Source organism: Pieris brassicae, chromosome 3 (genome assembly GCF_905147105.1).
Source record: "Pieris brassicae chromosome 3, ilPieBrab1.1, whole genome shotgun sequence".
Lineage (NCBI taxonomy): Eukaryota > Metazoa > Arthropoda > Insecta > Lepidoptera > Pieridae > Pieris > Pieris brassicae.
Genome location: NC_059667.1, coordinates 11,099,054 through 11,233,462, shown reverse-complemented (window position 1 = coordinate 11,233,462; position 134,409 = coordinate 11,099,054). Strand labels below are relative to the sequence as shown.

The 134,409-nt window shown below is 39.8% G+C and overlaps 6 protein-coding genes across 15 annotated transcripts; 3 read left to right on the top strand and 3 right to left on the bottom strand.

The window, feature by feature from the left end:
* Positions 1–14,512: 14,512 nt before the first annotated feature.
* LOC123706756 (zinc finger RNA-binding protein) lies at positions 14,513–22,865 on the bottom strand. Of its 5 annotated transcripts, none has more exons than XM_045656154.1 (20): positions 22,724–22,865; positions 22,396–22,535; positions 21,262–21,437; positions 20,751–20,889; positions 20,414–20,507; positions 20,167–20,290; positions 19,824–20,082; positions 19,238–19,518; positions 18,879–18,998; positions 18,696–18,791; positions 18,431–18,625; positions 18,280–18,362; positions 17,892–18,126; positions 17,692–17,815; positions 17,065–17,159; positions 16,213–16,308; positions 15,926–16,078; positions 15,674–15,769; positions 15,468–15,597; positions 14,513–15,383 (listed from the first exon to the last, which is right to left on the bottom strand). In XM_045656154.1, the coding sequence occupies exons 1-20, from the start codon at positions 22,774–22,776 to the stop codon at positions 15,310–15,312; spliced, it is 2,763 nt and encodes a 920-aa protein (XP_045512110.1). In that variant the 5' UTR covers positions 22,777–22,865; the 3' UTR covers positions 14,513–15,309. The 5 variants fall into 5 exon arrangements, with proteins under 5 accessions (XP_045512110.1, XP_045512114.1, XP_045512113.1 ...); XM_045656158.1 differs by having other exon boundaries at positions 19,238–19,434; positions 22,724–22,857; XM_045656157.1 differs by having other exon boundaries at positions 20,414–20,471; positions 22,724–22,857.
* A 4,399-nt stretch (positions 22,866–27,264) lies between these two features.
* On the bottom strand, positions 27,265–28,403 carry LOC123707222 (immediate early response 3-interacting protein 1). Its single transcript, XM_045657091.1, has 3 exons — positions 28,136–28,403; positions 27,945–28,046; positions 27,265–27,435 (listed from the first exon to the last, which is right to left on the bottom strand). Exons 1-3 carry the CDS (start codon positions 28,221–28,223, stop codon positions 27,380–27,382), a joined length of 246 nt encoding a protein of 81 aa, XP_045513047.1. The 5' UTR covers positions 28,224–28,403; the 3' UTR covers positions 27,265–27,379.
* A 7,985-nt stretch (positions 28,404–36,388) lies between these two features.
* Positions 36,389–40,243, bottom strand: LOC123707191. 2 transcript variants are annotated; one of them, XM_045657044.1, is made up of 7 exons: positions 40,038–40,243; positions 39,586–39,742; positions 38,718–38,835; positions 38,404–38,538; positions 37,646–37,862; positions 37,344–37,517; positions 36,389–37,050 (listed from the first exon to the last, which is right to left on the bottom strand). In XM_045657044.1, the coding sequence occupies exons 1-6, from the start codon at positions 40,198–40,200 to the stop codon at positions 37,363–37,365; spliced, it is 945 nt and encodes a 314-aa protein (XP_045513000.1). In that variant the 5' UTR covers positions 40,201–40,243; the 3' UTR covers positions 36,389–37,050; positions 37,344–37,362. The 2 variants fall into 2 exon arrangements, with proteins under 2 accessions (XP_045513000.1, XP_045512999.1); XM_045657043.1 differs by lacking the exon at positions 36,389–37,050 and having other exon boundaries at positions 37,295–37,517.
* Positions 40,244–42,310: 2,067 nt separating this feature from the next.
* LOC123706724 (snRNA-activating protein complex subunit 3) lies at positions 42,311–45,794 on the top strand. Of its 2 annotated transcripts, XM_045656095.1 has the most exons (7): positions 42,311–42,816; positions 42,889–43,102; positions 43,421–43,519; positions 43,780–43,932; positions 44,292–44,474; positions 44,561–44,883; positions 45,705–45,794. In XM_045656095.1, exons 1-6 carry the CDS (start codon positions 42,467–42,469, stop codon positions 44,879–44,881), a joined length of 1,320 nt encoding a protein of 439 aa, XP_045512051.1. In that variant the 5' UTR covers positions 42,311–42,466; the 3' UTR covers positions 44,882–44,883; positions 45,705–45,794. The 2 variants fall into 2 exon arrangements, with proteins under 2 accessions (XP_045512051.1, XP_045512050.1); XM_045656094.1 differs by lacking the exon at positions 45,705–45,794 and having other exon boundaries at positions 44,561–45,313.
* LOC123706723 (fibrillin-2-like) lies at positions 45,738–90,465 on the top strand. Of its 4 annotated transcripts, none has more exons than XM_045656092.1 (55): positions 45,738–45,794; positions 62,015–62,166; positions 65,799–65,881; positions 65,969–66,088; positions 66,297–66,401; positions 66,569–66,676; positions 67,332–67,510; positions 67,587–67,748; positions 67,830–67,917; positions 67,991–68,146; positions 68,231–68,405; positions 68,487–68,624; positions 68,702–68,818; positions 68,894–69,110; positions 69,181–69,391; positions 69,475–69,579; positions 69,658–69,917; positions 69,990–70,164; positions 70,523–70,630; positions 70,713–70,882; positions 70,952–71,084; positions 71,157–71,318; positions 76,819–77,153; positions 77,236–77,386; positions 81,170–81,322; positions 81,477–81,657; positions 81,740–81,932; positions 82,019–82,192; positions 82,265–82,431; positions 82,522–82,661; positions 82,742–82,858; positions 82,941–83,087; positions 83,191–83,307; positions 83,390–83,493; positions 83,571–83,832; positions 83,914–84,238; positions 84,320–84,437; positions 84,520–84,635; positions 85,251–85,420; positions 85,559–85,760; positions 85,837–85,956; positions 86,252–86,409; positions 86,489–86,589; positions 86,677–86,916; positions 86,991–87,210; positions 87,293–87,466; positions 87,551–87,659; positions 87,734–87,982; positions 88,072–88,364; positions 88,456–88,662; positions 88,748–88,902; positions 88,971–89,210; positions 89,283–89,373; positions 89,450–89,670; positions 89,737–90,465. In XM_045656092.1, the coding sequence occupies exons 2-55, from the start codon at positions 62,030–62,032 to the stop codon at positions 89,878–89,880; spliced, it is 9,003 nt and encodes a 3,000-aa protein (XP_045512048.1). In that variant the 5' UTR covers positions 45,738–45,794; positions 62,015–62,029; the 3' UTR covers positions 89,881–90,465. The 4 variants fall into 4 exon arrangements, with proteins under 4 accessions (XP_045512048.1, XP_045512047.1, XP_045512049.1 ...); XM_045656091.1 differs by lacking the exon at positions 45,738–45,794 and adding an exon at positions 53,726–53,861; XM_045656093.1 differs by lacking the exon at positions 45,738–45,794 and adding an exon at positions 57,322–57,378 and having other exon boundaries at positions 69,990–70,104.
* A 191-nt stretch (positions 90,466–90,656) lies between these two features.
* LOC123706725 (phosphate carrier protein, mitochondrial-like) lies at positions 90,657–91,798 on the top strand. The gene has a single exon (XM_045656096.1). It carries the CDS (start codon positions 90,769–90,771, stop codon positions 91,708–91,710), a length of 942 nt encoding a protein of 313 aa, XP_045512052.1. The 5' UTR covers positions 90,657–90,768; the 3' UTR covers positions 91,711–91,798.
* Positions 91,799–134,409: the final 42,611 nt, after the last annotated feature.

The window sequence follows — 134,409 nt, the reverse complement described above, 5'->3', positions numbered from 1 at the left end:
ACTAGAAAAATACGGCATCACCATCAACCCATCAAAATGTGTTTTCGGCCAGCCAACTGTGAAATTCCTCGGTCACCAAGTCACAGCGGAAGGAATACAGCCACCCCAAGAGAAGGTACAAGCTATTACAGACTTTCCAAAACCACAAACCGTACAAGAACTACGACGTTTTCTCGGTATGATAAACTTTTACCGTGAAAATATCAAAGATGCCGCCACCATACAAGCGCCGTTAAATACCTACCTGCACAACGTCAAGAAGCGTGACAAAACTAAGATCGACTGGACCACTGAATCAACGCAAGCTTATGAAGCATGTAAAGAGAGCATAAAAAACGCCGCTTTACTTGCTCATCCGTCTCACCAGGCGACACTTGCTATATTCAGCGACGCTAGCGACAAAACAGCTGGTGCCGCACTCAACCAATTTATCAACAACTCATGGCAACCACTCGGCTATAGAAATTCACCGACGCACAGACTCGCTACAGTACCTACGATCGAGAGCTACTCGCTATCTACATGGCTGTTAAACATTTCCGCAAAATGTTCGAGGGACGAGAAATAATAATATTCACCGACCACAAGCCGCTAACTTTCGCTTACACAAAAACAAATACAAACAGCGAATCACCGAGACGCACCCGACAGCTACTTTATATCAGCGAATTTACCACTGATATACGACACGTCAGTGGATCTCAAAATGCAGCCGCAGATGCATTATCTCGTGTCGAAGCAATTACCTGTCCATCGCCGATCGACTACAATCTACTTGCAGAAGCTCAAGAACGCGATAGCGATACCATTAAAGCACTCAGTCTACAGAGCAACTTATGTTTCAAGAAAGTCAACCTGCCCGTCTCAAACATCAAATTACACTGCGAAACTTCAACAACACAGTTACGTCCGTACCTACCAGAAGAATACCGACGTACCGCATTCAACGCAGTACATAACGTTAGCCACCCTGGAATCAAGACTACGAGGAAATTAATTACGCAACGTTACTTCTGGCCCTCAATGAACGCAGACGTCGGCAAGTGGGCAAAAGTATGCCTACAGTGTCAGCGCGCCAAAATACAACGCCACACATCAAGTCGATTATCAATTTTTTTCACCAACCGAACGATTCGAACACGTTCACATTGATATCGTTGGTCCGCTACCTACCGCGGCCAGCGGTCATCGATACCTCGTGACAATGATCGACAGAGCAACAAGATGGCCCGAAGCATACCCATTATGCGAAATATCAGCTGAAGACGTCGCCAAAGCGGTATACGAAGGTTGGATTTCCCGTTTCGGTTGTCCTGTAACAATAACAACGGACCAAGGACGCCAATTCGAAAGCAGAGTATTTGCATCTCTTTCTCGCTTACTGGGGATCGAAAAAACGCGTATAACTTCATTCCACGCACAGTGTAACGGTATCATCGAACGATGGCACCGTGTCCTTAAAGCCGCATTAAAGGCAAGACTACAGACCGCAAGAAGCTGGATCAACGAGCTACCAACCGTCCTACTCGGATTACGCGCCGCTATGCGAAGTGACACCGGCGTAAGCGCCGCCCAACTTACCTACGGATGCAACATACGCTTACCCGGTGATTTCTTATCAACGACCCGCAAGACGTCATCATGGACTCTGGCTACATCGATCAGCTGCGCGACGCAATACGTAACTTGCAACCAATGCCGAGTCAACCACACAGCAACACAAAACACATATTCGTACACCGCGACCTGCAAACATGTGAATACGTATTCGTACGCGTAGACGCCGTAAAGAAGCCATTACAAGCACCTTACGACGGACCCTATCGCGTGCTGAAACGAGACAGCAAGATATTCACGCTGCAGTTACCTAACCGTGAAATGAATATCTCTATCGACAGACTCAAACCTGCCTACACTATCGCCGAGCAAGATGCGCCTACTGATACAACAACGAGTACCTGCAACAAGCAAAACACATCAAGTGCGAGCGAACTACATGAACCATCAAATAGCCTGAAACATCAAAATGACAACAACCTGAAACAACAAGACACTGGGAACACCTCAATACCTACAAGAACAACTCGCCGAGGCCGCGTTATACGCCTGCCGGTACGCTTCGCTAGAGGGGGAATCCTGTAGGTGATTAGTACATGTCGTAATGAAACAGTGATGTGTCCTGACAAGGACAGTTGTAAACGTTATCGTCATGAAACAATAATTTGTTCTGAAAAGAACAGTTAATTGGCGTTATCGTTAGACCACGATATCAAACTGTTCTGAGAAGAACTCGTTCGTACCCTTGGACGTTTTTTTTTTTTTTTTTTGAAGAAGGAATCTCGCTGTTGGCCTTAAGGGCCTTTACAGCTCAGCTCGGGCTGTTTTGGCGAGCGTAGCTCGGCCAGAATGGCGTTTTATCCCGCGGCTAGCGCAAGTGCAAGGTCCTCGCCTTCCCCGGTGAAGGCGGTTTTTTACCCTAGTCTGTGAATTTCTATTTTTATTATTGGCCGCGCGGGCGGCATTTATTTTATTGTTTGCTACAGTAATTGGATCGTCCGGATCCGTTAGTATGTGTCGGGGCCTCCTACGAGCCCTTTTTGTCGGGAAGGGGTAATAGTTAATGCTATTACGTACCAGCGGATTGGGATGGAGTTTAGCCTTGTCAAAGTGGCGTGTGGACGCCAACTTCATCCATTGGGCTATGGTAGGGAGCTCCAGGTCGTGGTGGAGATCGACGTTTCTCACATAGAAGGGCGCACCGGTCGCGATTCTCATGAATCGCGACTGGAGCACCTGTAACCGGTGAATATAGGAGGGGGCACAATGTGCAAAGACTACGCTAGCGTATGTCATGCACGGTCGGATGCAGGCCTTGTACAGGGTGACCTTGTGTCTGAGAGACATGTGACTCCTTTTATTTAGGAGGAAATGAAGGCGAGAGAGGACAAAATGGGCCTTCTTGCGAACGGCGGCTATGTGCTTTCGGAAAGACATGCCGCTATCGAGCGTGACTCCTAGATATTTGACGGACTTTTGCCATGGGATGGCTTGCCCGTATAGGGTTACCTCTGTCTTGAGGTGAAATTTATCCCTAGCGTTAGCAGCGGGGTTGCCCCTGGCAAAGAGAACTGCTACGCTTTTCTCGGGATTTATTTGGAAGCCCCATTTCCGAAACCATTCGCCTAACGACGTGGTAGCGGTCTGGAGTCTGTCCACGATGACACCTCTATCTTTGTGGGTGGTATAGAGAGCGGTGTCATCGGCATAGAGGGCTAGCTCCACATTGGGAGCCCTAGGGATGTCGCCGATATACAGTGTGAATAGAAGGGGCGAGAGGACCGAGCCCTGAGGGACTCCGGCCATGATGGGGCGAGGAGACGATAACGTTCCTTCTACGCGATAGCGCATTGAGCGGTCGGACAAGAAGTCGTGTACGATACGCACGAGTCTTAGTGGCACATTAAGGTGGTAGAGCTTGTAAACCAAGCCGTTGTGCCAGACCTTGTCGAAAGCTTTCGCTATGTCGAAGAAGAGTGCACCCGTGGCTCTCGGTTTCAGGGAGCTATTCATCCCGGAGAGGATGTGCTCCGTGATTCGATGGACTTGATGAACGCACGAGTGGGCCGGCCTAAACCCAAACTGCTCATCGGGAATGAGCAAATCTAGGGCAAAGTCTAGGAGGCGCTTTTCGTCGGTCGGTGCTCTGGCGAAGGCGCGAGTCGCCGCGTTCTTCTCGGTCAATAGACGCCTCGCGTCCGGGGGAAGCTCCCAGCGTTGAGCGAACTCATCTGGGACCTTCCGGGACGACTCGGCGACCTTGGTCTGAATGTGATTAGTGACCGAGGAGATCGCGTCTAACGCGTGAGCGGACGAGACTAAATTGTCGGGGACATTTGGGAGGGCAGAGGTGTCGGCGGGCTTGAGGGCCTCGTCTAACTTCTGCCAGTCGACAATGGACTTGAACCTCTTCTCTCGAGTGTTAGGAGGGCCGAATTCAAAGTGAACCGGGAAGTGATCCGAGTCTAACTCGTGTAACGTCTCTACGCTTCGCGGCTGTAGTGCCACGTTACGTAAAACCGCTACGTCTATGACGTCCGTTGAGAGAAGGCCGTTATGCCACGGCGAGTCGGTGGGAGGGGGGGCAATGACGTTGAAATTGGGCACGTCTATAAGCCTGTAGGTGATTAGTACGTGTCGTCATGAAACAATAATTTGTTCTGAAAAGAACAGTTAATTGCGTTACCGTTAGGACAACTTTTTGCCGCGCCTCGATTTTATTGTCTACGCACCCTTCGCATCTTGGTACCACATGTTACCACTAGTGGCCAGGTAGGATAATTTTTGTATATAAATCTACAGTTTTTAAAAATTAAACACATTCCACATTCCATCTTCACCTCTTCTCAACGAATTATTAGGAAGTTTTATTTTAACCAAATAAGGACCAATCAACATAAACCCCAAAACTACCCTAAAGTGGTGACCCCGAGAAGAACACCAAGAAAATTGAAGATGACGAACACAGAAAATTCCGGTGCAGAGCGTCAAGTTTCATCACATCCGTCGAGCCAAGAAGTCTCCGGTATCTCACTGTCGCTCCGTGTGCCACCATTCTGGCGCGACCAGCCGCTCCTCTGGTTCTGCAGTTTCGAAGCAGCAACCGCCGATCTAAAACGAAGCCAGGCCCAGCTCGCCCAGATGGTCATCGCACAGCTTGAAAAGCAAGATATCCAAAACATCGCTGATCTCATTTGCTCGCCGCCGGAAGCAGATTACTACAACACCATTAAAGACCGTTTAATATCGCTATACGAAGAATCTAACAGCGCACAAACGAAGAAGCTACTGTCGCAAGTTGAGCTTGGAGACCAGAAACCCAGCCAGCTGATGAGGCAAATGAAGCAGCTTAACCAGGACAAATTTCCCGAGAGCACCATCAAAATGATGTGGCTCGAGCATCTGCCGCCACACATTCGTTCCGTGCTAGCCGTCAGCGAAGCGTTTAAAATCAAAACGACGCTTGACGACCTGACCTTGCTCGCGGACAAGATGATGGAAGTCCACACGCCATCGCAACACATCGCTGCCGTCGCAACGCCTTTCACACCTGTAGCATCGCCACCAATTCCAGAACAACCAACCATCGACACCCTCATCGGTGAAATAAGAAGGTTGTCTTTGGAAGTTGCCGAGCTACGAGTACAACCGCGCGACAACTACCGCAACAGTCGTTCTCGCCACCATTTACAATCACGCTCGCGGAACGCATCAACAAAGCGCAACGAAAACCGACGAGAGTCACAGATGGAAGATCGAAGCCGGAAAAAATCTCCAATATCGTACTGCTATTACCATCATCGCTACGGTATGGACGCGAAGAAATGCGCACCACCATGCAGTTTCAAGCCCATAAACCAGTCGGAAAACTAAAAGTAACGCTGGCCGCGGCGGGAACCGGCGTTACCGAATCATCACACCGCCTTTTCGTTACCGACAGGGTAACGAAACTTACCTTTTTGGTCGACACAGGAGCCAATATCTCCGTGCTACCAAAGACAAAAGGCTCACGTGAAAAACCACTGCTATTTCAACTCTACGCCGCCAACAACACGGTCATTCCAACATACGAGGAGAAGTCACTCCAACTTGATCTTAACCTCCGAAGACCATACACATGGAAATTCGTCGTAGCAGATGTGTCTAAGGCAATCCTGGGAGCATATTTCTTGCAGTACCACCACCTCATTGTCGACGTAAAAAACAGAAGACTGATCGACGGGAAAACAAAACTGGTAACAAACGCTCAACTCAGTACTGCAGACATACCTACAGTTCGTAGTATTGACATTGAGCAAAATTACCACAGCATTCTAGCAGATTTCCCAGGCACAACCAGAATCACTTCAATGAAGCTTAGTCCCAAACATTCCGTTGAACACTTCATTGAAACAAATGGACCGCCCCTTCACTGCAAGCCACGCCCCATTGCACCGCATCGTTATGAAATGGTCAGGAAAGAATTCCAAAACATGATCGATCAAGGGTTATGCAGACCAAGCAAAAGCCCTTGGGCATCACCTCTTCACGTCGTGCCAAAGAAGAATGGAGACCTACGCGTGTGTGGCGATTACCGAAAACTCAACGCCATAACCAAGCCCGATCGGTATCCCATACCACGCATACGTGACTTCACATACCAACTCGCAGGGAAGAAAATTTTCTCCACACTCGACCTCAATCGCGCGTACCAACAACTGCCAGTCAGCGAGCAAGATGTGGAGAAAACCGCCATCATCACACCTTTTGGTCTTTTCGAGTTTCCGCGCATGTGTCCTGGTCTAAAGAACGCCGGACAGACTTTCCAACGCTTTATTCACGAAGTACTGCGCGAACTCGACTTCGTATTCCCTTTCGTTGATGATCTACTCATAGCATCAATCGACGAGGAAGAGCACCGAAAACATCTACGCATCGTATTACAACGACTAGAAGAATACGGCATCACCATCAACCCATCAAAATGTGTTTTCGGCCAGCGAACTGTGAAATTCCTCGGTCACCAAGTCACAGCGGAAGGAATACAGCCACCCCAAGAGAAGGTACAAGCTATTACAGATTTTCCAAAACCACAAACCGTAGAAGAACTACGACGTTTTCTCGGTATGATAAACTTTTACCGTGAAAATATCAAAGATGCCGCCACCATTCAAGCGCCGTTAAATACCTACCTGCACAACGTCAAGAAGCGTGACAAAACTAAGATCGACTGGACCACTGAATCAACGCAAGCTTATGAAGCATGTAAAGAGAGCATAAAAAACGCCGCTTTACTTGCTCATCCGTCTCACCAGGCGATACTTGCTATATTCAGCGACGCTAGCGACAAAACAGCTGGTGCCGCGCTCAATCAATTTATCAACAAGTCATGGCAACCACTCGGCTATTTCTCGAAGAAATTCACCGACGCACAGACTCGCTACAGTACCTACGATCGAGAGCTACTCGCCATCTACATGGCTGTCAAACATTTCCGCAAAATGTTCGAGGGACGAGAAATAATTATATTTACCGACCACAAGCCGCTAACTTTCGCTTACACAAAAACAAATACAAACAGCGAATCACCGAGACGCACCCGACAGCGACTTTATATCAGCGAATTTACCACTGATATACGACACGTCAGTGGATCTCAAAATGCAGCCGCAGATGCATTATCACGTGTCGAAGCAATCACCTGTCCATCGCCGATTGACTACAATCTACTTGCAGAAGCTCAAGAACGCGATAGCGATACCATTAAAGCACTCAGTCTACAGAGCACCTTATGTTTCAAGAAAGTCAACCTGCCCGTCTCAAATATCAAATTACACTGCGAAACTTCAACCTCACAGTTACGTCCGTACCTACCAGAAGAATACCGACGTACCGCATTCAACGCAGTACATAACGTTAGCCACCCTGGAATCAAGACTACGAGAAAATTAATTACGCAACGTTACTTTTGGCCCTCAATGAACGCAGACGTCGGCAAGTGGGCAAAAGTATGCCTACAGTGTCAGCGCGCCAAAATACAACGCCACACATCAAGTCGATTATCAATTTTTTCACCAACCGAACGATTCGAATACGTTCACATTGATATCGTTGGTCCGCTACCTACCGCGGCCAGCGGTCATCGATACCTCGTGACAATGATCGACAGAGCAACAAGATGGCCCGAAGCATACCCATTATGCGAAATATCAGCTGAAGACGTCGCCAAAGCGGTATACGAAGGTTGGATTTCCCGTTTCGGTTGTCCTGTAACAATAACAACGGACCAAGGACGCCAATTTGAAAGCAGAGTATTTGCATCTCTTTCTCGCTTACTAGGAATCGAAAAAACGCGTACAACTTCATACCACGCACAGTGTAACGGTATCATCGAACGATGGCACCGTGTCCTTAAAACCGCATTAAAAGCAAGACTGCAGACCGCAAGAAGCTGGATCAACGAGCTACCAACCGTCCTACTCGGATTACGCGCCGCTATGCGAAGTGACACCGGCGTAAGCGCCGCCCAACTTACCTACGGTTGCAACATACGCTTACCCGGTGATTTCTTATCAACGACCCGCAATGACGTCATCATGGACTCTGGCTACATCGATCAGCTGCGCGACGCAATACGTAACTTGCAACCAATGCCGAGTCAACCACACAGTAACACAAAACCCATATTCGTTCACCGCGACCTGCAAACATGTGAATACGTATTCGTACGCATAGACGCCGTAAAGAAGCCATTACAAGCACCTTACGACGGACCCTATCGCGTGCTGAAACGAGACAGTAAGATATTCACGCTGCAGTTACCTAACCGTGAAATGAATATCTCTATCGACAGACTCAAACCTGCCTACACTATCACCGAGCAAGATGTGCCTACTGATACAACAACGAGTACCTGCAACAAGCAAAACACATCAAGTGCGAGCGAACTACATGAACCATCAAATAGCCTGAAACATCAAAATGACAACACCCTGAAACATCAAGATGACAACAACCTGAAACAACAAGACACTGGGAACACCTCAATACCTACAAGAACAACTCGCCGAGGCCGCGTTATACGCCTGCCGGTACGCTTCGCTAGAGGGGGAATCCTGTAGGTGATTAGTACGTGTCGTCATGAAACAATAATTTGTTCTGAAAAGAACAGTTAATTGCGTTACCGTTAGGACAACTTTTTGCCGCGCCTCGATTTTATTGTCTACGCACCCTTCGCATCTTGGTACCACATGTTACCACTAGTGGCCAGGTAGGATAATTTTTGTATATAAATCTACAGTTTTTAAAAATTAAACACATTCCACATTCCATCTTCACCTCTTCTCAACGAATTATTAGGAAGTTTTATTTTAACCAAATAAGGACCAAACAACCTAAAGTAAAACTACCCTAAAAGCCTATTGAGGGCTAACCCATTAGGGTTTTGTTTTGAACTATTCCAGTCCCCGTGTTTGCTATTGAGATCCCCGACTAATAAGACCGAGGGGCCCATCGCAAACAGGGTTCTGAGATCGCTCTCTAGTATGTCCTTGGCGGGAGGGAGGTACACCGACGCGATAATAATCGGCTGATGGCCGGTCATGGCTACGCGCAACACAGAGCACTCTATGTTGGTAAGGGAGGGCGGGTCTCGAACCAAATCTGCCTGCGGCTTGAAACCGTTTGCATTGAAAGTCACTACGGACAGTGATCGAGCCTTGATCCTAGACGTGGTCGTAGCTATTGCGGTGTGGTGGAGTCTGCAAATTGTCGCACGGACTTAAGGAGCTGGACGTGCTCGATTACTAGCTGCTTCTTGTCTTCCGCGTTATTGGCGGATTTGAAAGCCTCGGAGAAGGCGACAAGAGCGTCTATGTCTAACGCGTCTACGATGCTAAACGCGAGATTTAAGGCGTCGCGGACCTTTTCTGATTCCGCGGCGGCCTCCGCCGTGTGGCTGAGGGCTTTAGCCGGAGGGCTCACCTTGCGTGTGGGCCTCTCCGTTATGACGGGGGTCGGCGCCGTGGGCTTTGCTCCCGTGCCACGACGGACCGCATCGCGCCCCGCCGTGCGCCCAGACGCCGGCTTATGCGCCTTGGGGGCACGAGGGCACCCGCGATAATTCGCTGGGTGGCCCTGTTGCCCGCAAAGCACGCACGCCGGTGGCTCAGCGCACGGAAGCGTTCTTTTGCAGTCCGCCGTGCCGTGGTCGCCTAGGCACTTTACGCACCGTGCCCTAGCGAAACAGTTACGGGCCGCGTGCCCGTAGAGTTGACAGCGGTGACACTGTCGTGTGAAGGAATGTTTGAGGGGGGTTTCAACCCTCAGCCCCGAGAGCTTGCAACACTCTCTCACTAACCAGCCCGTAGGAGATTGGGTATAAGAGCCCCTACGGATGTGACTGGACCCGTCCAACAGTGGACCTGTGTTTAGCCGGTTGCTAGAGAGTAGTTGGAGTACCTACTCCCCAATACGTGCCTACTAGGAGGCCCGGCCGTGCACAGGACTTGAAGGAAGCGGAGGGGCTGTTACGCGCCTTGAAAAAGGCACGGTGTATGCACCCCGGACAAAAACACTCCCGTACAAGGCGTTAACCAACAGATAACCGTTTGGCACCGTTAGGTGGCTATTTGAGGGCCGCAGGTAAACCCGCGTTCATAAATTGCAGCCTTCAACCCGATGTCCAAACACCGAAGACGCGAAGCGACCAATGAGAGGGCGGCAGGCAGCAAGGCAGCGATCGGACTGACCAATGAGAGGGCAGCAGGCAGCAAGGCAGCGGTCGGACAGCGCGTGCGCACGGTACAGCGGCAAGCGGCGATGACTCACACGCGAGCGAGCGAGAGAGCACTAGAGCACTGATGACTCACACGGAGAGAGCACTGAACAGACGTCCGCACGGGTCGGCGGTCGGAAGCGAAGGACCCTTCGACGGTTGCGCGCAGAAAAGGACAACTTTTTGCCGCGCCTCGATTTTATTGTCTACGCACCCTCCGCATCTTGGTACCACATGTTACCACTAGTGGCCAGTGTAGGATAACTTTTGTATATAAATCTACAGTTTTTAAAAATTAAACACATTCCACATTCCATCTTCACCTCTTCTCAACGAATTATTAGGAAGTTTTATTTTAACCAAATAAGGACCAATCAACATAAACCAAAACTACCCTAAACACGCATAATGGGCACGTAATGCAACCCGTTATCGATACTTAGTTACCTTCGCACGCGGGGTTGTTGCGTCGTAAATTTTTGACGAAGGCCGGCTACAAGTTTAAAAAAATGCTGATAGACTGCTGCTGCTGATAGATAGATAGTATTTAATGGAAAGAGTGGATATAGTCTGAGCCAGAGTGGACTTTCTCAGGAAAACCAACGATCAATGGCCACGAATTTATCTTAGGCAATCAAAACTTAGGTCTCAAGAATCAGCCAGTAGGGAAGGGCCAGAGATAAATCGTGTGTCATGCTGCTTCTGGAAAGACTGGCTTGTGCCGGAGGCAAAATTTATTTTCAAATCTTTTAAGTCTGAGGCCGCTGACACTACCACACTGAAATGAATGATGATTATATACACGGCATGGTTTTCTGATTTATTAAATATTCTTAAAGTACCTTCTGTAATAGTCATCGATAATGCCAACTACCACTCCATGCATTTACAAAGGATCACCTACAAAGAAAAGTGACATTCAAGAATGGCTGACAAAGAAGAACATTCCTTTCTTAAATGCAGACATTAGGGAAGAATAGTGAAGCAGAGTAAGTAAAAAAATATATAATGTTTAAAGAACTTAATTTCTCATTACAAAATTATATTTTATTTACATGAGAAACTTAATATTATGTATATACGAGCGAGATACACGTCCCAATTTTAGTCCACTAAATTTAATTTGACATACATTTTAATGCCCCCTTGAATCTGTCAAACACGCCAATATTGCGAATTTTAGATGGCAACTGATTAAACAGTTGCACACCGTTATACCCAATCGACCACTTCAAATAATTTGTGCGCGGCTTCGGCAAGATGTCAATATAACCCCATCGAACTCATCTGGGCTCAAGTCATAGGTGAAGTTGCTGAAAAAAATCATACATTTAACACTGCTGATGTTGAAATCTCTTCTCCACAACGCTATTGATAATGTTACTCAAGATGACTGGGCCTTATGTGTGAGGCATGCCGAGGATCTCCAGGATAAGGATTTAAGGAAAACTATTTTAAGAGATCAAGCACCACCTCTGACAATTAACCTACAGAATGATGACACAGATGAGGATTTTCGAAGATATAATAAATATCCCTAGAAAAAATAAAAACAGATCATACGATCTATACAGTTTCTCTATGATTAATAAATAAATAAAAATAAAAAAAGCCTTAATTCTTACTTATAAAACAAGAAGTTAGATTAAGTTAGTTTACTTACATACAATTATTAGTTTTGTTAGTAATTAAGTTTGTATCCTAAATTTACTTGTGTTAGTTTTTCCTTAACCTTACTATTAAACTATTATTCTTCATTCTGTAAGAACTCCTCTTTAGGTGAAGGCCTCCTCCGAAGAGCCAGTCCTCTCTAGATTGGGTTACTTGAATCCAGTTATTCAATTAAGCGATCGTATGTTAAAATTTTGAGATTTCCTGATGTTCTAGTCATAGTAGTGGTACTATTAGGGTAGGTATTTGTGATGCAAATTTTACTTTTGTTTTTGTGTGAACCTTTGGAGGGTTTTGGTCATCATCATCCTCGGTGACCAGCCGGCTTGGAAGATGTGAATTATTTTTTGATATTGTTTCTTTTATATTATCCGTGTGAGAGGGGTTCCGTAGTTGCTAATACTTCTCTTTGTTATGTCCCTTTTTCCGGATGCGCTAGTTGGGGTTTTGGTTGTCAGGAAGTTCAGAATCCCAGGTTTTACGATTTCTTCTGACAGACTAGACGATCGATCTTTGTTTTTTTTCGCCTGGATATCCGTATTTTGAATCTTGTTTTTCTTGCTGGTCCGCATTCTAACGTCGTCACGGTTGATTTCGGGAGACGTTGAAAGCATCCTTTTATTTTTGGCTTCTGTGTTCTTTTTGTCGCGTATTATTAGTTTATCATATTTTATTATTACCGCATTTCCTTTCTCTTTCTCAGTTCGTGCCTGTTCTTGTAACTCTTTTCTTCTTTTAAGTACATTTGTGGATAATCTTCCTTTATATATAACTCTGTATTGTTCAATAAGCTACTCACTTTGAGTATGTTGATTTTTATACTGAGTGTGGAAAAAGTGACTATTATCGTTCTAGGTCTGTCCCCTTTTTTTCCTATCTCCTTATTACTTGTAAATCCCTATGTTCCAGGTCTAAAGAAAAGCATTCTTTCATAAAGTTGATCATAATTTCTTCTAGATTTCTTCCTTATTTGTTTTATAATGAAATATAGTATTTTTTCTTGATTTTCAAAATTTTCCTTGAGATTATTATATTTATCACCTAATATTTTAAATTATTCCTCTAAAATTAAATTACATATTCGGTAACTCTTTCTTCGTTTTTTAGAATCCTAACTTTTTGTTCGTCGAGATCCTTTTGGATATTCTTTAGTGCATTCATAACTTCTTCCATATTTGTAAATACTAAATTGATCAACTGGCAGTATAATTTTATGGTACAAGTGACGCCCTCTCTTGTCAGACCTCTGTAGTACTTACAAAGTTAACCGTCGATCGATCGAAGTGTTACTTGTTGTTATGGTACAGCTACTCTATACTAGATGGCGCTTTTGTATCCATACGCTATTGGTATCTTTTTATAATATCATTTAGCAAAATAGGTTATATTTTTTTTAGAAGAGCTCACAAATCTATGATTTTTCACAATTTAGCACTGAGTCACTTTATAAAAGGCTTGCCCACACTGTATGCTAATAGATTATTGCTTATTTTCCACTTTTTGTTTTTACTGAGTTGGAGTGCACAATTATTTTGTAATTTTAAGATAAATGCGGAGCTGATTGTAACGGCGGCACAGAAGCGCCTACCCTCCTATTCAACTCAAGTCTCTGAGATAGATGAGCCGAGAGTGAGCGGAGTGTAATCAATGTGATCATATCCCATTTCATCACTCACTGTTCAGTCTAGTCAGTTAAGACCCTTCTGATGGATGATGGATTACGTCGTAGCAAATATTTTATCTTACAAATTAAAAACTTTTTATAGCGAAAAATTATTCCTATTAATACTTAACATAATTTAAAATATCGATTGTACCCATTCCGTTATCGACATGCACGTGTACAATTCTTACACACATCAATTCACCTCTCCATAAATATGATTTATGACCTGAATCTTGTTCATATTGGGTCGACTTTAGTCCAATTCTATAAGTTGTGTAGGCGCAGGAACAATACTGGACGGTGAACACTGCTCTTCCATTTATGCATCATAACTAAGGTGAATGGTTACTAATTTAAAAACCATTTCGAGATGATGTTGAAATCAACATTATCTTATTACTGTGCTACAGATTTAGACTAAGGGTAACAAAGGAACATCAAGGAAACTCAGATTAAGTTTTGTGAATCAGGCGGAATAGTGAACACATAATTTAATAGTAATGTGGTTGTTGAATTTATTTTATAAGGGTGAAAATTGTAGATGGACAAATTATGATTTAAAAAAATGTGTAACAAAGCCAGGAACACCAGCTGTATTGTTAAAACTCCAACTCAAAATAACTTTATTCATATAGGTAAACAAGTACACTTATGAACGTCAGGAAAAAAGTAAATTAATTGTAAATTTACGTATGATACACAACAGCGGAAAAACGTTTGTTCCAACATCCTTTACAAATTCCGAAATTAATTTGTAATTAAAATATATTTATAGAATTTGTAACTGCGGCAAAAATATGTCGGTGAACATCGTAGGGACGGTGGAATTCCATTAAAAGTAAGGTTCAAATGAAACAAAATCGTATACAACGCGTATCTTTATTGACATAAATATTCGTTCGTATGTACGTTTAAAAAACAATTTTCTTAAAATATATAGAAAATAAATTTCGAGCGAATTTCACAAACGCTAGAACTAGACTAACCGAACACCTAAACGTCTCGTAGAGTGTCTTTCGTAAAATAGAGATTTGTCGTTTGAAAATAAGTTTCTTAAAAATTAGTCAAATACATCGTAATCTAGTGGGAATCTCTAGGTCTGACGACAAACGGAGGCGAGTCGACAACGTTTCGACGAACTTATATTATTTAATTGCAAAGGAACTAACTTTATAAGTCAAAATACTGCGATCCTAAAAATAACACCTCAACCGGCCGACGGCTAAGGCGACCTACGCTGACCTGACCTTCCCTGTCAATTCATATATTAGAGTTCAGACTATTCTAAATTATATTAAACTACGAGTAGCCACCGCTACGTGCGAGACTCCCTGCGAATCTGGTTCTCGTCGGCTCTACGGCATCGAGTGAAGCGTCGTCCGTACGACGAGGATACAACTACAAATGTATTCTCGAAAACCTCGCGCTTCTACGCCTCGTAGAAACTCGAAGAAAAGAGAGATCCGGACGGAGAGACGGGGATCACATCCGCAGAGGGCCCCGGGGGGCCACGCCGCTATAATGGACAGATCGACGCCACTTCGGCGTCCCTAAGCCGACCCCAAGTGAGAGAAAAGAGAATATTTACAGAAAACGTATATCGCCCCGTCGAGAGATCGACGTCCGAACGGAACGGATCTCGCCGAGCGTCGGGCGGAGCCTACTTCTTGACGGGCTGCTGCCTGTCCGCCGGCTCGGCCTTCGCCTCCTCCGTCTTGACTATTTTGCCCTCGCCTGCAACGCCATTTGATTAGTAAAAAAATATTTAGTCACGTGCCCCGTCGAAACGTCGAGGTCGTCGTTAACGTCGTTACGCACCGTTGGGCGTGTCGTGATCGGCGTCGGTGTTGGAGCGCCTGCGCTTACGCGGAAATTTCCACGCCGCGCTCCCCGCGCCGGCGCCCGCTCCGCCCGCCTTCACCTTGGGCAGCGGCTCCATGTCCAGCACCTGCAAGCGGACATGACGCTCAACGACTCCGTCCGTTCCCTCGACTCACCCGCCCGTCCTCGTCGCTCGATCCTACCTTGTGTATCTGTCTGAAGGCGATCTGCCTGAGGAACTGCTGCGCGGAAGCCGTCAAATCTTCGCGCTGCTGCGGCGCCAGGTTACCGAGGGCGTCCTGAAATATCACAGGACGATCTGTCATAAGTTTGAATATTATAAAATGCAAATTAGCTGGTCGTGTGTGCATGTTGTAGGATGTTTTGTATGTATGTCGATTTGTTTGTTTGTATCGTGGGTAATTTTGTATCCAAATAAAAGTTCTAGTACTCACGACGAGCTCCTTCTCGCAAGGATCTCTCAGACCGGGCCCGTGTTCCAGCAGCAGGCCTCCGGCCACGGCTTCCATGACGCGACGGAGCGCCTCCCCCGGGGACAGCGCGGTGCCCGCCGACTGCATGACGCCCGACACCAGCAGCTCCATCGCCTGGACGATTAAAACGTCGTTACCAACTAAGCTAAATAGGTCTTCTGAAGGAAGGATTCGGTTGTTAAACCTCAAGACTACGAGGTCATAGAGATACGATAGAATTTAGTCAAACTCATCGGCGCAATACTCACGTAGGGATTGAGCGGCGTCCAGTTGGGAATCCGGCGGCAGAGGTCGCGCATGATGCGGATGATGATGACGCAAGACTGCAAACTGGCCGCTCTAGCCTGCGACACAAACTGTGTAAGCGCCCGGCCGACCTCGTCGGGCGCGTGACGAGGCGCGGCGGAACTACGCTCGTCGCGCTGCCGCCCCCAGCGTGCGGCACTGGGGCAAACCGCGCCGGAGTCCCGTCTCGCTCTCGAGCAACGTCCGCCGCGCCCCGTGCTTCACTACTCCACCTCATTAGACGGGACGCTTCGACATACCGGTCCAGACAATCTACCCTCGTCCGTCCGACTACTTCTACGTAGGTAACGGGGGCGCACACTCTAAAGAACCGCTTCGGACTCTACAGTATTAAACAATTAAACAAGAATAGGAAGTCAGGACCGAGACGAGAACGCATCCCGTTAATGAGCAAAAGCAGAGCTCCTACGACCTGTCTCCCGGCGGCCGACCATCACTCGTAGCCACATGTTCAAGGGAGGCGTCGGGTCGGCAAATTTGACTATTTCTACTATTGTCATCGATTCACTTCAGATAATATAATAATAAGAACAAAAACATGTGACTAAAATGCGTGCGCGATAAAGCTCTCACGAGTCAAGTGAAGAACCGCGAATTAATCGTTTAACGAAAGTCTGCGACGAAGAAGTCCGACAAAAGAGAAGAACGAACGGCGGCGGAGTGAGAGATGTATCGCGCACCGAATACTTCGATTGCGCTCCGTCCTCACGCCGCTCGGACCGTCGCCCGGCACGCCGGAGGCGGCGGGAGGCGTGAGCGCGGAGCGGACAACCGAGCGAAAGTAATGTGAGTACCTGGAACCACTTGGCGTGCCGAAGGGCGGCCAACGCATCCAAGCACTTCTGGCGCGGGAGCACGTCCTTGTCGTCTCGCTTGGCGTCGCCGCCCTCTAGCGACAATAAAGGGTGTTTGACCATCGGAACCAACGCGGGGCAAACGGACTCGCGCCCCGACTCCCGTACGACCCACCCCGGGCGCACGCCTCTCCGCCTTCCGTCGGACCGACCCTGCGACGTCCGACGTCGACGGGACGAGGAGCGTGCGCCCCGAAACTACTGCGATTCGTTTCGACTCAGCGATAACGTCAGGGGCGCGGTGTTTGCCTCGGTTCGGCGGCGGAAGATATATCACCTAGGCTAGGTGGTATATTCAGCGGATGGTCAAAAAACCTTCTTCCGCTTCTTAAGCTACACCTAAAAATAAGCATCAACACAGTGCCCGCGGGCGTCAAGTCGGAACAAAATATCTCCTCGTCACGGCGACAGATTTCAATGAAAGTAAAACGCTCTCTAGAGGTTCAAATTAGTGAAACGGGACACGGATAGTTTGTTCGGCCGGTTCGGTCGATTTTGACAACCGATTTCATGAGGCTCGAAATTGGCCTCGAAAATCGTGAGAGGGCAGCGGGGACGGCGTCTCACCGGCGGGCTCCCGCATCACGGCCGACGTCAGGCTCACGAGCACGTGCACGGCGCCCTCCGACACCTGCACGGCGCCCTCGGCCGGCAGCAGCTCCACCTTGTGCTTGGCCTCGTCGCCCGGCGTCTGCGGACAGGGGAAGGAGCGCGTTGAGGGCGGACCGAGACGAGTCGGAGAGGTCGCGACGAGAGCGCATACGAACCTTGACCCTCTGCAGGTGCCCGGGCAGGTCTGCGGCGACGCGCTTGAGCAGAGTGACGGTGGGCCTGTCGTGGCAGAGCACCACCAGGCGCACGTCCCTGTCGCCCCGCAGCAGCAGGCCCTTGGCCAGCAGCCCCACGCGCATCACGCCCTTCAGGGCCCGACTCGGCGCACTCGAGGGGCCCGCGCCGCTCTCGCCGCCGCCGCCGCCTTCTCCTTCGCCCATGAACGAGAACCTGCGAAGGAACATTTCGCAACTCTAGAAACATTCACAGAAGATCAATTTCGTCGAAGACGTGACTCCACACACCACACCTCTACATTATTCTCGAGAAGCGTCATCGTCAGGCCGCGAACGTTATAATGGATTATAATAAGAAAATGCTCACAATTGATTGTCGCGGCCGTCTTCTTTTCCTTCAGGTTTCTCATCCTTCTTGTCCTCGACTTTCGGAGACGGTTTGGCGGAACCCTGCGGTCGAAATAAAGAGAAAATGAATCCATAACGCACGTAACGCGACGCGGACGTGACGGACGTACCTTCGCGAGCGCCTGGTCGGCGAGGGCGTCCGAGAGAGACTTGAGCGCCTTCTCCGTGTGCGACACCACCCGCTGTATCTGCTGCAGCTCCTGTTCCTCGGGATAGATCTCGGCGTGGCGGGCGACCACGTGGCGGTCGTCGGAGGTCTCGGGGCGACGGCCCATGCTCGCGAAACCCATGCCCATGCCCATTCCCTGCGGCGAAGAAAGTGTCGTCACCGACGGGAACACTCTATCGAATCCTAGCTTAACGAGCGGGACTCACGTGATGGTGATGGTGCATGTGGGGCGGCAGCGGGCCTCGCGCCCACCACGCCTCGGCTCCGCCCTCCCAGTAGGCGCGCTCCTCGTCTTCCATGCCCTGAGATTCAACGACGGTTCGGTAAGTGGCGTTAGGAGAAGTGAATTCGATAAATATAAAGTCGCTAATCAGATAAACGAAGCGTACCTCGTGCATCCGACGTCGGGCCCACATTTCGTCTCTGACGAGCATACGCTGGGCCTTGGCCTCGGCCAGCTTCCGTTGGTGCATCGAGGGCTTCACCTTCACCTCCAGGTCCGGTTGCACCTGTATCCGTCACAATACGCCATATTACATCGGCACTCTCTACTGGCAGTGTTTTCGGAGTTCAATAGTCAATCGGACGAGTCCGATATCCTCATTCGACATTGTAATCATGCGGCACCCGGATCTCTTGGCGCCGGAGCGCCAGGCTCGACGAGTGCCTCAAACCTTTTACTGAGTAATCATAGGATAGGCGATAGGACATCCCTATGGGATCGAGGGTGGGGGATGCGGGACCGTACCTTCTTCTTGTACTGCAGGCGGTGGCGCCGGCCCTTCATGTGCATCTCCTTGGCGTTGGGGTCGTTGAACTTGCAGTCGCAGAGCTTGCAGTTGAAGCTGTGCGGCTTGCCGTCGTCCCCGCGGATCTCCTCGATGTAGTCCTGCCCCACGGGCTGCACCTCTTCGCCGTCGTCCTCGTCGCGCTCCTCGGCCTTGTCTGCGGGGGCACCCACCGTCACCGAGCTGAGTCCGCCGCGAGCGACGAACGCGATCTTGGCCGCGCCGCCGATGGCGTTGCTCGCTACGATTTCAAAAGTCAAACTTTCTCTGCGCTTCGGGCGAGTCTTTCGAGTCGCTCGTTCGTACGCGTCGGTCGACGGCGAACGCTCGACTCGAAAGAGTAGCGAATCGAGAGGTCCGACGCGAGGCCGGCGCGTCCATATCTGTACCGGGCGGGGACGGCCGGAGAAAATTTGACTTTTGACTTTGATCAAATCGTTCGCGAAATACAGATATGACGAGACAGGACGGCGAACGCGCTCCACGCTCTCGTGGCGCGCGAGGAGGACGCTCGACGTCGCGATTACGACGGGGAGTTCGGCTTACCCGAGGAGAGCTTGGTCGGCTCGGTGGAGGGAATGGGCTTGCCCAGCATAGTGTGCAGTTTCACCACCTTCTGGTGCTTGATGCCTCTCACGTGCGCGGCGTACGCGTCCGCTCCCGTGCACGTGACGTCGCACAGTTCGCAGCGCAGCGCCGCTCCGCCCGAACCGCGGCCGCCGGCTCCGCCCCCGCCTCCGCCGCCGGCCTTCGCCGCCGCTTCCTTCTTCTTGTGCTTCTGGCCTTCCAGGTGCTCTTTGTACGTCTGCGTCAGACAAACAGACGGCTCGATCCTTTCCCAGCGATTCTAGTCGATCACGGCTCGTCTCTTCGACTCGACGCGACTCACCTGCGGTCCGGCACACGAGATCCTACACACGTCGCAGTAGTGCAGCTGTTGCGCCTTCGGCGGTGGCTTGGGCCGTCTGGGCTGACCCGCTCCCACTCCGCTCTTGTTGTAGTTCTTCCAACCCCTACATCGTACGAAGAATGCTCAATAAATTATAAATAAGGTGGAGGCGCACTAAAGCGATCGATGGAAGATTCGATGCAGCAAAATGATTGAAAGTATAAATAAAATTGATAGATATACTCACGGGTTGGCGGCCGTCTTGTTCTGCTGCGCGACGTACATGGTGGCCGCGTTGTACAGCGCTGTATCATAAGCAGAGGTGCCCCTGTTAGTCGCCGCTACAACACCACACAACCACACACTCTCATTGTGCGCCACTACAATTCACTATTCTAACTACTTTCCCCGTTCATAGCGCCTTCAAAGGAATTTCAAACCGAAACATTATACATCTGTTCACTAAAATCACCTCGGGACATTCTGATTTCATAAACGTTTTAGAGATTGACCTAATTCTCTGATATAAAATGTGTCGCCAGTTGTAGAGTGGGATAGTGTAGGTGTATATAGTGAGTACTAACGCTTGGCCTGCTGCGCAGCTGGCGCCGTGTACGGCTGCGCAGGGTAAGTGGCGGCGGCCGTGGTGGCCGTGTAGACGCCTCCGTAAGCCGCCTTCGCGCCGCCGCCGGCGCGTCCTCCGCCCTGGATTATTATGTTGTTCTTCGGGTTTATATCGTATACTGACTCTGTGCCGGCCGGCTCCAGCCCGACCCTAATTCTATATGTCTCCCATACTGAGCTCTCATTCTTGTAACGATTTTAGTATATTTTAGTTAGTTAGTTTACAAATCATTTTAGTCAAATTTTGGGAAGAAATAAGAATGTTTCCCAAACTTTAAATGTTTTATACTTATTAACAAATTCACGGTGGTGTTGTAACGTGTGTTTAATATATAACAAATCACAAGAATTCAAAATTTTTTGCTTACAAAGCATGACATGTTATGAACATACTTCTTACTTTTGAAAATTATTATAAATATTCAATTACGTGAATCGACTCTTTAAAATGTCAACAAGCACCGGACCAACCTGTGCGTAAGTAGCAGGAGTAGAATATGTAGGCTTGGCCGTGGCGTCGTAAGCGGGCTGGGGCTGCGGCGCTGCCGTGGGATAGGCGGCCGCCGCCTGCTGGTAGTAGGCGCTCTTGCTGGCGTCGTACGCCGAAGCTGCGGCCGCAGCGGCGTGTGCGTGTGCGTGAGCCGCTGCTAATGCGATACACAGATGTTATATGTTTACTTTTTAATTGTATGAGATATATCTATACTTATGCAAGTTAATTTTAAATATAAAACTATAAATACATTGAGAACAGGTTATGATTACAGACTTTGTTTAAAGTAGGTGAATGTCCTGAATATCATATAGAAAAGTTGTATCCTAAGTAGATTGATAATCTAATAATATATTTTAATTATGTGATATTTTAAACACAGAACAAATAATATAAGAATTGACTACAATGATATGACTCATGATTAACATAACTTCTATAAAAAATTCCTTTTATAGGAAAACTTTAGATTGTACCACCACAGCATATTTGTACCATATTCTTGCGAATAAATTATTATTATTAACTTACGACAATCATACCACTTTCTTGCTAAAACACTATGAACCTTAATTTTTTTATCTAAAGGAGTACTATGAGGGTTTCATGGTAAAATTTTGAGTTTTAAATGCCAAATATTCGTTTTTCTAATCTGGTTCATTATCATTTGCGCATACTATAGGAATGTTTAATGTAATGTTTGATTTTGTATTTTCCTTGTTTGTTTATTATTTTTGTTCCACTTATTAAAAACATTCAATACATCAAGAAGCAAGAGACCCATTTACATGTTCAATTTACTGGTTTAAATATATAATACATACGTTCAGGTATGGTTGGTATGGTATGGTGCCATGTATGATTATGGCATTAATGAGATAAGGTTAGTGACCTTGATTTTCGATCACCCAGTTGTTGATGGTGAACACAGTCCTTGGTCTATCTCATATCAAGGAAGTTCCATAAAAATTCAGCTGTAGACTAAAATTGCATATACATATACACTGCAAAGTGTAGTAATTTTATAGACGACGTTGCAGCATACTTATTAGTTCTTCTAAATGTTTTTGCTTTAGCTCATTTACCTTGGGACGAGATAGAAAAATCCTTACCCTGAGTGGCGGCTGCGGCCTGATAAGCCGTGTCGTAGCCAGTTGCTGCGGCACGCTGAGTTCCGTACGTCGCGGCTGTCGCAGCCGGCGCCACGGCGTACCCAGTTTGTCCACCGTAAGCGGCACCGGCCGTTGCCGCGCTAAAAATCACACGATACACCTTTAAAACACGACACAGACACGATTCTTGCGAAATTTTCTACGATCAATACATTGTGGACGCCATTTTGATTACATAGAATGCGGCCTCTAGTCTGCGTATTAGTTTGGAAATTGTGTGCGCGGCTCTGATCAATAATTCAAAGTAATTTTATAATAATCTACTTACCCATATTGGGTACCTCCATGGGTAAACCCAAAATAGTTATTTGCTGCCATCATTAACCACTTTCCCAAGATATAAAATTAAAAATTCTTCACGGTGAAAAATTTGACATCAAGAGACCGGCGTTCTTTCTTCGGCTATGACATATAGAGAATAAAGGGAATAAAGATGGCGGCAACAGTCTATAGATAAGAAATAGGTACATAGCTAATGAACTACTACAGATACATAACACCCACATGAACTTGAAATGGCAATTTGGCACTAGACATATGTATTTATATAATCTCAGTCGGTAATATTCCAATTATGAAATGAAAAACAGACTTTTATTGGCATATTTTATTTACATACTTCTTTAAGAAAATTAAAAAATTAAAAGTGCAACTATTTCGTACAAACGAATTTGAGTAATATTTTGTTGGATAAAACTTTAGTAGCAAAAATGCTTGGCGGGAAATTGAAAAAGCGCGGTTCTATTTTTTCTAAAATAATACTTTAATTAAAATAAAGATTATTTCTTTGTAAATAACAGTATTAATAGACAAATTAAATATAAACATAATGTATAAATAATAAAAATGGAAGGAAACGAGGGGGGCGGGCTTGACCCGCCCAACTTAAAAAAGAGACCACGACGGCGGCTCGAACATCCCGAAAATGTTTCTGATGCTGGCGGCGGAGGCGGTGAGAAAGACTCGTATATGCCATATCTCAAGCCTAATTATAAAAGGCTATATCCTGAAAATTCTATTAATATGGAATTTAAGGTTTTTATTGAAAACAAAAATATTCAGGACAGGCTGGGAAATAAAAGCCCAATATATTTAAACCACATATTCTCCGAAATTAAAGGCGTGGTGGTAATAAGGCGAATTAGCGCAAATAAAATTGTTGTCATGTTTAAACAACATAATACAGCTAATAACTTGATACACAATTTACATTTTCTTGAGAAACATGATATGAAAGCATACATTCCAGCAGCTCAAATTGAAAAAACTGGTATTATCAGATTTGTGCCTGCAAGTATATCAAATAAAGAACTATTTACGAAATTAACTTCTACAAATGAAATAATTGCAGTTAGGAGATTTATGAAAAAAATTGGCAATGAATTAGTCGGAACACAAACTGTTAGTATCACATTTGTGGCAAACTCTTTACCTGAGAGTGTCCAATATGATTAATTTTTTTACAGAATGTTTGAATATATACCTCCTCTCCAACAATGTTTCAAATGTATGAAATTTAATCATTATGCTAAAATTTGTAATGGCAAACAGGGTTGCTCTATTTGTTCAGGTGAACATTCTTATAAAGACTGCAATAAACAAAATGAGATTTGCTGTGTAAATTGCAGTGGACCTCATTTAGAAATATCCAAAATGTGTCCAATAAAACTGAATAAAATCCTAGAAAAGAAAAATAAAATAACATATGCAAGCATTGCCAGCACAAAAGATAACAATGAGTTCCCTCCCCTTCCACCACGCTCCAACCCTGTAAATAAAAAAAGTGATTAGTGTAAATAATGCACCCAAACATGTAAATAAATCTGTAAATATTAAGCCTGTCTCACAGGCTGTAAGTATTAATGAAAAAATAATTGCAAACAGTGATGTACTTATGGCCCTGGTACAAACACTGGTTCAAATAGGTAATAAGAATAATAATGAGCCTATAACTACAACATTTATTAAAGATATACTTATTAAAAATTTGTCAATATAATGGATACACAACCATATACAACATCATCTCTATGTATTGCGCAATTTAATGTTCAAGGTGCAAATCATAAAAAACATCTTACAAAATTCTTAAATGAAAATAATATTGATATTTGTTTACTAAATGAGACATGGTTAAAAGACCATCAATCTTTTTATATTTCCGGTTATAATTTCTACAATAAAAATTCAAAAAATCCTCGTAATGGTGTAGGAATATTAATTAAACCTTATTTGAAACACAATGTTATAAATACTACTTTTTATGCAGATATTCAAACTATAGCCATAAGTATATACACAGAAAATACTACACTGTCTATTCTTTGTCTGTACTGTCCTCCGTCACGTAGGAGTATAAGAATGAATAGATTGCACAATATTATAAGAGAATTACCGAAGCCTCTTTTTGTAAGTGGTGATTTCAATGCACATCATATTGCTTTTGGATGTATGTCTACGAAAAGTCGAGGGAATAACTTATATAATATAATTGATGAATGTGATTTATGTATTTTGAATAATGGTAGCTTTACTACAGTAAATTATCCTACACGCAACCCCTCAGCAATAAATGTAAGCTTTGTTAGCCCATGTGTGGCTCCTCTTTGTGAATGGTCAGTACATGATGATGCTATGGGTAGTTATCATTATCCAACCATAACAAACATTACAATGTGCATTGAAAGATACACAATTAATAAACACGTTGACAGATTTTTATATGATAAAACAGATTGGACAAAGTATAGTGAATTGTCTGGTTTGGTCTTCCATGACATGATGGTTAGCGAAGAGAGTCCAATAAAATCTTATGATGAGTTTTGTAACCGGCTCAATAAACTCAAACTCATGGCAGTTCCTAGATTCACTAGGACTAACTTTAGGAGTAGACCACCAGCCCCTTGGTGGAACAGTATATGTGAACAAGCCGTAATACAATCTTACAAAGCCTTGAAATTGTATAGAAATGATTCAACAGAATATAATTACATCAACTATAAAAGATTAGATGCTTTAAAAAAACGCACTATAAAGGAGCAAAAAAGAATCAGTTGGAATGGTTTTTGCAATAGTTTCAATAGAACTACACCCATCAGTAAAATTTGGAATCTCATTAAAAAGTTTAAGGGTATCAGAATTGGTAATAAATCATATAGGGATGAATTTGTAGAGCCACTTTTAGATAAGTTATCAGATAGTAACAATTTACTTGACCCAAATTCATTAGACAATTATTTTAATATTAACAATGAAAATCCTCAATCTAAATTTTTATTGGATTCTTTTTCATGGTCTGAACTTTTAATGAGTATACAATCTAGAAGAAATACTAGTCCTGGTTTAGATGATTTTCCATATTTATTAATAAAACATCTATCTGCTAAAAAACAGCTACGAAACTGACGAATTGTGTTTTGCCAGAAAAATCAAGAAAAGCGTATGACCAAGACTTTATGACTTGAAAAATGAACAAAAAGGCTAACACATTTTCGAAAAACGTTTTGCTACTTTCAAGAGTTATCGGATAACGTTAAGCGTTCGTCCTAATGGTCTAAATATTCTATGATTAAAAGTACACTGAGTATTTACAACAAAATTGATATTACCAAATATTCCAAACTTGTATCATTTCTGAAACGTAAATCACAAGGATAACAAGGGAAGAAGAAGTATTGATTTATTAGATGGATAAATAAAAGTTAAATATAATATATTAGTTACTAAACGCCATCTCACTAAGTAATGGCTTTATACATGGATATCTACTGGCTTCATATTACTTCAGTACTTATAATGTTGTTACAGATTGCACTAATATTTGGAATAATGGGTGCCTGCCGAAGACAGGAATTATAGCACATTAAATTCAAAGATGTTGAAGTTATTGAATCATCAATTTTAGTTAAAATTTGGAACACAAAAGACTGATCTCTTACCAAAACTGGCAAATATTACCAATTATGTTAAACAATACATAGAAATAATTATTATAATAAATAATTTGTTTCTTTTATATTGCATTTTATTTAATGTAGCTACAGCCATGAGATTAAATAAAGTAGTGTATGCAACTGCATATAATTAGGTATTAAAACATGTCTTGTATAATCTTATTTTGAGAAAAACTATACACGTGTTTTAATACCCTCAATTATTATTACAGTTGCATAAACTACTATTTTATTAATTATTTCATTCATTTTTTTTTAAATTAATTTACACAGATTTGGCAATTTTGCATTGATATATGCAATCCTCATTATTGGCTTATAATATCAAATATTTTTTTTGATGTAATGATTATAAGGCAAAGACTAGTGGTTTGATCATAAGTATTTTTTTATAGCATTGGGCAAACAGGTAGGGTACTCACCTAATGTTAAGTGATACCCGCCGGCCATAGACACACTGCCAGAATGCTCGGAAATGTGTTGTCTGCATTTCAAGAATTAGTACATTGTTTCTTGAAGGGTGTTGAATTGGTTCAAAAATACATGTTTTTATTATAGAAACTCCATCTATTTTGTTAATTTATTTCATATTAGTGTATAGATGTTAATAGTTTAGCAAATTTCAACAATTGATTGTTTCACACTCATTCATAATAATGAAATATTAACTTAATGTGAAGGTACTTCAAAAAATATTCTTTCAAATTCAATCTTTTAATCTCAAAATATTACTTATTCAAGTAGGTAACTTACTTACTTACGAATGTAAGAAAAATTATTATGAGTCTTAATTTACTTCTTAATTAATCTTTTTAATTTTTGATGTTTAAAGACATTGTTAAAAAAAACAGCAAGTAGTGTTTAAACAGTTTACTTACAAAGTATACAAAACAATAGCACACTGTATTGCAATCTTGCATTTCGGAAGCTATTTCATATGTTTACCAAAATATATTTAGAAGTAATATTTGCTATCCTAGGAGTAACTTAAAAAGTATAGTTAGTATATTTAGAATAATAAGTGGAACTGAAACAAAGGAGATATTATTGATTAAAATAACCATGAAACATAATATTGTGATTAAATCTAGAACACAATAACCTAGAATATCATATATCAATGAAGTCAACACATATACTAGTAATTATGATTGACCTCAAAACTATAATTAACTCTATATGACAGAACAGCCTTATAAAACATTTTCTGTAAAATAAACATTACTGACCTTTTTATTTAGTACTTTTTAATAAAAGGTTTAAAATTTACTGGTGCTCTTGGAAATTAGGACAAGTTTAATAATTAACACATTTATTTTAGAGTAATTTTTTGGTTAGTAAGAACAAAAAAGTTTTAGGTAATTATAAGAACCAATGTAATTATATATTTTAATTCTTACATCATACACACATACATCTTCTATCTACTACTTTGTAACATTATAATTAGTGATATTTCTTCTAACAATGCAACTTTTTACTTCTACAAAAATATTTAAAAAATTGTGTTTTAGTACATGTCAAATAAAAACTTACTTCTTGTAACTGTCCTGATAGAACGTACTAAATTTAATATCTGATATTTTATAGTTGATTGGTCTTCAAAACCTTGTTGTTGTGTGTTTGTTCCCCAGCCCACTGGAAAAGTATAATTGTATATAAACTTAAAATTTAGATTGAATGGTTCGATGGACCTTTTAAAAATTATAAATAATTAATGAACTTACTTTTTTGCATAAATCTTTCTTCGTGAAGGACGCAAACAGCATTTAAACATAGAAGACTTGCTTCGAATAAATTCCATAATGTTATCATTTTGATGGATTAAAACTAAAGGATTATTTATTTTATTACTAGTTTAGGTAAAATCAATATAAAGCCAATAAATAATTAAGAACGAACAAAATATATAAATGCCTTAAATTTTTATTTTTGTATCTAAATACTTCGTAAAGGTAAACTTTATTATGATAATGTGAAATGTTGTAATATTTACACAGGATATACTTGACTGTGACTTGAGATTATAAATGAGTAAAATGAATATTTGACAGTAAACACGTCACTAGACTTTGATGGTTGGAGCTAAAGATAAAAAAAAGTCTCGTATGTGTCCTGAGAAGTTGAGACAAAATCAATGCGACCGACATGACACAGTAACACCAAACGAATTTATACTTCAATTGGTACGTGACAAAGGGTGAATGTTGAATGATGTCGTTACACCGGCATCATTAATGGCATGCATTGTACAGCTTGAGAGGAAGGGCGAAATAAATATTGGTTGGATTTTTAGGGTAGTTTTGGTTTAGGTTGATTGGGTCCTTATTTGGTTAAAATAAAACTTCCTAATAATTCGTTGAGAAGAGGTGAAGATGGAATGTGGAATGTGTTTAATTTTTAAAAACTGTAGATTTATATACAAAAATTATCCTACCTGGCCACTAGTGGTAACATGTGGTACCAAGATGCGAAGGGTGCGTAGACAATAAAATCGAGGCGCGGCAAAAAGTTGTCCTAACGGTAACGCAATTAACTGTTCTTTTCAGAACAAATTATTGTTTCATGACGACACGTACTAATCACCTACAGGATTCCCCCTCTAGCGAAGCGTACCGGCAGGCGTATAACGCGGCCTCGGCGAGTTGTTCTTGTAGGTATTGAGGTGTTTCCAGTGTCTTGTTGTTTCAGGTTGTTGTCATTTTGATGTTTCAGGCTATTTGATGGTTCATGTAGTTCGCTCGCACTTGATGTGTTTTGCTTGTTGCAGGTACTCGTTGTTGTATCAGTAGGCACATCTTGCTCGGCGATAGTGTAGGCAGGTTTGAGTCTGTCGATAGAGATATTCATTTCACGGTTAGGTAACTGCAGCGTGAATATCTTGCTGTCTCGTTTCAGCACGCGATAGGGTCCGTCGTAAGGTGCTTGTAATGGCTTCTTTACGGCGTCTATGCGTACGAATACGTATTCACATGATTGCAGGTCGCGGTGAACGAATATGGGTTTTGTGTTGCTGTGTGGTTGACTCGGCATTGGTTGCACTGTAGACTGAGTGCTTTAATGGTATCGCTATCGCGCTCTTGAGCTTCTGCAAGTAGATTGTAGTCGATCGGCGATGGACAGGTGATTGCTTCGACACGTGATAATGCATCTGCGGCTGCATTTTGAGATCCACTGACGTGTCGTATATCAGTGGTAAATTCGCTGATATAAAGTAGCTGTCGGGTGCGTCTCGGTGATTCGCTGTTTGTATTTGTTTTTGTGTAAGCGAAAGTTAGCGGCTTGTGGTCGGTGAATATTATTATTTCTCGTCCCTCGAACATTTTGCGGAAATGTTTAACAGCCATGTAGATAGCGAGTAGCTCTCGATCGTAGGTACTGTAGCGAGTCTGTGCGTCGGTGAATTTCTTCGAGAAATAGCCGAGTGGTTGCCATGAGTTGTTGATAAATTGGTTGAGTGCGGCACCAGCTGTTTTGTCGCTAGCGTCGCTGAATATAGCAAGTGTCGCCTGGTGAGACGGATGAGCAAGTAAAGCGGCGTTTTTTATGCTCTCTTTACATGCTTCATAAGCTTGCGTTGATTCAGTGGTCCAGTCGATCTTAGTTTTGTCACGCTTCTTGACGTTGTGCAGGTAGGTATTTAACGGCGATTGTATGGTGGCGGCATCTTTGATATTTTCACGGTAAAAGTTTATCATACCGAGAAAACGTCGTAGTTCTTCTACGGTTTGTGGTTTTGGAAAGTCTGTAATAGCTTGTACCTTCTCTTGGGGTGGCTGTATTCCTTCCGCTGTGACTTGGTGACCGAGGAATTTCACAGTTGGCTGGCCGAAAACACATTTTGATGGGTTGATGGTGATGCCGTATTCTTCTAGTCGCTGTAATACGATGCGTAGATGTTTTCGGTGCTCTTCCTCGTCGATTGATGCTATGAGTAGATCATCAACGAAAGGGAATACGAAGTCGAGTTCGCGCAGTACTTCGTGAATAAAGCGTTGGAAAGTCTGTCCGGCGTTCTTTAGACCAGGACACATGCGCGGAAACTCGAAAAGACCAAAAGGTGTGATGATGGCGGTTTTCTCCACATCTTGCTCGCTGACTGGCAGTTGTTGGTACGCGCGATTGAGGTCGAGTGTGGAGAAAATTTTCTTCCCTGCGAGTTGGTATGTGAAGTCACGTATACGTGGTATGGGATACCGATCGGGCTTGGTTATGGCGTTGCCATTCTTCTTTGGCACGACGTGAAGAGGTGATGCCCAAGGGCTTTTGCTTGGTCTGCATAACCCTTGATCGATCATGTTTTGGAATTCCTTCCTGACCATTTCGTAACGATGCGGTGCAATGGGGCGTGGCTTGCAGTGAAGGGGCGGTCCATTTGTTTCAATGAAGTGTTCAACGGAATGTTTGGGACTAAGCTTCATTGAAGTGATTCTGGTTGTGCCTGGGAAATCTTCTAGTATGCTGTGGTAATTTTGCTCAATGTCAATACTACGAACTGTAGGTATGTCTGCAGTACTGAGTTGAGCGTTTGTTACCAGTTTTGTTTTCCCGTCGATCAGTCTTCTGTTTTTTACGTCGACAATGAGGTGGTGGTGCTGCAAGAAATCTGCTCCCAGGATTGCCTTAGACACATCTGCTACGACGAATTTCCATGTGTAAGGTCTTCGGAGGTTAAGATCGAGTTGGAGTGATTTCTCTCCGTATGTTGGAATGACCGTGTTGTTGGCGGCGTAGAGTTTTTAGGGTAGTTTTGTTTATGTTGATTGGTCCTTATTTGGTTAAAATAAATTTCCTAATAATTCGTTGAGAAGAGGTGAAGATGGAATGTGGAATGTGTTTAATTTTTAAAAACTGTAGATTTATATACAAAAATTATCCTACCTGGCCACTAGTGGTAAACATGTGGTACCAAGATGCGAAGGGTGCGTAGACAATAAAATCGAGGCGCGGCAAAAAGTTGTCCTAACGGTAACGCAATTAACTGTTCTTTTCAGAACAAATTATTGTTTCATGACGACACGTACTAATCACCTACAAGTTGAAATGGCAGTGGTTTTTCACGTGAGCCTTTTGTCTTTGGTAGCACGGAGATATTGGCTCCTGTGTCGACCAAAAAGGTAAGTTTCGTTACCCTGTCGGTAACGAAAAGGCGGTGTGATGATTCGGTAACGCCGGTTCCCGCCGCGGCCAGCGTTACTTTTAGTTTTCCGACTGGTTTATGGGCTTGAAACATGGGCATGGTGGTGCGCATTTCTTCGCGTCCATACCATAGCGATGATGGTAATAGCAGTACGGCATTGGAGATTTTTTCCGGCTTCGATCTTCCATCTGTGACTCTCGTCGGTTTTCGTTGCGCTTTGTTGATGCGTTCCGCGAGCGTGATTGTGAATGTGAATGGTGGCGAGAACGACTGTTGCGGTAGTTGTCGCGAGGTTGTGCTCGTAGCTCAGCGACTTCCAAAAATAACGTTCTTATTTCACCGATGAGGGTGTCGATGGTTGGTTGTTGTTCTGGAGTTGGTGGCGATGCTACAGGTGTGAAAGGCGTCGCGACGGCAGCGATGTATTGCGACGGCGTGTGGACTTCCATCATCTTGTCCGCGAGCAAGGTCAGGTCGTCAAGCGTCGTTTTGATTTTAAACGCTTCGCTGACGGCTAGCACGGAACGAATGTGTGGCGGCAGATGCTCGAGCCACATCATTTTGATGGTGCTCTCGGGAAATTTGTCCTGGTTAAGCTGCTTCATTTGCCTCATCAGCTGGCTGGGTTTCTGGTCTCCAAGTTCAACTTGCGACAGTAGCTTCTTCGTTTGTGCGCTGTTAGATTCTTCGTATAGCGATATTAAACGGTCTTTAATGGTGTTGTAGTAATCTGCTTCCGGCGGCGAGCAAATGAGATCAGCGATGTTTTGGATATCTTGCTTTTCAAGCTGTGCGATGACCATCTGGGCGAGCTGGGCCTGGCTTCGTTTTAGATCGGCGGTTGCTGCTTCGAAACTGCAGAACCAGAGGAGCGGCTGGTCGCGCCAGAATGGTGGCACACGGAGCGACAGTGAGATACCGGAGACTTCTTGGCTCGACGGATGTGATGAAACTTGACGCTCTGCACCGGAATTTTCTGTGTTCGTCATCTTCAATTTTTTTGGTGTTCTTCTCGGGGTCACCACTTTAGGGTAGTTTTGGTTTAGGTTGATTGGGTCCTTATTTGGTTAAAATAAAACTTCCTAATAATTCGTTGAGAAGAGGTGAAGATGGAATGTGGAATGTGTTTTATTTTTAAAAACTGTAGATTTATATACAAAAATTATCCTACCTGGCCACTAGTGGTAACATGTGGTACCAAGATGCGAAGGGTGCGTAGACAATAAAATCGAGGCGCGGCAAAAAGTTGTCCTAACGGTAACGCAATTAACTGTTCTTTTCAGAACAAATTATTGTTTCATGACGACACGTACTAATCACCTACAGATTCATGACGGTTATGGAATATAAGTAGGCTGCCTCATTCCGTGCGCAGCTTATGTTACCCCCTCCTGGCGCCAAAGCTGGATCCGCCCTTCCGGTGGCGATAGATGACTATAGATGTATGTAATCTAGACGAGGCTTGACACAAGATCACTTTTCGTCAGAGGTAGCCAACAAATGCCAAACGAATTTGTAAGGGATGACATTAGCTCACGTGTGATCGTAATGTAATTTTGCTGATCGTCCTAAATCGACATAACTATTTACTGTAAGGTTTGGTGACGGTATTGATAATATGTCGACATCGTTTTTGTCTTTATGCATTTTAAGTCGCATAATTTCTCGGGAAGACCGTAGGCTGGAAGCTTCGAGAGCAGTGCTTTGTGGCACACCCGATCGAAGGCTTTCGCTATGTCCAAACTAAAGGCTAGCGTCTCCCCCTTGGACTCAATTGCCTCTGCCCATCTATATGTAAGGTATACTAGAAGATCACCAGCCGAACGACCACGACGAAAGCCGTACTGATAATCGCTAATCAGCTGGTGGCCCTCTAGATACCTCAAGAGCTGGCCATTAATAATGGTTTCCATTATTTTGGAGAACAAGGAGGTTATAGCTATTGGGCGATAGTTGGACGGATCAGAGCGATCGCCTTTTTTACGGATCGGATGTATCGAAGCGGTCTTCCAGCACTTCGGGACAGTGCCGATCGAGTACAGGTACCGCAAAAGGCGCGTCAGGACCGGAGCCAACTCAGGAGCAGAAGTACGCAGCACAATTGGAGGGATACCATCCGGCCCGCTCAACTTATGAATATCCAAGGAAGATAGTGCTTTGCGAACAGCACGTTGCCGGAATGTGATTTCCGGCATTGAATAATCACACCGCGAAATCGTCGGTGATCATCCCCCTCGGTCATCCAAAGTCGAGTTGGACGCGAAGAGACAGCCCAAGAGTTTGGCCTTCTCCTTCGCAGTGTGGGCGAGCGAGTCATCCTCCCTGTGCAGCGGTGGAATGGATGGCTGAGAAAAATTCCCTTGTACAGCTTTCGCGAGAGACCAGAAGGCTCGAGTCCCCGAAGGGAGTTGGGCCAATCTCACGCCAAATCTGGCGATGTGCTCTGACTTTGCCTTAGCGATTTCCCTTTTGAAGGACCTGGAGGCTGAATTATATGTTTTTTTATGTTCGCTGGTATTGGCATCACGAGATATCGCCTATGCATTAAATCATTCTCGCTTTTGACGCGATGCCGCCTTGCAAGAACGCTTAAACCAGGACTGTGACTTGCCACCGATCGGCACCGCAGAGAATGGAATAAAGAGTTCCATGCCCTGCAGAACCACTTCGGTGACAGAGGCAGCGACGGAATCTGGAGCTTCCGACGAAAAGCACATAGGCCCCTAAGGGTAGGACGCAAAGAAAGACCGCATCCCATCCCAATCTGCTGACCGATAGTGCCAAATACGGCGACAACCCGAAAAACGGGGCCGAGGAGGGCGCCTAGTAGGCACAGTACTCCGGACCACACAATGATCCGATGAACCCAATGGCGGGTCAACAGAGACTTGATAGGTCTCCGGATGTGATGTGAAGGTCCAACAAAGAGGGTTTATGACCATCCACATCTGGTGTTCGCGTAATCGCAGGGACCATTTGTGACAGGTCGTAAGCTAAAGCAAAGTCGTGAAAGGATCTTCCCGCGTGATCGGTGGTTTCGGTGGAGCCAATCGGCATGGTGAGCGTTAAAATCACCAAGTATCACGATTTCAGCGGTAGGAACCCCTTCGAGCAGGGAATCTGTAGCCATTTGGATGTGCTCAATGAGTCGGTCAGTTTCGGTATTTCCGCTATGGGACTTATGCAGGCATGCGTAGAATCTCGGATGGTCATCGCAGTCTACACGCAGCCAGAGGCTAGATAGGTCCCTTCCTTCAAGCGTCCCGAGGCGACAAGAACAGATATCCCCTCTGACGTACACGCAAACTCCCGCCCGCGGCACAAATGAATGTTCCAATTTGTACCCCGGGTAGGAGAGGTAGGACGTATCAGCCGTGGGGATATCTGAGTCTCAGTAAGGAAGAATAAGGCCGGCTTCGCAGCTTCGAGGTGAAAGTGAACCACGTTAAAATTAAAATTGAGCCCCCTAACATTGGTAAAGTCCACTGAGAGCGTGGAATGCCTTCAGTAAATTCTTCCGTTTGCCCCGAGATCGAAACCTAAGTTTTTTGCGCAGTTTTTGCCCACCCCAGAATACGAAGGGCAGCCTGTGCATCCACCACGGAATACTGATTGTTCCGATGATGGACGCTCAGAGGGGGATTATCCACAGCGGGAACGTGTGGGGTAATCTCTGTGTGTGTGTGCATCTTCACCAGTGGGCGATGGGGTCGTCACGTCCCGACGCCGGAGGTTAAGTAACTAAAAAAACTAAGTAAAAAAATCCATCAATAAACCGTGTAATTTAGCCGGTTGACGGTCCTCGGGCGTTTCATACTTATAAAGAATTGTCATAAATTTATGATTTCTGTTTGACACTCTGTGGTTCTGCTCATTAACCTCTGGCAATACCGCAAAAGTTGTGAGAATTGTAGAAATTCCTTTTTTGTTATTCAACATATTAACTTGATTGTAATGTCGATATGTTTATTGGACTTTCTAATTATTCTTTCATATTCTTCTGTTATATTGTTATGATTACGATACTTCACAACATTTTTGTCCTTAAAATTGTTTGTTGTTTGTTAAATTTTTATAGTTATCATAAAATAAGGTTTTGTGGTTCATAATGAATGTATGGTTAGGTTATGGTAAGGTTCATCATGCAGATACCTACCTCAATTTTTATGGACAAAATGTTACCTCATTGTAATATTTTTTTTGAGATAAATAAGCTACAAGCAGCCTATGCTCTAAGGACTGTAACCCTAGACGCTGTTTCAGAGCCCTTTGCATAGATGTAGTGTGGCCCTATCCACTAAAAACAGCTCGTCCCTCCTAATAGGCTAAGATTTCGCCAAAGGTATTAACTTAGCTAAGTAGCTAACTAACTAAGCAACTTGGCCGTGTGTCCGAGATAAGTACCTACGCTCTGGCAGATTTTAGCGCATTTCTCTATACCGTCAGCCGTCTCATGGAAATTACAATAGAAAGTAATGTCAGCTTACTCAGCCTTAAAACTTCAAATAACTGAGTTTTGAGCTTTATATGCTTGTTTAACTAAATAATAAAAACATATATTTAACCATAGTGACATTCACTGTTTTCACTACGTATACTTTTTAGTAAATAATGCAGTAAAGCTATTTCAAGGGACAAAGTACGTGAAAAAATACGTGGTCGGAGATAAATTTAATAATAATACCTTAACTTTATTTGCATGTAATAAGTATTAATCGAGCTAATATCGTATTTATTTTGTTGTAAATTAAATAGGATATTAGAAAATTGAAATAACTATCTATAACTACCGAGCTATATATATATTTTTTATTATTATATTTTATTTTCATAAGTGTTTCTCTTTCTATGTCAATTTAATAATAGCATAGAATATTTAGAAAACAGTGTGAAATAACCCAAATGTTTCAATTAATTATTTAAGAAGAAGATATGCCATTTTAAAAACATAGTATTTATAAAAGTTTTAAAGAACCTGGCCTAACTGGCGGCTGTAGTTCTAAATTTAAAGAATTTGAAAAGGAAGCCATAATTATACAATTATACAACGGCATTTTGAATCTCTACTAAGGCTCGGCTAAAGTGCTCTAGGTGGTGTACTCAATAACTATGTCAGCTTATACCCGGCACCCATGTGAATAGCAAACTTTATTTATATTTAGGCTGTGATCGGGAATGAAACTCGAATACCTTAAACGTCACAGTCTCTTCTCGAAACAGCTTACCCAAAACCAACCAGCAATACAAACCATATAATAAATCAAGAATATCTAATATGATTACAAAATAGAAATAATTGCTCTTGATCCTTGACCTTAATTCTTTACACGGCTTTATAAAACATTACTATATTTATGTCTTATACCTTACAATTAATTACATTTTTATCTCTTTGAGCCCGAGGTCAAGTGCCATAATAATCACTCTTAGTAATTATTTACGTCCTGTATGCAAAACAGAAGTTTAGTACTGCTAAGATTAACACTGCACAAATGTACAATTTTTGTAATAGATATCTAGTTAGTATTAGATCCTAACTTAGTTATCCAGATTTATGGAAAGCTATAAATTATACGTCTCCTACGTTAAATTGACTGCTGGAAAAGCCAACACTGGAGAAGAGCACGTGGCAGAAGACGTTGGAAATTATTAGAGGAGGCCTATGGCAGAAGGTAAGCTGGACTACGCTACATTTTCTAAAAAAAAATTTAAGAATATCATTACGTATTTGTATAGAAATAATGTAGAAATTGTTACTTATGTTTAATTTGTCACCACATTAAAGTAAAAAGCGCGTCAGAATAATTGACAAAATCAATCAACGCTTAAAAATCTGAAAGTGCCAGTGACACCTGCATATTCATCGTTAAACTGAACACCGGGTCTGAGTGCTTCGTTAGTACCAACATCGTCCATTGCACGCAAATACTCCATGTTCTCCTTCGAAGACAGAACCTCCACCCATTTATCTGAAACAAGTTTATTTAAAGTCACTGCGCAATCATGTTTTATGCTTTAACGTTAATCTGTAAGTCCCGGTAATAAAGTACAGAGTAAGTAAATACGTCAGTCAAATTAAGCAAACATGCCACCATACCATGTACATCCTGCATCGAGGCCGCCGTCCCGCCCAGTTCCACGGGCAAATAGTCCTTCCCGATTAAATTTGCCAAGCCGTCGCAAGTAGCGTGGTGGTGTAGGCGCTGAATTATCTTCGGCTTCAATATTTGTTTTAATATTGTGATTAACATATCTATAAGGTGTTTTGAGTTGGTAATGAAATGCAGCCCTTTAAATCGGATTCCGTAACATTCCTGAAACCAGTTAATTAATGGAATAATTACACCAGTAACTGTTAGCTTAAATACTGATATCAGTATTAAGTTAGCGATATTGTCACGTTAAAATTATTAAAGCTATTGATGCTGCGCGTGGTGAGCTTGCTCGCAAATTATTCATCGTTGTCTGTAATTCTCATTGCGTTTATTATGCTAATTATTATTTGATCAAAAATCTCATTCTCATCATTTCTGTTCACTGTGATGCTGTCTAATCAGGGGACGAATGTTGGAGAATCCTTTACGTCGGTTCACGATATAACTATAGAGGACAACAATTGGCCGGCTTTGGGCCAATTTTTGACTAATTATTGAGCTTATCAAAGAAGTATGGTATAGTTGTGTTATTGACTCTCTAATTTACACAAAGGGTTTACTTAATAGTTTATACTGATAGTAGGTAATAAGAAAATAAGCTTGTTAATTTCTAAGTACTTTTTATACCACAGGATGTTAAATGTGCAAAATGTCCTGAGGACACGTTACCCAATTATTAAGAGCCTGTTATAAAACTTACTATTAATATTGTTAGTGCTTGTTTCATCTCAATGGGGTTACAGGCAGCCAAGAATGCCGTCATATCGGTCTGTCTTAGATCCACGATGTAATGATAGCTGACATAGTAATCGTGCGTTTTCATGTACTCCCCAATCTGAAATTAACATAGTATATACCTATGTATAAACTGGCGTTGTTAAGTATCTATATGACATATTTATTTATTCTAGAAATATAGTGTCGAAAAGATTGTTTTTAAAATTTTGTGAACATTTTGATCAATAAATTAAAATGGCATAAAATAATATCAAAAGACAAAGAAGTAATACTTACACATATTGCATATCTATAATAATTGAATAATTGTGATGAATGTAAAATGTTTCCATTCACTTGAGCGACAAATACTCTGTGGTTATTTTCATTTACTTCCGGCAGTACGCCGAAATGTCTAAAATAATGTTATAATTATAAACCATTGTATTCATATAAATTATATACATATTTTAGTATTATACGTATATTGGTGCTCCAAACGGCAACATAAAATATAAGTAAATAATCTATGGCGGAAGAAAAGTCTCACCCAACCACGAATAAAATAAACATAGACAGCTAATATTTTATCGGAAATACCAGTACAACTAACGTTACTATCACATGCAATAGACCAGATTTAATCAACATTGATAAAATAAATAACAACACCAATTTTTTCTAATAGATATTACAGTTCGAAACAACTATAACATAGGACCTAAAAAATAGAAAAACTTAGCAAATATCATCCACTTAAAATAGAACTTACTCGTTTAAGGAATACCCAATTGAGTATCATACCGATAGTTATGGACGCTAAAGGAAAAGTATTACGAAATTAATTGAACAATTACTTAAATGCATCTATAGATATCACCATTCATAAACAGGCTGTCATTAACACCAACCATAACCAATAAAGTGTTTGGAAATTCAGTATTCCTACATAGCACTACACCATAGGACACGACTAATGCCTAGATTAAGTGATTAAGGGTCTTGAGACGGGACACTGACGATACACCGGCTGTACGTTGCGCAGGTTTTAATCAACCTTCAAATATCCATATATATTATAAAACTAAAATTATATAACATTTAATAGCATCCTCACTCCGGTTTTATATAATAGATTTAAGAAACAAAACACGAGAATGCTTACCCGATTGAAAATATATCTGCAAACTCTTTTCTGATATCACGAACTCCAAAAAATTGTGGCCATAATGACTTCAATGTACACACTCTATCTATCTGTTTCTTTGCTCGTTCAATGGATCCTTTTCCCGAGATAATGGCTGTTTCTAGAAAATGCTCATCTATAACAAATTAAAACTGACCTAAGATGAGTTATGTCTCAAAATAGTTATGCATATCTAAATTGCCTAATTTCTATGCTAACGTTGACAATTTTTTTGTTGTTGTCTATCTATAGTTTTAAAGGCTAACTAACGACCTTTATCCTATAAAATGTTACACTTTTATTCGTTATACTTATATGTAGATATTCGGTACATTAGGTAAACGTAAATACATAACTTAAATAAAAACGAAACTGAATTTGAAAAATATGTAACTGTTTTAAATTATACAAAATATTAAAGATCTATTTACCAAAGTCCTTCTTTTTAAAATAAGGTTGTTGCTGTACCCACTCCTTAAGGATCTTGACAGCCGACTTCATCTCTCCTGGTTTACCCAGGTTGATCTCGTCACGGATGACTTTCAGAGTGTCTGCCTTAACTTTTAGAAGTTTATCTTGAGGAATAAATTCCATTCTTATTTTTAGTAGTAAATAAGTTATACGTGGTATTCCATGCGTTCTCTATTACTGAATGTATAATGTCTTAGAATAAGTAATTTACAAGTAATTGAGGACTAAATCATCTAGATAATTCTCATTTATAAGAATTTTCAACGTTAGAACAATAAAAAAATAGAAAACTATTAAAGTGTTTAGAGCTCTTGAATAAATTTTTTAGGTACGAGTTTATGTATCAGGTTACATGTCCAATATGTCCACCATGTCTGGAATTGGACCGTTGCCCGCATTTGGTCAAAAATACCTTACTTGGAATGGCCCACTGAGAAGAAAAAAAGAGGACGCTCACTAGAAACCTGGAAATATAGAATAAAAGGGGTAGCGGGGAAGGTTTGAAAAAAGACAAGAGACAAGTTGGAGGTAGCCCTCATTTTGACGGAGATCGTGTACTCGTGTGTAATGTTAACCATAATGACATTAAATAAATGTAATCTTGACTATGTAGTACTCGAATACATGCTATTATTTATGTTTTTTTTATTTGTTGTTTTACGAAAGAATTCTGTTAATTAGTGCCGGTGGAAACTTTCGTTTTAACCCTTTTTAAAGACTACAAATACAATTTAAGTTAATATACTTCGATAAATTTAAACATCTATTCAGAGTAATTTAGTTCACTACGACTATAATTAATTGATATTTTAATGTGACGTAGGAAGTAGTGTGAAGTAGGAATTAAGATATAATCCTTATATTTGGTTCACTGGTAGTCGCAGGTACGTATATCTAACGTACAGGTATCGCGTATGAATTCGATTAGGGCGCGGGAAATGACTTTCCTGACAGTTTCCTGACAATTCTTAAAAGGCCGCCAACGCATTTGCGAGCCCTCTGGCATTGAGAGTGTCCATGGGCGGCGGTATCACTTAACATCAAGTGAGCCTCCTGCCTGTTTGCCCCCTATTTTATATTAAAAAATAGTCATAATCATAATGTTTTTCTTTGAATAAGAATCAGCAATAATTTTACGTTAATTTTTTTATAGTTTGCTTACAAGCCCCTACCAGCCAACCGCAATTGTCAACCGCCTGTTTTTAAAGATGATTAAAATGCATTTTGCATAGCGATCTGTACAAAGTTAACTTCATGTTATTAAATATAATCGTGGCATCATTATATTTCATAGCAGAATTAAGTTTGTGTATAAAGTAACATTTGTCTTTTGACAGCTCTATTTTATTCATAATTGAAGTTTAATTATTATGTATTATGCGGGATATTAGCATATATTATGAGGGATTGCCGATCTGCTGTACCTGCTGAGAGTCTTGCCTATTTATATAACCTATGTCTGGATAACTATTAATTCACAGATTGCTGGAAAATCACAAGAGTCGTTGTGAGTCACGTGAAAACTTATTTTCGCTAGTTATATAAAATATCGACAGCAGCATGTAGAATTCGAAGGGAGTCGAAACCTTACTACACTAGATTTACTAGATGTACTAAGTCATGCTAGACACCTTCGTTGTGCAGACGATCTGTAGTGGGATTTGTGCTTCGAAGGTCAGGACGTTTACTAGCAAGGTAATCTCATGCTAGTTGTACCAGCTTTGGTTAGGAGTATGTTAGTAACGTACTCCGTACGTAACTTGTCTGTTTGGGCTCCGTATGAAACATTACTTTCCTAGGGACGGTGGGTAACGATAAATTAGAAACAAGCAGACGTTTACAGTTGGCCTACGACCTGCCAACCTTGACTAAGCCCCCTGGTCCCCTTGCCAAAGACATCTTTATATTATGTTCACAGAGTGAGTTCACATTAGCGTATGGTCTATCTCATGTATTTAATATTATATACTTCATCATATTTGAAACATTATCGTAGTGACTTAGGACAGTAAGTATTTTTTATGAAAAAAATGTTTATTCCAGATGGGGTTACGGGTTACGTCAATGTCTGTGAAATAGCACGGTTTCACTCTCTGGCTCTGTGGCACATTTAATAATTTAATTTAGTCTGTTTTCTTGTTACGAAAACTTGTCTAAAATGGTCTAAAGGTCTAGACGCCATGCCATAAACTCAAAAAAAAAACTTGTCTAAAATATGTAAACATAATTTTAAATAGTTAGTATGGGTTAACCTGGGTTTATTAATATACTCTTTGATTAGTAGTGAATTTAAATGATTAATTGTTATAGCTGATGTATTTTCAATTGGATTTTCTGTTATTATAGTTTAGTAGAGTTGAATTGTGATTAAATATAATATCTTTAAATTATGGCCTCAATGCCACACGACGATAAATCCGAGAAAACATTAAAACGGGATCAAGAGAGCATACAGCATAACTTAAATAAGTTTTTAAAGCCAGACTTCTGTGAAAACCAAGAAGCAAAAATCAGAAACTTATATGCAAAAGACGAAGGGCCCCACTGGCGTAATGTCACCAGTAGTAGTGTGACAAAGTCGTTGATAACAAAAAACTTACCAAAGATCTTTCAGCATTTACCAATATGTACGCAGTCTACGTCTAGGGGGGACATTGAGTTGGAATTGGAACAGCAAATTGTTTCATTTGTCGGTAACATAGACGATGAGGAATATGATAAACTTGTCGAATTTTGCGAGTAAGTCGTAAATTAAAAATAAGTAGTATTATTCCTCAATCAATTAAAGTTATTAATAATTATTTTATTTAGCCCTAAACATTTGGAAACTGGTCATGAATTAAAGATGTCAATGTCACTACCTACTAGCAAGTCTTCCGCTATGAACAGTTGCTATAATCCTCAAGCTTCCAGTTGTCTACATTTCTGCAAGAATTTAATGTTCCGAAAAGAAATTGATAAAAAGAATTGCTATTCCCGAAAGTTAAAATATAGAACAGTATGCCTTATACCACCACCTGAAGATGTAAGTAATTGGTTAGAAAACTGACACTTTCTAAACACTCTAATAATAAAATAAAAACTTAAAGCATTTTTATATAAAATATTCCAATAATATTATTGGAATATAATAATGCAATCCATTGGCTCATATAAATTTGAGTGGTTTTGGAGCCACAGCCATATCTGTGTATTTGGACAAAACAGTCAATCATACATAGTTTTATTTAAAATTAATGCCATTGTTAGAAATAAAAATCTATTATTATTATATATATATTATGTAGTTAACATCATTCTATGAAACATTATAACTGTGTAAGTCTTGGTCTTCTTTTTTCAGGCTGATGAACCTGACAATGAGTTGCTGCAACCAGGGAAAGATCTCATCTACAGAGTTAGAATATATCGGCCATTCCCCTATTCATATTCTGCAAAAACTGTTGGTTTAAACATGAATCTAATCTTTGCATAAAATTTATAATATCTTGTATAGATAGCCTTGAAAAAATTATTTTTGACCCGAGGTATTGCCATTAGCATCCTTATGGCCCCTTATCTATTATTCCAACAAGTTGTAAACACTAAGACTCAAAGGGGCTATACATATTCTGGACAAGCTTATAATATTGAATAAAATAGAGTTAAAATGCCTCTATATAATATGTTTCAGATTTAAAATATGTCTCTTATTGATTTCAGACTGTCCGTCATTCGCTTTTAATGACAGAAATCATGATGCTGGGTCAACAGCCCCTTTGGGCTCTGAGAGATCACATTTACTGTCTCAATGACGTCTCTACAGGCATCGATGTCTCAGAGAACCCAGATGACATACCCTCGACCTCAGCTAAGGTATTGCATTAACTGTGCCTCCATAACAAACCAAATAGAAGCGGACCCGTTGTGTGAGGTTTCCCAAAACCTGTTTTTTCACTCGGCATAATTCTAATACCAAGTACAAAGTCCATGCTCCATTTCTTTGAAACAGAACTGCATTAGTCCAATATTTTTCTTGGTACAGTGCAGGTCCTCTGAAATTGAATATCTTGTATGCATATGTATGAAACATAGCCAAAAGGGCAAAGCAGTGTTAGCGTAGTTGTAAGCGTGGCGCCCTTAACACTAAAGCCAATAGGTAGATCTGTTAATTTTTGTAATTACCACTCGTTAGCATGACATTTCAGAAAAATTTATAATAAATCCGCTTTCAGGAACTATTTCCGTCTAGTTTCATGTTTATCAACAACGTGTTCTACGTGGACGAACGCAAGGGCTGCTCCGACATCACTCTGGAGTTGCGGGAGTGGGCCGCCGCACGGAACATGGGCACCTTTCCCTCTCACTCCATGGACGTGAAGCTGGAAGACATCAAGATCAGGCTCGGACATCCCGATGTATGTTGCCTCATTTGATGCATCGGTTATTTTTGAACTATCATTTCTTAGTTATCATTTACTCACGATTGTGTGACCTCCGTCAGGTCTACGTGCACCTGGGTGACTGTGAACACCCGTTCACTTTCTCGGAGGTGCGGCTGGGGCACTCCCGCGACCCTCTGCGACGCCAGTCTTACCCGTTCGTGAGCCAGGTGGGCCTGAGCCAGGTCATCTACTGCAGCATATGCTCGGAGCACAGCACCAAGTGGGTCGTCAAGGACTGCGACATGGTCCCCTTCGACCCCACGTACTTCTGCGACACTTGCTTCCGCCTCTACCTGTACAAGGACGGGAAGAAGGCGTGTCCCTTCAAGGCTTACGTATACAAAGGGAACGAGATGAGCGTCTTGAAGCCCAGGCATTGATAGTAAGCTTCCTTTCATTCCTTTAGACTTTCCCTACCTCCTCGTAAACCGACCTGCCCTAATTAACTATTTAAGCGACGACGTAGGTGTGGGTACGTCCGTATGCCCACACATCGCGAAGGCCTGTTCCACCTTTGCGCCCCGTTTCGGCGACCCCGGTCCGTCGTAAGACGTCTAGTTGAAATTAAATTTTCCACCAAAAAACTAATAAGCCCGTGTCTCATCAACGTAATGGAAGCCGCTGCCTTCGAGAACGTTGACGCTCGACACTCTGCAGAAAGTGAGCGTACGGGCGAAACTGCACACCGAGGAAGTTCCGTGGGCCTCGTGCATCAAAATTGTATTTTAAGTGGAAATTTAAAATACCTTCCAGCTGTGTACGTTTAGATTTAATAAATAAACTGTGATTACCGATAACTTGTGTTCCACGAATTATTTTTCCTCTCAATTCCGTCAGCGATAGGCCTTCAAAATAATGAATATAATTAAAAATTGATTTGTTACTATTTATTTGAAAAGGTCCGCGTCGCTTCTATTCAAAAGAATGGCAGATCGATTCCTTCGCTCGATACGAGAATTGAACCTTCCGATTTCTAGTACAATATCGAAAGTGTTGCGACGGATTTTAATATATTTATCTCAAATTTTTGCACAAGACGCCTTATTTGGAGATGGGTCAAATACAAGTACTAATAGATTATCATATTATTCTCAACAACGCCATTTCCAATTATTGACTTCCTTTATATTATTTGTAACGATACCATTAAAATTGTTGAGACCCTTAATAGAATTATAAACGAAATCCCTATTTTATTAACAGTGAGGTGACGTTGGAAATAGTCATTGGGAGGGGCCGAGCTGACCAGAACCTATTTGGAGTCGGCCTTGTGGCACACGGAATAAGGCTCGGGTGAGTCGTTTATGTGCGTTTATAGCAATTTAGGTCAAAAGACTCGACGATACAGGTCAAGATTGTGATACGAATCTTCTTGGACTGATGACTTTTTGATGTAGTCTACGATGGGTTTAATTATTTGTTATGTGGGAGGATCCTGGACCATTTACAGACATTTCTTATCCATATTTCCATCTGACCTATCACAGCCGAGAGCGAGAGCGTTCCGTTTTACATTTTCATCACCCAGATTACAACAAATAAAAACATAAACACAAATTTTAAACATTGGCTGGCTTTTTTAATTTCAAATTGTTTATAAAATATTTTAGACAGCGTACATCCGCGGTGTTTGCTTTGTTGTTTCTCGAAGGCGCAATCAAACTTAATAAAAATTGAATAGATGTATTTTTTTCCTTATGCCCTATCTTGCTTTTAACATAAATAGCGTATTTATTTTATGTTTGCTCTATACGCTTGTGAAAATGACATGAGAACATAAGAATGCGCAGTGCTAACTGACAAGAAACTGTCCGCCACTATTTTTAATCGCTTTGTTTGGAGTTGAGCAGAGAATTGTTTGAACTGGAGCAAATCAATCCTAAGGATTAGGATCATTTAACTTATCGTCATATGTATAAAGAGCTTTATTGATTAATAAAATTAACGTTTAACGAGCTTTGAATTTATGTAGTGATAATTCTCTAATTTCGCTTGGGAGTTGTTTGTAAAAACGAATACAATTTCCATACAAGGAGTTATTTATTTTCTGGAGCTTGGTTGGTTTACGCTTAAATTAGTTCCTAGTATTATACTGGTGAAAGTCAACCTTTGTTTTAAAATCGTTTATATTTTTGTGTACATAAAACAACGCTTCAAGAGTATATTGACCAGATAGGGTCACAATATTTAATTTCATAAACTTATTCCCGTACCGACTCTCTTGAGGAAACACAATAAATACCCCGAACAGCCTGCTTCTGCAGCACAAATATGAATTGAGCCCTCTGCAGCAGCACCCCACAGTAGAATACCGTATGACATAACGCTCTGAAAGTAGCTATTATAGATAATTTTAGCCGTGTCCTTATCAGTAAATGTCGGATTTTCTTTACTGCATATGCTGCAGAGCTCAGCCTATTCGAAAGAGTCTCACTGGAGTTCACTATTGATTATTATGCCTAGAAAACAGTTTTGTCATCAAAGTTTAGTTAGTTCCTTAACTTTCAGGTTACCAATATCTCACTTTACGCTGGTAGTTGTAAATCTAATACGTTTTGTTTTATTCTCATTAAGCAGTAAGTTGTTTACATTAAACCAGTTAACTATACGATACATAGAATAGTTTACATTATCCAATAATACGTTTTTCCTATTCACTTTAAATAGAAGTGAAGTGTCATCAGCAGACAATACCATCTCATGAACTCCGTTGACAAAGAATGGGAGGTCGTTTATGTAAATCATAAATAAGAAAGGCCCGAGAATCGAGGCTTAGAGGACGCCGATCGACACCTGCGAACACGGAGAGGTGACTCCATTGACATGCACTCTTTGAATACTCCCTTTAAATATGAATTCATCAGGCTGGAATCATTGCCATCCAACAGGTCTGAAGTTTGACGTATCAGACTCACTACCTTAAACAATGGTGTAATCTTACTTAATTTATTTGGACTGGAAAGACTCCATAGTCGATACATCAGTTAAAAATTACAGACAATTCAGAGCTTATTACATCAATAACGGAATTGAAAATGACTATACCCGAAATATCTTTACGAACTCTTTAAATTGAAAAAGTCGCATAGGGTCCGTCCGCATCCGCGAATATACAACGTAAATACATAATTATGTATGAGTATTCATATATTTCTGTATAGAAAATAATAATAATAGCAAAAATTAATACAGCAAGGTTGCTAAATCGAATCGGGGAATGGTCTCCATGAAAATTAATATAAAGTTATTAGGATTCTTGTTTTATTAATATTGCATCAGTAACGATGTATATGCAACCGACAGAAATAGTGTCAATTGTGGAATTGAGATAACATGAAGCAGGTGGTCTTCCGCGAGGGCGGGCGCTTCCTGCGCTGCACGTGTCTGCACGTGGATAATTGCTTTCCTCATTCGAACCTTTGATTGCGTAAAGTGATATGCGTCCCCTGACGGGGCTTTGACGCGATGCATTCGCGTTACACTGTTATAGAACATAACAAGTTTATTCTCAAAAACCGTCTCGTATTTACTATTCAGTAACTCAAATCATTTTGCCGTGCGCTATCAATACGTGGAACAAGCTGCCGACTAAAGGTATTCCCGAACCAATTCGACTTAGGGTTCTTCAAGAAAAGAATGCACTCATTCGGCCGGCATCGCACTTGCAAGCCTTCTGGCAATGTAAGTGTGTGAATGTAGCGGTATCACTTAAACATCAGCTGAGCCTCCTGCCCGTTTGCTCATGTTGTATAAAACAAAAACTTGTCAGTCGCGATACATATAGTTACTCAATAAAATTCTTTCATCGTAACTTGTAAACAACTCTAAGGTTTTGAGTTTTATCTGTTATCTTCAGTTTCAACATCGTGAGAAATCAGCACAGCCTCAAATTGTGATGTGACCGGGTTAGCGTTCGTGTTCTATATTAGTAATACTGCTGTTGTTGCAGAGGTCCGTTGAACTATTTCCTTAGGGATGGAAGATTGAAGCTAAATAAAATGTATTAACGTTTTTTCTCCGATATAAGAAATGCACGTTTTTCACCAATTCTTTTGCTTTTAACTGCCTGAAAATTAAGAAATTGGAGCTGTTTAAATAAAAATTTCAACTAAAAACTCGTCGTTTAGAGTGTTTTATAGACATGACATGACATCCGAGACATCTTGTTTAAATACTTAGGTTAGATATAGACATAACATTTATTACTAACAAAACACAATAATCAAAAAATAAATAAAAAAAGAATAATAATACAGAGATAACAATGTTTTTTAAAGAAAACGGTTTAATTGTGTAATGCGTGTGTGCTTGTAATTGGCCCTGGCTCAACATTATGCTGAGGAGCAGAGTTGTTCCACAGCGCTGGTCATTCTGCCAGAGACCACAGCAGCTAGTTTGCGCAAAAAACAAATAAGAATCTAATACTAAGTAGAAACAAATAATAATAATAATAGTAAAAGTTAGCAGTGTAAGCAATGAAGAAAAAAATAAAATAATATTAAAAAATAGTAATAATTGTTAAGAAGTAGATAAACAAATATTTTTGAGCGGATTAAAAACTATATTACGTGAGATTTATGTTGAGTAAGTAGAGGTTAATAGTTATAAAGAATGTCAGTACAGTATAGTACAAGTAAGTGAATATACAAGAAGCCAATGTGGATAAACACGTGCTAAGGAAATAAGAGAATCATGTATTTGGAATGTAACCTAATTCGGCTGTTAATGCGAAAAACAACACATTACATTTATAATTCCTATTCAATTTCGCTTACAATGCAAACGTATCCTAGAGTCAATGATCTATAAACATTTGGCCTTAAGCAAAGCTTCAATTACTCTTTGTTTAATGTATAAGTTTCAAAACACCTTTCGAAGTTTAGATTTTTTCCCCAACGACCAATATTATAGTAGAGTAGAATAAAGTTAACACAAAAAAATTGTTTCATCGCCAATGAAACAAACATCGTTGTTTAAAAAGGAGAATTCAGATTAATTAAATTATATAGGATGCGTTACAGCAAATGAACTGGTGATCTCATCGCAAACAAAATGAATATATAACAGTCGCGGCTCGCGCTGTGTCAATATTATATCATGGTGGGATTATTTCAATTACATAATTACTGGCAATTTTAGGACTACAGAGAACGCGAAATCATTTGGTTAGGTGTGAATTGATGTTTTTTGAAAAATCGTTATTATTTAATTTAAAAACTGAACACGTTACGTATGTACTGACAAATATTTGAGATTTTTGTATGTCTTGAAGACTTATGTTATTATATATATAAGATGAGATAATGTTTTACTGATACTATATCGTTATACCTTTTTTTTACTTAGCGAAGAAAGCTAATATTTAAGCTATCAGCTACAGCTACCTAGTCCAGCCATAAGTTCAGTTAAAAGTAAAGTACATTTTTTAAATGAAGTAATCTAATATTATTAAAATTTATACCAACATATTTATTAAAGTCTCAGCAAAAATAAAATAATATTTTATTCGAAATGGCCACCTTTGGCTTTTATACAGGCCTTTATTCTGTTTGGCCACGAATCTATGGATTTACGCACTGTTTTCTAGGGAAATTTCGCCACTGCTTGCTCCAATGATTTTTTAAGAGACTTGAATGTCTCCGTATCATTTAGAGCAGGCCATGTCCTCTAAAACTGATCATAATTTGCAGTCTAGTAGCTTGAGGTCTGGGCTAGATAAGGGCCAGTCTTCAGCTGTTATAAACTCCGAAACGCTGGTTTCAAGCCAGGCTTGGGTAGTTCGAGCCTTGTAACCAGGTGCAGGATCCTGCTGGAAAGTCCACGGAGTATTTTTAGAAAGTGCCTATTGCTCAGAGGTCTCACAACATTCACTCCTTTTTCACAAAACTGCAGTTTTGTGACTCCTTGATAAGACACGAAACCCACCCACCAAACCATTACTAACATAGGATGATGACCACGTTGTACCTTTCCGACCACTTGGGTTGCTTTAGAACTGTGAGCATACACTTTATCATTTTTCTTATTGTAGTGTTCTTCAATCGTGAAATTTTTATCGGTAAACAGGATGATTCTGTGCTTTTCATCTGCGTATCGCGACAGAAGGTGTTTTGATCGATCCACTCTATTTAATTGTAAATATTGATTTAGGGCATGTTCTGTGTATCGACGATAATCACCGAGCTTCAGGTCTTGTTTTATAATACTCGATTGTTAATAATTAGAATTAACATCTTTGTAGTTCTAACAGCACGCGGGCACCCCGATCTTTTCTGGTCTTCGACAGACGAAGTGTTGTTGTATCTGTTGATAGTACGATATACGAACATACGGCTGTTGCCAAGCTTTTGAAGTGCTGGAATATGATCGACGGCTCCATACCCACTTTGTGCAAGGCGATCACTGCAATTCTATTTTCTTTAACACCCCATTCCATATTGTATTTTCATAATGAACACTATGTATGTGAAATGGCGCAAAATCGAAAGAAGTTTTTAAAATATTGAAAATTTAAATTAATTTAAAAGTTGAAAAAAAAGAAAAGTTATGTAACAGTATTTATGCCAGAGCAGATGTTTTGTTTTCAAAAATTAAAAGACAACTGGAATACAAATGCAAACTTATATTATTATCTAGGTGTCCTACTTTAAATTATTAAACCAGGCTATAGACAAGATGTGTCGCACGATCAATCATTTATTCTTGCTCTCCGTTGCATCTAGACAGAGTGCACCATCACGGCCTTGAGCTAAACAATCTTAATATGGAAATCTACATTTACCTCAAATAGGAAAAGGTTCAACGATTTTAAATAGTACAACTGAGGATATGTTTGGCAAGTCTATTGTTGTTGCTGTACAAAAGTATGCATGAGAAATTAAGTCTGAAAAGAACTCGTGCTGTTACTGTATTCGTCTATATGAGAAGTTTTTTTAGAATAGAAGCTATAAATAATAATATAATAGCTATTCTATTAAAAAAAAGAGATGTGTTCTACGTCATAAACATATAATAATATCGCCATACTTATTTGTAGTCTAAAGGCAGCGTTTTTATGAGTCCCCAACTTCCAATCAATTTCATTTCTATATCTTCCACATAATGATTATTGTCATAATTTTTGGACAATGTTATTCATACTCGTGTAGGTATTTCACTACAAACAGTCTTGAACTGCCTGTGCACAGCAGTGCGTGCGTCAGAGCATTAATAAAAAAGGGGTTGTACTTGATTGTTTTGTTAATAACGGATAGTTACTGTAATGGGCATAGATAGTGGTTAATTTAGGTTAGGTTACGTAATGTAAATGCTGGATAATTAATCAAATTGGATTTATATCTCAATTGTACGCTGAATCAATGGGTCGTAACGGTGATTGGCTTATCTGAAACCTTGGATGCGTTTTAACTATTCCCACTCGGGACGTAATATTTGGAAGTTTATTATTTATTGATAAAACATATGAGTATAATGAAAGTATGGTAATGTCTAGATAATAATCAGTAAGATCTAGATTTAGCCATATAAAACGTCAAACTCGTAGTTTTAGAGTAATAAATCTTAATAGACACAATTAGTGCTGTGTAGAGACGATAGCTAGGTAAAACTAATTGGGTCGCGCTAGAAGGAGGCTGCAAACAGAGATTAGATATCTCTCGCAAACAGCCTGTGTGATAATGTTTGCAGAACAGCGCCCGCGCCGCGAATCACCCACAAATAGAATTAATTTGAATTCAAAAAGATTCCTCTATTTCACAATAGTTTTTACAATGTGTTTATAATTACATCAACGACACATTTGCTTGAATATATCGATGGGATGAAATATATATATACGCATGCGTGTGAAAGTTAAAAGATTACCTTATAGCCACGGCCAAAACAATTTTAGATACATAGTATTAAACGTGGGGTATCTTTGGTTAGAAAGGGTCAAGTCTTGAATGATGACAATACTAATAACTTTTTAATGAAATCCTACTGAAGCCACAGTTTTTAAAAAATGTTTGTTTAGCCGGTAATATGAAACAAAATTGTTTACCGTAGATAGAGTTCGATGCTCGTGCCCAAACGGTGCCAAAACATTCCTCACATAGCAACAAATAGTTGTAATCTTATCTTTGTAATCCCTGAGGTGCGAATTTTTCGTGAGCTGCGAAACCAGAGAATTGTATGTAATTAAAATTCTTTTGGAATGTTATTATGTTTACATAGCTTTTTTTGTTTTTGTTAGCCATTTTTGTAAGCTGGTATTCTCTTTTTGGTGTTTCGGGTATAAAAATATTTCTCAAAGTTATATTTACACTTTATTTTGTATTGCCAGTCTGTTACCATGAGCTTACAGCATAGTTAAATTAAAAAAATATAGTTTCTGAAAAATTTAAATAAGGCCCAATAAAATGCGTATTAACGATTCAAAAAATGTATTGACAGTTGTTCAGGTGTCTGTGAGACGAATCGTCAATTATCTAAATTTAGGTCAGAGTAATTATTTATATTATTAATATTCAATATTTTTACTCATACTTTAATTAAAAAGGGAGAATATATGTTTATGGCTAGTGTGGTTTAAAATCTACCGACTGTAGTAGCTATGCGTAGCAAGGCTCTTTTAACGTTAACTTAAGTTTGCCAAAATAGGACAAGTTATGGTAAAATAATTTATGCACGAAGAGTATTTGTATATTATACTTTATGGCATATATTCAGTGTTGAGCACGACGAAATATAAACATGTAGTTGAAACATTGACGCAATAGGTACATATGTAAAAATGTTTAAGGCCGTTTCATGGTCGCTTTCGTTTACACACCTACATGTGCATTTATTATTTAAATTTGCTGTATTTACTTAATGAATAACTATGTTAAAATACATGGAATTTAATATGCAACAATTATTTATATTATTATATTTTTAATTCAAAACCTAACTAGACATGAGGATATTTCATTAGAAAGTGTAGATACAATATAAATAGGTAATATAATTGTGTGGTTGAGGCTTAAAAATTGCCAAATCTTCTTGGCCATTTATTTGTAAAGTAAGTACGTATATGTAGCAACATAATATTTACCAAGACAAGAAAACGCATCAATCTCATGAAGATCGATCGGAATAAACAAACATGAGGTAAACTGTAATAGCGCAACGGAAGCACAAGATCTAAGTGGATAGGCATACGTGCGCGCGCGCCGTTGTTTGTCCATTCCATTGATAAAGCTCGCAATTTCTGCCAGTCGAGAGCGAGCCGCGGCCGTAAACGCTCGTCTCGCGTACATTCCGCGTCCAATCGCGGTTTACCCTCATTTTTCGTGCACGAGTTTTATTCCTGGATCGACATTACTACTGTATGGCATGGTAAATTGTGTTTATTTTTCAATTTTGGACTTAGATGCGGTATCCTATTACTTTATATTTTTTTACAAGTTATGTTTAAAAATTTAAACAGATATTTTTATTATTGAAATGATGCGATAAATGTGTTACATAATTATTATCTATTCAGTTAGAAATAAATTAAACAAAAGCAATGTTTGAACTTATGACACGAGCCGTGTTTGACAAGTAAACTATTTGTTGTTATCTCCCAAAGCTTTTGCAAAATTCAAACTAGTTTATATTTAAACTAGCCTATAAATAAAACATAGATTGAATTAAAGCAGCAATTAATTTATGTGCTTTACATTTTTCGGCCATATTTTAAGCATCCTCAATAAATAGGGCCAGGGTTATGTTTGACTGGGCATCTTATCGGGAGGAACTGCAGAAGGCTAATGATTTGCGCAATCACACATGTCGCGTCCGCTAAATTTGATTGTGTGGGAATCTCGCAGCTTTATATTGTAGAATTAATGAGAACACTTTGGGTTCAAAATTGTAGTCGTAACTCCTGTTTTTTAATGCTCTTACAATATTTGCTGGCAATTTTCTTAAAACAACAACCCTTTATCCAAACTTGACAAACGTAAAATCAGTAAGTTTAGAGACTTATTTGTTTAGAAAACAAAACATCCATTGTTCAGAGTAGAATAAGAGGATAGACGGGTTCATTTATATTCACGAAGTTATAAAAAGTATTTGGAATGGATATATTTTATTTGTAAAAATGGGTTAAAATCTAACCAACCACTGATACAGGTTAGCTTTTAATGTAGAACATATTTTTTATGATGAGCATTTTTAGCTTTATGTGATAAAGTGATGTTAAAATAATATAAAGAAAAGTTCTTGAAATTACACGTTTTTTAAATTGTAGCTTTTGTAGGATTTCATTGAAAAAAGTTATTAGTATTGTCATAGATCATGACTTTTCTAACCAAACCAAAGGAAATCACGAAAGAAAACTCTTTTACGTCTAACTCTTCACAATGGACATTTATCATATATAAATTTAACAATATTTTATCACATAAAGTTAAGAATGCTCATTATAAAAACTGATCTTTATTAATAGCTAATCTGTATTATTATTACAGCATATATGACATATGCTGTAATAATTATTATTTAATTTTTCTATCAGCTTCCTGTATAATTGTGATGTTCTATCTAAATGATTCATGGCATTATCACATGTTAATTACAAAACTTGTAAAACTCTAGTTTTGCAACCTCATACAAATGACATGTAGATCCCGGTAATAATAAAATATAAGAAGTCACACCCTTATATTAAAACACACCTTTATTTTGTAATGCGTAAGTTGTTAGTATTGTTGCGATTAAGTTGTTGTCATTGGCCCTTAACACCTTTTCAAACATAATTTGCTATTGTATGCATGATTTTATTACCTCTGCTATAACCTAAAGAACGTACGTTCCTTTGTACGCACTCGTACATTGGTATGTACCCCTTTGCGACAGAGCTTATTCTCGTGTGCTCTGAAATTTTCAGCATATTAAGTTAGTCGTTATGAATTACAAGTTAACATGTTATTTTGTCTATTATAAATTGTTAGCGATTGCTCAATGTTGTAATAGTGTACAACAGTAATTTGTGGTTCAATTTTTCAGAGCACAGATTATCATTTGTTGCTTATACCAAGCAACAAATGATAATCTGTGCTCTCTTATATTATTCGTAACACACCAATTTATGAGCTTTGCTTTTGATGGCACTATTATTACTAGTAGGTAGGTCATAGGTTGTAACAATTTTAATTGGTGAATGAACTCCGTCCAGAAAATGTAGAACGAATGTTATTTAATTTTTCATTTACTTTTCTTCTTGCCTTTTTATCTTTCCGTTCTAGTTAGAGATGCGGCTGCGCATCTAATAACTAGACAAACAAGTAAGATAATTGTGCTATCGCTGTTTGTACCATCATTTGAAACTGCTGTTTTACCTACGTCCGCCACATTCCTGCTTTATTTGCTTAAGTGCATGTGTGTTTGTATTATAACTATAATTCAAATCCAATTTGCGTTTCGATTAACTATTTTTTCAATATTTAAAAAGAAAATTAAATCCATTTTATGGTAGGATTAAAATACTTTTTTATTGAACTTATTATTATTAGGGAATAAAGGAGTTGTTTTAAATACAGCTGTTACCGCGATGCTGCGAACTGAGAACTTGGTGAGGCGCCACACATCAATAAACAATACACTTCATAACCACTAACGAGAGCTTGTATAGGAGAGGTAGCCTACTGCGGATAAGACACACTACTTTGTAATATCATTTTAATAAATCATATACATAATTATATTATTAAAAGCTAAAGTGCACATTTCGATCGATAAACATGTTTAATAATCACCTTATGAACAGACGTTTTCAAAACTTGTACGATTGCCTTAGATACAAAAGATAGGGCTAGAAAATCGTATCACTTGTAAATTAAAGAACAATGTAACAACGAAGTGCTCAATGTACTCAAAGCGGCCTATAAGCTTTTGGAACATCAATATGTTTCTGCCGTAGCATAGCGCCGGGTTCGCGTGCATCTCAAATCACGCTAAGTAGGCCTTTGATCAGTGAAACACAACCGCTTGCACTTCCTACTCGCTATCAATGGCTTCTATCATCGCCTTTACATCATATCTAATATCGTATGGGCAATGCACCGTTATTTACTGGTATGTTTGTATGTACGGCCGAAATTGGTTGGATATCTTCTCTTAAATAGAACAAGACGCACGTTGGAGAAAAAATCTTTTATGGTTTGGTTCCAGACTGGTTTATTCAAATGAGTTGTAGTTTATTTTAAATGTAAATATTACATAACTCTGCCTAGGTACTGGCTTTGTTTTCTCATTCTCAATATTTTTTAGTTTAACGTCGGTTGATTAAGTTGATCCTTGCTTCTGTAATAGTTGTATTTTTGGAAACCGTAAGGTACTTGTTTGCACATTTTACGTACGGTGTTAAAATCTATTTTTAGTCCAATCTTTAACTCGAAATATCAACAACAAATTTTTGAGCGTAAATTTTTTGTCTCGTATTCATGATAGAGCTACTTTGCAGTGATAAACAGCTTAAATAGAGTGTACACTCAAAGTGTCAAGTCGGTAATTTGTTATACCTGTTAGTACAAATATTTGTTCAAAAATCTCAAGAGTAGTTTCGTGATTTTAATATTTGCTATTTCTATTTAAATTACACTTGAATATTAATATATTTTACGTATTGCGATGTTCAATGAGAGAGGCACAGGAATTTGGTTTAGTTTATTCTACAGATATGTTTTAGGCGAGGGTTTTATTCGGAAAAGTTTGTGAAGTGAAACTAATTAAACAATGTGAAGTACATCGTCCTCTAGGAGTTAGTTGTGTTTCGGTCGGCGACGCGACCGTTGGTGAAACCCTACAAATTGGGACCGAACCTTCTAATTGGAATTATTCGGCTATGTGTCGTGCTCGCTATTTTAATGTAAGTTTCAAATTGTGTATCTATTTATGTTGCTAGGAGAGCTTATAATCTATACATTTGCCTAACATGTTAAATGTGTGTTAAACTATTTCTTCAAAATTTCATAGAAAAATAATTAAAGATACCGTATTTTAATTTAAACGTATACAATTATCAATTGGAATGTTACAAGATTTCAATTATTAACTACTATTTTAGTACAACGTCCCTTACATATCAGAAATCTAGAATAATGTGATAAAACAACTCATTTCTGTTATCTGCAGGCAAATATTGAACTGAATTCGGTCTAGATATTAATTATTATCAAAATAAATGCACAATTATGTCACGGCCATGTTGCATCAGCGGAGAATTGACGTACTTTTTTGCCTTTGACAGGACTTCATGGGAACGAAACGATTTTTATATGAGTACAATTTTTTTACTGCACTCAAATGATGTGTATATTTCATAACGAATTTTGTATATGTATTTTTAATATAAAATAATTTGACTCTTTTTTTCTGTTTACTAAATTTTAGTTACTATCGAATAGTTTAAAATACATCGTAATCACCTTGTCCTAGTAATAGATTAGCGTCACATCCTAACCTATAATGAGAATCGGGGTCGTTGTACGTCTGTTTGTCTATGATAAGGGTTATCAATCATCTTGATTGATGCGCTAGGTTATTTTTTAATTTTGCGATCTTACACTTAATGGGCATCTACAAGGCGCTCGCAGCCCTTTAACGTTTTTGTAATGTTATCTTTTTGCTTCATCAAAGCAGAAATTGCAGGAAGTCCCTTTAGCGGGGAATAATTGTATATCCAATACTCCTACAACGCGTTTATTTTTATGTTATGCCATCCATTTTATTTCTAATTATATTAACAGCTACCCAAATACCACCAATTAGCTGTGTACCAAAGCCATACATAAGATGCCAAAGCTCAAAAGCTTGTAGTTACACAATGGCAATGCCACAAAGGTTTATCTGGGAGATGATCGGATTATCTGTGCATAAATCATTAGCTCTGCCGTGACCACTGCGCCGGCGCCGCACTGTCTGCGCACGAGTTCGATGACATTTGAACTGGCTGTGAGAGTTTCGGAGAAATAAAACGCTGACTCATTAATTTTGATCTATTAAATGCAAAATATGAGTTGAATGATGAGGATAAGCTAAACTAACAGTTATATATAATAAAATTAAAGAATTTTATATAAATTTCTGAAATACAGAAATGTGAAGATTTACATCTATTATCCAATTAATAAGTCTACCAAGTCCAGATACCAGAAATAAAATATGATTTTTTTAAGAACAGGGGTGAACGCGCCCGAGTCTCACCTGATGTTAAGTGATACCGCCCGCACATGAACACTCTTAATCCCAGAGGTCTCGCGAGTGCGTTACCGAGCCATATATCACCACTGATTAAAATCAATGACTACATATTAATTAACCATAATATTTAATGCGCAAAACACCTACAGAATGCAATACATATATCAGTTACCTAAATAAGCAACGGTTACGTAATCTGCTGCTCCCTCGATACTAATTTACGGCATGCATTTGTATTTAAACAACGGTGTTTGATAAAGCCGTTCAAATTAACATAGCAATTACAGTTCTAACAAATGGGCGTCGATAAATTTTCTAACAATAATAAATCGATACTTGGACAACTCTCACAAGAAGTCCAAAAAATACTCTTATAAATTGTGTTCGTGGTGAAGCTTTTTGAATTTAATTAAGAGGTTAGAGTCCTGTGGCGTTTGATCTTCGAAATGCCGTTAAGGGGAAGGTTATACTTGCTTTTTAAGTGTTTTTATATCGTCCTTCTGTCTTCTTATCTGCCTGCCTCTCTTTCGTTTCCCACTTCGTGGATACCACTCCATTACAATTCTGTTCCATTTTTGCTTATTTTCGCTCATGCGAAAAAAAAATTAAAGACGACACATTTTTTTTAAACGCTTAATTTTATTTTATCATTCCTTTTTCCTCCTGTTGTACTTCTTTCCATACTGTTTCAACAAAGACCATTCTATATCCTTTATATTCCCTTATATCCCTTATTTCCTATTCCATTATATTCCCTAACCTAGTCAATATTCATAATAAATGCATATAAAACAGATGAGTAAATTTTCGTATGAACAGGTGTAAGTTGGTAACGTTATACGTGGCCTTAATGCTATGAATATAAAATAAACACCAAAAATATATATAACACTGCGCTACAAGTCGGTTTGGAGTTGTTACAAATGACTAGTCGTCTCGCGAGGCGCGCGCATCTTTATTAACCGATCAATTGAGGATCATTGCGCTTGAATTACTTCTAGTTTCATCTACTGGCTTATCGAGATATTTATTAATTAATCTTTCAAGACATTTCCTTCTTGTATTTTTAGCAATGGTTAATATGGTTAAAATGCAAAAAAATATGGGTAACATATTTGTAAAATCATATTAAATGAAGGCTAACATGTTTATATTAATAGAAATTTTACATATTTTTACACTTAGGATTTATATACTTCTCTACTGTACGTGGGGTATTTGAAATCAATTTGACAATAAAGACGCAGTGCAACTTGTGTGGGCTCGATCTAGTTTAACGGAGCATATCCGAAGTGCGTGTATCGTCGCTAATGACCGTTCCTGAGCATTGCATGCGCACTACAATACTTCAATTTCTGACCATTGAATTGTTCCCATGTCACTGCTATGGGCGCGCGCGTATGTCCTTAAAAAGTTAAAATATAGCTCAGTACCCTACTGCCTTAATAACAAAATTTATCTTGCCACATAGACTCAATACAGATGCGATCTTAAGCGTATGAAATAGCCCACATTCAATGCACAAAAGTTAAGAACGTAAATCTTATCTAAGGTCAGTGTTACGAGACTTTGTCACTGATATATCTACTTTATTGTTGTTTTATAATTTTTATTGAAAGTTATGCTTAACCCGCGATTGGCGGACTATTTTTAAATGCACGGAATATTGTAAGTACACGGTAGGTTAAACGCACTTGTGATAAATTATGTAATACATTTTAAGATTTAAACGTTTGATTTTAATCACAATTTAGAATAATAGGATAAAGACTGAGTACAATTTAAATACATTGTTATTATTTCTCCCAAATCAAAACACTCATATCGAGAGATGGTCCAGCGTTAACAGAGTCCTGCCTCAAGTGAATAGACCGTAATGAACTTGCTCCGGAGTTTCATCCACGTTGAAAATTAACCTTGAGTAACGGTACTCGTTACCTAAATATTTATTTGAATTACCCTTTTTTAAGATCTTTGATCTTTTTTATATTCTTTAAACCTTGGACGTTTAACTATTAAATGTTAACAGTGTTTTCAACTAAAATGATAAAATATAAATGTGAAGCAATTTATTTAAATAAATATCAATTAAAAGCAACGTTGGTAATCGTATCTGATAACAATAACCAACTGCCGTGCGTCCAGTTCAGCAGCACTTTTTTAACATACGGTCGCGTGCGATTTATTTTATACGAGCATATCAAAGGTCAATTATTTAGTAGTAAAACTCACGTTAAATATACTAATTATACTTATTTTATACTTTGATGTATGTTTTCAAACCCAATTTGCGTTTTAATCTCACAGCCGGCACGTAGTACTGACCAGTGCGGTTATTGATATGGAATCACATACTAGAGCATGTCGGTGAACAGTGATCAGTGATTGCAGCCAATGAGTCAGCCCGCCCACGATGCCTTCCTTACTCTACTTGTGTCGCAGTAGGATGAACCAAAGATGCGACCTTGTCCCTAAACATTTTTCAAATATAAGTTAGTTAATTTTAGAAATTTACTTAAGAGCGAATCTTTATGAAGATAGGAGCAAATGAACATCTTTTAGGCAGGCATGTTGGCATGGCCAAGTTAGGCGCGGGAAAACTCTTGTATCACTAATTTGTTAGTTTTATATTATTAAATTTGGTCAATTAAGTATTTCCGAACCAATGTTTAGTTTACCAACGACTAAGGGTCCTTCAAGAAAAGATCGTACTAATTCTGAAAAGGCCAGCAGCGCTCTTGCGAGCCGGCTGGCAATGTGAGTGTCCATGGGCGGTACCACTTAAAAGCAGGTGAGCCTCCTGCCGGTTTGCCTCCTGTTAAACAAAAAGAAACATGGTCCCATATCTTGGTTACAATTGTGAAAACGCTGTTGCAGTATATCTGAAATTAATCGTGGTAGATATAAAAATGATGTCTAAGCGCTTCCGTGTTAGTAAGATGCCATCTGCAGGATTGTCGTAAAAATGAGATTGTTTACTAAATATAGAATGTGTGTATCGTATTGGCCGGGTCGTCGGCCGTCGTTATCATTTCGGCACGGATTCTCCCCCCGCGGCTTCAAGCGATCTCTCATTGTTTTCAACTATTGTTCTGTTATACCCCTCTTGAGTCGGAGATTAACTTGCTTTGGTCACTTAAGTGGCTTAATTGGGGGTTTAAGTTGAATTTATGTTGCTATTAAAATCGTTAATATATAGCAAGTTGAATAAAATACCATATTACCTCTTCATTACTTAGGTTAACTTTGCGGACTATAGTTCGTAGCTCTTCAAATTACGTTAACGGTATAATTGTTCCCAGGGTGATGGTGTCACAATGAAGCTCCGACTGGTGGCTCTGGCGCTGGTGGTTGCAGCGGCGGCCGCCGACCCCCGGCAGAACACGCCGCGCCCGAGGCATTGGCAACGCGGGGCACGAACGCTAGCTGATAGATCAACGACGCAATTTGTGGGGTGAGTTTCAATACCACACCCTTGTCTTAACACTTATTTTCAGGTTTTATTTTCCAATATTATGAATAGTTAAACTATTATTTGTTATTACACAAGTCATAGTTATTTGAAACGACTATAGTAAATCATGTAAATTAAAGTATGTACAATGTTCACATGTATTGGATAGTTAATCAATAATAAGATGTAATAGATCAAAGGAGCGGTCCGAACAGCTTGATTGTAACGCGTGGCTGTCAATTGGGTTTGTCCTTTGTTTGCTGCAATTACAAAGGCAACTTTCCTCGAGTGGCTTTAAGAAGACCATGACCGATTCTTGGCTTTAGATTTTTATTGAACCTAATTTATTCGGTTATTTTAACTTCACCTCAGTTATTATTGATTTTTTAATAGTGGTAATTCTTTTTCCTAACCTGGAATTTCGGTTCCTAGGCCATATAAATATTTTTAGTCTACATGAACTCGCCTATTAAGAAAGGAATATACATATAACACTTATAGGTGAATGCATCCATGAGTCTGCTTCAAGAAGGGCTTCGGGACTGTTTGATTTACTGACGTGTCGAAACTAGGAAAACGTAGGAATTCTCGCCACTAGTTGAGATATTGAACTTGACAGGTTTTCCTTTGACATTCCCGGGATTGCTTTGTGGAATAATCTATTTGCAAATGCACAAAAACAAAGCCATCTGCCGCGAAACAAATTATGACTCACTCAATGAGTTGAAGAATGTCCGCAATGCGAGCTTAAATCACTAACATTCATCTAGGGTTGTCTCGTGCCTATTTCATATTAGAAATTTACTAAAACTTATGTATAATGAACATTTCATAGCAAAAAACAAGGAAATGAAACCATAAATTTTATTAATTTTTTAGATTGGTTTTTACTAGTTTAGATAGAACGGTATAAATATGGGAAGGACCCATTCGGGCGAACGCGTCTTCTAGTTTCCTTTATATTTTGTACCTGTCAATAATTTTCAGCGGTATTCATTGTAAGAGACAACTCAATCTTTTTGACCCTCTCCACTCCGTAACTTAACTGTCAACCTACCGATTATTGAAGTCTTTCTTTGAGTCAGCAAAATTTCTTTTACTTTAGTTATCAATATGTTGCAGTAATTATTTCATAAAATGCGTAATGGTTACGAAATGGCTAAGGTTAATTCAATAAAAGATTTATCCTTTATATTAAAAATCCAGGTCTATATATTCACCAAGTATGCGTCAACCAAACAACCGCACATATGACTTTCTTAATATCATGACTGAATTTGTTTACAAGGTAAGCTTTAAGGTAAAACCGCCTTGTGTCGGTGCGGGCGCATATTGACACGCGCGCGATGGAATCGCTTTCCCTGTTTACGTGCGTTCGCGTGGAATGCACTTTATGAGCATTATCTGATTTTATATATGAATCATGGAAATAATACAACAGTGCTTAGTCAAAAACGTATTGTTAATTTTCACGTTTGTTCAGAGCAGTGTTGAAGAAGCTTTAGCGTGCGACTCTCATCCCTGTGGTCGTAGGATCGATCCCCGGCTGTGCACTAATGAACTTTATTTTTAAAAGCGCATTTAACATTCACTCGAGTCGTAAAGGAAAACATCGTAAGGAAACCGGCTTACCTTAGACCCAAAAAGTCGACTGCGTGTGCCACAGGAGGCTGATCACCGTACCATACAGAAATCTGTGGCCCAGACCTAAAAAGGTTGTAGCGCCTATGATTTATTTTTATTAAACTTCGGTATACAAAAGAAAATCAATGGCGCTACAACCTTTTTTTTAGGTCTGGGCCTCAGATTTCTGTATCTGTTTCATGATCATTTGTAAATCGAATAGGCAAATGATGATCGACCTTCTGTGCTTGACACACGCCGTCGACTTTTTGGGTCTAAGGCAAGCCGTTCTCCTCACGATGTTTTCCTTCACCGTTCGAGCTAATGTTAAACTTCGCTATAAACTCGATTGAATTATTGATTTAGTCTCTTTCATCTACATATGTGATACCAGCCCATACACATACATTTCATATAATCTATAATTCCATTAGGAAGTAGTTTTCGTTACGCAAAAGAACTAGTTCAGCAATATTAATATTTTGTGCTAATCTTGTAAGCGGTCATCAAGACGTCATTCAAGTCCGCTCAAGAATATTATAATTAATGTAAACCCACTATTATGACACTTTTGCAAGGTTTCTGTAGGGAAATAATACGTGTTGTTAAATTTTATTGGATTTTGGTCATATTATGTTTCTGTCGGACGACGATATTTAAGTAGAAAAAAATTATTGGATTGTGGATTTAAGCTTTACGTGAGTTTTCCGGTGTAAATGTTTTTATAAACACATTAATATCTTTGCTGATTTGGACTAGATTTAATTAGATATAAGGACCAAAATGCTGTGAAATGATGATTTGTCTGAGACCATTCTTGACTTACACGCTACGAACCATAGTTTCAGTAGAAAGGGCACACTCCCGCCGCGTAAAGTAATTGTATGTATACCGAAAACGCAAATGTTTCTATGTTGGGTTTATTACTAAATATTCCTGCTGTAACGACAATCGTCATTCATACACTTCTATAATAACTAGATTACTAAAACTTTTGTATTGATACATTCAAAGCTCACTTATATACATAAATTTGTCCTAAACACAGCCGACTATCAACCCAGCAAAAAGATTCCATTGACGTATATAATAATGACGAAGCATTAAATAATAGGATGTGTGACCCTTTGACCCAAATGCAATTAGCTGAATAATCAACAGGCATAGCAAATGATGCGCCTCTGATATCAACGTGAGACCGGCACTCACAAGGCTGTTCTGATCATTTGTATTTTCACACTTGTTGAGATATTAGGTCAGACGGTCAGCAGTAATGAGACATAACATTATTAATTCCTCTAGACCTCATTCATTTAACACCGTTACTGCAATATTAAGGTTTAACATGTAAAAAGACTTTACAATTTGTTTTCCTTTTTGGCAGCCTTACCACTTTTTATTTTTACTTTACATTAACCACTCGCGTCAATAATAGAATGTAAAGCAAAATAATAAAATGTTAATTGCTATGAAACGAATTCATGCATTTTTGGGTCGTAATTTCGACGATTTAGAAAATCGCCACGCTTATAAAACTAAGAAGCCTAAGCGAGCAAAATATACAGCCTTGGCTTGTACAGCTACTAAACTCATTAATTATATGTTACATTATTTAGTTGCTATGGTAGCTGTTGTTCTATTTGGTTTTGGAATATATTGGCCTTATTTGGCAGCCTAAATAAACATATTATACATCGTGTGAGTACGGTCATAACAAGCTTTGTGCCGTAGTGGTGATAGTTTGCGACAGTTGAGCACGTGCGGTCAGGGCGACCTCTGAGCATTAGCGCCGCGCCACTTACCCTCGTCCTGTCTTAATTACGACATTCGGACCGCTCATTATGTCGCCGATCCGCTTTATCTGCTAACAAAATGTGCAATTTTTCACTTCACAAAAATAGCTTAAGACGTTTTGTAACGAGTAGTCTTGGGTTGAACATCACAATTGGGAAGATGCCATCACCTGATAACTATATTATGTTATATTTTACAAAATTTATATATTCCAGACCCCACGTGTGCCGCAGCAGAAACAGCACGCATTGCTGTCCAGGATGGACTTCGAGACCTAATTCTTTACTTTGTGTAGTCCGTAAGTTGTCATTTACAATTGAAATACTGGCTAATCGACGTTATTTACTTTCGTTACTCTAGGATATTTAACTGACGCCTGTTTCAGCCTTGTGCCGGCCGGATTGCGGTTCGCCCGGTTCGTGCATAGCGCCGAACATGTGCCGGTGTCCTGGGGGCCTCGAGGCGCCATCTTGTGGCGCAGGCGGAGCGCTTTACTCCTACCCACGTAATATATCAAGATTTTTATACTGTACCTTAGAAAACTATATTTAACATTTTATAGTGAGCACGGTGAGTTTGCCCTTGCCGCCTCAATGTCTACCTATACGCTTATTACATTTTTGTTGGACGATTACCTAATGGTTTTGGATTTTAATTATAATAAAACACGAGAACTTGATGACCATGATTGTATATTATTGCGGTAATTACAGCGCGACCACGGGGTGGCTGCCGTCGTATCTGCATGAATGGAGGAACTTGCACTAATGGAACATGCGCTTGCGCACCCGGCTGGTCCGGTGAATTTTGTACTGAACGTGAGTCACAATCATTTTAAAATATATTATCATGTTATCATATACATCGAAATCAATTATGAAAGAATTCTTATAGTTGGTTTTTTAGTTTAACTTTTCGTGACATTTCTGATGACTATCATAGCAGAAGTTATTTCCACTCTTGTAAGAAAAGTAATGAATTTCAGCAATATGTCGGGAGCCATGCCTCCACGGTGGGCGATGTATAGCCCCAGACCGTTGTGTTTGCTTCCACGGCCTATCTGGAACACGCTGTGAAATAGATCGACGAACAGGTAGACCATTGTTTTGCATTATTGTCAATATTCTTTAAAAAAGCTACTGAAACCCCAGATTCATTAGGAAACAGGGATTCTCCAAATGGGCCAAAGTATTCCACGTGCCAAGGGAATTCCTTAAAAGTGCAATCGAAAAACTCAATTCATATTCAATATATAAGGTATATAAGGCAGCCATTTCTCATTCACACAACCTATTCACTAATTAATCTAACTCAGCTCAGTCTAAATTTCAGCGAAAAATTATAGCCATTATATGGTTTAGTAATTATAAGATTGATCATAATTTTCCAGTATTCGGCATTGGCCTGTGCACAGTAGTTTCAGTGTTTACAGTTTCACACGATCCCGATCAAAATGATGTCACCTGACTGACGCATTTCGCTTCAGTTGAGGAAATTTAAATTTGTTTCTTTATAGCAGGGATTAACTCTATAAGATCGATCTATATATCGATGAAATACTTGCTTAATAAATTATTTTAGGAAACTTTCATCGAAACATTAAGCTACTTTTTATTGACTGGGCTGTGACATACTTTTTTACAACTAATGTTAATGAATTGGAGGAAGGAGGCTGCTGCTCTTCCTCCGACCTAAAGGGAGATCTACAAAAATCAATACTCTTTTTTATGATCATAATCATCGCTTAGGGCCGTGCTACACGGACACTCGTGGCGCCCTGTGCACGGGTGCGTTGGAGGGCGTGGTGTGCACCAAGCAGCTGTGCTGTGCCACCGTCGGCGTGGCCTGGGGCCACCCCTGCGAACGCTGCGGAGACCTCGACTGCCCCACGGGACACCTGCGAAACCTGGCCACCAAGGAGTGCCAGGCTAGTCACATGAATTTACTCGACAAAACAAGTCTAGCGCGAGCTCTTCGATTGTCATAATACCGTTTACGATCAGGACATCGACGAGTGCGCGGCGGTGCCCGGGCTGTGCGAGGGCGGCAAGTGCATCAACTCCGTCGGCTCCTTCTCTTGCGAGTGTCCTCCGGGCCAGCGGCGGCATCGCGTCACCAACAACTGCGAGGATGTCGACGAGTGCGAGGACCCCGATATTTGTCCGGTCTGTCGCCGTTCGTCGGTTTTAATCAATTTTTCAACCGTTTTAACAGTTAACGATTAACTCTATACCGTACTCTTACAGAATGGAAAATGTGTCAACACGGAGGGCGACTACTACTGCCTGTGCAACCCTCACTTCATCCCGAGTCCCGATAAGAAGTTTTGTATCGGTGAGCGTCACTGAAATGGTTTTATCCATTACTTAAACGAGGCGAGTGTCTAAAAGAACTTTGACCTTTACAGACGGTCGCGTGGGTGACTGCTTCACGTACCTGGGCGAGACGGGCGAGTGCGGAGACCGCCTACCCATGTCTCTGTCCAACAGAGACTGCTGCTGCGGATACAACATGGGCAGGGCCTGGGGCGACCTTTGCGCGCCTTGCCCGCCGCGGGGCTCCGGTGAGTCGTCCGTTCCGGACCGGGGGACCGGGCTATCGCTCCGTCGATCCGTTACGGCGTGCTCAACGGAGGATTTATTTGTAGTCGAGTGGACGCACCTGTGCGGCGGCGGCGCGGTCCCTCCCGACTGGAGACGCAACGACACGACTACGGGCTTCGGGGACGGAAGCGACGTCCCTCATCCCATCGCAAAGATCAACGAGTGCATGCTCAGGAACGGCATCTGCGGCCTCGGCGACTGCATCGACAAGGATGTCGGGTGAGTTCCGCACACAGCCTTCGACATCCAGACGTGTTCCACAAACGACAGCGTATAACGATCGCATCCAACGTCACACAGGTACTCCTGCTCGTGCTGGGAGGGCGCGGAGAGTACGTTACAAGACGGCAACCCGACGTGCATCGACATCGACGAGTGCGCCCTCGAGTACTGCAAGGGCGGCACTTGCGTCAACACGCCCGGCAGCTTCACCTGCAGGTGGGGGCCCTGGGACGCTGACGAGGCGCTTTCGAACGCTCACCTAGCGTCGATTCATTATTTTAACGATCTTTTAGATGTCCGCCCGGTTTCGATCCCGTAGAAAATGGCCTGCGGTGCAGTGACAAGAACGAGTGCGAGATGACGAACGGAGGGATGTGCACTAACGGCGTTTGCACCGACGTAGATGGCGGGTAAGAATTGAACATAAATCGAGGTTAAGAGATGTAGATAGATCGGTCGCTTAGAATGATTTCGCCGCTGCGCAGCTACGAGTGTACCTGCAACCCGGGCTACGAGTCGACGGAGACGGGTCACGCGTGTCGCGACGTCGACGAGTGTGCCGACAACCCGCGAGTGTGTCGTCGGGGTCGCTGTCGGAACACGCCCGGTGGATACGAGTGCCTCTGCGAGCCGGGCTTCGCGAGATCCGCCGCCGGGTACTGCGCCGACGTCGACGAGTGCGCCGACAGGTCGCTGTGCCAGGTACTGGAGAGTCTGTTCCGTCCGTTCTCCCCGTTCATCGCGTCCGCTGAAGTCGACGTTCTGCTCGCAGGGAGGTCGCTGCGTCAACGGCGAAGGTTCCTTCCAATGCGTGTGCGAGGCGGGCTACCGGCCGACGCCCGACCGCGCGGCCTGCGTGGACGTGGACGAGTGTTCCGAGCTCCGGGTGTGTCGGAACGGGAAGTGCCACAATTCGCCCGGCTCCTTCCGCTGCGAGTGCCTGCCCGGGTTCACGCTCAGCAACGACGGCCGCACTTGCCTAGGTAACGTCCCCTTCTAGGTTTCCCCTGTCGACCAGACGTGTCGAAAGCGTACGCCTCGTTAACCGAATGACTCACGATTCCAGATGAGGTGCAAGACCTGTGCTACGAGAAATACGAAGACGGCCAATGCACCGGACCCGGAACCACACCCGTCACTCGCTCGCAGTGCTGCTGCAGTGCTAGCAAAGGTTGTTGTTAGATCGAAGTGAACGCAATATGTATGGAAAAACGTAATGAGGTGTCGTTATAACGAGTGACTCCCGCAGGTCTGCACCTGGGCTGGGGCGTATCCTGCAAGGCCTGTCCCCCCCGCGGTAGCCAGGACTACGAGATTCTATGTCCCGAGGGCTCCAGCAAGGACAACGCCGGCACGGACATCAACGAGTGCACCATGATCCCCGGCGTCTGCCCTCACGGCACCTGCGAGAACCTGGAGCCGGGATACAAGTGCATCTGCGACTCCGGATACCATCCCGACAAGGATGGCATCTGTCGAGACGTCGACGAGTGCGACATGCACCAGTCGGTCAGTGTGGTTCCGACGTCTATCTATCTCTAGCCCGTCTCCGTTTTATTCGACGAATCGCTTCCTCCGCAGTACTGCACGGGTGGGCAGTGCCGAAACACGTTGGGCAGCTTCGCGTGCGTGTGCCCGAGCGGCACTCGCTACGAGCCCGACGAGCAGCTCTGCCGAGACATCGACGAGTGCGAGGGTGAGCCCCCGTCGGACCTTCCCCAGCGCGGGGACATTCCGCCCCGCGCCCTCCCCGCAGGTTACTCTCCGCCCGCCGACCCTCGCCCCGCGTCCCACGCTTAACACGCGGACATCTAACCGAGCATGACCATGAATAAGGCCGGGGCCATCTCGCCTCGCGTGGCGACCTCACCGTCGTCGACTTCCGATTTCGGCATCTCACCCGGGCATGAAGGGATTGACGGCATTGGCTTGAATCGGCATTCTCATTCAAACGTCCAGTTGAGAGTAAAGTTATAACTCATTTGCACGCTTTCATCAGATTCAGCGCACCGCTTCATCAGACTACTACGTTCTCATTGGTTTGAAAATTAATGTTAGGTGATTAAGGAAACGCGATCCTGACTAAAACGGTTATTATTATCAAAACCTTACAGAACAATCGAACCCCTGCGACAACGGACGGTGCATCAACACTCACGGCAGCTACGAGTGCGAATGCGAACACGGCTTCGTCCTGGATGCGTCTGCGCAGCACTGTCTCGGTATGTCACGCGAAGTCATTTGGTAAAAGGCGATGTCACGCGTAGAGATATTGAGAGTTAAAATGATGCGAACGCAATGCAGACAACCGTCGCGGGTCGTGTTGGCGCCGCGTCGTGGACGGCCAGTGCGAGGGCGCCGCCCCCGCGCCCCTTCTCAGACAGGAGTGCTGCTGCAGCGTGGGATTGGCCTGGGGCTCCCCGTGCGAGCCCTGCGAACCCGACGACTGCCCGTGCCCCAAGGGATTCGCCAAGGTCAGCCTTCGAGATATTACGAGACGGAGCGATGGCGAGGCTCCGAAATTAACGATTAAATCTGTGCAGTTGGACGGCGTGAACTGCCGCGACGTGGACGAGTGTATGCTGGACCCCGACCTGTGCGCGGGCGGACGGTGCGTCAACACGGACGGCTCCTACCGCTGCGAGTGCCCCGCCGGCCTCGCCCTCGACGCCTCGGGTGAGACAGAGTTCGGAATAAAACATGCATTCGTTTCATTACGTAACTTAATTATGCTCTGAAACTCGTCAGGCAACCGATGCGTGGACACGCGCCGCGAGATGTGCTACACGGAGTGGGCCGGGGGACGTTGCTCGGGACCGCTTCGACTGGAAGTGCACCGAGCCGTCTGCTGCTGCTCGTCGCTGGGCAAGGCCTGGGGAGACTCGCGCTGCGAGCCTTGTCCCAAGAAAGGTGAGTCTCGTGGCGAGCGGAAAGCCGGAACTTGATTTATGATAAACTTATATGCTACAGAAATTTAAAAAAATATTAATAGATACCTACTACTTATTTAAATAAACAATTATATAATAGCGGATTAGGACGAGATGGGCACTTGGCAATGCTGAATTCTGTGAATCCTGTGAATGAAAGACCCAAGTCACGTATCTAATACATGTGTAGATGCGGGGGATTCCGGGGTATGTTGTCTCCGGGTGACTACCCGGATGACTCCAAAGGAAACAATGCGATTGTAAATGACATCTTTATTTGACGTGCTTTCGCGTCGATCGCTAAGTACAGACTGTCTAACTTATGTGTTGTTACATTGTCACTTATAAAACTACGCTCACAACTATAAAGTATATATTACACTCACTCACAATTATATAGTTGTAGGGTTATATATATATATATATAACCCTACAACTATATATATATATATATATATATATATATATATATATATATATATATATATATATATATACCCCTACAACTACTCCCCCCTTTTACAAAAAAAAAATGTTTCTTCTAAACATTTTAAAACATAAATACACAGTTAAAATGAAATACAAGAATTCATAACACACAATTCTAGAACAATCTAGTAATAACTACGAGCAATCACGCGTCCTGCACTGTAGGTTGCATTGCCTGTGCCTTATCGGTAGGCGGCATCGCCATCGACCCAGCCTTCATGGTAAACTTCTTTAAACTCTTATTTATCTTCTTATATAGAAAGTAAACACCAATTACTAGTAATAACACCAATACTGCTGCTATAAATGTGCCGTATTTTTCGATTTTTTCTTCCAACGTAGTAGCCTGGTTGGCACCATTTTGAGCTATAACTATACTTTTCTCTTCTTGTTTGCTGTGATTTTTACCCATTCTTTTAATATAATTTAACAAACAAATGAATTGAATACCTACTATAATAATATAAAGAATAAATTTAATCTTATATATTAAATTGCGGTGCTCAAATTGCAAAAAACTAACCTACTTACGTATGTCCATAAAGTAAACGCTACAGTGCAGTATCGTAATAATATCATCGCTAGCTATAACTTAAGCAAAAATACTTAATCTAAACATAGCATTTTGTAATGAGCTTGGCATAGCATAGCTAAAACTGAGCGCTTAGCTTTAATTCGCGAATCGTACCGGCTTTTTAATAACACGTCCCGAACGCGTCTTTTTAACAGGCTTGGGTTCGACTTCTATGCTGGGTTCAACGTCGGGCATTTGAACTAGGGGTGCCGGTTCGATGTTTTTCTGAGATTCTAACTCCGGCAACACATAAGCGGGCTTCAATCTATCTATAGATATACTGGCTGTACGATTAGGAAATTGTATGACGAATACTTTGGTACCTCTCTTAATTACTCGATATGGACCATCGTATGGCGGTTTCAACGGCTTGCGCACCGAATCGTCTCTGATAAATACAAATTCTGCATCTTTTAAATCGGGATGCACGATATATGGACGGGAATTATTATGCGATTTTGGGACCGATTTTAACGATTTTATATGCTTTCGGATACCCTCTACTAATCGTTGGGGCTCTGCAGACCCTACCTGCGTAGAAGAATCGTAAAAATCACCTGGTAATCTAAGAGTACGCCCAAAGGTCAATTCAGCAGCTGACACGCCAGAGTCGGTCCGCTGAGCTGCTCGTAACCCTAATAAGACTCTTCAGCAGCTCTTCGACCCATGACTTATTTGACAATCGAGCCATTAGGGCTGCCTTCAATGTCCTGTGCCAGCGCTCCACCGCTCCGTTAGCCTGCGGGTGGTAACTAGTTGTTCGGATTCTGTTTATACCTAATAAGTTCATGAGTTCCCTAAATAACGAACTTTCGAACTGACGACCTTGATCGCTCGTGAGCTTTATTGGACAACCATAACGGCATATCCAGTTTTCATATAACGCTCTAGCAACCGTCTCCGCGTTCATATCCCGCAATGGCAAAGCCTCGGGCCATCGCGTACAACGGTCTATCAAGGTTAAACAATATTTAAATCCGTCTTCAGTAATAGGCAAAGGACCTACTAAATCTATGTGCACATGCTCGAAACGATCGGCATGCGGGAACCTGCCCGCTCCGGTCAGCGAATGCCGGTCTACTTTAGCTCGCTAACAACTGATACACGTTTTGGCCCAAAGATTGATGTCAGAATTCATTTTTGGTCAAAAAAACTTTTCCGTTATTAACTTCCGGGTGGCTCGAATGCCCGGGTGACTAATAGTGTGTATGCTATTAAAACTATTCGTCTGAACTCGCTAGGTATATATGGCCTCGCTACATTTGACGAAAAATCACAATAAATTGTTTTATTACATGTAGGTAAAAATACTTTTTTAAAATTATCATTGCAACACAGTTCACTTGCATACTCGTCGGTTAATTGCGATTCGGCAATTTTTTCATAATCTAGAACACTCGGACAGTACAAAGTCTCAATGCGTGACAGCGAATCTGCCACAGTATTATTACTGCCAGTAACGAAACGAATATCTGTAGTAAACTCACTAATATACGCTAACTGCCTAACACGCCTCGGTAGCTCTTTCTCGCATTTAGTTTTATTAAATGCGTAAGTTAAGGGCTAATGATCGGTATATACTATAAGCTCTCTTCCTTCTATGACATCCTGAAAATAACGAATAGATAAATAAATAGCTAAAAGTTCTCTGTCGAAAGTAGAATATTTCCTCTGAGCCTCACTCAATTTCTGAGAAAAGTATCCTAAAGGTTTCCAACTGTTGTCAATATGCTGTTGCAAAACGCCTCCGATGGCGATATTTGATGCGTCTACGACGAGAGAGATAGGTATATCGGTTCGTGGATGCGCTAATATCGCTGCATTTTGCAAGCTAAGTTTGCATCGCTCGAATGCTTCGTCAGCCTCAGGTGTCCAAGCTATACTAGTTTTATCACGCTTCTTCGCGTTATGCAAATAACGATTTATAACTATTTGATGTGTAACTGCATTTGGAATATGCGCCCTATAAAAATTAAGCATACCTAAAAATCGGCGTAATTGTTCTATCGTTTTAGGTTTCGGGAAATTTTTAATGGCTTCTATTTCATGTTCTAACGGCTTAATACTATCCAGAGACACCTCGTATCCTAAGAATTCTAACTTTGTCTGACCAAAACTACATTTACTTAAATTTATCGATATACCGTATTTATTGAAACGCTCAAACACTAACTCTAAATGTTTTTTATGTTCTTCAACGGATGAACTCGCAATAAGTACATCGTCTATATACGTAAATAAGAAATCTAAACCACTTAGTACTGTTTGTGCAGCATTACGCAACCCGAATGTCATGCGAGGAAGCTCGAATAACCCGAAAGGAGTTGTGATCGCTGTTTTCTCAATATGCTCTGGAAATATAGGAACTCCATGGTAGGCTCGAACCACATCAATCCGGGACATAATTGACTTCCCTTCTAAAATATATGTAAAATCACGTATACGCGGTAAAGAATACCTATCTGGCTTCGTGATCGCATTTAATTGTCTAAAGTCGCCGCAAGGACGTATTTCCCCATTCTTCTTGGGTACTACGTGTAACGGACTAGACCAACAACTCTTAGAAGGCCTACAAATCCCTAACTCCTGCATTATTCGAAGTTCCTCCTTAACTTTTTTATACTTGTCGGGTGCTAATTGTCGAGCGCGGGAATGGACAGCAGGACCCGTCGTCTCTATATAGTGATATACGTCATGTGACGGCGGATCGTTAAAATTGCATGGTTTAGTAATGTTAGGAAACTTACTTATGACGTCACGGTACGGGTGATCTTTATTAATAGTATTTAAACTAGAGCAACTAGTGTTAACTATGGATGCCAAGGAGTTAAAATTAGTTAATTTATCTATTAATTTCCGGGACTTTAAATCTACCAATAACCCAAAATGTGTTAAAAATCAGCTCCAATGATTGCCTGTTTCACATCGGCTATAATAAAATTCCAACGAAATGCCCTCCTTAACTTAAAATTTACAACTAACATTTTTGAACCTAAAGTATTAATAACCGTACCATTGGCAGCATATAACTTAAAATCACTACATTTTGATCTGGCGCTGTTTTTATCTACTGGAATGACGGATACGTTTGCGCCGGTATCTATTAAAAAATTATATCCACTATTACTGTCCAAGATGCATAGGCGTTGTGCTGGGGCGATGGTGCAGGCATCCGCCTCCGTGACCTCCACCTCTAGGGGTTTCCCTTCTTAAAAGCGCAAGGGGGTACACATTTGGTAGCACGGTCTTTGAAACGGTAATGGTAAAAACATACCCAATCACTCGGCGCACGGGACTGCGAACGCCGTCGCTGCCCACGGCTGTTACCTCTATAGGGCGGGCGAGATGATGTACGGCTCCTCAGCAACTGGTCGAACTTGTGGCTCAGCTCCGCAATGGCCGCATGCACGTCATTGTCCTGGTCTTGCCGAAGACCGCCACTTGTCTTGACCTCCGCCAATTGAGGTGGCTGGATGGATTCTGCTACCTTGTCTGCGACGTTGGCCAGTTGATCCAGGTTCTTGGTTTCCGTGACTGCCAAAACTACACGGACTGCTTGCGGTAAATGCGTCTGCCACAAAATACGGAGAGTATCGTCCGGAAGCTTCTCCCGAGCCAGGTCCTTCATCCTGCGTAACAACTGAGACGGTTTCTGTTCTCCCAAGTCCATCTCGATGATGAGCTTCTGCAGCTGCCTCGTTTCTGATTCCTCAAAAATGTCCAGCAGCTTCTTCTTAAGAGCTCCATATTTGTCTTGTTCGGGAGGTGAGAAAAGGATGTCTGTGGTTTGTTGTATCACATCCTTTCCCAATTTCGACACCACGATGTTGAATTTGGTATCATCTCCCATCTTTTGTGGTAACAGCACGGATTCAGCCCTGACAAACCATACACTGTCCAGAAATCAGGAATCCGGGAGGTGACTGACGTCACCGCTGCGATTTCTTGCGTGGCCGCCGCGTGCGAATGTGGCAATGCCATCCTATGGTCTGAATTTTTGGAGTCTGGGTTTCTTGTGTCGTCGGGGTTGCTTGTGTAGTCGGGGTCACCAATGTAGATGCGAGGGATGCCGGGGTATGTTGTCTCCGGGTGACTACTCGGATGACTCCAAAGGCAACAATGCGATTGTGAATGACATCTTTATTTGACGTGCTTTCGCGTTGATCGCTAAGTACAGACTGTCTAACTTATGTGTTGTTACATTGTCACTTATAAAACTACGCTCACAACTATATAGTATATATATATATATATATATATACCCCTACAACTACTCCCCCCTTTTACAAAAATGTATAATATAATGTATAATGTAATATACCCCTACGCATGTTTTTCATTTTTTTTTGTATTTAATATGAAAGCAGTTGTTTATACTGAAAATTATACCATTGATTCCACTGAATTGTATTTCTAGGAACGGACGCGCATCGGAACCTTTGCATAGCCGACGCGAGCGGCCCCCCAAACGTCTGGACCGGACCCGGCGGGCCGGGCGGACCCAACGGAACCGATATCTGGAGCCAAACCGGAGACGGAGACGGCGACGGTTTCGGCACGGGCTGGGACGACGGGCACGCGAACTCGTGGGGCAACGGAACTGGGGTCGGCTGGGAACCCGGCAGGCCCGGAGTCACGCCCGGTCAGATGGAGATCAACGAGTGCGCGGCCTTCCCCGGCCTCTGCGGGCACGGCAGGTGTCGAAACATGGTCGGTACCTTCGCTTGCGACTGCTTCCCGGGCTATGAACAGGTAAGAAAGATATACAGTACACGGTGTTAAGCAGGCCATTCGTATTAAGAATGCGTTTTGACTTAGGTATGCGAAATTGCAGGATTCGAAAAACCACACTTGCGTGGACGTAAACGAGTGCGAAATAGTGGAAAACGTGTGCGGGGCGGGAGAGTGTCGCAACTCCGAAGGCGGCTTCAGCTGCGTCTGCCGCGACGGATACCGCACCGACGACCTTTCCAAAGTCTGCGTCGGTGAGTGAACATCGACTTAGTTCTGAACAAAAAATCTAACAACCGCTCGTATGATTTACGCGATGAAATTGATCATGAAAAGGATTTATTTATTTATAACATCACACCTTTTCCCAATGGAGTAGACAGACCACGTATCACCACTACGGTCCTGACTTACCTCTCTCACTTCATCCACTTTCATGACATTCATCATACATGCTCGGTTATGGGTACTTTTAGGTGTCCCGTTTTTAGTACCGCAGGGATTTGGTCCAGGTATGTGCGACTAGGCCTGCTGCCCGATCTCATCAAGATCAGCCACGGTTGTCCTCGTATGTCCTATTTGTTAATCGCTTCTCAGTCATCCGTTCTACATGACCAAACCATCTCGGCATTCCCTTTCGTACTCTATCATCTTCATGCTTTCCATCCTTTTTTTTTTTATTTATATACATGTGTCTTTACTACGACATCATGGAAAATTACGATCTAGCCTAACTTAAGACTAATAAGTAATTTAAGTCTAACCTAATTTACTAAAAAGGATTGTTATCATAAGTAAGTGTCCAATAACGCTACTTATAGTCTCTATTAAAGGGAAGACACTCTGTTCTTGTGTTCAATATATTTTTGTTTTCATTCACTGATTAGCACTTAATAATAAAGTTCACTAACACTAGTTCACTAGTTCAAATGGTTTTATCCTTTTCAATCTTCTCACTAGGTCAGTGGTGTCAAGGAGTTGAATAGCCTCGACATTCACGTGATGGTGGAGCCTATGTTCGTGTGCTCCAGCAGTCTTTTTTATTAATGTGGTGACGTCCTCTACATTAAGGTCCTGATGGAGGTCGTAATTTCGAATGTACCAGGGAGCATTGACTATTCCCCTGAGCACTTTGTTTTGGAATCGTTGGATTACTTGGATATTACTATTACTGGTACAGCCCCACAGCTGGCAACCATAAGTCCATACAGGTGTCAGGACTTGTTTGTAGATCAATAATTTATTTTGTACTGATAACGTGGAATGCCTTCCGAGCAACCAGTACAATTTAGAGTAACGGAGATCCAACTCTTCACGTTTCTTTTTAACATGGACCTTCCATCGGAGTTTGGTGTCTAGCGTCATACCTAGGTACTTAGCTGAATTTTGGAACGGCACTTTGACGTTATCAATATATACTGGCAGGTAGTTTGATGTTTTGTTGGAAAAGTTTATGTGAACTGATTTAGACTGATTTAGTTTTATCCGCCATTTTTTGGTCCACAAGCCAACAATATTTATGGCTTTTTGTAATTTTACTACCGCTTCCTTTTCAGTAGCCGCCGTAGACATGATAGCAGTATCATCGGCAAAGGTCGCGATAACGTTATCTTTTAGGTCAGGAATATCGCATGTGTATAAGAGGTACAGGACCGGACCTAATACACTCCCTTGCGGCACCCCAGCTTTTATTTCTTTTAGTTCTGAATAATCATCTTCTTGTCGTACCCTAAACATTCTTTGTGTTAAATATGACTCAAGAATATTTGCAAATTGACGAGGCAGTAATTTCCTTAACTTATGAACAAGTCCTCGATGCCACACTTTATCAAATGCCTGAGCTACATCCAGAAAGACAGTGGAGCAGACATTTTGTTCTTCTAGTGCTTTTTCAATATTATTTGTGATTCTATGAACCTGCTCTATGGTAGAATGTTTTTCTCTAAAACCGAATTGGTAATCTGGTATGAGCTGCTTTTTGACAATAATAGGGTTAAGACGTTTGAGTAAGAGTTTCTCAAATAGCTTTGCTATAACAGGTAACAGTGAGATTGGCCTGTAAGACGTGACTTCGTGTGGAGGTTTTCCTGGCTTGGGAATCATTATAACTTCCGCAACTTTCCACATATTGGGAACATATTGAAGTCGAAATGAGGCATTAATTAAGGTTGTCATTTTAACTACGGCTTAAGGGGGGAGATGCTGCAGGACTTCACCCGTAATTAAATCAAAACCTGGAGCCTTCTTTTTAGTTAGACATTTAATTTCACTTAAAACTTCTTTTGGTGTGACTAGACGGATGTTTAGCTCTTCTGACGATATTTCTTCGAAGTCAAGTGAATCTTCTTCATCGATTTGAAATATATTTTCTAGATGATCAAGCAGCATGCAGCCCAATTCCCATTAGACTCTCGTAGGGGAGGAATATGTGTTGTAGGTTTTTTAATATTTTTTATCGCTTTCCAGATAGAGTAGTCGGTAGAACCATCAGAAGTTAATTGTTTTAGGTATCTCTTTATTGAAGTATCTTTATGTATTTTAATCTCTCTCCTCAGTTGTTTAGTGAGGTTATTCAGATGTTTTTTGTCTTCTGGACATCTTGTGGAATGCCACCTTTTTCTTTGAGTTCGTTTTGTCATTATCAGATTTTTAATCTCTTCTGGGAAGTAGTTGTTTTGTACCTTTTTCTTAAATTTTGGAGTATTACTCCAAGCAGCTTGTTGCATGTTCTTTGTAAATTTATTGACTTCTAAATCTAATTGTTCCTCAGTCTTTAAAGGTACTCTAAGGTCTACCATATTGACAAGATAAATTTTGAAGCTGTCCCAGTCCGTATGCGGGTTCACGAGAGATGGATTCAGTTTTCGCTTTATAGGGTCTTCGCCAATTATAAGATTGGTGAGTGATCTGAGTTCATATCATAGGCTTCCTCTATTTGGAGAACATTTGGCGATACTTCTCTAAATATGAAGAAATCTATAAGATCTGGTATTTTATACTTGTCTGTTGGCCAATATGTGGGCCTTCCTGTCGAAATTGCATCACATCTCAAATCTTTCATAGCATTGAACAGTTCTCTTCCTTTGGTCGATATTAATCTTGATCCCCAGTAGGTATGTTTTGCATTGAAGTCGCCTACCAACACAAATCTATTTCCAAGACTTTCTAGCAGGGTTTTGTACTGGTCGTACTTAAGTGCATGTCTTGGTGGGCAGTAAATAGATGATATTGTTAATGGATACCGCTTCATTGATAGGCTCACAGCCACAGCCTGTATATGCTCTTTTTCATATTTAAAGACCTCATGGTGTTTTAAGCTATCCTTTATTATAACTGTACTTCCCCCACTGGATTTATTACTTGGGTGAAGAGCATGTGAAGTAAAAATAAATAGTAGAAGTACTTCTAAATCCTTACATAGTGGTACTATTAGGGAATGCAATTCCGATCTCGATCTCGCGAGATCCCGTGTAATTTTTCGGGATCAATCCCGAAGCATAATATGACGAGATCCCGTTCGAGATTGACGGGATTGGGCTGCAATGGTCAGCGATTCTACACACATCCGCTCGGGACGCTTCACGCGACATTGCACATTACATAGGGTACTTTGCAATCGACATTAGATGCCGGTTAGCAGATAGCACTCTTGAGACACTTTAGAAGATACTCTTTTTTTCGAAGTTACTTTCAAAATCACCAATTTTAATCTCCTTGAGCTATACCTACTTTTGTTTTGATTATGTTCATGTAATTAAAACTGTTAGTTGTTAACTTCGTAATATTAAAGGATAAAGGCTTTTGTTTTCTTTTAAATAATATTTTATTTTAATTAACCTCACTATCACAAACATGCAGTTTTCATCGTATTCACGATCGTCGTCACGTCGCATCGTCACGTGAATTATTTTTTTACACTATACGAGATCCCGAAAATTTCGGGATCATATCAATCTCGAATTCACGATCTCGAGTCGGGATTGCATTCCCTAGGTACTATATTTGTAAATAATAAAATGGAATAATGTCACGCGCAGACGTCAACGAGTGCGCAGAGAACCGGGCTTTGTGCCGCGGCGGCCGTTGCCTGAACACGCCGGGCTCCTTCCGCTGCGAGTGCGGCGCCGGCATGGAGCTTGCGCCAGATCGCCTCTCTTGCAAGGACATCGACGAATGCTCCATCACTTCGGGTGAGTCATCCGAAGATTTATTTATTTATTTTATAGTCAAACGGCAATTTTTGTATATAAATAGTTTTGAGGCAGAGCTGAGAAAATCGTATTGGAGAAAGATATCGATCGTTCCTCTCTTACGTCACAATTCATATTCGCACGTTTGTCGCAGGCATATGCAGCAACGGTGCGTGCGAAAATCAGATGGGAACGTACCAGTGCGTGTGCGACGAAGGATACGCGCAGTCTACCGTCAAGTCCCACTGCGAGGACATCGACGAGTGCTCGGAGGACCCCACCCGCTGTCAACACGACTGCATCAACACGCCCGGCTCTTACCACTGCGTCTGCCGGTATTTTTTGACAGTCTCTTTCGGTGTAATGCGGTGTCGGCTAGGACAGCTCAGTAACGATGTGTGACGTGATGTGATACAGTGAAGGCTGGCACCTGCGCGCGGACGGTCGATCGTGCCGCGACGTGGACGAGTGCGCGAGCGGCGGACGAGTTTGCGGCGGAGGCGAGTGCCGCAACACGCCCGGCTCCTACCGCTGCACCTGCGCGGAGGGTCTGCTGCCCGCCCCGGCCGACGCAAAGCCCACCTGCCTCGACGTCGACGAGTGCGCCGACGTGAGTCAGCGGACGTCCCGCGAGAGAGACGACGACGACGCCCTCGCCCTCCGGCTCGATCTAACGGTGACCGTCTGCTCTCACAGATAGCGGAACTCTGCGGCGCCGGCGAGTGCCGCAACACCATCGGCAGCTTCGTATGCCGCTGCCCCGACGGGTACAGCGTCAAGCCCGAGCAGGGCCCCGCCTGCACAGACGACGACGAGTGCGAACTCGGCACCTGCGACTGCCACCCCGCCGCCGACTGCATCAACCTACCCGTAAGATTTATATAAACGGAACGCGACTTCGAGGGACGTTTCGCCTTTGACATTCGCGTATATCTTTCTCAGGGCTCCTTCCAGTGCCGCTGTCGGGACGGATGGCGCGGGGACGGCGCCGAGTGCGAAGACGTGGACGAGTGCTTGACAAACAATGGCGGATGCCATCCCAGGGCCACTTGCCGCAACACCGACGGCTCCTTCGTGTGCCTCTGCGACACGGGATACAAAGGAGACGGGTGAGTGTCGATATCTCTTCGACGGCTACTATTAGCCGCGAGGCAAACGTGGAGTTGTTTTGCATCCGTTGACTCTGGTCTCGCCTATAGATACTCGTGCGTGGACATCGACGAATGCGCGAACGACCCCACTCTGTGCGAGAACGGCCACTGTACGAACGTACCCGGAGGCTACGAGTGCGACTGCGACGTCGGATTCACGAAGGCCGACGACGGCAAGTCTTGTCTCGGTGAGTCGTTTTTGATTCAAATGAGACATTTTGCCTTTTACGCTAGTTGTTTGCTAATTAATAATATTTAACGATTCCAGATATGGACGAGTGCGGAACGTTCGATAACGTGTGCGTGTTCGGACGCTGTGTCAACACTTTCGGCATGTTTAAGTGCATCTGCGATAAAGGCTACCAGTCGGACAGCATAGACGACCGTGAGTGCACCCCGCGGACTCGCAGCGTCACCGTTTAAGAGGATGAAATTCAAAGTTTCAAAAATTTATTTCCTCTCCCCAGTGATGCCCGGGTTCAACTGCACGGACGTCGACGAGTGCAAGTCTCCGCAGTCGTGTCAGTACGGCGAGTGCGTCAACACGCAAGGCTCCTATCTCTGCCGCTGCCCTCCCAACTACGACCTGGTCTCCGACGGCACGGCCTGTTTCGGTACGGAGCTCTCGAGTCGTTTTAATTGTACTCGTTCAATGTCAAAATCCGTCTGAAATTCGTATAAATGTTTCCGCGTTTTAAAATGAGTATCGTAATGCAGACTCCCGCAAAGCCCGGTGCTACGGCAAAGTGGACCTGCGCTCGGGAACTGAGCAGTGCCGGGACAGCGACGAATTGTCTGAAGACGGCACGATGGCCTCCTGCTGCTGTTCCGTCGGTTAGTCTTTTTGTATACCCGTTCGATAGTGAGTTCTAGTTAGCTAACCGTAAGTGATTTCATTGATACGTTTCGCTTCCAGGTGCCGCGTGGGGCAACTACTGCGACCTATGCCCCGAGCCCGGCTCGGAAGCGTACAGACAGCTGTGTCCGGGTGGTCCCGGTTATCAGCCTGTTTTGGAGCCCGTAAGTATTTACGCGACACCCGATCTTATTCCCCTGTCGGTCGGCAGTATTAATTATTTGTTTGTTTTTCCTCTCAGCCGTCGTACGTGGTGACCCTGGCCGACATCGATGAGTGCTCTCAGCATCCGTCGCTGTGCCAGCACGGCACGTGCACGAACACGTTCGGATCTTTCGTGTGCACGTGCGGCGAAGGCTGGCGGCTGGCGGAAGACGAGCTGCGCTGCGAGGACATCGACGAGTGCGCCGTGCCCGACGTCTGCGGCCCCGGCGTCTGCCGAAACATGCCCGGCTCCTACGTCTGCCTCTGCCCCGAGGGATACGTCTCCATGCCTAACGGAAGTCGGTGTCGTTTTGAGACGTGTTCCTAGAGCTTCCTTGATCGCCTATACGCCTAAAACTTATCCTTTCGTCGGCCCACAGAGGAGTGCGTGGACGTCCGCCAGCGTCAATGCTATATGGACTGGGAGCTCGAACGCGAACGGTGCTCGTCGCCGGTGGGCGTTCCGCAGACCAAGTACCTGTGCTGCTGCTCGGTGGGCAAGGCCTGGGGAAGCCCCTGCGAAGCTTGCCCTGAGAGAGGATCGCCCGACCATGTGGCCCTCTGCGGGGCAAAGCCCGGCGAGTACATCAACCCCATGACCAACGAGACGCGCCCCATTAACGAGTGCGACATCATGCCCCAGCTCTGCAAGCCCGGCACTTGCCACGACACTCCCACCGGCTTCCAGTGCGGCTGCGACCACGGGTGAGACAAACATCGGCGTGAATTACTTAAGAGCCGTCTAGACATCAGCGACGCAATCCTTGAACGGCCTCTCGCCAACAGATACGAGCACGACAACACCTCTCACCTGTGCCGCGACATCGACGAGTGCACGTCGCATCGGTCGCCCTGTCGAGGACTCGCTCAGTGCGTCAATCTCCCGGGAGCCTACGAGTGCAAGGTAATCGTCGCAGAAGAGATAGATTAAACGAAGAGTGGACGAGGCGGTTCACCGCGTCTGTAACGTGTCATTTCTCTCGCAGTGCCCTGCGGGCTACCGGCTCACCGATTCTCTGGACGAGTGCGAGGACGTCGACGAGTGTGACGACCAGCGTCTGTGCGAACACGGAGACTGTCGCAATACGGTTGGATCCTACAGGTATTTAGACTTTACTCTTCATAACCAATAATGAAATTCTCTTTTAAAGCGTAGCAGGGGTATGCCCCGACCCACAAACAAACGACCGCGAACAATGTGGCCACAAACTTTATCACAGTTCGCAATATATCAGAAATTATCAGAGCGAAAGTGAATATTATAATAGAGCGTGGTTGAACTTATTAGAGAGATATCTCGTTTACGCCGGCGCTAAACATTTATTTAATTTCCTCTCGAAATACACACACAATCTCGAGTTTGAGAATATTACCAGTATTAGATAGGACTTAAATGAAGGAAAAAAATGTGAAACTATGAAGGAACAAGCGGACTACCTCGTATAGGTAATCATCTTAGCTGACTCTTCATTGAGCTGAAAGTAATTTCTAATCAGTGAGGAGGATTACCAAATAGCGGAAATGTGTTATCGCCTGTTTGCCCAGGTGTAAATCGCTCGACTTCCTTAATTCGTGCGCTTTTTCTGAGCCCAATGGCATTTCACTCTGTGCTGCTTGTTATATTGATATGCTTTGGAAGGTTAACCTTTTGATGGTATTCATTATACATTTGTGCATAATAATTGTTGTGTTTTGTCTGTAATTAATTTTATTTCAGGTGCGAATGCAAGCCCGGCTACACCCTACGCGAAAACGCATGTCGCGACGTGGACGAGTGCGCTCGGCCTCGGCCGCTTTGCCGCAACGGCACCTGCGAGAACAGGCCCGGCTCCTACGTCTGCCACTGCGACGAGGGCTTCAAGCCCGGCGCCAACAACGATTGCATCGGTACGTCCGGCTCGGTACCTTTAATGACCGTCAGTTTAACGCGTTTCGTTTGTCTTTCTTTATTGTTACGTGTTTTCTAAAAACATCTCTCAAGCGCCCGTCGGATACGAAAAGCTAAACGAACAGTGTCGATCTCAGACGTGAACGAGTGCCGCGAAGGCGGCATGGTGTGTCGCAACGGGCGCTGTCGCAACACGCCGGGGTCCTTCCGCTGCGAGTGCGCCGCCGGGTACACTCTGACGGCCGACGGACGCCATTGCCGAGACGTCGACGAGTGCACGGAGCTGCCGGCCCCTTGCGGTCGAGACGGCTCACCCTCGTGCACCAACACCAACGGCGGGTCTGTACTCGGAGGGGGGGGGGGGGGTCGAATCCTAGCCGACTTGCGACGACTGACCGACCGTCTGACTCTGTAGGTACGAGTGCTCCTGCGGGGCCGGATGGAAGCTGACGGGTCGGCGTTGCGTGGACCGCGACGAGTGCCGCGAGTTACAGTACGTCTGCGCCGGAGGGGACTGTCACAACTTCAACGGCGGGTCAGTTAAACCGAAATTTTTGAAACACGCCAATGATTATCACCGGTTCAGTGTTGCGAAAATGTTAAAAAATAATACTTTTATAAAAATGTCGAAAGTCCAGAAAAGGGCCAGTTTTCACGATCGCACAATTGCATATGTTTAAGCTTTTTATTCCTATCTCACATTTCTCTGTCCGTGTCTTATTACCCTATCGCGCATCGTTCTGTTCTTGTCACACATCTAGAAAAGCCACTGCCTCACCATGGTTGTAGTAATATCGTTGTAACAATTTCACAATTGACGGTGCACGTAGATACCGCTGCGACTGCCCCACCGGTTGGCGCTTCGACGCGGCGGCCGCTCTCTGCGTGGACGAGCGTAAAGAGCTGTGCTACGACGAGTGGTCGGCCGGACGCTGTCATCGCGCAAGGCCACTTCAGCTCAGCAGACCTGAGTGCTGCTGCTCTGAAGGTATTTCACTTTTTCTCAGGCGAATGATTATCACGCGATTTTCTTAGTTCACGATTGACTCGCTAAATTGCATTCGCAGGTGCCGCCTGGGGAAGATATTGCGAACGCTGTCCGACTCCGGACTCCGCCGAGTTCTTGCGAATTTGTCAAGGAGGAATGGGAAGGCCCAATTTGACTCAGGTGAGCGGCGATCGTGAGATATCGTTTGACGAAGGGACATCTACGATCGACACCGATTCAATTCGACGTTTGCTTTGAACGACGCAGGACTTGGACGAGTGCAAGGTGCGTCCGGACGTGTGCAAGGGTGGACGGTGCGTGAACACGGACGGCTCCTTCCGGTGCGAGTGCGGGCCCGGGTACGCGCTGGACTCGGGCGGCCTGAGCTGCGTGGACGCCGACGAGTGCGCCGCCGACCCCAGGATCTGCGGCAACGGGACTTGCACCAACACCCCGGGGGGCTACGAGTGCCGCTGCAACTACGGCTTCACGCAGGGCCCGCAGCAGGTCGGCGTCTAATCGAGTTCTCCGCGCCGCGTCGAATGGAATCCGCGAAGACTATCATTGAACAATGTTTTCAGACGTGCGTGGACGTAGACGAGTGCGCGGAAGGTCGCGCGGCGTGTTCGTTCCGCTGCCACAACACGGCGGGCTCATTCAGATGCACGTGTCCCTTCGGGTTCACGTTGGCGGCCGACGGCATCCACTGCCGGGACGTCGACGAGTGCGCCTCGGACCGCCACGTGTGCCCTCACGCTTGTGAGAATGTGGTGGGATCTTATATCTGCAAGTGTCCCGAAGGTTAGTCGAACGAAGCTTCATTTCAGCACCGGTAAATATGTTTTTATCTTGTAAAATTTTCCCGTACACGCGTGTTCCGCAGGTTACAGACGAACGGCGGCTCCGCACGACGCGGAAGACGCGTGCGAGGACGTGGACGAGTGTGCCGAGGAGGGAGACCGTTGCGCGCCCGGAGTCTGTATCAACACGGACGGAGGCTTCTCCTGCGACTGCGACGCCGGATACGAGCCCAGTGAAGACGGACGTTCCTGCATAGGTATCTCCTCGTTTCGACGTCGACGACGACGGTTTTAAAGGATCGTAACCATAATAATGAGCGGCAATCTCGCTTCCCGTTTAGATCACCGAACTGGAGCGTGTCACAGATCCTTGGTGTCGGGCAGGTGCGTGCCGGAACCTTGGCCTCGCTCCGTGGCCTCTACGCCCGCGCCGGCCACGCAAGTCACCAAGTGAGTACACGTTGGTTCACAGTGGTGACGACCAGTCGGAAGCGTTTTGACGCACGTAATTAAACGACTTCCAGAGCGCAATGTTGCTGCACGTTGGGCGTGGCCTGGGGACCGGAATGCCAGCTGTGTCCCGTCCCGGGCACTCCCGAGAGAATGGAGTTGTGTTCCCGCAGTAACCTGATTCCCAAGGGCGGAATCGGCGGCGGCGGATTGGGGAGCGACGGCACGACGGGCCTCGTCCCGGACGTGTACGGGGACATCGACGAATGCGCCGCCATTCCCAGCCTCTGCGCGCCGGGACGGTGCGTCAACACTATCGGAAGGTAAGACGCCGACGATGCTCAGTGATGATTATTTTCGACAGATACTTTGTTCCGTGGCCACAGGGATACTCTTCGTCTTCCGTTTCCAGCTTCCGCTGCGTGTGCGGTCCGGGCTACAAAGCGGCGGGCGACGTGTGCGCCGACGTCGACGAGTGTGCGGCTCGGAGGTCTCCTTGCGAGCAGCTGTGCCGCAACACGGAGGGCTCCTACGAGTGCCTCTGCCGCTCCGGATACGAGGTGGACGAGGACGGGGCCAATTGCCGGGACGTCGACGAGTGCGAGAGGGGCACCCACACCTGCCATCAGACCTGCACCAACACGGACGGTTCCTTCGAGTGCTCCTGCGAAGAGGGATACGAGCAGCGTGGCGACGCTTGCATCGGTGCGTTGGTCGGATCGGTCCGAATCGTGACTACATTGGTAAGTGTCGGTCGGGCGAGAGTTCCGCTAATCGGCCGTCTCCGTTCTTCCAGATATAAACGAGTGCCATGAGGAGGGCATATGTCCGTCCCCGGGAAAGTGCGTAAACCTGCTGGGCTCGTATCGCTGCGTGTGCCCTCGCGGCTTCCGCCTGGACCTTGCGGGCTCGCGCTGCCTCGACCGAGACGAGTGCGAGGACGGCCGCTGCCAGTCGCCCTGCCGCAACTACGCCGGGGGCTACCGCTGCGAGTGTCCGCCCGGTGAGTGCTCCCCCGACTTCTCGCTCCCGTGCGCGGGGCGCGTGTCTGCGTGTGCGGCTCGTACTGACGCGTGAGTCTGCCTCAGATTCGATCCGGTCGGCGAGCGGCGTCTGCGTGCCGCGGGATTCGTGCGCGAGCGGGCCGTGCGGGTCGTCGCCGTGCTTCCCTCTGGGCGCCTCGTACCGCTGCGGATGTCCCGCCGGCTACGGCTGGGACGCTGGACACGCCGTCTGCCTCCAGGTACCGTCGCTCGCTCTCACGAGGTGGAAGTGCTCTAGAAATATTGTAACGTCGATTTTGTGCCGCAGATGGCGGGCGGATGCGCGGGCGCGTCGTGTCTCTTCGGATGCACGGCGCTGGGTTCCTCGTACCAGTGCGGGTGTCCGGCGGGTTACCGACTGGTCGGCGCCGGCCACTGCCTGTCCGCCCTGGACGGAGCTCTGCCGCCGGACGACATCGGAGACGCGCCCGTCTTCCCTCTCTCGCATCAGTACAAGGTCGGAGGAGACAACGATCTGATTTCAACCGAGGGATGCTTCAGCTGCAAGGTCCGGCTTCGACTCTCTTAGACTCTCGAATTCGGGAATCGACCAAATCTCATCCGTCGTTTTCACGTTCAGGTCAACGGTCGTCACCGTCGAGCGCCGGAGGAGGGAATCGTGTTCGCCAACGGCACCACGCTCGTCAGGAGACTGCGGCGACGTAGCCGACGTGAGCCCCGAGTCTTTCTCTTTTGTGTCTCGTGTCGTACGACGAGAGCGTCCCTCACTCGTCCCTTACGCTTCAGGTCGTCGGTCGTTGTTGGAGCCGGAGGCCGAGCTGATCGTGGTGAGCGCCGACGCGAAGCAGACTCGAGGCCGGGCGCCCCTGCTGAGGCTGGTGGGGGCGGAGGCCGACGGACGACCCCACTACCGCATCGCCTACGGGGACGACCTCCGCGACTTCGTTCTCAACAAGAAGGACGGCACCTGGGCGCTGCGGCTTAGGCGGCACCTCAAGGCGAACGCGGTGCGACTCTCTCGGCTGAATGGTCTCGGTGGCCGGAATTCGTTCTAAAATCTAGGTCTTCGACAGGTGTTGGAGAGGCAGCTGGAGCTGGAGGGCCGCTTCGTTTCGACGGGTTCCCGCCGAAGAGGCCGCCGACACGTCCGCGAATCGGAGGCGCCGGCGCCCTTGCGACTCTACGTGTCCGTCCGGATCGCGCCTCGATCGCCGTGAATCGCTCGATCGACGTTCACGCGACGCGACTACGACTCGAATTACTTTTTACTAATTTTTATTTCACGCGTTTCGTCCGACGATATCTTTATTTCCCGGGCCTCCATCATATTAAATCACTGCCATTGGAACCGATCGAACCTGTCGATCGGGTCGACCGAACACTGCCGGTTGAGAGTGGGTTGAAGTATCTGAATATGTTTTAGAGGAGCGTATTGTGCGAAAGCTGTTCATGTCGGCAGTGGGAGGATTAATGATGAGTAATAGCTCTTTGTGCCAGTCTAGCTGTTAAGTGATGATTATTTATTTTCTTTAATATTTGATATATTTGTAAAAAGATGCTTCGTTTTAATGTATTTAATTTATTATTAAAATGGCGATTAACACGACCGAAATCTAATTTTGTCCAGTTCGGGCGATGACGTCGCTCTGTTTAGGAAGGTTTTTTATAGGTTTGTACGTTCACCCTCGTCAGCACGCAGTCGATACGCAATTCGATAGACTAGGATTATTTTGTAAATATGTGCATACGATGAAATGTATATTTTAAATTAAATTAAGAAATATGATTAAACATTTTTAATAATATAATATTGATGTTTTATTATTTGGGTCCGGGAGACGGCTTACGAGAGCTCACGCGCCTGAGCTCGCCGAAATGGATTTAACACGCGATTCAAGCGAGACTTCGCTTCCTCTGTCTAAGAACTTCTCTATGGTCCATAGAGAAAACTCTGTCGTAAAAAAATAATAAATCCGAAATTGTCTCAGTTGAATGTGTAATCTGTCAATATGCTTTGAAGTAATGAATTTATATAAATTTCACAAATACCCTACGCCGTAAATTCTCACCAGATCTACAGTAGGAGTGTCACGAGTGTCCCAAAAATGTCGAAAAACGATGAGTTTTCGTGCGAGATGTTTAGCAACAAGTTCTTCATGTTGTGTGCCGCGGGAGGCGCCGTGGCCTGTGGCACCACGCACACGTTCGTGACGCCTCTAGATCTCGTAAAGTGCCGTTTACAAGTCGATCCAGGAAAATACAAATCGATCTTTAAAGGATTCGGGATATCTTATCGAGAGGGCGGGGCCGCCAATCTCGTGAAAGGTTGGGCGCCGACGTTCATAGGATACTCTTTGCAAGGGGCCGCCAAATTTTCCGGTTATGAATATTTTAAATATAAATTCGCCACTCTGGTCGACGAAGAGACGGCGTACTTGTACAGAACTTACATGTATCTAGCTGCCGCCGCGTCCGCAGAGCTGGTTGCCGATTGTTTCTTGTCGCCTTTCGAAGCCACCAAGGTACGAATGCAAACGACTCCAGGGTACACTTCACAAATGATGAAAGCGATGCCTCACATGCTCTCCACGGAGGGTTTCGGAATTTTCTTCAAAGGCCTTGTCCCATTATGGGGACGTCAGGTTCCTTACACTATGATGAAATTTTCATCTTTTGAAAAGGTTTTGGAGTATTTGTATACAAACGTGGTTCCGAAACCGAGAGAGGAGTGTACGAAGGGGGAGCAGCTGGTTTTGACATTCACGGCAGGATATATAGCTGGGGTGCTCTGCGCCATTGTGTCCCATCCTTCCGATACTATCGTGTCTAAGCTAAACAAGGACCCGAGTGCTAGCATCGGTGGTATTCTTTCGGAAGTGGGTATGTTCGGCATATGGCGTGGGCTTGTCGCGCGTATCGTGATGATAGGTACGCTGACCGGTTTGCAATGGTTCGTATATGATGGCTTCAAGGTGTACACGGGAATGCCGCGTCCGCCTCCTGCAGGCATGCCCGAGTCCCTTAGAAAAAAATTGCAAGGAAAATAAGTTTATATGCAAAATGTATCCGATAGTTGAAAATGTTGTGTGGTGGAATGTTTCGATGTAAAATTAATATATATATTTTGTAACTGCCCTCAGTTAGTTTTGGCTTACAAGAAGTTTAAGTATAGTTCTGACTGACCGACTGTTCTGATAGTAAGTACTTAAAAATTAAAAAAAAATTATATACATATATATACGTACATAAATACTGCAAAATACTTTATTGCACTGTAGATAAAGGATTGAGGAAGCTAAATTCATGCTATTTCAATGCTTCACGTGTAAACAAAATATGATTGTGGTTTTTCATTTGAACGTAACGTCGGCTATCCGGGGACGCAATAACAATAATATGGGGATTTATCCGAACATCGTGCCACACTTACCGGCTTACCCGGGTCCGGTTAAGACCCGGGCAAACGGTTCCTCTATGTTTTATAAGTGGCTGCTCGATCGCAAACACTATTCTGTCCATTTAACATAAGCTCCGACTTATCTGGGGAGCCTTATTTGTTTCTTCCTACGACGAGAGAGACACCAGATAACATATTCACTGTTTTCTCAGACTTAAATCCCAATTTGAATAAAGAAAGTGTAATTGGTATGATTATAGCATTTAAAAAGTTGAATAATCAATCTCATACGAAATTTAAATGAAGAGGCCAGAAGGTCCACGGAATTTCACACAAATACCAATATTAAAGCGATCTAATAATAAGATAGTTTTGTGGAATTTAGCGGTTAGAAGTTATGTGCTGTACGTGATACCGGGCGTAGAAACATTTCTCAGTGAAGTTCAGAGTTAGAAACAAATTCTACGTGAGCATTTTATAAATATATATTCTTTGAAAGAGTTAGGGGATTTAATGGATTATAGTTCGTTTTATAATATAAATGAATATGTTCAAATCGGATAAATTGAATCAAATTTATCTTAAAAGTGCTTATATTGTAAACATGTATAATTTGTCAGATATATGCTTCTAAATAGTATTCGCAATTGCAGTTCTTAAGAGTTTTTAAATACAATTGTAATTAAAAATACAAATCGTTGTAATTGGATATAAATATATTTTCTATATTATACTTTACACAGTTTTGAATTACAGCTCATTCAGATGTCTTTCCTTCACCAATAACGGACGAAGCCCAACGCCCATCAAATTACGGAGTTCTAACTCCAAACTGTTGCAATTTTAAACTGGTTGGGAAATTCTATCGCATCTTCACAGATCATTTTTATTGTGAATATTACTGGGTTGGAAATAACTTTGCAAAACATTTGTATGGAAAAATACAGAGCTAAACTTGGTACATTTGCTATAACTTTAAAATAAAACTAACTGAAAATGACAGATTTGAAATAAATTATATACCTAATGCTTCTTTGGTTTCCTCGGCATAAATCATAATCTAGGCTGTTTTAATTAAGTTGAACGTATTTCTTTTTAAGATTAAAATAATTTCATGAGGAAGATCGTTGATGAAAGCTTTTCTAAAGAAGAGGCAAACTTATTACTTTTGTTAGATTTAAGTCAAGTTTAATTTAGATAGCGATCTCAGCTGGATAGGATTGCAATATCATTGAAAAATTTACACAAATATATGATATTTTCTGTTATTGTATGTAGAGATAATAATTATATATTTAAATTGACGATTAATAATGAAATATCAATATATCATCTCGTCTTATTCTAGAAAAAATATACACTCTCTCTTGCCACTGATCAGATGCGGAGCAATAATAACAGCCTCCGAGGCAACTTAATTGCTTCCTACCTCTTTAATCACTCTGTTTGTGGCCCGTAATTAAATATTCAGACAATACGATGTTGACTACCATTAGGGTTGGTCTTAATTATAATTTTGAGTACTCACGTTACAAGCAGATAATAGCACGTATTTTAATTCAGTAACTTCCATTAGAGACTATTAGTTCAGAAAACCATATTATATGTTGTAAAATTGTCATATATTGACAATACTTTTGAAATGTATTGCTTTTATTGGAGCTAACTTCTATAATAACTTGATAAACACTTGTGTAAAATGTTAATTTCTGCTGAGCGGAAGTTGCCAGCCCTACTAAAACGGTTTAGGGTGAATGTGTATGTGTTGGTGTCTACACTACGAGTACAGAGGACGATACAAATAGGGAATTTAATTATTTCTTTTTCATGAGTAACGATTCTTGGTATTAGATTGAATACTGTACGTAGTTGCTGATTGAGTTTCACTTGTTTAATTATGATTTAAGCTTCTATTTAATAGTATAGTGAAGCAAAATACCTACATATTATAAAAATGACATCGCTTGTCCAATACTTGGCAGACATATTGTATTAGGGAAATCAGTCAGAACTATTTCCTTCGTTGAGGGATTGTGGTATGTGGCACTCAATCGACACTAATTTTTTGCTCGTGGCAAGGTAGTTCGTGCATCCTGTCTAAGTTGTTAACGAAATCACATCAGCTCGAAACAACCACGAGCAGGTAGTTAGTTTCGCGCAAAATAAACCTCTAGCGGGTCAAAGTTGTCGTCTTAATTCAGTTCCGGTGTAGTTATCGCGGAGCTGCCTGCGGTCGCTGACTCGCGGCGACTGACCCCGCGCAAATGATTGCAACTTTTCCAATTATCCTCATACTATAAAAAAATCATTCAAGCAAATGCTTATTTGGAAATGCTATTTTGAAAGTATAAACGATATTGTATCGTTAAGCATGGAATAATCAAATATTTTAGTTTCATTATTAATCTTTGCAGATTATGCGTATTGTAATTTTCAATTTTTTACAATATTATCAACAGCATCAAGAAATAATTTATTTAGTGTTTTTATTGTATTTAAATAATAATTTTAAAACCTTTAAAATTATTTAAATAAAAATTTGTGATATTTAATTTCTAAGTTACTGTTAAATAAGGTAAATAAATCTTTTAAATAATTTAACGTGGGTTAGCGTAAATTAAATAACTGTGGAGCTCTATAAAGCCAATTAAGCAGAGTTGTTTATGAAATGTTCATTAACCAATACGATACGAACAATTCATGTATTGGGTGAATTCGGAGACGCATCGAGTTGTATAGGGATGTCACCCTCGATACACAATGGTAACAGAATTGTCTAACAACATGTGCCAGGGCTGTTGCAGGGGTGCTTTTAGAACCAATCTATAATAAAGAAAAGGCTGTTATTGATAAATATTATTTTAGTAGCAGAAGTAGTTAACGTCTTGAAGATATATTTCCAAAGGCAATGTTTTTATTTCCAAACCTATTTTATTTACGGAAAGTGGAAAGTAAGTAGGTATATATGAAAATAAAAAATAAGAGATACATTTTTTATTAAAATGCAGTTAATAACGTTTGTTTTTCTTAGTAATACGAAACCCAGCAGTTAGCAACCCTAGCGCGAGCAAAGTGTAATGAAACAGCAACTCAGTGGACAATGCTTGTTGTGCGACAGACAGGCTTCTCGTTACACTAACCGTTATCTACGAAAACACCTTTTCAGAATACTGCAAATCCTAGAAATATCACGCAGCTCCAAATTAAATCATATCATTATCATTTTTAAGTGTTATAAAAAATAATTTGAATTTAAACACATTTTGTATTGCCTGTTTACAATATAACAACGACTTTCTATGGTAATGGTAGAATACGCCAACGTCTGCAGGACAGGCCATTACGGCCAGATTATGTTACCTACCTAAGGTTTAAAGTTTCTGGTAAAAAAAAGTCAACATCACAAAAATAGAAGCCCCCGGAAATTATAAAATGAAAATAATCTTGTCCAAGTTAAAATACGACTTTAACTTTACCGAAATATACAAACTGTATATTTGTAAGAGTTAACAGCCGCATACGGTTGATTTCAGATAACCAAAACGATAACTTGTTTCCGCTCGACTAACTACTAACTAGGAACGGTTAAAAACTCTAACGATCGAGCGCACAGAGCTTTCGACCGAGCTTTGGTTATATTTGCGAATTTAGTTCATTTTATACCCGTTTAAATCTCTAGGGCGTTGTGGGTGACCCCACAATACTTATACTTTTCAGGTACATATATATATTTCATTTAGAAAAATTTGATTTCTATCATTAAAATCTTTTTCATTTTCTCGTCAAGTCTCGTTCTTTACTTTTCTATGAAGCAGTTTAAATAAGAACGCACGTAAAGTAAGGACGCTAGTTTTTCAGTAAATTACAGTTGATATTAAGTAATTTATCAATGACATCACGGCAAATACTATTGTACTTCCTACACACCTCTGCGGTTATACGGCATTGGGGTAGGGTTATCAACGTATTTTAGGGAGACAATATACCGTATAATATCAAGAAGAATCTTTTTGTTGTGTCTCCTCAATTTGAATGCGCTCTCCTTAGTACTTCACTCAGCCACAGTATGCTTCGGGTTGGCATTTTGAAAGAAGTTTATTTCCGCAGTTCTCTAAGAAAGGAAGCCACTACTGGCATCTAAAAATATGGATGTTTTGGGTAGGGCTATATTCCACTGAGGTACAACGTATCTACAAGGCCTCATATGGAATACTGGTCACATCTCTGGACTGGTGCTCACAAAAACCAGCTTCTTCCTCTTGACAAAATTTTGCGAAGGGCATGTCGAATTGTCAATCACTAACGTATTACTGATCGGCTTGATTCTCTCCCTCTACGTGACATTGACATTGCGTCTCTATGCGTTTTCTCCAAAGTGTTCGGTGTATGGTAAGTGTTCTAAGGATTTGCCGGACGTGCGCACTGACTGTTTAAATATTAAGTAAAAATGTCGGACAACGGTAGTGACACCAATTTTGCAATTATTATTCATGTTGAATCTGGGCTACCTATAATACAAAACCGTATCACTTTTCTCAATTCAACACAAAGATGAATAGTTTGTTCTGAACTACCCCATCCCAGCTCCGCACGGTCCCAGGCGGACTAGACTTTTTCCAGTACTTCTAACAACTAACAACTACAATCATTTAATACAGAACCCTAACGAATAATATACGTAAACCTTCCTTATGATTACTATAATTATTGGTATAATAAGGTGGCAACCCTAAGGCAGAGAATCTAACGAATTACTCAAGAGATTGGACCTTTTAAAGGAGTTCAAGTGTGAAATTGAATTTTTTACAAAGTAATTTTGCATGGTATATATACGAGTAGGTAATTACGTTGATGCTTTCGAAAAAGCACGTTCACCTTTTAAAGAGCAAAAATAGAAATATCTATAGAGTAATAAGTAAATTTCGTAGTTTAAAGATTCTACCAGAAAGTGTCACTAGATTTTAGGGCATTGATACGATTGTTGCCGGACAGCCTGAAGGGCAGGACGAAATCTCACTGGAGGTAGCGAAGTATGAAGTAAAAGTCCAGGCCTTCCCCGGTGAAGGCGTTTTTATCCTAATCTGACTTTAACTTTTCTTTTAATTTGTCATTAACTATCGTGATTGGATCATCCAGATTCGTTAGGACATGTCAGGGCATCCTACGGGCCTTTTATGTCGGGAAGAGGTAATAATTGATGCTTTTACGCATTAATGGGTTGAGACGACTTTAAGCCTTGTCGAAGTGGCGTGTGGGTGCCAACTTCATCCATTGGAGATCGGCATTTCTCACGCAGAAGGGCACACCTGTAGCCGGTGGATATGGAGGGGGCACAATGTGTGAAGACTATGCAAGCGTAGGTCATGCACGGTGTGCCTCTTTTATGAGGCGGATTTTTTTTGACGTAGAGTGAGATCAGGTGATCTGGTGATCTCGCTCTATGTACTCTATGTTGGGATTTATTTGGAAGCATTGTTTCCTAAAACTAGCCTATCGCCGTCTGGAGTCCATGACATGACACCGGTATATTCAGCATAGAGGGCTAGCTCCACATTGGGAGCTCTATGGATGTCGCCGATGTCGAGACGCTTTTTGACTATCTACTGTTGATTTTAAGCGCGACCACGACGAGAGACCACCTGGTTAAACTTCCAGCGTTGAGCGAACTCATCTGGGACGTTCCGGGACGATTCGGCGACGTTGGTCTGAATGTGAACAGGGCCGTAGACAGTGTCAACGTATTATATATGCCCTTCGCCTCCCCGGTCCCTTCCGGCCTCACACATCTAAATCTTTTATCGCTGTAACTATGTTGAAACGTGTTCAAGTATAAAATACTAAGAAATTCTCAAGGTTAATCAACTTAATGCTTTTTTATTATATGTTGATTTTAGATATTGCATTTCATTTGAAATTAGTTAAATGTAGAATCCTTTTCCCACTTCGTTATAACAGGTTTATATTCCATAAAAAAATAAGCATATTAATAAAAAGGCAAAGCAGGCCGGAGGCTGTGGCATTCGGCGGCCAAATGTGAAAGTTACGAACAATTCGCGAAAAATTAAAAATTCCGCGTAAAAAGTTACGTTATGCGAAATTAAAGTATTTTATTTGAATATTCCAGCTCAAGTATCAAGTTCTTGTTGTTGATAATTTTGTTGCGAGCGCTTTTCGTTCGACGAAGTTAATATGAGTTTTATTATTAAAAACCTAAAGTGGACAATCGAATTGTTGTGAATGATGAGATTCAAGTGCAAACGAAATGAAATATGAGAAGCAAGCCTATATTTCTTTTAAGTCGCACTGTGTTCAGATATTGTTATATCAATAATTACTAGAAGACGAAACTAATGCTTCGGTAAGAAAACGGCCTCTTAACAGAAGCAGTGTCGACGCACGTCAACACAACTCACATAGGGCACTATTTTTTAGATTTTATTGTCTCATTTATAAGTTAAACGTACGTCGATTTCAAGATAAGGGTGATGTTTTGCGATGGATATACATCCTCATTGTTTCCACAGAGAATGGCATCGATCGTTTTGTTCAAAGACACTCTTTGTTGTTAAATGAAAAAGTGTTCTGAACGTCATTTCAAGGTGCAGATGAAATGAGTTTTTGTACTGTTGTTTGTTCAATACCAACAGAGCAACTCTTTGACATTTTAATTGCAATAGCCTTTTTAAAATTAAAGTTAGTTTATTCATTTTGCATTGAAATATTTTTAAAACTTCCTCACGGGACCGAGTAAGTAAAGTAATTATATTTGAAAGTTTAATATGAATTTGGGACGGGCTGAACACGACCCGTGGAGCGATACCGAATATATTGTGTGGAATAAATTTCAATTGGTTAAAGAATTTTTTTGCCTTTTTTATATTGATGTTTTATATAAAGAACAGTTAATATATTTTAGAAATAACGAACTCGTTTTTATTATTTTTGATACAAGCTAGAAATGCATCATGCTCTGATTTTACCATTAATCAATCAGCAAGATCTTCCTTAATTCGCCAACATCTCCTGCGTCCTTGCTATATTATAGTTTTTGATCTTCACGGAAGCACTTGCCATCAACTTTACGAAATTCTAATCAATTTTTATAAATGTTTTTATGGTATGTCCATGCCGTTACACTTTTTTTTATAGAACAAGCTGAAAACGGGCAGGATGCTCATCAGATTTTAAGTGGACGCCCATGGACACTGCCACAGTGCGCTGCTGGCCTTTAAGATTGTTATATATATGTGCGTTTTTTCCGGTTCCGGCTGTTAAAGTTTTAACAGTAGTCAAAGTGTCCTTGAAGTATAATACAAATAACAGGTGGAATTTATAACGTACACACATTTTAGTGGCATTTCGTCAATACGAAGACATACCGAAACTATTTACCATTTCAACTGTGCACATGCAAATAATTCAACAATTTAATCAAGACACGTCGGCCCACGGTGTTAACAAAAGGTTAGAATAATCATTTATCAACATTTAACAAAGTGCAAACACACGTTACTGTTATTGATTCCATTTATCATTGTAACTATACACTATGGATAAGTCAGTGGTATGTCTAAAGACATGTTAAAGCTGTAAAAAATAATGAGTTTACGACAAAATAGAAAACAGAGAAAAACAGAAGTGAAGAAGGGCTTTAACCGAACGATGTTCAATTCGCCGCACAACAAATAATGATTCTCCAATAATTAATGTAATTGATGCGTCGGCTTACATAAGAGCAAACTCAGCTCATTTTTGAGAAACAGACTTAAAGTGTAGAAAAAACAAAGCATGAAAACATAAAAACAACGCAAAGGATAACTTTAACTCTAACAAAAAGAAACAGATCACCAATACGGCTGGTCAAAACTATTCAGAACTATTACATACAGTGAAATTGGGTTTCATTGGTTTGAGTATTGTAAGAAGAAAGGACGTGATAATTGAGGAATATGACAAGGATACTTTATAGTTTATACAACTGTAATAAAAGGCCAGTGGTTAACGATGTCCAAAGTTTACATAATGTTTTTAATGTTAGTTTGTATAACAAAACACCTTAACGAAAATCAACCACAGGGACAAGCTGGTTTTTGAAGCGGTTTCTAAACAATATACCATATTCTCACTATTAAGCAAGTTCTCAAATCGAATGCTAAGGAACTTACGATTTAGCATTTGTCGATTATAATAAAAACATGTCCTTAAAACACCAACCGATATGGGACGAGGAAGTGTTGGAAAAATATATTCAGGATTATCAGTAGTATATATATTTTATGACTCTTAAAACACTGACCGGAACGAGTTGGAAAATGAACCATTATAAGCAATATTTTCTCGGCAGTACTTAAATACCTAATCGAACTTCTTGGATAAAGTGACTACGGACTGAATATCAATGGTATTAAATTAAATCACTTGCGGTTTGCAGACGGTTTAATATTTCTACCGATCCTGAATGCCTGCAAGAAATTCTTATGCAGCTCCTCGAAAATATAACTCTTAGTATGAAGAGATAACTCTTAGTATGAACAAGTCAATAACTAAAATAATAACTAACCACGAAAAGATTTCCGTGAAAATCAGGGGCACCAACATAGATTATGTAGAGGAATTAACGCATGTCGACCTGATAATGTCATCGAAAGACCTTAGCAAAAGAAATTAAAAATTGGCATGGTAATAAAAATAGTTAGCATGGAAGAGTACTCACCCCAAAAATAAGTATTCAAAAACACAGAGGTGTCACTGAAATCTAAGAAATGGGTCTTTGACTTCAAACGTGTATTCAAACCATCATGACATGGATTCTAAACTGGGAACCTAACTTAACAAATATTATCTTTAGACCTAACAAAAAAAGGAACGAAGTATACATACCGTAGAACTTGAGATAAAATAAAATTGGATACAATACCTGAGAAAACAAGAATCATTGACGCAACATACTAACTAGTCTGGCCATAAGTTCTTTTACAAATGAAAATGCATTTTTCTAAACTTTTTAATGATTTTGAATTTGAAACACTTGTGTTATTTTGCGCCATTTCACATATTTTTTCGTGTTAATTATCAAATTACAATATGGAATGGGGTGTTAAAGAAAATAAGATTGCAGTGATCGCCTTGCTCAAAGTGGAAATGGAGCCTCCGTCATATTACAGACACTTCAAAATCTTGGTATGATCCGCATGTTTGTATATTGTACTATCTACAAAAATACAACAACACTTCGTCTGTCGAAGACCAGAAAAATCAGAGTGGCCGCGTGCTGTTAGAACTACAAAGGCCCCATTAGGAAGCAACAACAATTTAGCAATACGCAATTAAACCAACCAAAAAAATTAGAAACCAACGTTCTAGACTTTATAAGAGCTGAAGACTGACCCTCGTCTACCATAGACTTCAAGCCTTTAGACTTTAAATTATGGTCAGTTTAAGAGGACATGGCCTGCTTTAAACGACACGGCGACATTAAGTCTCTTAAAGACTATTTGGAGCAAGCAGTGGCGAAATTTCCCTTGGAAACAGTGCGTAAATCCATAAAGCGTGGCCAAAAAGAACATTGTTTTATTCTTATATGATATTACATGACTTAATTTAAAAAAAATGCATTTTCATTTGTAACAGAAATTTTGGCTGAACTAGGTACATTAAAGTCGAAAGTTTAAATGGGAAAGATGAGAAGAAAGTGGAGTGTAGAGGATCGAGTGGTACGGAAGAGGGAAGAAAGGGGTAGAGAAAGACAAAGGTCAAAAGATGATATTCGGCAAATAGCGGGAGTCATCTGGACGAGTAAACCGCAAAACAGAGGAGAATGGGAAGTGCTAGGTGAGAAGGATGCGGAAATGCAAGACAGTCATTGACCATGTCACATAGTATAAATAAATTTAAAATAAAGGCTTTAATATAAATTATTTCATAGGTAATATACCATTTAATAAAAATAAAATATTACAACATTTATTTAACGATGATAGTTTTGTTATAAAACTTTTTCCTCTTTGTAATATACATTCCAAATAAATTTAGCGGTCACTAAGACTAACTTCCGTTGCTATTCGGAAATAAAAAGTATCATTCTTAACGAGGACGGCCAATATAATTTACAAATTGCTTTTTAAATTCCGCGATATTAATGAAATGATCAAATTATGATTGTACGCGGTACGATGAAATCAACAATTCAAATGAAGTATTATGAACGAAATCATAAACTTTGCAACATTCACGCGATAACGAAGCAAAACTTTTGATTGGGCTAAAATTCGCGATTCAAATTCAATTTAATTATTTTATGAATTCTTATAGATGTAGAAAATAAATTTTAATGACCTTTATGACATCATTTACTGTTCCTAAAAATGCTTAGATCGTTTAATTTTTAAAAATAAACAACTGACTGCGGTAAAACAAAGTATAAATATTTCGTTGTCATATATTTGTAAAATCGCGATGTCGGCGCTCCGCGGCCGCCGAAACGGTCGGTATTCACTAAGTTATTTCCGCTTTTTCGCCCGCTGAATATATTCGCCGATAAAAAAGCACTAAATCTTACCAATTTCTATTTTTACGTGTTATTTTATTGTAGTGTTTTGAGCCGCTCCCGTTAAATTAATTGTGATAGGTTTTTAGAGCGAGACACCACAAGGATTTCATAACATAGTCTCCAATGTACTTAGGAAGAGTTCTTACAATATAAATCACAAATAATATAAGTTTGCTTTGTATTAGTTACAATTCCGCACTATCACCCAAATACCGATAAAATTGCTTATTAACTTAAAGCCACGAAGCAGTGTATCAAGGGAGTTCGCTTACATGTAAATATTTCAACGTGGAGGCAACAATTGTTGTAAGTCTAAAGGATTTATTAGCGAGATGCCTGACTCGCTGCACTGACACAGATGAGAATGTTTAATTAATTTATACTATGTTGGGCCATTACATTTTCTTTGCTTGCTTTCTTCTTTGAAACCAACTTAAAATTCATCGCATAATATTATATTTATTTTTTATACACAAGTAGAAATTATTGTGCTAACATTCTCGTATCAGTTTATTAAGTTCAGTTTGATTTATATTGATATATACTTCAGTTAATACAGTTTTTTATTTTATATATAGAGAGAGACTAGTTGCTTTTTAAAATGAAAAATGCATCAATATTGTGCAATGCGGTTAAACAAAAGATCCCGAAATTATGGAAGTTCCGTAAAATTGTCATGAAATTATGTCTGAAAATGTATCCGTAAGTTTAGTGTAGTCGATGCAGCAGCGAGGATGTGTAACGAGATTATGTACCTAGTGCTCGTAATTAATTGCCACAATGGAAGGAAATCGTAAAAGTCGATAATTAATTTACGAAATGGGCTTACAACGCCGCTATTTGGGTTAGCGAGAAATATTCAACCGATCGACGTTCCGTCCTATGCTCATTTTTACCAGCTTCCCGGGCACAGCAGAGCATTTCTTATCGATTTCGATAAAAAAGGTCTCATTAAAACAACCAATTTAATTGTAATAGTTCCTAATCATTTAAATACAAAAATTAAAATCTTTGATTATAAAAAAAATAAAGAAGAGTGAGAGAAAACGAAATAATTAGCATTTTTCAAACTTTTCACTAAATTAAAAAAAATTCACTTTTGGGTCTAGACTTGGGAACTCCGTGGTTTCTATTACAACTTTTAGATCTCTAGGCAACACAATTAAAGTCTAGGCCAGAACTCTTCGCTTTCTCTCAGCAGATCATACCTCTATGACGAAAATTGGCAATTTTTTCGATTATTTTAGAAAAATTCATTAAAAAATTACCTTTTGGGTCTAGACATGGGAACTCCGCGGTTTCTATTACAACTTTTAGATGTCTAGGCAGCACAATTAAAGCCTAGGCCAAAACTCTTCGTTTTCTCTCAGCAGAGCATACCTCTATGACGAAAATTACAATTTTATCACTAATTTTAGAAAAATTAAAAAAAAAACACTTTTGGGTCTAGACTTGGGAACTCCGTGGTTTCTATTACAACTTTTAGATGTCTAGGCAACACAATTAAAGCCTAGGCCAGAACTCTTCGCTTTCTCTCAGCAGAGCATACCTCTATGACGAAAATTGGCAATTTTTTCGATTATTTTAGAAAAATTCATTAAAAAGTTAACTTTTGGGTCTAGACATGGGAACTCCGCGGTTTCTATTACAACTTTTAGATGTCTAGGCAGCACAATTAAATCCTAGGCCAAAACTCTTCGTTTTCTCTCAGCAGAGCATACCTCTATGACGAAAATTACAATTTTATCACTAATTTTAGAAAAAATAAAAAAAAAAACACTTTTGGGTCTAGACTTGGGAACTCCGTGGTTTCTATTACAACTTTTAGATGTCTAGGCAGCACAATTAAAGCCTAGGCCAAAACTCTTCGTTTTCTCTCAGCAGAGCATACCTCTATGACGAAAATTACAATTTTATCACTAATTTTAGAAAAATTAAAAAAAAAACACTTTTGGGTCTAGACTTGGGAACTCCGTGGTTTCTATTACAACTTTTAGATGTCTAGGCAACACAATTAAAGCCTAGGCCAGAACTCTTCGCTTTCTCTCAGCAGAGCATACCTCTATGACGAAAATTACAATTTTATCACTAATTTTAGAAAAATTAAAAAAAAAACACTTTTGGGTCTAGACTTGGGAACTCCGTGGTTTCTATTACAACTTTTAGATGTCTAGGCAACACAATTAAAGCCTAGGCCAGAACTCTTCGCTTTCTCTCAGCAGAGCATACCTCTATGACGAAAATTGGCAATTTTTTCGATTATTTTAGAAAAATTCATTAAAAAGTTAACTTTTGGGTCTAGACATGGGAACTCCGCGGTTTCTATTACAACTTTTAGATGTCTAGGCAGCACAATTAAATCCTAGGCCAAAACTCTTCGTTTTCTCTCAGCAGAGCATACCTCTATGACGAAAATTACAATTTTATCACTAATTTTAGAAAAATTAAAAAAAAAACACTTTTGGGTCTAGACTTGGGAACTCCGTGGTTTCTATTACAACTTTTAGATGTCTAGGCAACACAATTAAAGCCTAGGCCAAAACTCTTCGCTTTCTCTCAGCAGAGCATACCTCTATGACGAAAATTGGCAATTTTTTCGATTATTTTTGAAAAATTCATTAAAAAGTTAACTTTTGGGTCTAGACATGGGAACTCGCGGTTTCTATTACACCTTTTAGATGTCTAGGCAACACAATTAAAGCCTAGGCCAGAACTCTTCGCTTTCTCTCAGCAGAGCATACCTCTATGACGAAAATTGGCAATTTTTTCGATTATTTTAGAAAAATTCATTAAAAAGTTAACTTTTGGGTCTAGACATGGGAACTCCGCGGTTTCTATTACACCTTTTAGATGTCTAGGCAACACAGTTAAAGCCTAGGCCAGAACTCTTCGTTTTCTCTCAGCAGAGCATACCTCTATGACGAAAATTACAATTTTATCACTAATTTTAGAAAAATTAAAAAAAAAACACTTTTGGGTCTAGACTTGGGAACTCCGTGGTTTCTATTACAACTTTTAGATGTCTAGGCAACACAATTAAAGCCTAGGCCAAAACTCTTCGCTTTCTCTCAGCAGAGCATACCTCTATGACGAAAATTGGCAATTTTTTCGATTATTTTTGAAAAATTCATTAAAAAGTTAACTTTTGGGTCTAGACATGGGAACTCGCGGTTTCTATTACACCTTTTAGATGTCTAGGCAACACAATTAAAGCCTAGGCCAGAACTCTTCGACGAAAATGTTCTATCCCTTAAAATATTTGCATAAGCTATATTCATGAATACAAACAAAAAATACGGCCTCAAATATATTTTTATACGACTGAACAAGAAAAATACACAACGAAAGACAAAGCACTTGACAAGCTCTCCAACTATTACCAAAGGCCGATACGGGATAACCCGATTGATCGTCAATGAGTCAAAATTCATTTATCTTCATTTATTACGCCAAACTAACTTTGAACTGTATAATTTGATCGATAGAGTTCTATTTAGCGAACGCAACCGAGTCTTGAGATTATCTTCGTTTAAAGATAGGATGTAATGATATAATAAGTAAATTGACTTTGCGTTTTGCGTGAATTATTGAATGAGGCAAACATAATGTCAGAAGCAGATTTCATAGATTTTATACACGAAAGCCGGTCTCTTTGAATGTTGTTTTCTTCAGCACAATAAAACGTAAATAGCACATAATGTAAAAACATGTTTTACCGGCCTAAATTTCTTTTCCAATAAAATTTATTTCTTAAGCTTTGCAAAACTAGTTATGAAGTTGATGTATTCTCTTTAAATGTTGAGAATCTTTAATGAAAACTCACTTGTAGTAGTCATAGGTTATATTTATCTCATAATTGTATCGATTGAATCGACGCATTAATAACTAGGTATAGATGCAACGCCCTGGGCGGCCCTCGTAAAACAACGAGCGCTTTGATTAAATCTGAAGTGATGAGGAGTACCCGGTGCCAACCTAAAGAGCCGATTTAACTCTTCCCTCCCTCAAACCATGCTGTAATCAATGAACTGTGTTAATAATAAAGATAAAAAATATCGAAATCAAACAAAGGCATAGAAAAGAATATTCCTAATTAAAACCTACTTCGATAAAACAATTCGACCGTAACCTATCACTTTACTGGCAAAATGGACCAGAGGCCCGCCTAATGTTAAGTGATAGTATCTTCCATGCATTCTCACTGTGCCCCAATGCTAACCAGTGCTTTACGGGTAGACTGTATTAATCTCTTCTCACTTTTCTTGAGAAACTAATCTTTTAAGAAAGTATTGATTCGACAATGCCTGACTTTCAGAGGTGGTGAACGGTAAACAATGTCTTAAAAATACTCAGTTATGGAACGAAGGGTATGTAGGTGGAAGGATAAATTAATAAAAAATATTTATGAACGTAATTAAATTAATAATTAAATCAGCCTATCGTATACTATTTATTGATACACTTCGTTGTTAGTGGAGGTGATATTCAAAGTTTAATCTAGGAAGGCAGGTAGTTTCTGGACAGGATTTAATTTAGAATAGCTGTGGTCCAGCGATCTGACAGCTCTCACCCGTCTTACTGTTGTTGTTTCGGCCACTACGCAATCACACTCCCTCAAATACTAATTAATAAAACATACACACTGTAGAAAATATAAAGCGGAGCATTTTCTTCGGTTCCACATTTATTATTTTAATTATTACACCCATAATATTGTATAATAATAAGAATAAATAGCAGTGTCGTGAAATAAAAATTCTGAATATTTATTTTTTTCGATTCGTGACATCTTACAATTAAAATTGACAATAGTATCCAACTCAATTTGATTAATTATAAATTAGCAAACTAATCACGCTTTACGGCAGCAGTCATTAGGAAAGTTCTCGGTATAACTGCAGTCCAGACGCAATTTATGGCCTGTTACCAGAACTGAAGCTCCCTTACACACTATAAATCTAAACATCTTAGACTCGGTATTACTTTAAGGGAAGATATGAACGAATCTATTCTCATTTTAATATATATGGAATAGTTTAACCAAAATTATTCATTTAATTAAGAAATAGAATTATCTACTTTTTAATTATATATGAACGAAAGAAAATTCAACAAATTTTATTGCAGGCAGTAATTTTTTGTTATATGTAATACTTCGTTGCGATACAAAGTAATTACGAAAGTTGTATAAGTATGGAAATGAACGGTCTTTTACGAAAGCATTCTGCTTAAAAGCGGTCTCTTTTTCTTTCTATTTTATTTTAAATGTAAAGTTTAATAGAATATTTTACTATAGATTAAATAATGACAGGAAAGCAAGTATGTATTATGAAACATTGTAAATACCTTTAGTATAGAAAGCCTAAAAGCAGCCTTCTATTTTGTTGCATTCAAGAAAATCGAACAACAACACGTGTAAATCTAACAACATTTAACTTTATTCCGTTTCAATAAAGTACAAGTCCGTACAATTGAAGCGAAGTAATGTATTCTAAATACATTAAGCCCGTCTCAAGTTGAAACGAATATAATTTATTCAATTCAAATAGAGTCATTAATCAAATCAAAGTGGAATAGTTTACATATTTAGTTCGCTCTAATTAAATTTAAATATTGAACAGAAAACTGTAGCTATTATAAAATATTTCTGAAATAATATGTTGTAACAGTAACCAATTATATTGGCATTCTTAAGTCCATTATGAATTATATTATACAATTCTCATTTAAATGAAATTCACAATGATAATAGTTTATTATGTTCAAGTATACCATGTTAACATAATATATATACTAACAGTTCCGTCAGATGTTCTCATGTACACACGTCTTACAAACAAAAAAAATACATATATCCAATCGTGTATATCATTCTAGGCTCCAATTGAACACACAAAAAAGTCGTCAAAATCTGTCCAACCGTTTAGGAGTTTAATTACAAACAGATGCACAAAAGTTTTATATATAAACCAGATGTTTATTTGCTATATAGATAAATTACCTAGATACCGAATGCAGTGCCATCTGCCGGGCTGATTTGTGAATCTAAATCATAAAGGGCGCCACCTAAACACATACAAAAAAAAACCATTTAAATCGGTCCAGCCGTTTAAGAGGAGTTCAGTGACAGATACACACAGTAGAATTATATATAAAAAAACTAGTCTAATGACTAGTGAAATTATTATATGTATGACTTAGATGTATCAAAAATATATTTTATATGTCATAATATCAATTTAGTTTCATATCTTATCGTTATTCATTAAATGTAACAATCACAAGCATAATAAGGCATTATTTAAAATTCTAAAAAATAAAATTTTAATAAACGTATATTTCAACAGCACTAATTTAATTAGCCTATTCAACAAAACAGCTTCCTAACCATTGAAGAGAATTTTCATTTAGTTGCAGAAGTAACATCTTCATAATTACGACTAAATCAGAATAAAGTATTAATATTTTGAAGAATCTTTATGTCAGTCGAGTAAAAAGCCATTACTGGGCTTTCGCAATAAAATTGTCAGTTCGCTGTAACTAGTGAATACGGAATATCACAGAACCTTTTAACGGACGTAAAAGTGCACCAGCATTTTGTTACAGGGCTGTCACAGTTGCAAATAGATAATTAAACTCATGCATTTATTAGTTGCTAGAACTTCTTAGACTATTTCAAAATGCAATTACTACGACTATATAAATTTAACTAGTAACAATTGCAAACAAATCGGGGTTTCAAAATAATATTAATTACAGCAGACCTGGAGCAGCGTCATATTAAAATTTACAAAAATGTCTACAACTAACACATAACTTCGGTCGAGAGGACTTCGTTATCCATTCACTTGGTAACTCCATAGAGTGTATTTGTGTTTTTTCTTTTTCCCAGCCCTGAAACCCTTCTTCACATTCAGCACGTCTTCACACTTGTTTCATTCGGGATTATAATACGTCGGGAGTGTTCTGCAAATCGCACGTCGTGTGAACTCGGCCGCGCTTTGTTCTCATTCAATTTTGTGCTTTTGTTCTTGAACCTTCGCAGTGGGACCGTGGATCCCCTGAAATGTTTGTTTCTGATTTACTCTGTTGTGTCTCAGTTTTTTCAGTATTGTAGAAATTATTTTCTGTTTTGTATTATGTTTCATGAAAAAACAACATGTTGAATCTCCACCATGCACGTTGTTTATAGGTTATTTATCTACATGATGTTAGCACTAGGTAATCCACATATGACTTATTTTTTACATCATTTTTCTTATGGTATCTGTTTATTTACATATACTCGTAGTTGAAACGTTTAATAAATAAAACATACTGTGTTACTGTGTTCAGAAACGACTAAATCCGGTAATTAAAAAAAACTATTTGATTGTTACGTCAACGTTGTTTTGTCAACAACAATGTTGATATTGTTACGAAGACGGATCGACTAAAATGTTTCTAGATTTTTCCACTACTTAGAGAACTTTTCAGCAGGCTGAAATATGATTTCTGACGGTTTCAGGGAGGGTCAATCACATATTAGAAAATTGTAGTTTGCATAAAGTAACCATGGTTTTCATGAAGCTAAAACATTTTTTCAGGCCGTTTCAGAACATCCGTAGTCGAGTGGTGCAGTTTTTAGGAGACCCGTTTTCAGGCCTAATTATACCCCTTTGATAAAGGAATATTCTAGACGGAATTTTCTAGGGGTGGGACAAGAACGGAGTGATCGCTAGAGAGAAGGAATATCGCAACCTTCTCGATGCTAGACTGAGCACTCAAGAACGCCGTATGAAAAGGACGGAGCAATGTGCGAAAGAGGCAAAGAGTACGGACGTTCTAGAATTGTGCAGTCGCAACTCAGTATCAATCCCGCCTAGAGAGTTCTGGAATATTGCTAAAGATTATTCCCAGGGATATATAAGCGAGCCGAAACGCGACATATCAAGAGATAATCACCGAAGCGATAAAGTGCGAATAAAGTGAAGACAAACGCACGCTGAAAAGCACGCGAAACGTCGGGAAAAAATTAAAAATTTAAATTTATGTAAATAATTATGTTTTTAATAATTATACATAGCTTCAATACGTTCAAAAAGTGTTTTTCTTAAAGCACAGTGTTAAAGTACTATGTGAAGTGTGCATAATTAAGTAATAAGTGACTGATTTTTGTGTGTAATAAGTGCGAATAATTTGTGTTCATAAAATTCTCATTGATTCATCAAGAAAAAGCCTAATAGCCTTCATAAAGCCTTGAAGAAATCTACGGGATTTTCTATCCGAGCCCCTAGCTCTTAACAATATGTAATATTATTGTTTTACATTTTCACCTTTAAGATCCGTCGTAGCAGCCGCGTAGAAGCAACGTAGCAAACTTAAAACTATTAAAAAATAAAATATTAAAAGGAAAAGACTATTATTAAAAACTATCTCTACATCGTAAGACAGTGTGGTTGGAAATTGAAAGGTATGAAAAACGTCCCATATCCTCGAAAGAAGCGAAAATAGCTGTTAAGATTGGAACGCAGCACGTTCTATCGCTGTGTATATCCGGTTCGCAGCAAACGACCACTTCGCTTTACTTGTTGTGCTCGCAATCTTATTTAATATCTTTCGCTTTCCTTACGTTTAAACTTATTTTTCTTAAAAATATTCTCAAATATTTGTTCTTATTAGCGAAGCATTGTCGGAAACTCGACTCTAGAATATTGCAATTTTAAATGAGGTTATTATTTCTGTTATTACTTTTTAACATAATTGCAAAATAGTCTATATATGTAATTGCAGAAAGTTACGAGTACGGAGTGGAACTTTTAGAATAATGCACTAAATATTATTCTATGGTAAACCAAAGAAGATCAAATCCATTGAAAAACGTTTTACGTAAAACGAGAGTGTAGCCGGCTGATAGGCCTTTCATTAAAGATAGTATCTTTGTTATAATAAATAGGCTCACGGCGACCCTGGAACCCATTAAGGAGCCCATAAAAATACTTCGACCCATATTTATAAGTCTATTGGAATTTCATTAGCCCCAGGTTCCATTAGGTTCAGGAGAATACAAACAGTAATGAAGTGTTGAAGCTGAAACTATTTAAGTTCACTACTCACTATTAATCACTATTTTTTTTAAACACCTGAATTTCAAAAAATTATTTTATATATCCACTACTATATTATAAAATTGTATGAAATTAGCAATGAACACATGAATCTTATATGAGAATAATATTTACAATCGAATTATTTCATACTTTCATATATTTTTGTAACCTGCTTTAGATACTGCTTGTTTTACTGTGCCGCGCGGAAAAGACAAGGCATGCTTAAAGTTAATTATAATTTAGTTCATTATGTAGATAATATTGAAGCTGTTAAAGTCAAATATATTTTATTAAATATAAATTGATGTTTACTATTAAAATATTAAATTTGAAGTATCTCGTGGTCTTTTAACTATTTATTAGAAAATACAATATCAAATGAAAGGACAATCAGAGATGATTGTAAAGTGTAATTATTGGAGAGCATAAAGTTATAAACGAAAGAACAGTTAGTGGTTAAGCATGTGATTAATTGAGATGGTGCGTTCGAGAAATGGAATATCGAGTAGGCGTGTAAGGCCTAGAAGCTGTCACTTGCCAAAATTAATCCGTCACACACTCAATTCAAAATTTTATTAAAATCTGCAAACTATTGTAGGCAAAATACAGTTCTACAAAATTTTGTAAACCTTTAAAGTCGGTTAACCACAAGCATAGACGAAAAGCAGAAATATTACAAGGTAAAATATTGGTGTAATAATAATTAATGCTTTGAGCCGAGAGCCCCGCGCCATGATTGATGGCAGCCGTTCAGTTGAACACCGGCTAAAACAAATGGTCAATTTTTGAATCGTGGCCTACCCGCACATCCGGTTATTCCAAAAAAGGTGAATACTTGGTGGTTCCTCGATTTTTGAGAGGCAATTGTCGTACTGTAGGCCTGGAATACAAAGAACTTAAGTAAATTCTTACTTCTATAGTAAAACTCAATCAAAAAAGGGTTTTTACAACATATACGAGTCCACACTGCCTAAATTCTACAAGTACGGCTCACAAAGTACATATGTTTTACATTTGAACGTAATTTAGAAATAAAACATCATCTTTTCGTTCGCTGTAGATAACGATTACGCCACGGGCTGTCAGTTATTTCGACAAGAAATTTCTAAATAATTCGAAGCAAGATTGAAAAAAAAAACCAATGGCAAAAGTTCTTTCATTAAATCGGAGTTAGATTCTTGGAAACCTTAAAACCTTTGAAGGTAATACAAACCACTTTGCCAAGAAAAATATTAGTTAGTACTTACATTTCTATTTTTGCCAAATTGTTTTAAGGGCTGATACTCTAACTAATTTTCACTATCGTCAGGGGCATTGATTTTTAATTCCAAATTTAAAATATATTATATTCAAATCTCACATCAGCTTATAAACATTACATAATATCAAAAGCCATTTATTTATAAGAAAAATAAGCAGATGATATCAGTTAGGTATATTTTCTTCGTAGAGTTTTTTGCAAATTCTTATTTATTGGAAAGTTGATAGCGTAGCTTCGGATTACCGAGCCCAGAGGTTTCACAATTTCCTACTTAGGATAAATTTTATTACTTCCCTATTTTGGATAATGCTATTTGAAATCAAATATATTAGCGATGTATAATACCAATTTATTATATATCTAGTCTTCTATTAGGTTTCTAATTTAAATTCAAGCTTAATTAATAGGCTTGACGAAGATTTGGTTTATATAGTTTGTCCTTGTTTAAACAGCTGACAGTTTGATCCCAATAAGAGGAGTAACGTTTAGGTAGTAATATTGTAGATCAAATCAGGTGTTTGCTTTTATGTTTGATTAGAAGGTAAACTGAACAGCGCCAGGCTTTTAGTATAATTGCAATTGATGTAACTAAGTTGGACTGTAATAGATGGCTGTGCTTGAAAGATCAAAGTGTTTATGAGAACTATCCACATAATGTTTCTTTTTTATTAATTAATAATTAAGATTTGTGACAAGGCAGACCTTCTACGCCGTAGCAAATCAGTCATGACGGGATACAAAGCAGAGCAGATATTTCTGCATCTGTTGCATCACTGTAGATCACACTGATCTTTTAGAAGAGTAAGTGGTGTAAGCTTTCTCACGATGTTTTTCCTGAAGCTTTATAAGCGGTACTTACTAAATTTTCATTTAATATTTATAGTTCCTTTATGAAACTAGCAATTCTGTTGAGTTGTTTCAAATAACTTATGACATGCAATAAAGTGTCGCGCCACTCAAACAAGTAAGGGAAAAGGATAAAACGGCGTCGATCTAAGCATGATAAAGCACACGAGCCAATTTGGAAAACCGCCCAATTGCTAATAAAGGAATGGTTACAATGAAGTTATCCTGAATTAGATTATGACTGCAACTAACTCCAAAATTCAACTTGTGGGTTTCGAATGTTCTCTTTTTATGTCTTACATTTTTGTAACCGTGACAAAAATGCTGATTTTTATCCTGATACAATTGCAACTGTAATCATGTAAATAGCAAATTTGTGAAACTTAGTACTTTTATTATATACGAATTTCCTGCTATTTTCATACATAATCTGATATTGTTTGGAATCTGATTTGTAAATAAATAAATGACTATTTAAAACGTTTTCAGTGATAAATCTTCTGCTAAACTTTACATCTCTAAAAAGTTTTTCTAGTCTACATATATACCTCGGACATTTATGCTTACAAGTAAATCGAGTGAAAAAATAAACGTAAGAGTTAGGCAAAGTCGGAACATTGTTATCAGTTGTATCTATAGAAAAATCAGCGAAGTAGAAAGCTGACGATGCGTGCGTTTCATTACGAGTTCGGTTTTACGAGGCCCGTAAATCTGATTCGATGTGCGACGAAGCTTCCACTACTTTTTCTGCCTATGATAACGGAATTTTCAATTGGGATCCTTTTTATATATGTATATTTGATTTAAATATTAAGATTTAAATACAATACACATCGGTATAATAATTCAATTTGTTCGAATATTTAAACATACAATAATCCATTGCCATAATGGACATGATCGATTTGGCCTCGCGTTTAATATTTTCCGTCGCGAGCAAGGAGTGGCTTAGCAGCTGCAAACAAAGATTACTTTGCAATTGAAAACAAATAATAATAAATACAACTCGGAGCAAGGAGAAATTGCAAAAAGGGAAAAACATGTACCTTCCGAGATCCTAAGATATTGTACGACGCCAGATGTTCCAATATGACTATTTCGAAATATACTTGTTTTATTTTGTACCATATCTTCTAAACGTTTTTGATAACTTGGTCGAATGGTTAAACTATTGTTGTGTTGTACTTCTTCAAAAGATTAGAAGATCAGGCTCTACCCAATACAGTTTCAGATAAAAGCGATGTGTCTGTGTGTAGGTAAGTGTAATTGTATTTGTCGTAGTTAGTAGAATACTTGCCGCGGGCAGCGTTTAGTCTGTATTGAGTATGCGTGTGGGTTAAAGCAAAAGCAATGAATCCAAAAAACATGGAACTGACAAAACACAAAACAACTTTCCTTTGACATCTTTCGAGTGTCGCTATAAATTCTACTATTATACATTTACTACAAAAACATTGACTTTTTTAAAATTGTTTTAGTGATAATGTAAAAAGGAATAAAACTAAACTAAACCATTAACCATATTAAGATACTGAAAGACATTGTTTTGTAATTGGGCCATTTACCGATGGCTAATTCAAAATATAGTAAATTGTAAAGAAAGCCGCTCAAATCCCGTATTTGGTACCACTTTCCAATACTTGGGTAGTATTTGAGGGAAATCAACCTTTGTTCACCGCAAGCAAATACTGAAATAAATATGAGTTTGATTTCGGAATTATTCCACTTGCACGGTCAATCCTTATTAACATTAAGCATTGGGTACCGTATATTTTGGATTAATAATTCTGTATGATTCTTAAATATAAAAACATACATATAACATAGACTTATACGAGCTCGTAACTTAAAGGCGGTGTTATAAAGTAATTGCGCGTATATTCCAGTTTCTTCAGTCTAGGGCATCGAGTCTGAAGCAATATAAAACAAGCGACGCTTTATTTCGACATTTGTCGCGAATAAATCACAATTTGAAAGAACTATGGCGGTGCTTTGCCAAGAACGTCGCGAGTTGAGTGTTTTCATATTACCACACATACGACTATATCTTTTGAGCCGACCCTCATGTTCTAGTGTTTTATTAAAAAAGTAAGTGGTAGCCGTAAGGTCGGCCGAATTGCAGTCAAGTGTACTTGTATAAGTTAAATCTTAATGAATCACCATTAATCAAATTCAACTGTTTAGGTGTGTACCCTAAAAAATGTAAATTAAACAAAACGTATATGTGAGTATTTAAACATATTTAGGGCAACCAAATCGAAAAATGTTTTATTACAAAATAAAAACGCTTGGTTGAAAATGACCCAAAACGAGTCCCGTATGTTTTCACACAACCTGGCCGCATTCGCATCGCCAATGTTGATATGAACTTTATATTCTTCACATTTACATAACCTATTTTATGAAAGACATTGTTTCCTGCGCTGGTGTGGCGCTTCTTATTACATTATATGTTATACCGCTGTCATAGCGATACGAGGAACGTACCGATTTGTGACCAAATGAGCCTTTCATTCAGTACAATTTAAACGTTTACCCAAATACCGGTAATCTCAGCGGAAAGAGCTCAAAATCTTCACACCTGATCCCACCATGATTAAAATTAAATTTTCAGCGCGGAGGATGTATAAAAAGAGCACCCATGTCAACAACGCCACGGGACGCCATAATCCGTCCGGTGACGTCATAAAACGTCCGAAATCGTTTATTCATTGCCACATCAGAGACCCTTGTTAAAATTCTATTCGTTTTCCCGCGTATTATCGCAGGGAGCCATGTGGGACGTCACTAGTTATACAAGGACACTCTTTTATTAGAAACTCTGATTATAAGTTTTATTACAGCCTCTTTGCTTGCCCTTCAAGATAATATTCATAAAAACTGCGAAGAACAATTTCCGATCCTCGCAATAGGTAATCGTTTTCCTTTGTTACCGAAACATATAATCAAAAAGTTATTTTACAAAATATAAATTTAAAGGTGTAATTCAGCAGATATTATTTGTGCTTGTTTTTAAGATTTATTCATTCATTCATACTAATTAACCAAACACTAAAAAACACACATTTCCAAAAAACGTGATTTTTTTTTCTGTATTTTCTCTTCTGTGCATAAAATACTTATCTCAGGTATAGCGCGTCTTTAAAATAAAAGATTGTATTATAGTGAATCAGTGTGCGGCTAAAACCAAGCTAATAAAGACAAATGTTCCACCTTCCCCATGATTAATGATCGGACAGACAGAGCTTTCTCTATTATTACTTTTTTGCAACCTGAACAAGCCTGGCTATCACATACCTGTGGTCTTGGTTAAATAAATTAATATATAGCATATTTGTATTTTATCAACATAAAACACGTATAATGTAATAATAAATAATCATAATTTTTTCTTGATCGGTTCAAATCTCATTTCGTATTAAAAGAAGACAAATAAGGCTTAGAAGTTGGCGTCGTTTGACGGCGGAGGCAACAGAGGAAGCGGGGCCAGCGGGAACGTCACGAAATGCCAGGGTTTTGTGTCAGTAACTTCATTTTCACGTTTTCCGGCACCAAATCAAATTTACAGCCTCACCGAACTGAATAGAGCAGTATTTTGACAAAGGAAAAGACTCCTTTTTTAATCTCTTTAAAATACTTTTCAACTCTATACCGAGGTCGGCCTTAAAATGAAATTCGAAATACCGGGAAGCTTCCAGGAAATAGGACTAAAATTTGTGGATTCAAACCCATGGAATACGCGAAAATCTGAGAAAACTAACGATACCACGTTGCATCAAGTTATGAAGTACCCTATATGATTATTTAGAACATAAAGGCATCGTATATGAACAAATGTCTTAATCGTGTAATACGCGGAAATCGTTTTGAATAAAATATAAAACAAATTGAGTGTGTAACTGTGAGTAACAATGTGTTCATCAACATGACGTCATCCTGCGTCGTTTAAGCGTAGTTTCCCTATTAATCAGTTTTCGTACATCGTATTCGGTTCTTCAATCAGATGCCATTGTATCCACCGATGATTAACAAATTCCCACATATTTTATATCGGTCAGGAAATTAACTCGTGAGCCAACGAGTCAAAGTGACATGTCAGCTGATCGCAACCGCCAGTTTACATTAACCCGAATTAGCTACTGTGGTCAAAATTGGCTGTGAAATATGGTTTTGATGATACTTTAATTTCGGATTATCGTGGGTGATTTCTATAATGATAATTATATTTAGATATTGCTAAATTGTTATCGGCGGTTTCAGTTCAAATGTAAAATCTATAATACATATAAATGTAATAATAATAAATAAATAATAATAATAAATAAAATAAATAAATAATGTATTGTAGATACATATAAAATCTAAAACGAATGAATTATAAACATTTCTGATTCAATTACAAAGTATTGCAACACAAATATTGTTCGTTTAAGGTGGTACTTTTTAAATCAGGATAAAGATATTTTTTTAAACAATTTGATTAATCTATCTCTCTCCATAGAATACTTTAAAAAAGGTTACGTAATAGTTTAAAATAATTTCTCTCTATAAGTCTAAAACTCATAAATACACCATGAACATTACTGGTTCAAAGCATATGTAAATCAGAGGGTTTTTGGGTACTCAGACGACATCTAATCTACAATATGAATGGCGGTGTGGGGCCAACAGGGCGTAATGAAAAACCCAATATCGACGCAATTATTGCTTGTCGAACGAAGCTCGCATGCCGGCCCTCTTGACTTATTATTATTTTTTAATTCCACCTTTTTTGGGTATCTTTTTGGTACAGTAAAAGCTTAGTTAGTAAAGCACGCAACGCATAACTAGTTGTTCGAAAGTCATTCAGAAGTCAGTCAAATTTTAATCTAAAATATTTTTACTCGGCCGATCGTCACGTTTCTTGGTTAGTTTTCCTCGGGTTATGTCAGACGTCTTCAATTTATAACTTTATCAGTTTCAGTGTATCCTCTCTATGTTCCCAAACTTATACAATTTCTCCTAATGACAATTTTGTGCCTGTCTACTTGGTAAGGATGCATCGTAACGAGGTGTGTACCCAGGACTTATTATTTTAGTATAATTGAAGGCCACCGAACCGATCTTTGTGGTACACTGGCATTATAGGTTAATCTTGAAATCAATCTACGAATGCGGACAAAAATTGTTAGCGAATAAAATAAAGCTCATGTGGAGTCCAAGTAAATATACTTATATACTTTTTGTAAAGCTCAGATTAAAGAAATTTAAAATGTCTGAAAGCACCTGTGTCGCAGTCGAACTGAAAGGAAGTAACATGGCGGGAGCTCGTTGGAAACAAAATATTAAACCGTTCCGCGCTTCGCCGAGCAGTTAGCGCAATTTTAAACTTCACAAATCGAAAATCAGTTGAGAAAATTATAAGCGGAGAGTCACTGAAGAGTTTTGCTGCTTTAATGTTCAAATGCTTTGTTAATAAAATTGAATTATTTGTCAGGTTAATATTAAACGATTACCAGTAACAATAAAAACATGGTCTCCGAGGCAGTGTAAATTTAAACCTGGGGTCGTGGTTTCAATGTCCAGCGAACTGACTTTTGTGCCATATTAAAGAAATCGATTTATAACTTTAAAGAAACATCAAAATTAATTTGAGTGTGTATAGTTTATGCGACTACTAAGAACTTTAGTAGAATAAGTACTACTTATGTTAAAATAATGGACAAAAATGTGTCTGCTCCACTATTACGAGACACTTCGACGCCACTACTTACTTAACTAAAAATTTAAACGTAAAGTAGTTTTTAGACCAATTGAGGCGGCTACTTAAATTATGATTATGTAAAGAATTCTCAAGAAGAGGTCAAATCCTAGACCCAAGAGAAAATGAAATACATTGAAACAAAATAACGTAAAAGTCAACGTAAGTCAGGATCGACAAGATGTTGCGCTCGATTTTACAAAGCTGCAACATTCCGCGACAATCTCTTAAACTATATTATATGGGTAGGTACGTGTATTTTTATCGGTATTTCCTTCATTATTAATTTTTATTTAATTCTTATATTGGCTGAGTTTTATAATATAATTAAGTATTTTTCTGTATGTTTCTTTATTGTTAAGTTCGCTTATAGGCTAGACTACGACTTCACAGCTCAGGTTTTTAATGTCAGATTACACTGAGTTATATTTTATTTATAATATAATCCTGTAGGTTTTTGAATCTATATTTTAGTATCTTTAAATCTTAATTGTAACTTAAAGGTAGACAGGATGAGATAGGCATTATTCCCGAAAGTGTTCTCTCGTAACACAATATAAACATTATGTGCTGTAAATATAGATTAATTACCATAAAACAAAAGCGGGTCATGCGATCTCGTTGTTTCGAGGTAACATAATAATTTTGCCGTAGGAGTTAGTCTAAATAAAGGATATATTTTGTATATGAGGTCTCGGTAACCGATAGCAATGTTCTTACAATACTGTTTGTAGAGGAGCTAATAATGTTCGGTATTGAGTTACGCTCAAACCTGACTTAAGGCCAAGTCCTGGACGCTTTTACGTTTTACCGTGAGAAATACTTTGCAAGTAGTAGTAGTAGCATAATCATTTTTCTATTTATGCAATAGCTAATAAATAACACGAAACGTAAATAGCCGTGTGATAGTGTCATCGTTAAATGCAAAAAAGTCAGAATAGAATAGAAAAAATGTAAAAGGTTGTTCTGTTTACTAAAGTAGCGTCAATTGGAACGTATATAAAATATTTAATAAGGTGACATCTATTAAAGGCAAGCAGAGATATTGGGAATGCGCCGCCCCTTAACGTGTTTTCCTGCGAGGATTGGGTATGAATATAAAGGGCCGATACAATATTACCGGGACTTCGAGCAAATAGACGATTCCGGTAAATATTAACTTGTCAATATGAATATATGCTGTCTTGCGGTAATCTTTTTATTTTATTGTATTTCGAAATCAGTGAAACATTTTAGATACCTACATTATAATATATAAACCTAGATTACATTATGTCTGTTTGTGTTGAGAGTTCATTTTGAAAGTGATTTAAGGGTAGCCCTTATTACCACAAATGTGTTATCTACCTTTGTTTGGTCATCGAATAATCTATCTTCTAGGATTTGTATCGCTTGTGCATTGATTTCTTCAGTTGAGTTTATATTTGCCTTAACATACACAAATTTGTTATTTACTAATAATAGCGACACGCGTTGAATAACAGTGCTTTAAGTTAAATTTAGCAAATGTGAATTGCGTTTTAAAACGACTTATAATTCCGGAACTAATTGGTCAATTTGTACGTGTGTGGAACAATGGTGAAGTTGTGTAATCTCATAAGTGAGTTCAGGTTCGCACAGCACAACGTCAGCCGCTCTAAGTTATTTCACGAGCGATTCTCTGAGGAGTATAATTTGATTAGCAATGCTAATGTACACTGGTGGGATTCCGACTTACGACTTGGCACATCGCTGCCACTGTGACGTGCTGCATTATACTGGCTGCATTACTAATTACTTCGTAATTTATTTTATTCTCGCTCAAAATAAGAGCTTGCGACAGCGAAATAGACGGATATTAGTGAAGCTAACTAAAATGATTTACTATTTTTTTCAGCTCATGAACGATTTATAATAAGATCTCCATAAGGCATGGGACGGGCATATTTCTGCGCTCGTAACAAAACAAAGTACTGTTTTATGTTTATAAATTAGTGTTATTAATGAATATCAGAAGTTTCTTAGAAGAATTAAGAGTAACGTTAGGAGACTTGAAGTAGAAAATAATTAATAGAATTGTAAACAAACAAAAATAGGAATTGAAGGTATAGAAAAGAAATACAGTCTTTTTAGTTAAAATACAAATGTTGAAATACGACCAGCTTATTATTAAAGAAAACTCAAACTTTAAGTAACAAAGGAAAAGGGAAATATCAACACCCAGTCAAATGACAGCCGAAGAAGCTTCATACATTGACCACTATTAAAAACACCAGAAACAAGTGATGCGGTCACCAACCATGAGCCAAGGTCATGTGTACATAGGATAACTATGCCAAAAGTCGGGAACAAAAACAAATGTTAGAACATATTTCCATCAGAATAACCAACAACACAGAGACAAAATTTCGAAACGAAAGGATTCATGATCACAATACAGGATCCATAAACAGAGATGCGAAGCTATTGAACACCAAATACGCAGTACAAATATGGAATGTTCTACCATTCTTCTGAAACTATACAGTTTATTACAGGAGCTTGCATATCAATAGTACAAACCCATTATACTCGTAAACACCGTAATTATCCGATTGCATCAAAAACTTGCGATTGTATATAAACTTAAAAACTTTGAACCCGTACCGTCATCATAAATATGACCCAAAAAACAATTCTAGAAAGTAAGTTGTACTTTGACATAGCAATATTAACAGACAAAACAATTCATTACAATAGACCAGACATAACACGTATAAAGTTAATAAAACAGCACATTTAATATATATATAGACACACCCAACACCCACAACTATCTTAAAAATTAAATTAAAAGGATGCGGACCCTAAACGAAGTATAATTTTGTTCAGCACCGGAACAATCCCAAAACAGTTACACGAATCTCTCAAATGATTAGACCTCTCAAAATCTATATTCCTCAAAAGGCAGTAATATTAATTACAGCAAGAATAATGCGGAAATATCTACAAGATAAAAAAACCTGTGCCTACTTGGCTTAAGTTCGTGTCTGGAAATTAATGTTGTACCAGGATCATTAATCCATCCTGAGTTAAAGTAAACACTTACCAAACATAATAATAATAATTCCTCTTGAATTCTGTAGTTTAATGTTATAAAATTACATATCGCCGTCTTCTTGTTACATACTTAGTCTAGGTTAATTATTGTTATTTTTATATTATTATTTTTATTGTTTGGTATTTTGTAGCGGTCTATGCTACAAGATACCAAACAATAAAAATAAACCTTTTGGTAAAGGTCTGAACATAAACACAAATTTAAATATTTGTATCTACTTGATGTATTTGTACGAGAGGGTTCTTAATTATTAGATTAGAATGTATATTCCTTAGCCTGTTAAGTTCAATTAGTTTCCCAGTAAGCCTTTGATCCACTTACAGACTAAATAATTGAGTACGGCTTGTAGTCATCTTGATATAAGATGGAATTTGTTATTACTCAAACAAACGACTGGAAAATGTCTTTAATTTTAAAAGACACTTGTTTTTCGAATAACCAAATAACATAATTAAGGTCTTCGGGGGCAAGAAATAATCGCATTAATATCTTTAAGTACAGAGTATAATAATCATTTATATATCCATTTAAGAAGAAGGGATATGCCTTATTCTAGATGAGTGGTTTCTTTACCGATTAATTGTTTAATTATTTAATACAAGTAGCTTTAAAAAAAAATATGCGTCCAATAACAAATTTAGAAATTCGAAACCAAAACATTAAGAAATAATTCAAAAGGCAGCAACACATTTATACTTCTCTTATTTACTTGTATTCATTTCATTTGTATTGGTGTTTGCAAACATTTTTATTAAAACTTCGCCAAAGTGAGAACGCTCCGATTAATTTAACTTTTTGTGACACAATTTTTTTCTGATTTCCTTAAGAACCATTTACATTGTGCTAGTACTGGCACGTGCTTTCATACTCGATAGTCTATACTATTATTCAGATATGAAGATCAATACCTCATTCACCGACTTATTATTTTATACGATCTGAGAAAATATTTTCTACAAAAAGATGTAATTGCAAAACATATTTTGTTTCTTGTTTAGTCGGGAAATATCAAGATTAATTATTTATCTACTAGGGATGTTCAATAAATACTGACAATACGATCTTTGAAAGGAATAAAAATCTGGCAGGCATTAGGTATGATAATGATAAAAAAGCTTTTGTTTTTCTAAAAATAAAATGTATTTGTTTACGCAGTAATAAATTACCTCTGCTTGAAACGAGGGTAGGTATGAAACGTAAAGATTAGACGGCATCGGATGACGAAGGTTCCTTTCCCTCGCGCAGAAGTAGCAGAAGAAAAAATACTATTCTCATACAATATCAATACGTAAACAAGCAGACAATTAAATCAGTACCAACTAGTCGCATTTAATATATCTATGCGTTGAAGTCCAGAAAGAGACCAAAGAACTTCCTAAATGAAACTATTTGTTAGATTTATTTTACCAAACTAAGAAACAAACTGTTTAGCTTTATAATTTTGGCAATTATATATTATAGCTATTCAGTTTTGTTCAATCGTTATTACTATTTAAATTAGTATTAAATTACTACGCTTAAGGTCTTATACTAAGATTCTTAACCAGTTAGAACTGGTTAAATCAGATTTCTGTAGAAACAACGGAGATTATATAAACACTTGGTGGACGGGTGGAGAGCTTAAGACTTTATTTGTCTCGCTCCACCACAAGTCAGAGGTGAAGCCGTATAAAGAGATTATTTTTAGACTAAAGTCACCTTTTCTATTAATTAAATACAATTCATTCAAAAGCACGACGACACCAAGTCATTATTTTAACATTTAGGCAAGGGTTCATACGAATCCTACCTTTAATTAATGTATTAGGATAACAGTAACAACATTATTTTAGTCCATGATCTAGAATAAACAAATAAATTTAAGTGCAATGGAGAAAAAATCAAAAACATCAGTGTATTACGGTAAAGGGTCAAATCGCTACGGCGTATAACTTGTGATCAGAATGTTAAAGCCTACGTCTTAGACACAGTTCCTTGCGTAATTTCAGTGAATGAGCTCTTAAGGCCCTCCTGTCCTGTCCCTCTCGAGATCTCCTCTTAATTACTCTTCACCTGAACGTTGTCTTAATATGTTTTTACAGAGCACGTAATTTATGCTTTACTTAGCTCGCTTCGGTATTTTAAGGGCTTTATTCAAATTATAAAGTTAGTTTAAGTTTTAGTAATGAAACGAGCAGTTTTTAATTAAAAAAGTAAATTTAAAGCCTCAAAGTTCGGTCCATTGTGAAGTTTACTAGTTCTGTCTGCTCATTAGCTAGCCAAATTAGTTTCTGGCTGTCTACTTTATTGTTTAATTTAGAATTTACAAATTACAGTCATTTTAACAATTCGTAATTGTTTAGTATTTATAATAAGTTTATATATTTTTTCACTAAAACTCAATCTTAAAAGCGTATAGTAATGAGGGTAAATTTACGTCCCCCAAACTCCGGATATAAATCAGTCAGTGTCAAAATGTAAGTACAATTTGATTACGCGAAGGTACGTCCAGTTGGGAGACGCGAGAAAATTAAATTTTATAAGTGGATCTGTTGGGGATGATTTTGGAAAACAATCTTGACATAATCTTAATTTTTAATGAAATGAAAATTTAAATTAAATTTATAATATAAGTTTATACTTTATTTATACAATGAAAATATGTATAATTATGATATTTTAAAAGTCCTTCTCAAGTGTTAATGGTACCTTCATGGTATCACAATTTCCATAAGCTAAGTCAGCCCTCCTCATCTAGCACCATATTTTAACACGTTCAATAAATCCAGTTTGCGCGTTTTGTCCGTAGCACAGTCAAAGTTAACGGTCGAACCGTACAAGAAATTGATAAATGTCTTTTCCCACAAGATCAAACAATTAGCAAATTGAATTATCTCAGATATAAATTGTGAGAGCTCTAGACGCTTTTGTTATAGAAAGATGAAGTTTTCAATTTAATTCCGAATAAAAAGTTTCAAAGTTTTAATCCAATTTCAGTTATTCGAACGGAAACGTTCTCTGAGTAGTTGTATAATTTTGCTCGTAATAGTAGCCAACTTAATAGTTTTACTTTTTATTTGTACCCTTCATTTTTATGCTTAACAAAAAGCTGCTATTTTTAACACTTCTCATATTTTTATACAGAAATAACACGGCGAGTTTTATTATTACTCATAACTTGAATTAATAAGAATTGTAAATATTGTTTTTTATTAGTGGTCATTATTTGTTGTAATTTCTGCATCTCAAAGCTCTGATTGATCTAAGGCCATATGTCAGTTATTACTCCATCCATTATAGACTATGTCGCCCCCATACTTAGTGAAATATTTAACCTCTGTATCGACAACGGTGTCTTCCCTGACTTGATGAAACACAGCAAAGTTATTCCCATCTTTAAATCAGGTTGTAAGAAGAACCCTTCACACTATAGACCCATCTCAATTCTTCCAGCTTTCAGTAAAATCTTCGAAAGAATCATCCTAGATCAGATGCTAAGACACTTTAATATGAACAACATATTACATGACCATCAGTTCGGCTTTACAAAGGGTAGGTCTACTACTGACGCAAGTGCAAGATTAATTACCCAAATCTTAGACGCCTGGGAGGACTCGCGGGATGCCGTAGGCATTTTCTGCGACTTATCCAAGGCGTTTGACTGCGTTGACCACGATACTCTCATTTGTAAGTTGAGCCACTATGGTATTCGTGGTAAAGCTCTCGCGCTTGTCCTTTCCTATCTTTCAAACAGACAGCAAAAAGTAGAAATTAGTGGTTCGAGATCATCTGGATCAATAGTGAAAATGGGCGTGCCGCAGGGTTCCATATTGGGTCCCTTTTTGTTCCTTGTTTATATTAATGATCTCCCGCATATGATGTCTGAGATATCGGAAATTATCTTATTTGCTGATGACACTTCCCTCATTTTTAAAATCAATAGGAAAGATTCCAGTCCAGTAAACGTCAATGATAGCTTAGTAACTCTATCGAAATGGTTTGCCGCGAATAATTTACTCCTCAATTCTGCTAAAACTAAATGTATCAAATTCTCACTGCCTAATGTCACCCCAGTAGGGCTTAACGTAACTCTCGATGGTGACAAACTTGAAGTCATCACTGAAACCGTTTTCCTGGGCATAATCATTGACAGTAAATTACAATGGGGAGCTCACATCGCAGCATTATCAGGTAGACTAACTTCTGCAGCTTATGCAGTCAGAAAAATAAGACAGCTTACTGACGTTGCTACATCTAGGCTTGTCTATTTTGCTTACTTTCATAGCATAATGCCCTATGGTATTCTACTGTGGGGCGCAGCGGCTGACGTAGATGCCATATTCATTCTCCAGAAAAGGGCAATTCGTGCAATTTACAATCTTGGCCCCCGCGAGTCTCTGAGAGAATTATTTAAAGAAATTAATATACTCACGTTGCCTTCCCTTTACATTCTAGAGAATATCATGTTTGTTCGTAAAAATTTGCATCAATTCACTGTCAAAAGTGTTATTCATTCTATAAATACCAGGAATAAGCATAAAATAGTAGTCCCAAAATACAGATTAACAAAATCGAATAAATCGTTTCTTGGGAATTGTGTCAGATTCTACAACAGGCTACCGAAGTGTGTAACTGATCTTACGACTAAAAAGTTCAAAAACGTCATCAAAGGAATCCTAATTAAAAAAGCGTATTATAAAATCTAAGACTATGTTGCCGATAAAGATGTATGGCGCTAATTCATCTCTGCACGTGCGGCTTCCCTGGCAACTTGCGCTGTGCAAGTGTGTGTATCTCATTTTACACTAATAGTAAAAACTCAATTTTCTTTTGCATTGTATAGAATCTCTGTATACCTTGCATTATATAAACTTCTCAGCCGATTATTACTATTGTAACCGAGTCTTTGTAAGCTCAACCATTGTTGAAAAGAGTGTCCATGGAGTTTCTTGCCGGTTCTTCTCCATGAGACCCACTTTTTGGAACTAGACGTTTCATAAAAGCCTGCAAAGGCCTATTTGAAATAAAAACTTTTGATTTTGATGATTTGATTGACTGATTTTACAATATATTTCCATTGTTGTAATAGAATTAGATGAATGCTATTGTACCCAACTCAAAATGCAGACCAAATCTCATTGTAATAACAGTACAAATAAAGCAGAATGTTCAAATTTATCTTTAATATTTAACGAAAAGTGGAACGTGATTTCCAAAATAAAAATCTATTTTATAAATTAAATATCTGACGTTAAAAGGAAATGAAAACAAATGGAAGGGCCTTACGTGCCGAAGAGCCAACTCGCCCTCTTTATACCTCCCCGACAATTCTTTCATTACCGCTCGCCTATTCTAAACGTGTATCGACAGATCAAATTATTCCGCTCATTTATCGTGACGATTTTTAAATCTTGATATTTCGAGAGCTCTCCCTGTAAACTTTCAATTTAATAATATTTTGTTCTCTCTGATTTAGCATTTTACAAGACAATGTGGCTTTGTTAGAAAACATTTAAAATTTAACTAAAACAGAAAATTCAAATTATTCTAGTTCAAGTTCAAGTAACTCCTTGAATTTTTAAAATACTAATTTAAATTGCAGTCTCATATACTTTATTTTTATATTAAATTTTAATTTTAACGCTTGATAAATTTGAGCGTATATTGTTAAGTTGTTTCCTCATCTCGTGTGTCAAAGCGCGAGCTAATTCCGGCAAGCAATTATTCAGTCGCATGCCGCGTCTTTGTTATTCAAATGAAGGCCACTCGCAGCCTGTTCTCATGGCATACCTGGATGTGTGGCATCTACCTGCTTCTACTTAACGCATCCGCATGTTGACAATGCAAAGATAATCGTTATGTATTAAGCAATCACAACTAAATTAGATTTTCGTTTAAAATGGAAGATGAGAAACAGTTTAGCTGAGATTGCCAAACTCTAAATGTATTTAGGATTATGTAGGTGTAGCTTGCATTGTATGTAATACCCAATGCAGTTCTCACTGTGCTATAGGATGTTTTATAAACGATTTTTATTGCTAATTATATGACATATATTATTACGAAGTGTAAACGTAAAATAAAAAATGTAATCTTATGAAACTCAAAAACAATCTTCTTTTAATTTTTAAATATTTTGATTCATATGTTTTATAATTAGGAAATGCTATACTTACCTACTAGTATTACTTTAATAAAGGAAACGTAAAACATATTATATAGTTATTAGGAGAATTACAGTAAAAACTTGATTGTTGTATAGTACGGTGCGTAGAGGCTCATTGCAAAGAGAGATTAGTTTTCCATTTGTTCGGCGGAACGCGTCATGTGTGCAACGAAGCTGCTCCACGATTCGCATTCGATTGTTTTGATGATTGAAACCGATTCCATTGTAACAGAACGGTATTGATTGGGTTCTTTGCCTCCGCTATATGCACTTCTTGATCAAACCGCTGCATTGATTTCCTTTATTTAGTCAAATGTATACTAGTCTATTCACAGGTGTAGCATAACAATACATTACTGTGAGACTAATATGTTACGATGTTCAAAATGGTAACAGTATCATGAACTTGCCATTAATATAAAACTAGCCAGTTGTCTGCTAAGTAAGTCCATAGATAGTTTAGAAGCGCTTCTATGAGCGTGTATTAGAATTCAGTGCGTCTGTTGGCTTTCAAATTGAAGTCCAGAACTTGCGACAGTAGTTGTGATAAGTTCAATGACCCGATGCATGATTGGTGAGCACATAATGACGCTCACTGCGGTCGAAGCCTGAGGGTAAAGTTGTCGCGGCCTGGTTTACTCTGGACTTAGTAACAACTTAGTCCACAACTATTCACTTACCGATCCTCTTGGCCGAGATTACGCGAGTCGCGAACTTTGGATGAGTACTCTATACTCAGAAGTTTGAAAATAGTCCAGTGTACAATAAAATTACTTTCATACTCAATATTTGTAATATGTAGGCATTAAAACATTATATTATCGAATTGAATATTACAAATTAAGCCTAATGAAATTTACGTATGTTTTCATTGCAAATTCTGAGTAAATTAAATTAATATATGTTGATTGCAACATATTATAATTTAATTTGCTCAGAAACACGGTAATTTACAAAATACGTAACATAACCTAAGTACTATCAGCAACGTTTTATAATTACTATATTTGTTTTGCAAGGAAGGAAGATATATGCGTAATAAATTTAAGCCCTTCTTTATGAGACGAACACAGAAGGTTGCAAAATGTTGTAACTTTTTAATAGTTTTCAAGCAATATACTACGATACAATATATTGAATGAATCATAGATTGTCAGTGCCTTCTCCATGGACGAACACATGCTTGGTAAATATAGACGTAAATTGGCTGATGTGGAGGGAACTGTCTGCTATGTTAACATCCTACAAGTTCCTGGTTCTAGTAATATGGCGTACTAATATACGTGATAATATTATGGTATCGAACAGTTGCGACTCAAATTTGTTTTTTGCTTAAAATAAATATACCAGAATTGGGAAAAGTAGCTACATTGTAGTACTATTATTCTATAATCATACAGGTTAACTTAGCTAAGGATTAACAAGTCCTATTTATGGAATTATAATTTAAAAACTGATATTGCACTTCTTGTCTTGTTTTACACAATATCGTGTCCGTCATTTAATGCCAAAGGTAAATGATCGGTTCGCATTTTCACTTTTTCGGTTTCGTTGTTGATTTTTCAGGCAAGCAGGAGATTAACCTACAGTGCCCTAGTCCCTTGTGGGGCTGCCACTTTAGAGGTCGGTTTTATGCGGGTTACCTCCTAGTGAATGGATTCTGTTTTAAGGCGCAGAATATTCGCATTTTCCCTGGATCCTCATCTCAGTTTCAGCTCTAGGTAGCACCAGGCAGGCAGGTAGCACGCTTTCGCGTGCCTGTAGCAGGTCCCAGGGTGGACGACTTACACTAGTGTTCTGTCCGTGGCGTCGTACAGTTGCTACATTCAGTCAACACAATAAATAGTTGATATTCAATTTTGATAGTCAAATTTAAAGCGTGATTTGTTAGTTAGATTAATCTCACTGTAGTGAAACCTAGAATATATGTACTCGTTCGCGATATCAAAATTCAGGCTGTTATACGTTAAAAGCTTACACAAAGATATCCTACGAGACACGGTAAGTATTGTGTCACTACATGTCGGCTACGTGAGTTTGCTCAAGCAAATTCGATAGCACTCTGTTAGTCCTAACCTCTATACTCTAGCCCGCTTCGAACGTTCTGACACAAAATCAGCCTGATTCATTTCTTCCAAAAACTTTCAAAAAACCCAATTGAGTAGGCCTCTCTATTGATCAATACATTTGCTTATGTCAAATAAAAACATTACATAAGAAGTTAATTAAAGTAATACTACCGAAGCGAAACCGGTGTTTAATTTTTACTCAATAGAATTTTATAATGAAATATTCAGCATATACGTTGTGAGGACCTAACCGACTTATCAGTTTTCTACTATTTTATTATTTATTTCATACTTTTTTAGGGGAGGCAAGGGGTTTCCCTTAGGTAGAATGCCTAGAGCAATCCGTGACGGCTAATTTGAGAGGCTTGTACCAAATATATTAAACAAAATGCAAATCTTGTTCGAAATGTAGCTAATATATTACAAAGTCTTCGTGATAATTATTACATAGTGAATGTTAGTGGTGAATAATATCATGATTCGGAGCCACAGTCGACCGCCGGCGCAGACATATCGTGAACATTTCATTTCATTGTTTGAATCTATCTAGCGACTGTGTGTTCACTCAATGTAGGGTTACACTCAGTTTTGAAATACTTCAGTATTTTTAATAGAATATATTTTTACAAATTACATAAAATAGTGTCGCCGCGTTCAAAGTAATATTTACCGGAGCGAAGAAATTAGGAACGACGACCACCATGCTTTGACTGTCCTACTCAAGCAGCTCTTTAATTAAATGAAAGTTATATTTGGAGTCTTTAAAAAGGATACGGATAAATCATCAAGTACTTTAAAACTGTGTTAATTGTAATTAAGTATTTGTTATTCTACTATTTTATTTATTATGTAAAGCAACAAATATATTATATCATAAGGGGCTCAGTCTAGCACAGAGTACCTTTGAGTACGATATATCCCGCTATAATAAAACTCCTATGGATCGTAGCAGCACATCGAAGTCCGCTTTTGTTCCGGATGGCGGCGCGGAATGATTCCGCGTTAGTGCAGTGATTACTTTTTGACGTGCCCATAGTTCGGGTTCGATACCAGTGTCGATCGACTATTACAGACGTTCTCAACATTTTAGTTCTAGGCATATGCAAATGAAATAAAAAATTACTAAATTTAGTCTAGAAACATTACAACAAGTACTACTAGAGGATATTGTTGAAATATTTTTTCTAAACTCAAAAATCACATTAACTTCTTATATAGGGGCAGATATAGAGCAATTCCTCGATCACTATACATGAATGATCTTTGATTCATGATTCATAGCAGCAAGCAGAATTTTACATATTGCCAACAGTTGGCCTCCCCTGATACTCAATCGCATAGTTGTATTTGGTTCTGTAAGCGATTTCACGGTTGACATAAAGATATTGGCTCTGCCGTGATTTGTCTCTATACTTGTATGAATATTGTATTGTATCTCTAATACAATGCTTCAATGGAAGTGTTACGAAGAAATGGTGAATGCTACAGGGCGAGTTCAAGCAACTTTATGGGATAAGATATGACACCTTTCTTAATAGAAATGGTTTTCTAACTACATAAATTCTGCTCAAATTTTGATATAATATTACTCAAGTTGATTATCTTTTAAGGATAGTAAGCTCTCTAATATCCCAATAGGTCGGAGGGCAACCGCTTGTATCTGTTTTATTTATCATTTTTCTTTAAGTACTAGGTCGATTTGACATCATTAACTTCTACTTAAAGTGTTAATTACGCATAGCCATTAATAATACTTAACTTAAAAAAAAAAACACTTATCTCAAAATATATAGTGTGATTTTCGAATCCAGAACTATCTGTTTGTTCGCGTATATTATCACTTGCTGAGTAATTTAGTACCAAACGCATAATATATATTATTGCTACAAAGTTTCAGCGTTTACGTTTGAATAAGCGTATAACAACATTTACACATGTATTTATTGTACTTATAAAATTATACTCCTATTTTTAATTCTATATATATTCTACATTTTTCATATATATGACTTAGTAATTACTCATAACTGAATAATAATAATCTAAGTACAGAAAGCTAAACAAGAGGCGAAAGCATATATATAAAGTGCATGTTTGTTTAAACAGTGCTAGTCGATCTTGCTCGACTTGTTTGCGAATATTTTCAAACGTTTGCGAAGGAATATGTTTTTTTTTGCGAGACTCGATTGTCTCTCTTTTGTTTTTAAAACACTGCAGTTTTTCGAAATCTATGAATATTTCTCAGTATTTATTCTCGTTCGCCTAAGCGTTTAAACGTGCTTTTAATGATTGTTGCCAAAGACAATTAAACAAATTATATTATTAAGCCTATTTAGAGCTCATCTCAGTTGGATTATTATGAAAATGTTTAAAGCGATAACACTTTTAAAAATTTAGGTATATAACATAAGTGAAGTTGCTTCAACGCCTCATTGGCGAGCGCTCAATAAATAACACTTCTTGTCTGGTCAATGCCATGCTTCCCACTTTTTAGGAAATGTATTGAATAATATTGTAAAATCCGATTTCGTGTGTCTAGAGTTACACTCAATAATTCAGTAAATGTGAGGCTGTAAGCTGGTAAGGGTACCTCCGGAGGCAATGAATATGCGAACAGACGCGAAAAACATTTATTCTCGTGTCAATTAGTGACGTTATTACTGTACGTTTCATTTGATGAGCCACTTACTCTACTTGATGAATCACTTCAAAGACTGACGTCTTCCGGTTTTGTGTACTATGTATATATTGATAATGTTAAAGCCTATTTTAGTTCTTTTTTGCAATCTACATTTATTATATTTTCATGCATCAAACTAAATGTAAATAATAATGACTAATAGTTGTCTAATAAGCAATAACTGTTAGTTGAATTATCGTAAATTAATATTTTCTCGTAGTGGAAATTTTGTAAGGGTATTGAAATTAAAATGTTAAACGTCAAACGAAACATAGGAATCTTTTTCGAAGCAATTATCAAGTTTCAAAGAAAATAGCGTTCTTCGCAGTTTCCAGAAACCGCGGGAGGCCCCTTTAATTAAATTTCAATTAAAATAATAAAGTTGCCTTCGACAGTAAGAACAAACAAAAATTTTACGGTTCGTGTCATCCTTATATTTATTTTGAAACTTTCCGACGTCTTGAGAGAACCGACTGATAACATATTTTGATTGGCTTTTTCTTTGCTATGTTATTTTATTACTTTATTCGAATTTACCCATAATTGTTTCTGGAAACAAATTGTGAAGGTTATGCGTGCAAAGACACTTGTTAGAACTTAGAATCGCCCTCTCTGGCGATACGAATGAAATCAGCGTTCAGAAACACAACGGGTTCAATAAAATACGACATTAACCCTCGTTGTATTCACACGGTCATAAGTTTCGGATTAAAAAAGGGAAGCGAGTGAGAAGGGTCGCCATTGTCCTCGTGACGCAATTATTAACTCACGATTCATATACTGTTTTGTTTTAAGGCAATAACTGTTTTGTTTGCTGAGAGAGCAAGGTCAAAATTGTTACATGTTAAAATGTTTGAGATGTCCTACTCAATATATATTATGCGTAATTTT

Coding starts and splice junctions, on each gene's coding strand:
- LOC123706723 (XM_045656089.1), top strand. CDS start 57,355: ATGTGTCGTGCTCGCTATTTTAAT. Junction 65,882..65,968: donor TTCTTTACTTTGTGTAGTCC/GTAAGTTGTCAT, acceptor CGCCTGTTTCAG/CCTTGTGCCGGCCGGATTGC. Junction 66,402..66,568: donor CGGTGAATTTTGTACTGAAC/GTGAGTCACAAT, acceptor AATGAATTTCAG/CAATATGTCGGGAGCCATGC.
- LOC123706724 (XM_045656095.1), top strand. CDS start 42,467: ATGGCCTCAATGCCACACGACGATAAATCCGAGAAAACATTAAAACGG. Junction 42,817..42,888: donor AAACTTGTCGAATTTTGCGA/GTAAGTCGTAAA, acceptor TATTTTATTTAG/CCCTAAACATTTGGAAACTG. Junction 43,103..43,420: donor TTATACCACCACCTGAAGAT/GTAAGTAATTGG, acceptor TTCTTTTTTCAG/GCTGATGAACCTGACAATGA.
- LOC123706725 (XM_045656096.1), top strand. CDS start 90,769: ATGTCGAAAAACGATGAGTTTTCGTGCGAGATGTTTAGCAACAAGTTC.
- LOC123707191 (XM_045657044.1), bottom strand. CDS start 40,200: ATGGAATTTATTCCTCAAGATAAACTTCTAAAAGTTAAGGCAGACACT. Junction 38,539..38,717: donor ATTATAGATATGCAATATGT/GTAAGTATTACT, acceptor TGTTAATTTCAG/ATTGGGGAGTACATGAAAAC. Junction 37,863..38,403: donor AAGCACTAACAATATTAATA/GTAAGTTTTATA, acceptor AACTGGTTTCAG/GAATGTTACGGAATCCGATT.
- LOC123707222 (XM_045657091.1), bottom strand. CDS start 28,223: ATGATAACATTATGGAATTTATTCGAAGCAAGTCTTCTATGTTTAAAT. Junction 28,047..28,135: donor AGAAAGATTTATGCAAAAAA/GTAAGTTCATTA, acceptor ATACTTTTCCAG/TGGGCTGGGGAACAAACACA. Junction 27,436..27,944: donor TATCAGGACAGTTACAAGAA/GTAAGTTTTTAT, acceptor CCTTTGTTTCAG/TTCCACTTATTATTCTAAAT.
- LOC123706756 (XM_045656154.1), bottom strand. CDS start 22,776: ATGATGGCAGCAAATAACTATTTTGGGTTTACCCATGGAGGTACCCAA. Junction 20,291..20,413: donor AACAAGACGGCCGCCAACCC/GTGAGTATATCT, acceptor CGTACGATGTAG/GGGTTGGAAGAACTACAACA. Junction 16,309..17,064: donor GGCACGCCAAGTGGTTCCAG/GTACTCACATTA, acceptor TTTGTGTCGCAG/GCTAGAGCGGCCAGTTTGCA.